This window comes from Eumetopias jubatus, unplaced genomic scaffold (assembly GCF_037043125.1).
Source record: "Eumetopias jubatus isolate StellerSeaLion01/CBP00866 unplaced genomic scaffold, mEumJub1_p1.0 scaffold_12, whole genome shotgun sequence".
Classification (NCBI taxonomy): domain Eukaryota; kingdom Metazoa; phylum Chordata; class Mammalia; order Carnivora; family Otariidae; genus Eumetopias; species Eumetopias jubatus.
The window spans coordinates 68,344,588-68,484,486 of NW_028274818.1; the positions used below are offsets into that span (position 1 = coordinate 68,344,588).

Consider the following 139,899-nt stretch of genomic DNA (forward strand, 5'->3'; position numbering starts at 1 on the left):
AAAAATCAAACAGCCTCTCATGTCTGACCGTCAGAAACGAGCCACCACCCCTCCTCTAGAGGGCCCGTGATAGCTTCCAGGTCTTTCTCTGTAGCACCAGTGTTTGCGGCGAGGCTAGGGTCTGGAGGCTGCTGGGGAGAATAATACTCGGTAAGTAACATGTTCAGTGCGTATCTGTCGGCATCACGTGGTGGGGCAGGTGACCCACGGCCAGGCCACCGAGTCCGGTGGCTGGCACGGCCACTGCTCTTACAGAAAATGGCACAAGGATGAAAGGAGACCGGAACCGAAGCACCGACCTTGCTCCCTATAAACTTTCCCAACCCCTTCACTCAGACTCGTTTTATTTTATTTATTTATTTATTTAAAAAAGATTTTATTTATTTATTTGACGGAGAGAGACACAGCGAGAGAGGGAACACGAGCAGGGGGAGTGGGAGAGGGAGAAGCAGGCCTCCCGCCGATCAGGGATGCGGGGCTCGATCCCAGGATCCTGGGATCATGAGCCGAAGGCAGATGCTTAATGACTGAGCCACCCAGGCGTGCCCCACAGACTTGTTTTATTTTCAGGAAGATTGTTCCTCTTGATCCACCCATACAGGAGTCCGTCCCTTACGTTTTTTGGCAAGACTTGAACATAAGCACCTCATCCTGGGAGGCTCCCTGAATTAAAAAACAAACAGAACACAACTGGAAAAAAACTGTCAGAGGTCACTTAATTTAACTGTGCTGAGGAACGGCCTCACTTGAAGCCTATTTCAGGAAACTGACTTTGTTTTCTTTATTTTGTTTTAAAGATTTTATTTATTTATTTGACGGATAGAGACACAGCGAGAGAGGGAACACAAGCAGGGGGAGTGGGAGAGGGAGAAGCAGGCTTCCCGCAGAGCAGGGAGCCCGATGCGGGACTCGATCCCAGGACCCTGGGATCACGACCTGAGCCGAAGGCAGACGCTTAACCGACTGAGCCACCCAGGCGCCCCTGACTTTGTTTTCTTGAAGACTCTCAGGGAAGAATGTCTCATAGGCGTGTGAGGCAAGTGCTTCAGGATTGGGCTTCAGCAGTCCGTCTCCGGGGGTCCCGCTTCTGGAGAAGGTGAAGCCCAGGGGGGATCTGTGGAGTGTTTTGCTCTGAAATGATCACAGGACATTAATTCCCACGAGGGCTGAAGCTGCAGGTTGTCCCACTCAGGTTCTCACTGGGATTTCATCTTACTATACTTGCAGGATGCTTTTCAAACCAGCACGAGGACATTCGTACAACCGCGGATGGCAGGTGCAGATGAGGAAACTGAGGCACAGAGCACACTGTCGCAGTCCTGCTTTTGCAGCAAAGAGGAGGCTTTTCTCTGGCTGATGAGTTGTCTAGACAGTGGTTTTCTCAGTTGGAAGATGAGTGCAGGGCAGCCCTCGGCGGGCCATCGCTCCGCAGGGTGGGAAAGTAAGGTGTGAGACTGGGGGTACTGGGGAGGCTTGGTGTGGGCTGCTGCCTGGGAAACATGTCTATTGCAGGGAGTTTTGTTTTTGTGTGTGTGTGTGTGTGTGTGTGTGTGTGTGTGTGTGTGTTCAGTTAGCCAACATATAGTACATCATTAGTTGTTTTTTTTTTAAAGATTTTATTTATTTATTTGACAGAGAGAGACACAGTGAGAGAGGGAACACAAGCAGGGGGAGTGGGAGAGGGAGAAGCAGGCTTCCCATGGAGCAGGGAGCCCGATGCAGGGCTCAATCCCAGGACGCTGGGATCATGACCTGAGCTGAAGGCAGATGCTTAATAACTGAGCCACCCAGGTGCCCCAGCATCATTAGTTTTTGATGTATTGCAGTGTTTTTTGTGAGAAAGGTTTGTGACTCACCTTGAACAAACTAAGTAAACAAAAAAAAAAAGAAAGAAAAGAAAAATAATGAGAAAGAAAGGAAGTTACCCTTAAAAATGATCCAGTAGCAGTGGAATTTTCACATGCACACTGCCCATGTTGGGAGGGGGTGTTGCTTCGGCCCTAACTTCCTGCTCTGTTCCTTCGCCTTCTGCTTCTTTTCGACACCCTCTGGGAAGGATGGTGGGTAGGCTTTCTGGGGAGTGAGAACAGACCCACTGTTTGCTCTCAGCTGATTGCCTCTCCCAGAGGACGCTCAGACTCCCTTTCAGACTTCTGAAGTAATGGCCACATGTTACTTTTTCATCTCTTGACCAATGAGCTTTTGCTCCAATGGGCGTTTGCTTGACCAGTGTAATTTTGTACTTTATATGAGTCAAAACCTTAAAAAGTAGATTTACTGAAATGTCTCTCGCCTTTGTGTCTTAGTCTGTATTCTGCATGGCACATTGTTGGAGGTTAAAAAAAAATCATGATCTAAAAGTCTTGTCCTAAAGGTAAGATTAACAGTAATAACATGAGGTAGGCGTTCTCGTCACTGTTCAAAGACACATCCAGCACGCTTTTGCAAGCAAAGCCAAGGGAGCCACTCTCGTTGTCTTGGGAGATGGACCGTAGGAGGCTCTGTGCTGGGATGGGATGTCCGCCTCTGCTGGGGGTCATTCAGACCCCAAGCCAAACCTCACGTTGGGTCTCATTTGTCCCAAGCCCCTCGCCTCAGTTCCTTGGCTTCTGCGCTTGCTGCAAACACAGTTGGCTTTTTTTAAAAAAATACTTTATTTATTTATTTGAAAGAGAGACAGCAAAAGTGAGAGACAGAACACAAGCAGGGGTAGTGGGAGAGGAAGAAGCAGGCTTCCCGCTGGGTAGGGAGCCCGATGCGGGGCTCGATCCCAGGACCCTGGGACCATGACCTGAGCCGAAGGCAGATGCTTAACAACTGAGCCACCCAGGTGCCCCCACAGTTGGCTTTGAAAGCCTGCAGGACTCTCTCCCCTTAGCACAAGCACCCAGATGATTTCCTATAATTCTTTTGCTTTTTAAAGATTTTATTTATTTATTTGACAGAGAGAGACACAGCGAGAGAGGGAACACAAGCAGGGGGAGTGGGAGAGGGAGAAGCAGACTCCCCGCTGAGCAGGGAGCCCGACACGGGGCTTGATCCCAGGACCCCGGGATCATGACCTGAGCCTAAGGCAGACGCTTAACGACTGAGCCACCCAGGCGCCCCTTCCTATAATTCTTGCAAAAACTAAACTAGACTAAAAAGCAAACCTGCCTTTTTCAAAAACGAAAGACAGAAATCCAAATGGCTCACGGCAGAAAAACGTTTATGAGTTGCAGAGAAAGTTATGAAACAGCCAACGAATGTTAGTGAACCTGGGTCCATCGATTCTCCAAGAATGTCAAGGAATTTGCCTCTGGAATCAGATACCTAGCACCTCGAATGGTTTGGAACAGGAAGGCCTCCAGTCCTACACACAGGAGCCAGGGAAACAGCATTCCCTACTCTCTGCCTCAGGTTGTGACTGCCAGGTGTGCCCAGGAAAGAACCCGGCCCAGCCTGTCTCTGCTTGGACTCCAATGTCCTGATAAGATTTCCCTATTCTATTTCTCTTATCACGGGATTTAGAAGACATACCCTCTGACTCTTTGTTCAGTTCCCGAGCCACCATACAAATAAATGTACCTTTTCCAATTCTTTCCTTGAAATATGTCTGCCGTGTTACATGGTCTAAGTCTGGATGTGCTGATGGATATAAATCCACACAAGCTGTATGATTGCAAGTGTAGTGCTAAGGGGCACCTCCAACTTGTCACGCAACTTTTGTTTCTCTCTTTGTGGCAGGAATAATTCCAACCCAGCCTCTTAGCGAGTCTGCTGTTTACCCACCTTCATTCTCATCTTTGGCGGGCATCCCCTGTGGTGTCTTCTGTAACAGGTGCTTCATGGATATTTGTTGGAGTGTCAGCGGCGGGGACGAGCTCCGTGTCCGGGAGCTGATGACAGACCTGGCTCAGCAGATGAAGGTGGGCACCGAGGGGAGCCCCAAGGGGCCATGGTGCGGCTCACAGGCCTGTCCCCAATTCTGCACGGTTTGTAGACTTTGTTCTGCCCCAGTAATTGGATAGTGCCCACGAAGCCCATGCATATTTAAAATCAGAAGGTGGGCACTTTAGCCCTTTTAAAACACATCTTAAAGCGCAACCATTGGTAATATTCAATAAAATTGTTCTATTAGTGACCATTTCTCTTAAAATGCAAAATAAAATGGCCTTATAAAAATACCCAGAACGGTGGTGTGGATGACCTTCCCCCAGTGTGTCTGATCATCGTCCTACCAATCATGCAGGTGTTTGGTAAAGGCCATGTTTGCACCTTCAGGCGTGGGAGGCCTCTGTAGGGGAGAAAGTCAGAGGGTGGAAGGGTCTTCTCTTGAAGATGGGGTCAGCGCCTTGTAGGTCCCCTCTTCTAAATGGAGGGAGGTGGTGGTAGAAATAATAACATCTTGGGCCCCAACACCTTTAAAATTGGACCTCCCAGTGGGTGTTTCTGCTAAGGGCCACACGCTGTTCCGTCCAAACGGGTTTTAAATGTTCAGAGGGAAGAAGGTACCACTCCATTAGAAGGAACTTTCTGGGAGGGGCTAAGGACTAGTAGCCCCCTGCTGCACGATGTCAATCCCTCCCCCGGTCCTCTTCATCCAGGCCTGCCTTCCCCCACCACAATCTGCATCCGCGTTCTGTTCCGGCGAGACCCGTACCCCTCCAGCCTGTCTCCCACAATGCATTGCTCTCTTTTCTCCTTACGTCATCACTCAGAAGAGTTGCCCACGCCGTGTGGGACACACAGTAGGGCATGTTCCATTTTTAGAATATTGGACGGATACACGTTTTGTAAAGAAAAATATTCTCTCCTCGAAAAGTAGGTATTGCTAAGGAAGGGAGGAGACTTGTGAGCTGTGGCCCCTCGATTTCTTTGACTCTCTTCATTGAGAGGTGGGGTCTGTGTCCCCTCTCGGTGAGTCTGTGCTCTGTGACTGCTTGACCAATAAAACGGAGTGGACGTGAAAGGTGCCGGCCTCTGGGCCCAGGCCCTCACCTGGCGGCTTTCACGGCCTGTGAGTCGGTCTCTCACTCTTGGAACCCAGACCATGTCGGGAGAAAGCGCGGGCCACACGGAGACGCGGCTTCGATATCCCATTGGTGGGCCCGGTGGCGGTCCCAGCCGATGGCAGCGTGAGCTGCCAGGTGCATGAGGAGGGGTGACGGCAGGTGGTGCACGGGAACGCTCCGCACCTGTGCTGTCCCCCAGCTTTGCCGGCACGTGAGGTGGGGGCACTGCAATGGAGGAGCTGAACTGCAAATTATTTTTTTTTTAAAGATTTTATTTATTTATTTGAGAGAGAGAGAGAATGAGAGACAGAGAGCACGAGAGGGAAGAGGGTCAGAGGGAGAAGCAGACTGCCCGCTGAGCAGGGAGCCCGACGCGGGACTCGATCCCGGGAGTCCAGGATCATGACCTGAGCCGAAGGCAGTCGCTTAAACCAACTGAGCCACCCAGGCGCCCCTGCAAATTATTTTTCACTTGAGATGTAGCACACAGAGTTAGTGGCTACCATATTCAGCAGTCGAGGTCTACACATCAGGTGGTAGGCTGCTTGCAGCAAAGATCATACCTGCCTGATTCACATTCAGCATTTTTTATTTTTCTGTAAAGTAGACTCCACGTCCAACGTGGGTCTTGAACTCACGACCCTGAGATCAAGAGTTACAGGTGCTCGGGGCACCTGGGTGGCTCAGTCAGTTAAGCGTCTGCCTTCGGCTCAGGTCATGATCCCGGGGTCCTGGGATCGAGCCCCGCATCGGGCTCCCTGCTCAGCGGGAAGCCTGCTTCTCCCTCCCCCACTCCCCCTGCTTGTGTCCCCTCTCTCGCTGTGTCTCCTTCTGTCAAATAAATAAATAAAATCTTAAAAAAAAAAAAAGTCTCAGGTGCTACTGACGGAGCCAACCAGGCACCTCCTACTTTAGCATTTTTTAGATCAAGATTTCATTGCCCCTAGATTTAAAAATTAGCATGAAGGGCACTAAAAAGTGTGGACTCCTGCCCCATCTTAGTCTCCCTCCCAGGGGCACCCATGCTCACTTCTGAGATTCATCTCTGTATAAAACAAGCATGCTAAACTGTTGGGTTTTGGTTTATTGATTCTGGGCCTTATCTGAGGATTTTCTGTGATGATGGGTGAAGGTTAGTGAATATAGTGAACGGAAATAGAAAGATAGGATCCAATCTTCTCAGCTTCACAAAGCGTGGCCCCATCTCCCACTGTGTTAGATTCCTATTACCACAAATTTGGTGGCTTCAAACAACCCCAATGCATTATCTTACCGTTTTGTGGGTCAGCAGTCCATCAAGGTGTCCACTGGGCTCTGTCCTTCCTGGGGGCCTGGGGGAGAGCTTTGCCCAGCTTCACGCCACTGGAATTCCCGGCTCGCAGCCCCTCCTCCACCTTCAGAGCAAGGGGCATCCCTCCCCCTGCTCTTCTGGGTGCCCATCCCCCTCGGGCTCTACACCTGCTGGAGAAAAGCCTCTCTGATTTTAAGGGTCATATGATTAGATTGGGCCCACCCAGGTAATCAGGATGTCTCCCTGACTCACGTTCCTGAACTCAATCACATCTGCAAAGTCCCTTTGCTCCATCAGGCTTCTGCATTCGCTCACAGGTTCTGGGGCAGAGCACGGGGGCATCTCTGGGGACTGTTACCCTTCCCTGTATGCGGGGTCGATGCGATGAGTAACTTTTAAAGACACGGTGCCAGTGGGGTTTTTGAAGTCACCACGCTGTTCCCATAAGGCTTGACCACTTCGCTGGGTGTGGATTTGGCTGCTCGGCACGGGTCAGGCGCCTGCAGGTCGTGTGTGGAGGCCGGTCCCCGCTCCGTGAAAATTGTGCCACAGACGTGCTGTAAACAATCCTGCTTCAGTGGTTCCTCCCTGACCTCAAGTGAGCCCGTTGCCCCATCGTGACCCAGTGCTTGGTACACACCGAAGGCTTGTTGACCGTGTGAGCCGAGGATCTCTTCCTGACTGTGGAGAGCCCGGGTGCAAGCCTCCTCCCCGGGCTTAGGGACTCAGGAGCATCGGTCTCTAGGGCCAGTCTTGATCTCGTGGAGGGGCATTTGACCTTGAAGAGCAACACTCAGGACCGCTAGGCTGCCCATGAGCTGGTTCTGCTGACTGGTTCCACGTGGCTCCTGGCCTGGCATCCTCGCCATCCAGACCTTGGTATTTGCCTTCTCCCTGCCAGTTCTGTCCTACCCCCTGGGCACTGAGTCTGCCCTAGAGCCACACTCCAGTGACTGGGGCTCCCAAACCAGCTGACGCCACCTGATGCTAACGCCCTGGATTTCTGAGTGTCACAGGTAGGGCTGCACCTGCCTCGCGGGGCCCCCCGTGGCATCGTGTTAGTGCCTGGCTACTAGCTGCGAGCTTGTACCCCGCCTGAGTCGTCGCTCCGCCCTTCCTGACACTGTCTTCTCTTAGACCAGATGCTGCCCTGCTGCCTGCTGCTGGTGACCCGCCAAGCACTTGTCACACTCCAGTGGATGGTCCAGTGCAGATCCTGGGCCCCCCGGTCTACCTATCCTGCTGCTGCGCCAAGCCCAGGCCACAGGGTCAGGCCTCCAAGTGAGAGAATTGTGGGTGTACCCAAAACAGGTGCAGCCCTGAGCACAAACAGAGCATGACTCACGCGTGAGGAAGCAAAGGTTAAGTTTTCTATTTTGGTGGATCATTTATGGGTTTTCCATAAAGACAGAACAAATAGAATAGTGTCCAAAGGAGTGTGAACCTTCTAAGAGGATGCTTCCAACAGTTTTATTATTGTTTACTTGCCATTGCAAGTTTCTCTGGGGGTTGAAGGGACCTGGTCTCCCCTCCCTCCACCCCCTACACATTCCCTGCGCTTTGCTTATAGGTTTCTGCACCTGGTGGATCTGGTTTTGTTGTTGTTGTTATTTTGTTGTTGTTTGTTTTGTTTGTTTTTTTTTTCTGGAGTGGATTTTGAACAGTATTACTCAAAGCGTCGCAGGCGTCTATGTGTCTGACATAGAAACCTACTTTCAGCCTGGACTCCCATCTACACCTCCGTTTTCCTCCCAGCGAGGGCCGCCTCTCAGGGGGCAGCAGGGCTGAACCTGGTGGTCGCCACCAGAGGACCCTCGCAGACACACTCGGGGAGGGGAGGGGTTGGGGGGCAGAAGCAGTAACTAGCTGGGGGCATCTTGGATGGCGGGTGTGGGGGGCGGGACCATCCCATTGAGGACCTCAGTTGAATTTTGAGTTGGCGTCGAACAAAGTGATGAAAATGAGCGCTTGGGCCCCTGGGTGGCTCAGTCGGCAGGAAGCCTGCTTCTCCCTCTCCCGCTCCCCCTGCTTGTGTTCCCTCTCTCGCTGTGTCTCTCTGTCAAATAAATGAATAAAATCTTTAAACAAAAAAAAAGAAAAGAAAATGAACACTCCCCCTGCTGTGGACGAGATTCTCTTTCCCTCTGACTCTCCCCCCATAAGTAAATCAATCTCTAAAATAATGAATAAAATGATCCAAAAGTTTTTTGTTTGTTTATTTAGTAATCTCTACCCAGATGTGGGGCTCAAACTCACCACCCCGGGATGGAGAGTCACACGCTCCACAGATGGAGCCAGCCAGGCGCCCCGATGCACCTGATTTTAGCTCTGGCCCCTCCACAGAGTGGTTTTGAGTCCTTGTGAAATTTTCCCTCTGTCCCTCAGTTTCTTCATTTGTAAAACCATGGGTGTCATCACAGCATGTGTCTCAGAGGATTGTTACTAGAATTGTGTTGTAACATCATTAAAGCTGGGCGCCTGGGTGGCTCAGTTGGTTAAGCGACTGCCTTCGCTTCGGCTCAGGTCATGATCCTGGACTCCCGGGATCGAGTCCCGCGTCGGGCTCCCTGCTCGGTGGGGAGTCTGCTTCTCCCTCTGACCCTCTTCCCTCTCGTGCTCTCTCTCATTCTCTCTCTCTCAAATAAGTAAATAAAATCTTAAAAAAAAAAACACATCATTAAAGCTTAGCTCCATGCTTCACTCGGAAGCACCACCTTCTCATCAACTGTTGTGAACGCGGAGCAGCCACCCTCCCCTGGCCCGCGGGGCCGGTGCTTGGAGATGACCTGGGAGGACCCGGAGGCACGTCTACGCCTGCATTCTCAGAAGAGCATAAGCCAGGTCCACACGGACGAAGAACTGAATCCCGACGGCGAGTATGACCGCTCTCAGAGGAGCTTCATCAAAACGCAGAAGGAGGGGACCTGAGTCTTGAATGTTCTTCTGTTTTTGCACTTTCTCCTCTCTTCCTTTTTTTAGAAATAACTTCAAACCTACAGAGGAGTCACGGGAATAGCGCACACGAGGGGCGTCTGGGCTGGCTCTGTCCGGGGAGCGTGCGACCCTGGATCTCGGGGTGGCGGGTTCAAGCCCCACGTTGGGTTTTTTTTTTTAAGATTTTATTTATTTATTTGACAGAGAGTTAGAGAGAGAGCACAAGTAGGCAGAGCGGCAGGCAGAGGGAGAGGGAGAAGCAGGCCTCCCGCTGAGCAGGGAGCCCCACGCGGGGCTCGATCCCAGGACCTGGGGGTCATGACCCGAGCCGAAGGCAGCCGCTTAACTGCCTGAGCCACCCAGGCACTCCCACTGGGTGTTTTTTTACTTAAAAAAAATAACTTAAAAAAAAAGGAATAGTGCACGGAAGCTGCACATTTCTTGACCCCACTTTTCATGATTTTGCACATTTGCTTTACCTCTCACTCCCTCTCCCTCTCTATATTCATATTATTTTCCCCCTAAACTATTTGTGCCCCCTTACTTCAAAATACAGTAAGCAATGATCTATCTCCTAGAACAAGGATGTTCTCTTGTATAAAAGGTCATTTCTAAAGCCCAGGAAATTTAACCTTGACACAATATCTACTATATAGTCCCTTATATAAATTCTGCTGCCTCTTGCCTCGACTGTGTCCTTGCAAGAACCCTTCAGTGTCCTTGAATCTGGAATGACAGCTCCACCTTCGCTGATCTCCCATGACCTTGTTATTTTTTAAGAGTAGAGGTCAGTAGATTTGTAGAATGTCACTCAGTTCAGGCTTGGTTTTTGTTTCCTCTTGATTAGATCGATGTTGTTCATGTTTGGCAAGAAGAGTGCAGAAGCGATCGTGCATCCTTCCTGGTGCTTTTCCCTCTGCAAACTCACGCTATCTGTTTGTCCCACTATTGGTGATGGTAACCATGGTCCGGCGTTTCGATCATCGATGAGCACAATAAGAATGGAGGGACCAACGAACAACCCACTGTGCATTGGAATCCAGTTAAGATTTTTGTTTAGACGAACACCATACATGTTCCTAAGTGTTTTGTGTCTCTGTTCTCAAGTTTTTGTGTGTGTTGCACATTTTCTAGTTTTCAGTGAGTTTGGAACAATCAGGCAGTAGTCGTGCTGTCACAGATGGATTCTGGGAAAGAGAATTTAGAACATTTCCTGGCTGGGCGCACACAGACCCAGACTGGGAGTAGATGGGCTGATGGACGGATGAGGGCCCCCTTGGAGTGCACGGGTGTTAAGGCCGATGGGGTGGCAGAGGGGCACTCTGGTCTTGGGACTCATCAAAGCCAGAGATGGACCTAACGGCTTCCCGTCTGGTGTGACTGGTCCCTGCCATTCTGGTCCAGACTTCTGGCCTTTATGCAAGTCTGCTGGTCCAAGCCCACGAGAAGGACGGTTGTCAGGCCCCTGCTGTGACCCACTTACTGCCACGGCAAATAGAAGAGCAGTACTCAGCTGAGTAACCAGGAAGCAGCAGCCAGCAGAAAGGTGGTCCGAGGGAAGCTAGGGGAGGCGGCTGTCAGCACCCCCAGGTCCTCTCCAGAGACACATTCCTCACCTTTGCAGTGACGTCTGGGTCATGCCAGGGCCTGTCACCTGGGGCTCTTCCTTCAGGGAGCCAGGTCCCGCTGTGGAGGCACTAAAAACAACACAAGCAAAAATAGACCTGAAATCGAACGATTTGAATCGCGCAAAGTCCCCCCACAGGACAATCAAGAGTTGACTGAATGGTGGAATGAACAAGACATTAAAAAAAGACGTGAGACGTAATGTGTGTTTATCTTTGTGAATCAAGCACTCCTTTATTTTTATTTTATTTTTTTTCAAGATTTTATTTATTTGACAGAAAGACAGTGAGAGACGGAACACAAGCAAGGGGGAGTGGGAGAGAGAGAAGCAGGCTTCCCGCAGAGCAGGGAGCCGGATGAGGGGCTCGATCCCAGGACCCTGGGGTCACAACCTGAGCCGAAGGCAGATGCTTGATGACTGAGCCACTCAGGCGCCCCTCCTTTAGTTTTTAGTAATAAAGTACATCGCTGTGTTCCCAGAGAGGCATTAGGGGCTGTGTGGGGAGGCGCAGCGACGGTCTTCCAGTCTCGCGCTGGATCCTGAGCCCCCATGGGCGATCGTGACGCACCCGCACGTGGCATTTCCAGAGGCAAGATGGTAATATTCTGTTGCTTGGGGCTGAGAGAAGGCGTGACCGAGAACCTTGGCAAAGACGGAGAGGAAGTAACAGGGTTTGCAGGAAACAGTGAGATGAACCAGGAGCCAGTGAAGATGCTCTGTGCGTGGGCAAAGCTGACAGATGAGAAGTGGGCGTCACTGCAAGTCTTGGCCCGGCCTCGTGCACCCGACTTCCGGAAGCGAGGCTGTATTTCCAAGCGTCGCCCTACCTCGCCCGCGAGCGCCTGGGCCGGGCTGCTGGTCACCCCGCGCGAACGAAGGTGGGGTGGGAAGGTCAGAAATCCCATGCCCCGCGTTCCTTCCCCGGCCAGTGCTGACCCGCTACTGTGCCCCTGGCGCCTCTTTGCTCTGTTGCAGTGCCTGCCAGACGGAGAGGCTCATTTCTGAGCACCGGAGCCACTGTTCACCCACAGATCAACCACGCTTCATGACAGACCGCTTCCGCTCCTCCAAATTCACTTTCTACTTGTGATACCGTCTCCACGTGGACTTCCTATAATTGCAGCAAGTGTGTATCTACCGCCCGGTGTTCTCGTGACGAGTGCGTACCTACCGCCTGGTGTTCCTGCCCGGAGTGTGTATCTACCACCTGGTGTTTTTGCAGCAACTGTGTATCTACCACCCGGTATTCTTTTTTTTTTCTTTTTGATGATTTTATTATATCTTTGTTTATGAGGTACATTATCAATAACTGACAAGGATGAAAAGCAATTAGAACACTAACACATTTCTAGTAAGAATACAAAATAATACAGTCACTTTGAAAAACAGTAGACTTCTTTATACATTTGCTTTGTATAACCCAGAAATCCACCCCTAGAAATGTCACCAAGAGAAAGGCAAGCTTCTGTTAAAACAAAATCCATTCATGAAATTCTAGAATAGCTTTATTCCTAATCCCTCAACTGGGAACAACCCGATGTCTTCCAGTTGGAGAATGGATAAACAAACGATGATACATCCATGCAGTGGGATACATAGAAAGAATTAACAACTGATTGACACAACATAGATCAATCTCAAATGTATTATGTTGTATGAAAGAAGTCAGACATGAAAGACTGCATATACTATATGATTCACTTAAATGTCATCCTGGAAATGGTAAACTAAGAAGCACAAAAGACAAACCAGTCTTAGGGTTCAATAATAGGGGAAGGGGTTGGCTATAAATGGGAAAAGGGAACTCTCTGTGGGTGATGGAAATGTTCTGTCTTGAATGAGTTGGTTTTCAATAATGATGTGCATTTGTCAAAACTCATAGAACTGTACACTAAAAATTACGAGTTTCACTGTATGTAAGTTATACCTCAAAAAACTTGACTCAGAAACAAACTACTGTTCTTTCAAATGATATAAAATACTATTCTTGACTCATAATCTAAAAATGTTACTCAAAATTAAACTACTGATTTCTAATGAAAATTTAGTAGTCTTTCCTATTAAAATATTTTTCTCCATACAGCTTTTCTTACTGAGCGGTAAGTTTACTTAAAGCTACTGTTCTAACCACTCCCATGATCATATTTTGAAAAAACACTTTCAAATATCTATAAACAGAATTCTGTCCTAAATTTGAGCTATTAAAACCTATTCTTTGCTTAGTTTTTCATAAGTGGTAGGAAGTACCTCATCTCTGAGACAGAAACAAGCTTTTCTCTTCTCTGTCACATACTCTTTTTAAAAAAATTTTTATTGTTATGTTAATCACCATACATTACATCATTTGTTTTTGATGTAGTGTTCCATGATTCATTGTTTGTGCATAACACCCAGTGCTCCATGCAGAACGTGCCCCCTTTAATACCCATCACCAGGCTAACCCATCCCCCCACCCCTACCCCTCTGGAACCCTCATTTTTTTTTTCAGAGTCCATCATTTCTTATGGTTCGTCTCCACCTCCGATTTCCCCCCCTTCATTCTTCCCCTCCTGCTATCTTCTTTTTTTTTCTTAACGTATATTGCATTATTTGTTTCAGAGGTACAGATCTGTGATTCAGCGGTCTTGCACAATTCACAGCGCTCACCATAGCACATGCCCTCCCCAGTGTCTATCACCCAGCCACCCCATCCCTCCCACCCCACCCCCACTCCAGCAACCCTCAGTTTCCTAAGATTAAGAATTCCTCATATCAGTGAGGTCATATGATACATGTCTTTCTCTGATTGACTTATTTCACTCAGCATAACACCCTCCAGTTCCATCCACGTCAATGCAAATTACCACCCGGTATTCTTGCGGCAAGTGTGTATCTACCCTCCGGTGTTCCTGCGGCGAGTGTGTATCTACTGCCTGGTGTTCCTGCGACAAGTGTGTATCTACCCTCCGGTGTTCCTGCGGCGAGTGTGTATCTACTGCCCGGTGTTCCTGCGACAAGTGTGTATCTACCGCCCGGTGTTTCTGCAGCGAGTGTGTATCTACCACCTGGTATTCTTGTGGCAAGTGTGTATATACCGCCCGGTGTTCCTGCGGCGAGTATGCATCTACCGCCCGGTGTTCCTGTGGCGAGTGTGTATCTACCGCCCGGTGTTCCTGCGGCGAGTGTGTATCTACCGCCCGATGTTACTGCAATGAGTGTGTATCTACTGCTCGGTATTCTTGCGGCAAGTGTGTTATCTACCACCCGGTATTCTTGCAGCGAGTGTGTATCTACTGCCTGGTGTTCCTGTGGCGAGTGTGTATCTACCGCCTGATGTTACTGCAATGAGTGTGTCTCTACCGCCTAGTATTCTTGCGGCGAGCGTGTATCTACCGCCCGGTGTTCCTGCAGCAAGTGTGTATCTACCGCCTGGTGTTCTTGCGGCAAGTGTGTATCTACCACCCGGTATTCTTGCAGCAACGGTTTATCTATCGCCCAGTGTTCTTGTGCCGAGTGTGTATCTACTGTCCGGTATTGTTGCAGCAACAGCAATTGTGTATCTAGCACCCGGTGTTCCTGTGGCGAGTGTGTATCTACCACCTGGTGTTCCTGCGGCAAATGTTTATCTAGTGTCCAGTATTCTTGCAACAGGTGTGTATCTAGTGTCCGGTATTCTGCTTTTCATTCATTGTTATTTCACCTGTTAGAATTAGCATGGTCTCCACCCGTGTGTTTTAGAAAACAAAATAAAGTTTCAACCTATTTCTCATGTTTCCGTTATTATAAATAGCATTGATATGAACATGGGCGTTTTTGACATCAAGGTAGAAGGATCAAAGAATGATTTTAAATACCTGTTATATATTCCCAGGTAGCTTTTTTTTAAGATTTTATTTATTTATTTGAGAAAGAGAGAATGAGAGATAGAGAGCATGAGAGGGAAGAGGGTCAGAGGGAGAAGCAGACTCCCCACTGAGCCGGGAGCCCAATGCGGGACACGATTCCGGGACTCCAGGATCATGACCTGAGCCGAAGGCAGTCGCTTAACCAACTGAGCCACCCAGGCACCCCCCAGGTAGCTTTATAGGAAGAACAAAACCACATTTCCCCCCCCAATTACCACTTTCCCTAAAAGCCTCTAACTCCCAATAAAAAATACATTGCTGGTGCTGGAATCTTGATAAGTTGAAATGCTCCCCGCACGCCCCCGCTTCCTCTTGCTCCCTCTTCTCTGTTAGGGGCTGGCATGCAAACAGCAGGTAGGATGGGAACCTCAGAGTCTCTCGGCAGGTGCGTGTCAACCTCGTTTGGGGAAAAGTGCTCAGACACCATCTGAACGAGCGGAACCATCTCATAAGCTCCAGTTTTATCCGTTTTTATCTTTGATAGTGTCGTGTTTTCTGATGGTGCCCGAACCTGTATGTCTTCCATTAGTGATGGGGTCTGTCTTCTCCTGCAACGGGACCCACCTGTGCTTACGTGTCTGAAGACGGTCCAGCAACTACAACGGCTGGTCAAGGGAAAAATGAGCACCAATTTTATCCATTTTTAATATTTTATTGGATGTTATGTTTTTTACACTTATGTTCCCAATTTTTAATCTTCACTTAAACATTTTAAGTTGTGGGGCGCCTGGGTGGCGCAGTCGGTTGAGCGTCCAACTCTTGGTTTCAGCTCAGGTCGTGATCTCGGGGTCATGATCTCAGGGTCATGGGATCAAGCCCTGAGTCCGGCTCCGTGCTCAGCAAAGAGTCTGCTTCTCCCTCTGCTTCTCCCGTTCGTGTTCTCTCTCTCTCTTTCTCCAAAATAAATATATAAATCTTTAAAATTTTTTTAAGTTGCATTTTTCTTGTGAAGAAGCTGTTTTGAAATTAAATAATTACTTTTAAGTAGGTTAATAAAATCTGAAAAGCTCAACAGAGCACAAGTAAAAAGTGACCACCTCCATCAAGTCTCCCCATTTCCTTTCCCAGAAGCAACCAGTCGTTTTTTTATTAATTCCCCAGATCTGTTCGTTGTGTAAACGAAGTGTACATACTTTTATATTTATCTATGTGCTTTTGTTTAAAAGCACTGAGACTAGCCACAGACACACCACGTTAGTACCTTGCCTGTTTTTAATCTTCACAACGTACCCTGGAAACATTTCTGCATCAAGATGTGTGCACTGTCTCCTTGTCGTGACAGGTGTATAGCATCTCATGCATGGATCTGCCACTGCTGGGTGAATGGCCTGCTTTGGGTAGTCATTCCGGTTATTTCCAAACTCCTGTTGCTACAAGTAGTGTGCAGTGAAATCCTGGTTTCGCATCCATTTGTGGGCGTGTCTGTAACATAAATGTTTAGAAGAGGAATTGCTGAGTCAGAGTATCTGAATTTTAAATTTGATAGCTATTTATGATTTTCCCCACAGTTTTTAATTTGCTTGTTTAATGTGATGAGTGAGGTCAAACTTGTTTTTCGTTTTCTTTTGTTGTTTTTGTTTTTGTTTTAAAGTAAGTTCTTACGCCCAGTATGGGGCTTGAACTCACCACCCCGAGATGAAGAGTCCCATGCTCCATCGACCGAGCTGGCCAGATGCCCCTTTTGATAAATTAAGAAGCCATCTGTCTTTTCTGAGAAATATCTGTTCTTGTCCTTTGTGTTTTATTGGGTTTAAACAATTGATATATAGGAGCGCTTTATGTACTTGAGAAACTAGCTCTTAGCCTGCGTGTTACAAATGTTTTCTTTGGTTTTTCCCTGGCCTTTGGTCTTTGTCCATTATACTTTCCTGCAGAACTTTTTAAGATGTAAAATTAAGTGTGCAATTCAAATATATACACGTGTATCTTCTGTGTGTCACGAGTTTTGTGTCGTCATCCACATCTGACATCATGAGCGTTTCCTCACCTTCCCAACTGTCCCTCCCTCTTCCTGCAGAAAACCCTGTGCCCGAAACACGACGGAGCTTACTCACGATGCTGCCCTACAACACGAAACAGTCTCATCCCTATAGTACCAGTGCATCTGCTTCTGAAAATAAACCTACCGGGTAAGGTTCAATATTTCTTTCTAGTTCTTTTTGTCCTTTGAATATGTCCCACAAATTGGTGTGTAATTTATCTGAATGCATTTCCTCTCTGTGTGGTATGGAATCAATTTTTTGTAAATATAATTTCATTTGTAAGTCTTTTTAATAAAAGTGCCATCTGGACTTTGTGTCATACTTAGGATAGCTTCTCCCACCAAGATTATATAGAACTTTCTCCATGCTTCTTGAAGTACTTTTAATTTTTTATTTTACATCCAGCCGGTGCAAGAAATACAGAATGTAATAGGCTAACTAACAGAGTGTTAGAATGGTTTATTTTTTTTAAGTTTTTTATTTATTTATTTGAGAGAGAGAGAGAGCACGAGCAGGGCAGGGAGCAGCAGAGGGAGAGGGAGAAGCAGACTCCCCGCTGAGCAGGTAGCCCGATGCGGGACTCGATCCCAGGACCCCAGGATCATGACCAGAGCCGAAGTCAGACGCTTAACAACTAAGCCACCCAGGTGCCCTATTTTATTTTATTTTTTTAAAAGATTTTATTTATTTATTTGACAGACAGAGAGAGAGAGAGCACAAGTAGGCAGAGCGGCAGGCAGAGGCAGGGGGAGAAGCAGGCTCCCTGCTGAGCAGAGAGCCTGACATGGGTCTTGATCCCAGAACCCTGGGATCATGACCTGAGCCAAAGGCAGACGCTTAACTGACTGAGCCGCCCAGGTGCCCCTATTGTTTTAAAGATTTATTTATTTTAGAGAGACCTAGCGTGCAGGGGGAGGGGCAGAGGGAGTGAGACAAGCAGACTCCACCCTGAGCAGAGCCCGATGTGGGGCTCGATCCCAGGACCCTGAGATGAGGACCTGAGCCAAAACCAAGAGTCAGACGCTTCACTGACTGAGCCACCCAGGTGCCCCTAAAATGTATTTTATTTCTGTGAACGATACATTTCATTTGGTTTGTAGAGTGTTTACTGACGCTGACAGCTGGGATCTGTTGAAAACGGGGTTCTAGATAACCACCCTGGTTTGTGCAATTACAGGAAAGACTGCAAAACAGCATTCTGACGTGCTCCCCTCACGAAAATAGGCTTGTGGTTTCATGCCTAAAATTGGAGCTAAGTCACTAGGTGACTGTCCAGGGACGTCTCCCCCGAATGGCCGAGACGCTCTTCCTTCTCTGATCGGCAAGAACTACACGCAGACTCAAAAACTTCCTCCTGAGTGAGATCATTCATCTATTCCACAAAATACTTGGAATGTATTGTGGCCAGTGGACCATGCTTCCAGGCTGGGAGGGATCCAAAGATAAATCCAAAGTAAAACCTGGGTTTAGCAGACTTGAATTCTCACGTGTGGAACGGCGTTAAGCCAAGTCCACAGACACCTGTAAAGTTACAGTGGCAGGTGTCTCGGGCGGGGGCGGGGGATGAGTCAGGTGTGTGGGATCCAGGTGGGGGCTTCTTCCTGCTTGAAAGCATTCCCGGACGAAGTGGCGTCTGCACCAGCCAGCGGGGGGCGGGGGGCTAGGACATGTGGGATGGAGGGAAAGGGGCTCCTGGCGCCAGAGGGGGGAGCTGAAAATGGAAAAGTCATTTGTGAGAATCAGAACTTCCAGAAAGGGAAAGCCAGAGGACACTCACTGGCAGGAGCCCGGAGAGCGTGGGGGGGGGGGGGGGGAGGAGGCGAGTGTGAGTGTCAGAGGGTGATGGGGTCGCAGGGTCCTAGATGCGACCCCTGCAAGACAGGAGGCTGTTGGGGCTTTCACATCCCAGCATATGAGAGGGAGCTGCTTGGGACCCATTTGGGGACCGTGAGCCCCTCCGTCCAGTAACAGTGACGTGGAGGGAACCAAGAGGTGGCCACGTGGATGGCGTCATTGGGTGAGACCCTGCAGGACCTTGATCGCAGGTTAAGGACTTAAGGACATTTCTTTCTGAAGGCAGTAAGATTCCTTTCAAGGCAAATCTGACGTGTGCCAGGAAGACTGTTCCTGCCCACGCCTTTGGCTGTTTGGAAGGTTCTTGCAGCCAGAAGTGCTTCTGCTGTCATCGCTCTGGGAGGGACGCAGTCCGGCTTCGTGGTTCCTCACGGTCTGCGGCCCCACCTGAGGGCCAAGTGAGGAAGAGGACAAACCGGCTGGGTGCTTTCCTGGGGGCAGGCGAGGGGCTTGGAGCCGCACCCGGGCTGAGCTGGGAGGCAGCAGGAGGTGTCTGTGGGCTGGAAGCCACCGCAGAGCCAGGAGGACTGTTGCTTATGAGGGACGGAGGGTGGGATGGGGCCGCTGGACATCCATGGCCTGAAGGGTTGAGAGCAGGGGAGAGCCAGGTAATCAGGTCTGCCTCAAATTGTCCGGGGCCTGGTCTGCAACGTCTGCCTGCAGGTGGGAGTTGTGGCCGAGACCGTGGGCGATGTTTTGAGCACCCAATGCTCCTGATGCGGAGATATATAAACATGGTGGTGAAGCAGGAGGAAGACAGAGCGAGGACACACGTGTTGTATGTGCGTATACACACGTATAAATATATGTTGTGTACATAGTCCATGGTGGGTGGAAGGGAGACAATCAGATATTTTTGTGGGCAGCCAAATACTTAAAAATGATTTCCTAGGGGCGCCCGGGTGGCTCAGTTGTTAAGTGCCTGCCTTCAGCTCAGGTCATGATCTCGGGGTCCTGGGATCGAGCCCTGCATCAGGCTCCCTACTCAGTGGGGAGCCTGCTTCTCCCTCTCCCTCTGCAACTCCCCCTGCTTGTGCGCTCTCTCTCTGTCAAATAAATAATGAAAAAAAAAATGATTTCCTAGCAAGGCCTTCATAAACGGTTCCTTATGACACATGTGTGACTTTGAAGCATCCTGATGTGTAAAGGTTGTTTTTTAGGGGAGGGCGAGGGTTGTCACCAATGGGTATCCAGTGGGTCACACCCAGCCCGGTGGCACCTCCGAGGGGTCCCTGAGCTCCGGGGTCAGCTCAGTCCTTGCATTTTTAGGTCCGGCACCTGGATTTTCTCTGTCCACCTGGGGACAGACTCAGGTTCATTAGAATTCCAGCAGCATGATTTGTAAGGGGTTTTCCTTTCCAGCAACTGGAAGGCATGCTGCAGGAGGGGAGCTGCTGGGACCTGTGCTGGAGTGGATTCCCGTCTCAGCCCATGGTGCTGATTCAACCAGGCGTTTTGGGGAGGGTTCCAGCTTCTCTGATTTTTTCCCACGTTGACGAGTGTGTTATTTGTGTTGGGAAATCAACATGACCCGCCTCCCAGCAGCCTCGGCTCTCCCGCCTCTGCAGCTCCAGTAAGAGGGCGTAAGCAAGACAGATGGAACATTCTGGAGGCTACACAAACTCTTACAACACACCTCGTGTGCCCCTTACTGATGTGCGAAAGGGCGGCCTGGACGCTTCCCTGGAGCACGGCTTCCACTGCGACTCTTCAGCTCCTGATGAACCCCTAACCTTGAACAACCTCTGGCTCCGCCATGTTGCAGGCTTGTGTGTATGCGGGAACGTCTTCCCCGGGAGAACGTTAGAGAGCACGAGGTGGGGTTCCCCTCCCAGGCAGCCGGGTCGGAGCCCCGAGGGGCACCAGCTCATCCCAGAGGCTGGAAGGAGGCACGGCTCAGGGGAACCAAGTGTCTTCGGGGTTATTGGCGGGCTGATGCGCGGGTGAGGACCAGCAGAGTGCGTCAGCTTAGGAAATGTGATACTGCACGCACTTGTGTCAGGGTTGACTTACCAGTATCGATGCACAGGGATCTAGCAAACCGTTTGCCTCTGTTCTTCTGGAAGATAAACATGGAAAGCCCCCAGGGTTAAGGGTCGTTGACCCGGGGGAAATAGTGCCGGCCTGTCCGCTCCTTCCTGGCTCGCCCCTCTTCAGCTACCAAGCCCGCAGGGGGTCAGGATGACCAGATGAACAGGAAGAACGGGATTTGCCTCGAGGAGGCCAAGGTTTCCGAGACGCTCCGGGCCACTGGATGGATGGCTGTCCCTTCTCGAGGGGTTGGTGTTTCCCTCTGCAGAATGAAGCTCTAACAACCAGTGCATGGAGTCGCTGCGAGAATTTAGTAAACTATTGTGGGCAGAGTGCTCAATAAATTATAAGCACTCAAAAAGTGAGAGAGCCCTCAGTATTTGCCCTAAAATGTCACTTTGCTTTTCGAGGCAGCTAAGAGGAAAGACGCTGATGAGACGCAGGGCTTCGTTTTTGGTTCTGTTGGCATCTGGGGTCCTAGGTGTTGTTTCTCTTTCCACATAATTGAGGTTAAGTTATAAAACCACAGTTTTGCTGGAAGCTCAGAAGAGACACACTGTTCTTGTTGTTTGTTTGCGGGTGAGGATGAGACAAGATCTTGCATCCTTCCGCCCAGGGAGGCGAGCTGTATGTAGGTTCTAGAAGGTTGTGAACAGTCAGGAGCCGGGAACATCAGTCAGGCAGAATCCCACGGGGCCGAGGCCCGGGAGGCGGTGTGACCGCCACAGGCAAAGCCACCAATGGGCGCGTGCATCTGGGGCTGTGTGTGCACCCCCCACCGCTTTACAGAAATAGCAACTGTCATTTTTGACTTCGTGTTTTATGACAAAGGACAATGGCTATAGGATGGAGAATACGAAGTTAATGAGGACAGTGTTGTTGATGTTGGTGTAAATGTTGGTTCAAGGACCTCAGACGTTATACATTTCCACACCACGCTCGCCTGGTCCTGCCGTGACTCTCGGGTTTAAAACCTTGGCACGCTCTCAGGCTCTTCCTTCCCTGTGCCCTTCACATCCCAAAGGCGCCCACGGCGCCTCTGTGTCCCTCTCTCATCCGCACCATCAGCATGGGTTGGGTGCTCTTTGCTGGATGCATCAGCGTGGATTTTCCCCGCAGCAGAGCCTGATATAAGGACCTGCAGGGAGGGCACAGAAGGATAGTGGAGGAGGAAAGGCATTACCAAGGGTCCACACTGCTTTGAGCAATACAGATGTCATTCCACTGGGACCTTTCAGGAAGTGTAAAGATGCCTCCGGAAGACAGGCTTTTATACCGTGCTTCTGTCCCCTGTCACTAAGGGGCGACCCCGCACTTGCCTGGGGCCTGGTGGGCACTGGAAGACCCTGCCTGTCCCCTGGGCAGTGGTGACAGGTTCCTAATAGTCTTCCTGCCTCTGTGTCTGCCCCCTCTCCCCCCCGCCACGTGTAATGTTGATGTGGCCTTCAAAGGAACAGCTGCTTGCATGGACTCCTGTGCTTGAAAGCCTTCACAGTATCCCTGAGAAGAGATTAGCAGCTTGGGACGGCTCTCCAGACCCCTCGAGCTGACCTTGCTGGCGCCCAGAACTTCCCACCCTCCAGTGTGGTCAGGCTCTCCCCTCGCTTCTTCCCACCATCTGAAACCCTACCTGTCCCTACCTGGGCACACCTCACATGTCACCGGTGTCGGCCCTCCATTGCTGCACACAAGTTACCATCCATCATGCAGATGGTCCGGCTGAGCAGGTGGGAGCCCAAGGGGTCAGCTGGGGGGCCTTTCCCCCGGAGGCTCTGAGGTCACTCTGCTCCCCAGCTCATCCGGGTTCCCTGCTGACCTCAGTTCCTTGCTGTCACGGGAAGGAGGTCCCTTGTCTAGGTTGGGGTGGCTCTCAGCTCCTGGAGGCTGCTCTCTGGCCCCTGCATGTGGCCCACCCCACCTCAGAAGCAGGAGGGCCCCCTCGGGGGAGATCCCCCCACGTCAAGTCTTCTTCCTGCAGGAGACTCAGTGCTTGGCCCGGGCCCACACGGACAAGCTCCCTTGTGCCAGGTAAGGTAAAACCATCACATTGACTCATTCCACCCACGCTCAGGGGAGATGAGATCACATAAGGCTGAGGGTCATTGGGGTCACTCCCGGAATTCGGCCCTCCACACCTCCTCTCCCAGATGGCCTCCCCTGGCCCCTTCCAGCCAGCATTCTCCTTCCTCTGTGCCTCATAATGCCACAGTAACGAACTCACTGTCTCAGCCCTGCAGTTCCCCAGAGCACCTCCTCTTCCGCAAGAGTAAGGGGCCACTGGCCTTGCAGACCTGCTGTGTGTCTTCCCCAGTATTGGTTTTGTGCCAGAAGGTATTTGGGTATTGTACTACATTTAAATATGGAAGGACACATGAAGGACAAGAACTTAAAATGTGAAAGGGAAAGTGCAGAGCTGTTTAATAAATGAAGTTCTATGGAAGAGGGAGCGACCTGCTGGGGGGCACTTGACCCAACTGCAGCATCCCGGGGATGGATGGCGCACACCGCCTCCTCCCCACAGTGACATCCACTGGAGGCACCGTGGCTTTGCGGATGTGCACACCCTCGATGGCCCAGGCGGCGTCACGAGAGTCCTGGAAGGGACCACAAAGATCTGAACTTCCTGCTTTGCATGATTTTGTGGGGTTTTCAGAGATCACGTCCGGCCGCTTCCGGAAAGAGGACAAATAACTTATTCTCGAGTGGCAGTTTGGTTGGGCATAGGACCTTTTTTTTTGGAAATGATTCAAATAAAAAGACCTTTAAAAAAAAACAAACAATCAGACATTTGGAAGAAGGGGATCTAGTTTCTCCTGTAAGCTGTACACAGGGCAAATCTTGTGCACATGATAATCGTGGACAAGGCTCACTAGGAAAGCAATTGGTAGAAGCTGTATTCAGACTGGCAAAAACGATAATGTTAAAATTTAAATCTAACTCCTGGGGCCCCTGGGTGGGCTCAGTCGGTTGGGCGTCTGCCCTTGGCTGGATCATGGTCCCAGGGTCCTGGGATCGAGCCCCACGTCAGGCTCCCTGCTCAGTGGGGGAGTCTGCTTCTCCCTCAGCCGCTCCCCCTGCCTGTGCTCTCAATCTCTCTCTCTCTCTTAAATAAATAAATAAGATATAAAAAAATTAAATCTAACTCCTTTGCAGAGTTCACAATTACACAAAAATATGTCATTTTTATCCAGTAGAAGTTTATTTTCACAAGTTTTAAGTCAGAACTTAATTCTTAATTCCATTTCTTATCATCCAGCTGAGCCCATTTGTATGATCTGCCACCGTCTGCCATGTGTTTTTACAACAGTAGTAGGTATTTCCGTGGGCTCCTCAGCCTGGGAGCACCCGGGCTGCGACACGATAATCAGTCTACTGTCCACTGGGTCCCGACGTGGCTCTTAGCGGCCAGGTCTCTGTGCGGGGGCCCCGGAGCCCCCAGATCACATCGGGACACAGAGCTGTGAGCAGTACAGTTGCCCGAGAGCCAAGTGCAGCTGGCCATTTCACAGATGAGGACACCGAGGCGTCCAGAGATTTAAATAAACAGTCCAATGCCACACGACTCGTCAGTGGCTGGGGCATCTTCCCCTGTGGTTCTGGGTGATGCCGAGTCCATCTGCTATACTTCTTTGCAGAGACTGACCAATGAGGGTTTATTTTCGGGGCAGACTTCTGCAGGTGAAACAGGCTTGTTGAAAATTCCTTCTATTTATTAACACCCTGTATCTTTTTATTTTTTAATTTATTTTTATTTTTATGTTTTTAAAGATTTTATTTGAGAGAGAGGGAACACAAGCAGGGAGAGGGGCAGAGGCAGAGGGAGAAGCAGGCTTCCTGCTGAGCAGGGAGCCCGATGTAGGACTCGATCCCAGGACCCTGGGACCGTGATCCAGCCAAGAGCAGATGCCCAGCCGACTGAGCCACCCAGGCGCCCCCAGCCTGTATCTTTTAAAAAAAACCTTATTCTCAGACTGACTTAAGATTTGTGGCTTAGGCTGTTGGCATTAACCAGAGGGAGCCATTTACCCGATCTGTAAACCTCTCTCGCTGTCCTGAGGCCCGGCCAGTGTCGGGGGTACAGGTCCCCCTGCCCGCCTGGTTTCATGGTTGGATTCAGCACATCTCCCCAGCGTCCTGCTCTCTGAACCCACACACACGTCCCTGAGGTGACAGTGTGAACTTGCCCGTGCTTCTGAGCACAGCAGCGTGGCTCAGCTCCGTGTCAGCCCCAAGTGCAGGGAGATACTGGTCCCTGGATGCACGTGTGTCCTCGCCAGGACTGTCCAGACCTACGGGACGTGTTTGGGCCCTGTTCAGACCTCAGGACACTGTGGCACGCAGCCCTCTTGTGGTCACCGTGGACTTCTGGTGGACTTGAACCTGGGGAGGAAATCTGCTAGTGAGTGGACACCTGTGCGTTGCATCCAAATAGAGAACCGGATGAGCTGATCCCAGGCCTTGCACAAAACCCTTCTTGAGGATTTTTAGTGCCTCAACCCTGCCCTAAGGGCACACTTACGCTGCGAACGAAAGCGACAGCCCTGAGGCCCACTGGGGACCCGCAGAGTCACCACAGCGGCTGTTACTCCTGCCCCCTGGCCAGTGTGCGTTCCTCCCAGGCTCTTCTTGCTTCAAGACGTGCTGCTGCTTATGGCTGGAGGCATGAGCTCTCACTTCTTGCGCTTCCGGCCGCACGCGGTAATTACATGGGGGAAAGGATGACCTACTTCACTGGATTAACTGGGTATCCACACAGAAAAAAAAGAACTATGACCTTATTTCATAACACGCACACAAGGTGACCCAAAACAGATCTTAAACTTAGACACAAAAGGTACAATTATAAAATTTCCATAAGAAAATATGGAAAAAAGATTTTTGAAACTTCGGGTTAAGCAAGATTTCTTATGACACAAAAAGCACAAAGAAAGAAAAAGGTGATATATTGAACTTCATCGAATTAGAACATCTCCTCTTTGAAAGACCCCATTAAGAAATGAAAAGACAAGTCCCATACTAGGAGAAAAGATTTGCAAGGGACATGTCTCTGGAAGGACATTTCCCCAGAATATGCAAGAACTTCTTACAGCTCCATGGGAATAAGACAGACCACCCAATGAAGGTTGGTGACCTGACTGCACGAACGTGCATAGCAGGCTTGTCCCTAAGAGCCGGGCCAGGGAAGAACCCAAACGTCCATCGGGAGGGGAAGGTGTAGACACACAGCGGATGCTGCTCAGCAGTGAGGAAGGACACATCCCCGACATGGCCGCACGGGCACATTCAGCAAAAGAAGTTCACAGACGTGGATGACACCTCGGAGTCATGCTGTCCAATGTCACGCTGGAAGCCGTGAGAATCAGAAAGTAGGCCCGTGGTTGCCAGATGCGGGGAAGACAGATGCGAAGGGGTGGGAGGCTGGAGTAAACGTGGTGTGGCTCGATTTCGTGGTACTTATTCGAGTTTATACAGCTGTCCAAACTCAGACGACCGCCTGCCTGAGGTACGAGCGTGCCGTCTATGAATCCCCGGTCAGTGGATTGTCACCTGCCTCTGCGCCTCGCTTCCGCAAGATACTCAGGTCTCTGAGTCCCGACTGCTGCGTCTGGAAACTGGGACTACAACCGCATCGACTTCACAGGATTGTTGGGACGATTTAGGAAGATAGACCGCGTTGTTTCGGGGCCTGGCACGGAAATTAAAATATGAGCATTAGTGGGTTTTTTCCTAATCAAATCATGACAGAATGAAGTTTGTGGTTCATGTCACTTTAGAAGAGCTGCATCTGCAGTGCTCAGGGTCCTGTGCACATCTGCCTGCCGCCCGCAGACCATGAGGCAGAACACACACATCACACCCCGGAAAAGGACCTTCTCTTCTGCCGGCTGTCAGCCGGGATGTCGAGCTCGGCCTCCTCCCTGCGCCGTGTGACAATCGTGGACCCGGATCCAGAGAGGAGGCCCAGCCCTTGAGGATTAAACGAACTTCCTTTGGGGCAGAGCTGTCCCATGAAATGCAGGCCGACGTGAATTCAAATGGGCTCATTTGACCAGCGAGGCGTCAGAACAACACGTCTTAGCTTGTGCCTGGTGCCCTGTTTCACTGTGTTTTTCTGCCCTCCCTGTCTGTGACTGCCGGTCTGCCCACAGGCTGGCCTCAACCATGTGCCTTAGGATTGCTATCGAATAACAACTCCTGTGCATGCGGTCAGCGCCTCCCCTGTGCACCCCAGTTACATCGCACCGGATCAGCGACCCCACGCAGTCCCCTGCAGAGCCTCCCGAAGCAGGCAGCCTCCAGCCCGGGCGGCCTCCAGCCTAGGCAGCCTCCAGCCTGGGCATTCTGTGCGGGTTCCTGGAAGGAGCTGGCAGGGGCGATCTTCACTTCTGATCTCAGCTATCCGAGCTGTGTTCCCTCAGCCCACAGGGGGTTTCGGTGTCAGAGAAGAGTGGAGGGTGCGTGATGGTTGAGGCAAAGCCCAGCGTCGGACGAGGCCGGGTTCGGCACTGCTCGTGCAAGACAGGGCTTTGTGTTTGCATCCCTGCCTTCAGGAAGCCTTTCTGCTTGCAACTCCCCTCTGTGTTGACTTTTAATTCCAAAGGTTCCCCTCCTTTGAGTTTTGCTCGAGTTTACTTAAAAACACACTGGGTGCTGACAACGTGCGGAATGTTCCACTCGTTCTTTAGGCAGTTTGCTTCGGGGTCGAGTGTGGCCGATGGTCAGCTCTGCTCTTTGTTGGCCACAGGACTTGGGGCGGGACCCTCAGCTCTGGCCACCAGCCACCCTGGTCATGCTCACGTTTCCCTCAGGGCCTTTGCATTTGCTGTCCAGCTGCCCGGCCTGCTCACCCAGGATTTCTGAGGATGGGTCCTCATTCGGATCTCAGCTTAAATGCCCTCTGTTCAGGGGTGGGCGCCTGGCTGGCTCAGTCGGTGGGGCGCGTGACTCTTGAGTACCTCCTTGCAGGGCTAGTGAAGATTATGTGAGGGGCGTCTGGGTGGCTCAGTCGTCAAGCGTCTGCCTTCTGCTCGGGCCATGATCTCAGGGTCCTGGGATCGAGCCCCGCATCGGGCTCCCTGCTCAGCGGGGAGCCTGCTTCTCCCTCCCTCTCTGCCCCTCCCCCTGCTCGTGCTCTCTCTCTCAAATAGATAAATAAAATATTAAAAAAAAAGAAAATTATGTGAGAAAATGTTTGTAAAGGGCGTGGCATACAGTGAGTGTGCTGTGAACAGTGGCCCGGGTCATGATTACGTCTGCCTGCATTTCACTGCCCCTCCGCCCCCCCGGACTGGGAAGCCTGTCTGGGGCCCAGATCAGGTCTTATCTGCACGCTTCATATTGCTATGCGTGTACTAAACACTCAGTAAAACACTGCTTAAAGGAAATAAAATTTCCTCCCAGTAGATCAAGGCCTCAAGTAAATGAAATAGAAAAGACACCAACTTCAGGGAAGCTCATCTTTTATTTTTTATTTGTTGAAAGATTTATTTATTTATTTTAGAGAGAGAGAGGGAGGGAGGGACAAGCAGGCTCCCTGCTGAGCACGGAGCTTGATGCGGGGCTTGATCCCATGACCCTGAGATCATGACCTGAGCCAAAGTCAAAGGTCACACGTTAGCGGATGGAGTCCCCAGGCGCCAGGTGAGCTCATCTTTTAGACTCAGCCCAAGGGCCGTCCTCTGTCCTCCCTGTGAGGGTTTTACAGACTGCCCCGTCCTGCGAGGGCGGGGGGATCAGGCGGCATCTGTACATTTGATTTCACTCGGGCTCATGGACACGCTTGCCTCTGGGAGGCTGCTCGGACGTTGACTCTTATTTATTGTCGTGCCCACACCGGACGCCATGCGCCCCCAGCCCTCCGCGGCGGAAGTGTTCAGGATAGACGACAGGAGAGCTGTTAAGGGACAATGGCCTAGTGATTAAGAATGCAGACTCTGGACTCAGAGCCCCTGGGCTCAAATCCCAGCTTCTGCCCCTCACCCACTGGGAGGCTTCGGACAAATGACTCAACCTCTCTGGGTCTCAGCTTCTTCACAAAACCAGGATCGCAGAGGTCCCAGGCTTACAGTCACTGTGGCAATGGGCAGATTCCCTACACACAGAGTGCTCAAAATAGTGCCTGCACTCCTGTAAGTGTCGTGTCACACAGTCAGGCCCCAGACAGTTCTCGGCTCCTACCAGACATTCAGCAGTGTTTGCCGGAGTAACCCGAAAACTTGTATGTAAATTGATTTTCCCTTCCTTCCTTCCTTCCTTCCTCCCTCCCTTCCTCGCTTTCTTCCTTTTTTGGTAAATAAAAGCATATTTACATGGACAGGGAGAGCTTGTTGGTCCTTTGTAATATGTATAAGCATTCCTTGGGCGGTGGCTTTTTTTTCCTGATTTCATATTTATCCTAAGAGATGTGGTAAATGTGACGTATATTTGAGAATGGATCTATACTTTCCCCCAAATCATTTTATTAACACTTTCAGAGAACAAATTACTGAAAGGAAAGGAAAAACTTCACTGGCTAGAGCTTGGGGCTGCACTAATCTAAAGTGAAAATTTTATTTATTCATTCGAGAGAGCGAGAGCACAAGCAGGGGGGAGGAGCAGAGGGAGAGGGAGAAGCAGGCCTCCCGCGGAGCAGGGGGCCTGACGTGGGGCTCGATCCCAGGACCCCGGGAAGGCAGATGCTTCACCAACTGAGTCACCCAGGCACCCCCCCCCTTTTTTAAGTAGGCTCCACGCCCAACGTGGAGCCCCATGCGGGTCTCGAACGCACGACCCTGAGATCAAGACCTGAGCTGAGACCAAGAGTCGGACGTTCAACTGACTGAGCCCCCCCCGGCGCCCCTCCTTACTTCAGATTTATAGTCCTTCCAAGTTTGCTTTCTCTGTGGACCTTTTTAAAACTTCTCTGGGCCTCAGGTAGAGCGGTACACACGAGCTCGGCCAGGACTTGTAGAAAAGGCGCACCCTCCTCACGCTGGGCAATGCTAGGGGTGCAGTGGGATCTGTTCCTGGCGACGAATAACTACCGTGAGCTCACGCGTAACTGTTACTGGACGTCAGTAGGGTTTAAGTGTCGCCACAGAAAACCTTCTGATGAGATTTTCCCTTTCTAATTGAGCATGCTTGCCTTCCTGTAATAATGAACTGCTGGTAAAGTGTGTGCTGGCAAAGGGGAACGTCAAGAACTTCAAGGACTGGTCCTTTCCGCCAAGGAGCCGTGGCCATTTATCTACAAACTAGTGTGTTTTGTACAGGCACTCTTGAAAAAATTTGAATAAAGCCCATTTAAAAATGGTTTAAAATGTTTTTTTAATGAAGAGAACGCAATTCATTCCAACCTAATATTTTACTAGAGACTGGGAAGAGATGCGTGTACGTTCCTCGCTGTGGAATCAAAACCCCTCTGTGCCGGGGACAACGGAGGCCACGGCCGCCCGTGATGATGGCCAGGGGCCTTCGTGACGTTTTGGCACTTGAAAGCGTCTATCGTCAGTACGCTGGGTTAGATTTCTCTTACTTGTCCATAGTGAAGCTTCGATTCAAGCTTCTGAAATCTGTGTTATCCTGTAGATTTTCTTTGTGTTCAGGTGCTGCTAGAATTACATAGTTCTTCACGGATGCTGACCCCATGGGCCAACCATCAGCAATGGGTTTGGGTTCCACAGATCTTTCACCCTCGTCAACCTCTTGTAGGTTGATGAGGGTGTAGGTCAAATGCCTCTTGTAGGCATTTAAGAGACAGCTCTTTGGGGTGACAAGCAGAATCTGTGGCCATAAGATAGGACAACACGCCTGGTGCTGTGGACCTCGTTGTGTCCCCTCAAAATTCACACGCTGAAGCCTTACCCTGCAATGTGATGGTATTTGGGGGTGGGGCCTTTGGAAGCTCATTACATTCATGTGCGGTTACGAGGCTGGGGCCCCCTATTGAGATCCTGTACGAATCCTTTATAAGAAGAGACACCAGGGAGCTCGTTTCTCGTTCTGCCCCGGCGTGTGAGGAAGCGAGGCCTCACCAGGGAACAGAGTTGGTGGGCACCATGATCTCAGACTTCCCAGCCTCCAGACCCCTGAAAAAATAAATTCCTGTAGTTTCAGCCACCTAGACTGTTTTTTTTTTTAAAGATTTTATTTATTTATTTGAGAGTGAGCATGAGTGAGGGAGGGGCAGAGGGAGAAGCCGGCTTCCTGCAGAGCAGGGAGCCCGACGCGGACTGGATCTCAGGACCACGGGATCACGACCCGAGCCGAAGGCAGCCGCTCACCCGACGGAGCCGCCCAGGCGCCGCTGGGCTGTGCTATTTGGTTACAGCAGAAAGCTGACAGTCGCACCGCCTTGAACCACATGCGCTACAGGCAAATGAACAAGTCATTCGTTTAATTCCCTCTCTTATTCGTTCGTGTGTTCACCCTGGGGGCATGTCCTGGGCCCCGTTGTAGGCAGTGGAGAATCAGTGGGGAGCAGGGTTGAGTAGAAGTCCCTACTCTGTGGCTTGCAGTCTTACGGGGGAGACACACGCACTGAGTGACACGGGTGACCCAAGCCAGGCTGAACATGCAGAGGTGATGTGGGGCACGGAGGGAGGGCCTTGGCAGGAGCGAGGGCAGAGTCGGCGAGGGGGAGTCTCAGAGGGCGGTGGGGCAGGGACGGGCGCTCAGGGGCGCGGAGGCCATGCTGAGGAAGGGCTTGAAGCAGGGCTGTCCGCGAGTGTGGGAGCTTGAGGGGTGACGGGAGCTTGGACAGGGCACTTGTGGGGCTAGGACGCGGGGAGTGTGAAGACATATTTAGAAGCCAGAGAGGACAGAGCTTGGTGACTGAGCACAGGTTAGGGGGAGGGAGAGAAAGTCCAGCATGACGCCTCGCTCTCTGGCTTGAGGGAGGGGATGAGCACCTGTGCCGTCCTTGCGGACAGAAAGTACTGGATGATGGCCGGACTGGGGAGAAAGGCCAGGCATTTGGTTCTAGGCGAGCTGCATCGGCCATACCTCGAGGCGGCTGCGAGGAGCAAGCAGGCCGTTGGACGTGACCGGACAGGGTCCCCAGCACCGTCCAATCCAACTGAAACGAATACAACACTGTACAGTAGTTATACCGGAATTCAAGTTTTAAAAAATTCACAACTGTGGCTTCCCATGGTCTATGGCCACATCCCACCTCTACACGTGGCCTGTGGCTTTCGCATTCGGCGGCGCGGTTCTAGGGCCAGAGGAGCAGGACCAGACCGAGATGTGTGGACTTGGCCCTGTGTGCAGGTGACAGGACCGTGGATCTAGGAGGAAGGCCGGAAAGGGTGAGGCCTGAGCCTCGCGTCAGCACTGGTGGGGAAGAACGAGGCTCGAGGACATGGAGAAGAGGCAGGTGGGGGGGGGGACCACGGGAACCCCGTCCTGAAGTCCAGTGAGAAGCGCGCTGGGAGGCAGAGCGGACGGGCATCGCTCTGACAACAATGGAAAGCATTTATCGCATCCGTGAAATAGAGGTCCCTGGTGCCTTTGGCAAGGCTATTTCAGACGAGGGAGGGGGCTGCAAGGCAGACAGGGTGAGTGAGGGGAGGCCAGGGGTGAGGACAGAGAGTGGCCAACAGGAGGTAACAAGGCCTCGAGTGTGAGGAAGCGAGGCCTCACCAGGGAACAGAGTTGGTGGGCACCATGATCTCAGACTTCCCAGCCTCCAGACCCCTGAAAAAATAAATTCCTGTAGCTTCAGCCACCTAGACTGTTTTTTTTTTTTTAAGATTTTATTAATCTTTACGCACATCGAGTTCCTTAAAGTTCCTTAAAACACATCAAGCTACGGCCAACAGCACAGACAGTTGTCTCCAGGGCCCTGAGTTTGTCCCGCATGCTTACCAATTTTGAGTCTTTTGTCACGAACAGAGAGAGGCACGCACGGTTCCATTCCTCCTTCCCACACTCACTCTTGTGCAGAACAGGGGTGAGCTGGGCCTTGGGGGCCATGCTCACCGCGGGTCATCCCCACAGCGATGGACAGTCCCTGAAGACTTCCATGTTTCCTTTTTAGAAACGTGGTATTTTCTAGAATTTAGGGCAGACACAAGAAGACAGAGAAGTACAATAAACGTCCGTGTGCTGCTCACCACCGGGCCCCATGCCCTCCGGCCGAGCACGCGCCCACCCCGTCACTGAGACTCGGGAGCTGGGGAGTGACATCTCGCGCTCCGGCTGAGAAGACCCTCCGGCTGCTTGCTGGGGCAGGAGCAGGCCCTTTCCCGGAAAGAGCCGGAGACGGCACACTTTCGGCCTCACGGGTCCCATGTGAGAGTGGCGGACAAGTGTCAACCAGTGAGTGGGGCTGACAGCCAACAACACTTTACGCAAGGACGCTGAGATTTGAGTTTCATGTGGTTTTCGTGTGTCACAAATCTACCGCTTCCTTCTTGGGCTCCTCCCCCCACCCCAACCGGTAAACAACGTCAAAACCATTTTTGCTCACAGGCAATACACAAAACAGGTGGAGGGCCAGATTTGGGCTTCGGTTTGTCCACCACAAGGGTGGAGAACGGATCGGAGAGAGCAAGAGGGCTCACGGGGTGATCCCCCAAGGATGTGCAGGGAGACACCCCCCCAGGCTACGGCAGGAGGCAGAGACGAGACCTTACCAAACCTGCAGAGACAAGAGAGAAGGGTAAACTTACGATTATTATTATTTTTTAAACAGTTTATTTATTTATTTATTTGAGAGAGAGAGAGAGAGAGAGAGAAACAGCATGAGAAGGGAGAGGGTCAGAGGGAGAAGCAGGCTCCCCGTCGAGCCGGGAGCCCGATGTGGGACTCGATCCCAGGGCTCCGGGATCATGACCTGAGCCGAAGGCAGTCGCCTAACCAACTGAGCCACCCAGGCGCCCACTTACAATTATTATTAACTACCATCCATTCTTTGCCCTACACACAACGTTAGGGCTGAACATAGACAAATACGTGAATAAACGCATAAGAGTTTTTGTCATTTAGTCTAGTTAGGGAGAAAGATGTGTTTTTTTTCCTATATCACATGGTGTAAGTATCATGCTCGATCAATCAATCAATCAATCAAATGGGGCGCCTGTGTGGCTCACTCTGTTGAGCGTCTGACTTTCGGTTTCAGCTTGGGTCCTGATCTCAGGGTCGTAGGATCGAGCCCCGAGTCGGGCTCTGCGATCAGCAGGGAGTCTGCTGGACATTCTCTGTCTCTCCCTCTGCCCCTCCCCTGGCTTGTGCTCACTCACTCTCTCTCAAAGCACATTATAAGCATGTATATGTATATTCATACATTCGTGCACATCCGTAAATGGCTACGAGATATGGATGAGGTATTCATTCCAACGTGACTTCCAGTGCAAGTGTCTTCCACTGAGGCGAGCACTTGACCCACGAGTAGAAGTAGGGTAAGGGGGAAAGGTGTCCAAGGCAAAGGGAAAACAGGGGTGGACGTAAGGAGGCTTTCCACAGAAGCCTCTGCCCCATGTCCCTTTTGGGTTACTACTCTCTGGAGGGGAATGCGGGAGAGCACGGAGCAAATCTGCAGGCTAAATAGAAGGTGCCGTAGCCTGCGACCACCTTCCGGGTGGTAAAGAGACGTGTTTTCTGTTGAGAACCGGAAGTTTTGCAACCGATGCCCAGAATTCTTTTTCTAGGTGAATGTAGATCATGGTATCTTAGGTGGTTGCTGCGATTTCGTTGTGTGCAAGAAAAGAATGAAAACCAGTGTAAAATGAGGTCAGGTTTTTTTAGTGCTAAATGGTCCCTTTATGAGCTGTGGGTTGCCAACAAGGATCCTTGCAGGATGGGATGCCCCGCTCGCCGTCTTCTGCCCCAGCTGGTGGCAGCTTCGTCCTCCAGGACAAACATCTTGGACTTACCCCTGACTTCCTTCTCTCATATCCGTACTAACCTGTCAGGGAATTCTGTGGGGTCGGCCTTCAAAACACATCCCAAACCTGAGCACCCTCACCCCGGCTGGGCCACTGCCCACGCCACTTCCGTGTTTGGCCTGGAGGACTGCAAGAGCTTCCTGCAGGTTCTCTGCTAAGGTCCGGCGGGTTCTGCACGGCAGCCAGAGTGATCCCAGGAAACAGGAATCAGATCCTCTGCTGCCAACCTTCCCAGGGCTCTCCACTTCGCAGGGAGGGAGGCCCATGCCCTCCCATGGGCCCACGAGTCGGGCGGGTGTCACTCTGCCGTCCCCCTGCGGTCTCTGCATCTGTCCTGCCTCCCCACCGGCCTGCCGCAAGCAGGCAGGCTTCCTGGAGGCCTTCGCGCTGGCCGTTGCCTCCTCCTGGAAGCCTTCCCTCCTGCGCGGGTGCTCCACTAGCTCGCCAGCCTCAGGTCTGGGTCCTGGGTCCCTGAAGCCCGCCTGGACCACCCTCTTTAGAGTTGTACCTGCAGGACCCTCCCCCGATCTCCTTCAGTTTTGTCCTTATGACCGTAATTTGTGTAATCATTGGTTATTGATACCCGTCGCTATTGGTTTGACCACCCATCCGAGGTTTGTTCTGTGCATCAGTGTATGGTGGCACTCAGCACACGCGCGGGCCGCCAAGTACATAACCAACGCAGGGACGGAGCCCCTTTGCTTAGCTCGGGACAGTCTTCCCATTGTACCCAGACTTCACACCGCAGTTTTGGAGAAGTTTACATTCTTATGGAATTCGCCGCACTTCACTCTTTCCAGGTATGAAGCCGGGGTGAGCGACATGGGGTTTGGCGAATATCTGGGAAAGGGGTGCGGGACCCAGGACGCGCTGCCTGTCCTGGAGCTGGGTAAGGCAGGCGCTCTCCTCGCCTCGCTCCCTTCTCAGCCTCGCTGCGGAGGAGGCACCCCCGGAGGGCCCCCCACTGGAGAGCCCGCACCTCGGGGGCTACCCGCCACCCAGCTCTTCCCCGGAGCGCCCCCCCACGGAGGCTGTTCCCACCTGAGCGCCCCCCCCCCCACGCGAAGTCATTTTTAAGTGTATTCCTTTATTTAGCGAAGGCGAGTCAGACCAGAGTCTCACAGTGGAACCTGGGCAACCCGCAGCAGGGTGAAGGCGCCGGCCGCGAATCCGCGTCCCAGTGGTCGCCCCGCTGGCGCAGGCGCGCTCCCGGCCCCGCCCGCGCAGGCGCGCTCCCGGTCCGCCCCTCCCCACCGCCGCGCGCTCCCGGCCCCGCCCGCGCAGGCGCGCTCCCGGTCCGCCCCGCCCCCACCGCCGCGCGCGGGGGGCGGAGCGCAGAGGGCTCGCTGGCCGTCGCGGGCGCCGCGGAGACAAAGCAGCGTCGGGGCCGTGGGGGGTGGGCCCGGGGCTCGGTGGCGCCCCCGTCCGCGGGGAGGGCTCGGCGGACCGCCCACGCCGCGGCCGCCTCGCAACAGGTCGGCCGCCTTCCGGGAACCTCGCCCTGCGCCGCCGCTCCCGCTCCCGAGACCCGGGCGCCCCGCTCGGCTCGGGCCGCGGCTTCCATGCGGTTCGGGTCCAAGATGATGCCGGTAAGCGCGCGGGCGGGCGCGGAAGTGCGCGGGGCGCGGGCGGGCGCGGGGGCCGAGCCGGGGTCCGGGCGGCGCGGCCCGGCTCCGGGTCCCCAGGCCGCGGTCCCCAGCCCAGCCCCCACCCTCGGCCCCCCGACGCCCCGGCCCCCCACCCTCGGCCCCCGGCCCGCGGTGAGCTGCGGGCGGGCAGCCGCCGAAACTTTCCTCCGGTCTCCGCCTGGGTCCTCGCTTGGGGTTGTTCTCGAGCGTCGAGAACAGGGACCCGGAGTCTGGGTTGCTTTGTCTTTTTAAAAACTTTTGGTTGGAGTAAAACAGGCATCACACTTGCCCTTGCTTTAGTTTTGGTTGGGTTTCGCTCTCGGTGTGCGATGGCAGCCCGAGTGTCAGGTCGCGGGAGACCGGAGTGCCCGCGGCGCGTTCGGTCCGCGGCCCCCCACGAATCCCCCCAATCCTACTGAGCCCTCCATCCCTCCACGAACCCCCGGTTCCGCCCCCCGAGTCCCCGGCCCACTGATTCCTCCGAACCCTCCCCAGCCACATCCCGCTCCCCGGCCCCCCTGCCCCCCCCACCCCGGCCACCCCCACCCTCCGAGTCCCCGGCCCCATGAATCCCCCGGCCCCTCCTCAGCCCCCGCCGCTCCTCGACCCCCCAAATCCCCCCCGTCCACCCCCACCCTCCGAGTCCCCGCCCCCAATCCTCCGGCACCCTCCCTAGTTCCCCTGAACCCCCTGGCTCCCCGAGCCTCCGGCCCCTGAGCCTCCCCCCACCAGCCCCCTGGACTTCCTGGTCCCCAGCCCCTTGAATCTTCGGAACCCGGCCCCCCAGTCCCAGGCCCAGAGCCTCCGGCCCCCCCAACCCTCCGAGCCCCTGCCTCCTGGAGGCCCCCAGCCCAGGCCCCCCAAGGCTGACGCAGGAGTGAAGTGGCGCTTTCCTTCAGCGCCCGCGCTGGGAGAGTCTAGGGGTGAGCTGGACTGGAGGCTCGTGCACGCGTCCCCCGTCCCCCACCCCGAAGTTGTGCTCGCGCTTCTCCCCGGGACCAGGGGTCACTTTGCGGCCCTCGCTGTTTTCTTGTGGCTTCATGTGTTGAAACAAAGAAGCAGGCGACTTTTACCCCATTGCCCCATCTGTGGAATGGAGTGAGGACAGATTTTGTTCACGTGCAGTTACAGGTGCGGAGTAGAAAGTTTTGTGGCCCCCCCTCCCCCCCCGTCGTGGGAGGGTGTCCTAAACGTTCACAGTCTGGGCCGACTTGGTTTATTGGGATGGATCATGGAGTTTGGATGGTTTGGGATATTTTGTCCTGACACAATTCAGGTTGAGTGTTATGCATCTTCGTTTTAGTTTAATACCTGGTTACAAAGTCAGGTTTGTGATGGGAATGCCCGGTATTAAAATATGGACCATGGAAGAAGGTGAAGGAGTTTGCTATTAAAATTTTTATCTCTTGGATTTACGTTTCTTTCTCCCCCCCCTTTTTTAAAATGTTTCTCTTGAAATGACTTTTGCAGATTGTCTCTGACTTTTCCTAAAAACAGGAGCAAGGTAAGTACTGGTTGTTGCAATGTGATTTCTTAAGAATAGTTTCATGTCAAAATATGCTTTGGGCTTTCTTAAAACCAAGGAGAGTTTCCTTCTCCCCGCTATATACCAGATAATCAGAATCTATGAAAGGTTATGTTGCTCTGGAGACTAAGTGAGTTACGGTATGGTTCTGATCACCCTCAGCACAGATTCCCAGCGTGGGGGGCGGCAAGTCCCCCAGTGATAGAGCTGCGGGCAGCCAGGACCTCACTACTTGTCAGCTACGACCTTTGTGACCAGAACCACCTCCTTTTAAAAAGTGATTTGTCGCAGGTTCAGCGTCTGTAAAATGGGGATGCTGATACTGCATAGCCCTTAGGGTGGTCTGAGGATTAGGGTTGCTCGTTCCAAAACAGTCCAGTGCCCAGCTTGTCTGGGATTTGCAATCCTGGTGAAACACAGCTTCTTAGTCCTGGGGGCCATACAAACGGGAGGCAGGTTTTTATTTAGTGCTATCCTGTGTCTTTATCCTGTTGTGTCTTGGGTACTTGAGGATAAACCCGTTTTCTTAAAAATATTTCTCATCTTTGGCTTTTAATATACTTGGGTTTTAATTTTAATGTCGAGTGAGGTGTCATATTTTATTACTTTGAAAAATCCTAACCAATTGATTGGGAAAAGCAGTGTGCTTCCTATGAAAAAACGGATGTAGACAGTTGTCTTGATGTGCTTTTTTTGTTGTGGTGGTTAAATGTCCATAACAGAAATTGCCCTTTTAACCATTTTTAAGTGTGTAGTTCTCTGGCACTAAGTACATTCCTTGATTTGCTTTTCAAGGCATTCTAAAGATAACAGCTTGCTGTTTAGACAGCACTATATGAAAAATGTGCAAATAAATGGTGTTTGTATATTTTCTCACCAAATGGTAGAGAATCAAGTGATTTTCATGTGGAACATGAAGTGATAATTGGACCCAAAACCAGAAGGGGAAGGTGCATTTTAGTAGGCTAGCTAAAAATAAGTAGGCAAACAGCTGAGTATCAGGGTGGAGGTAATGATAGGGTGCGGCATAGTGGTTGTGATAATTAACACCCATTTTCAGATACCCACCAAAGCATCTCTGATTCTCTGATATTTCTACAACTTGGTAAGAAGAAACTGATTAACCTCTCCTACTTGACACCGTATTTTCCTCATTGAAGGAAGTGTTGTTTGTAGGTTTAGAGTATGGTTTTTTAGTTGAGCCATCCTCACTGTATTTGATTATCAGATAAAGGGAGGTAATTATTAAAAACAAAATTTCTCAAGTAATCAAAATTATATCAGATATCTTTTTCATTACTTTTATTTTGCGAAGCATTATATTTAAGCAAAGCATATATTCAGAAATATCTTTATGAGTTTAGCCATCTCTAAAAGCATTCATTACTCTTTTTAGATGGAGCTTTATAAAAATTCCTGTTTGTATCTGCTATTGAAATGGTAAATTAAAAACAAAACAAAGCTACACACAAAACCACATAGTATTGTGCATTGCCACATGGAAGGCCAGAGGACTTGAACTTCCCTGTCTGTCCAGTAGATACCATGTGTTACAGGCGTGCCTGGCTGTGATAGACATGCGTGGTGTCTGTCCTGTCCAGTACGGTGGCCACCAGCACTTGAAGTGTGGCCAGTGGGATGAGGAACTGATGTTTTAAAACAATTTAGTGTTAATTATATCTAAATAGCCACATGGGCCTCGTGGCCACAGTACTGACACAGTGGCCCGTTCGACAGAGTAGCCCAAAGAGTAATTTTATGTTGGAATCACATATTGGCAGCTTCCTGTTTACATTAATTCTTTTTTAAAAAAGATTTTATTTATTTATTTATTTGAGAGAATGAGATAGAGAGCATGAAAGGGGAGAGGGTCAGAGGGAGAAGCAGACTCCCCGCTGAGCAGGGAGCCCGATGCGGGACTTGATCCCGGGACTCCAGGATCATGACCCGAGCCGAAGGCAGTTGCTTAACCAACTGAGCCATAAGATTTTATTTATTTATTAGAAAGCGAGAGAGCACAAGCGGGGGGAGGGGAGAGGCAGAGGGAGAAGCAGGTCCCAGGACCCCGGGATCATGACCTGAGCTGATGGCAGACGCTTCACGGTTGGAGCCCCCCAGGCGCCCCTACGTTAATACTTTAAAATGAAATCGTAATGACCTGTTTACCCCTAATGACTTGGGAAATGGGTTTTCCAGTTACTTAGTTTAGTGTTCTCTTGGAACTTATCTCATCGTATGGCCCTGATACAGATAATGATTTTAAGAAAATGATACCTTATTTTAAAAAGCTCAGTTGACCTGATCAGGATTTAAGTTTTAAATTTGTGGCATTTTCTCTTCCAGGGTTGCAGAGTGTCCCAATTATTTCTAGTTATTCCGTGATGTTGTAAGATGATACCCGGTTGTGTGAGCTTCTAGTCTGGGGAGTCTAGGACAAAAAAATTGGGTTCTCGCTGTATCACCTTTAGAATAGTCTGACGGCTGGTCGGTAGGATTTATATATTTCTAAGGGAAACTGCACCTCATGCAGCTCACAGACCAAAGGCATAACTTCTGCTTCAATACTTGTATTATTTTCCTGTAAAAGGGCGGTCTTATTTGCACATATTTTCCAAAGTGAAATTATGTGTTGAAATTAAAAAGCTTTCAAGTTACAGCTTTAGAACATTGTATTTATATGATTATACCATGTGGTGAAAGAATTTCTTCTTGTTGATACTAATGTAGCAGGTTAGCTTAGGCTCCAGAATAAAGTTTAAGGCAAGTTCTCCATCTCTGTAGAATTGTGATTCCCAAAGGCAGTTAAGCAGATCATCTGTTTTAAAAAAATGCGGCAGATACCTCACATTTTATGTGCTGTAGTGAGATTTGTTGCCTTGTGACTTCTGCTATATTCATTAAAAGCTGAAAAGCATTAAAAATTTTCTGTATTTTTACCTGTTTCGGGGAAACGGTTTAGACTTTGTAAAGAACCTTAGCACAAGCCTGCAGCTGCTTGTATTTTAACAGTTAACTTGAAGAGAATTTATTTATCTGGAGGACACGGGAACGGAGGGTCATTTACTCATATGCTGCTTCTAGGAAGAACTGTTTTCTCTCCCAATTCCTGTCCCTTGACCCTCCAACAGTAGAAAGTAGAAACAGTAAAACAAAACCTGTTTTTTTTCTGAAGCTTTTAAGGAATACTATAGACGTTTATCCGTTGGTAATGTATCAGGTTTGTGGCACTTGTTAAAAAGTCTGTCTGAAGCTAACTCCACACTGTTCTTGGCGCCCCTGTGTCATGCGGCCTCTCTCCGGCTCAGAGGGGACTGCGACCAGTGCTTGTTGGTGCGATTTGCTGTCTTGGCTTGTGAACCTCTCCCCAACCTCTACGAAGTGTCAAAGGATAAGGAGAGTGGGGTAGGAGAGTTTAGGAATCCAGAGTGTTCTTTTCTGCTCATGCCACTCGACTAAGCCAAACATGATTGAAATACTTGCTTTTCGATGGAGTGCTGTGCTCTGAAGAGAGCATTTTTCTTTAGTCGGATGTAATTGAGAAAAGAAAACACAGATGACGGACTCTGTGTGAAACGTATACTTATTTTGGAGTGCTGAGTGAGACATTAAAATTTTACATTCTATTGGGGAGAGCCAAGGAGAAGTTGTAGTCAGTAGGGGATCCTTCAGGAGCACTGGGTGACATGGAGGCAGGGCCCTGAAAACATTTTGTATACTGTCTGAGCAAAAGAAAGTTATTTTATCAAAGAAATGCACATTCTAAACATAGACCTTGTGTAGGAAAAGTAGTTTCCCAGACTCAGCAACTTGTGGTCATTTTATAGTTTTTTCTACATAAAATTTATCCCAAACCAAATGATTTATTGGGATGATAAGAGAACTACATTTTCATCAAAAATATTCATTTGGCCAGTAAATACTGAACTATTACTTCTGAAATGCCTACTTCAGTTGTTCCTCTAGAAGCAAATTTTTAGCTTAGTACTACCTTCTTTACATTTCAGACATTTCAAATCAAAGTCTCTATGACACAAGTAGACAAGTAGAGGAAAACCGTCATGAATAAAGGAGTCTGGAATTCCAGGTGCAGGTGCTAATGGTAATAACGGGGGAGGGACAGCACAGATGCTCAGTCGTCTGCCGTGGGGTGACCACTTCTGCTTGAGCAGAGCAGGGGGCTTGGAAGTCCTGCGCTCTGGTGTCCCTCCCAGGGAAGGGGAAGGAGCTTCTCCCGAGACCCCGTCTGTGCCCGACCCCATGCCTGGTGCTTTAGGTTGGTCATCCCATTGAATTTCCTGCTGCCCTTGTGAAGCGAGTCTTCTCCTCCTCATTCCACAGAGGAGGAATTTGAAGCTCAAAGGGTTTCAGGAATTTGCTCCTGGTCACTCAGCAGAAATGAGATAGGAACCAGGTCTGCCTGCAGACAAATGCTCTTTGAGGTGGCAGAGTGCCTCTGTTAGACAATTTCTGTATACCCTCTACAGGACAAACAGTGGCCATGGTGTTCTTTTGGTGAATGATAACTTCAAACATTAGTTTTTACAACATAACTACAATTGTTTTTCAAGTAGGAAGGGGAAAACAGACATTTTCCATATTTCAACCCAAACTGGGTGAGAAGAAAGTTTCGAATGACACGGAGGTGACCACCTTGCCTCCGTGCCATGGAAACACCTCAGTGCCTGTTGTCTTTGTACCTCGAACACTCCATGGAGATCTCAGCCCCTCCACGGCACTGGCAGGGAGGGAGGGAGGGGACAGCCACCGTTTGTAGGAGGCGTGTGGAATCCTCTTTCTCTGGAGGGTATTTTTTAAACTGGGCCTGAAGGCGATGATGCAGGGAAGGGAGCATCAGAAGTGGACGGGCATGTGGGGAGACGTGGAGGATGGGGGGATGTACAACGTCTGTGGGGAGAACGCCATCCCCAGTCATCCGTCTTCAGCTGGTCCCAGGAGCTTGCGTGGTACCTCGCCACTGCTGGTGGGAAGTCAGGATGGGCACCGAGTGACCACGCAGTCTGAGTAGTGATCCAGCTTATTGAGGTGAATTTATCGGAAGTAAACTAGGGACTGATTTTGTTTTGCTTGGTTTTGTTTTTAAAGATTTTATTTATTTGAGAGAGAGAGAGAGAGAGAGCCTGAGCTGGTGGGGGGGTTTGGCGGGGAGGGGCAATGGGAGGGGTGGCCTCCCCGAGCAGGGAACCAGACGTGGGGCTCGATCCCAGGACCCCAGAATCATGATCTGAGCCGAAGGCAGATGCTCAACCGGCTGAGCCACCCAGGCGCCCCTAGAGACTGATTTTGGATGTCTTCATTCTTCTTCATTAACCTGTTGATTGTATTTGGATGGCCCTTTGGGCTGGCATCTGTCCGCAAATATGTAGGGACCATCCGCGGTGTTCTGGGCACTATTCTAACTGCCCGGATCCAGGAGAGGATAAGACATGTCCAGGGAGCTTACCTGCCATGGAGCTGAGTGGGGTGGGGGGGGCGTGGAGAATAAGAAAGAAACGGAGCGTGGGATTCCGGTAGGATCGTGCAGCTGGGATGGCTGCTTTAGGTCGTGGGGCAGGGAAATGACAGTTCAGCTGGGACCCGCATGGCCGGGAGGAGCTGGTCCTGTGTGTCACAATATTTGTAACTGCTACTTCTCCCTCCTAGAACATTATGAGGCTGGGCTGGGGGCACGGGCCTGGAGGACACAATACGGCCCCAGGGGACTGGCGCTTCAAGGACTGCAGCGAGGGTGCCGAGGGCTGAGGTGGCACTAGGGGGATGCAGTAGCCCCCGGGGGCGTGGCAGCAGGAGAAGGGACCGCATCTCACTGATTAGGAAAGACCCCTGTGTTGCTTTGTGGACAGTGGGCTGTGCAGCTGCCAGACGGAATCAGCCGGGAGAGGCAGGGAGAGGGAAGGCCGCTTACGGCCCCTGAGGAAGGTCCACAGACAGCCCCTGAGAATGAGTAAAAGCCGCACCTTATCACAGCGAGGGCCCAGCCGGTAGTGTGACTGGTTGTGAACTTGTTAACCTTAAATGAAACAGTTACTTTCCCACGAAAGTGCTTTTTTCGGGAATAGCAGAGAATTGCAGTTTGGGACACGCAAGCTAGGACAAGACCATAGGCCCAAGTCCAGCACAGGAAGGAGAGGAACGTGGTTTTACGGACAAGGAGGAAGTTGGGAGGGTTGCTTTGAAGCAAAGTCCACTGGAGAAAAACAGGAGTTCGGGGGGACGGTGGTTTGTCACCGGCCGCGCTGCTGGGGTGCTCGCTTCCTGTAGGAGGTGCGGTGAGCATCTTTCCCCGTGGGGGCCTGTAATTCGGGATTCTTCCCCGGGGAGGGTTCTTCTGTTCGATCTGCAGTTGACCTTGAGTGATGCGGCTCCCCCTTCCAGCCTCCCCTTCCGCATCCAGAATCCACTCTGGTGAGGTCTCCCCTTATTGATTTCACAGACCGACACAGTGTGTCCCCTGCTTTAATAACCTGCCTTCGTGCCACTGGGGAGCCCTGGGGTGAGACGAGCTGGCAGCACGCCGCCCAAGGGTTGGGAGTAAGAGCGGCGGGAGTAGGGAAGGTGGCTCCCATTCCACAAGCTCCCTCCCTAGCGAGTGAGGAGAAACCGGATTCTGTATAGGATTCCAGAGCAGCCCTCAGTCACTAGGCGTCTTTCAAACTGAGCAGGGCAAGTCTGGTTTCTGAAGGAAGCCCGAACCTTAAAATCGTTTTACGACGACCGTACTTTTGACCCCGTGACCATACCGCCTTGACAGCTTCTGATGGGCTTACCTACAAGTCCCTTTACCAGTTGTTTTAAATCAGAGATCTCTCCCTTTTATTGACAGAGATACATAGTAGCCAGCTATCTAGGAAATTAAAGTCAGAGCTGCCTCAACTCTAAAGGTCACCTGCCCCTGTTTTTCTGAACCACAACTGCTAGCTGGTTTGTGATAGGTGGGAGATTTTGGGCATTTGCTGATTTCCAGAAGAGGGGGGCTATTTTGCATAACACTTCAATGGTAGAGAGGTCTTTTCCTGGTAGGTTTTGCTTGTTGCCATTGGCCGCTGGAGACCTGGGCGTTGGGCCCCTTTCCTTCTGTTCTTCTGTGGTCCTCCCACCCCGTGCCGTCTCTGTGTCACTACCCCTTTCCTGTCCCTGGCGCCCCTCCCCTGCCTGGGCTCCGGCAGTCCTCTCCCTGTGTCTCTTCTTGCCTGCACTGTTCCCTGCCCCTCCGGTCCATTCCACACACTACGTCCGTGGTGGTTTTCCTGAAACAGAAGTCTGTGTCTTCCCTCTCCAGAAGATTCCAGGACTGATTCTGTTGCAGTGTGTGAGATGAGCTCCCTGGTCAGATGTGAAGTGTCTGATGTCTAGCCTGGGTCTAAGGTCAGCCTTCTGTGCCGACCGTGTGCTTCCATCCAAATATTGAGCCTCATGGTGCAAGTGATAGAAAGATGCGAAACACCCAACAAGTCCGCATCCGTTCATGCCACCACTCTCTGGCCTGCAGTTGGAATTGTGTCCCCGTTCCAGAAGATGTGCTTCCTGCCTCGTCCGTGCCCCCAGGGGATCTGCATTAGGGCTGCTGGTGGGGCTGGGTGTCCGCATTCCTTGTGCTCCTGGCAAGTTGGACCTGCTTCCGTCCATGACGTGCTCTGCGCCCTCTGACCTCGTCGTAACTCCGTGTGTGGGTGACGCCACCCTGGCAGTTTCTGCAGCATGTCTGTGCCCCACGGGTTGAGAATTGGCCCGTCCCTGCGTATTTGTCCAGTCTTGCCCCACCTTCCCATTTCGGCAGCTCCAGGACCAGCGTGACGATGCTGTGCCTGGTGCGCTCACGCCTCTGCATGTGGGGATGTTTTTCTGCCTGGATGTTCCTCTTCTCATCTTACACATCTTTCAGTTTCCAGTTCGGGGGCACTCCTTGGGAGGGAGTGGTTGCTTCCTGCTCTCCCTGAATCTGTGTGCATCTCCACGAGGCTCCCGCATACAGCCCGTCAGTGTGCAGCCAGGAGTTGCTCCGCCATCTCTTGGAGGCACCACACCTCTCGCCGCCGTGTTTCTGGCGCTTGCCGCACTGGTTGACACCCTGTGGGACCCGATAAGTACTGGTGGATTGGATGAATGGTCTTAATTTTTTTTAAACATTGTATTAATTTATTTGAGAGAGAGGGCGAGCATGAGCAGGTGGAGGGGCAGAGGGAGAGGGAGAAGCAGGCTCCCCATGGAGCAGGGAGTCCCAGGTGGGACCCGATCCCGGGACTCCGGGATCATGACCTGAGCCAAAGGCAGATGCTTAACCGACTGAGCCACCCAGGTGCTCCTGAGTGTTCTTTCTTTGGATTTTCTTAGGTGAGGGTAGTTCTCACCCAGCTATATTTATGTCCACAATTGACTTTTGAGCTTTCTTCGAGGTTCCCAGAGCTGGAGTCTTTGAGAATGGAGGAACACTTGGATTACAAAGGGTGAGGCAGAAAGGGGGGAACTGGAAGCAGTGGATTGGTTGTACTCACGGCCTCATGGGCTGGTCCGAGAAGTAGTGTGCTGAGTGGAGAAAAGCGAGACGTAGGATGAAAAAGGGCCTTTATGTGAAGCTGTTCCTGCACCCACGAAGCAGCCGTGCTCAGGGTAGAAGAGTGCGAGCCGTAGGGAGCAGGGGTCGGGGTGGGCAGTGACCTCCTCACACACGGTGTTTAGTCTTTTTCCCCTCCTCGCTGTTTGTTGATGACAGATACTGAAAGCAGAGTGGCCTAACGCGATGCTCTGCGGCATAGACTTGGAGTTTGAGATCTCTCTGAGTCAGGCTTCAGGCATGGTTGAGAAGGAGAGAACAGATTTCTTAAGTTACTCCAAGCAGAATGCCTTGTTTCTTCTTTTGAGCCATGGTCTGGTTTTAGGAATGCTCACTTTCAAGTTACACCGCGCATTCGTGTAGGCGCTCGCTCTTGCTCACGCCCTGGGTTCCTGCTGACTCTCCCAGCCGCCATGGAGCTCTGACCCACAGCGTCCATGCAACTGCACGAGCTTGTGTTGTCGACGTGCCGTGTGGGAGATCTGAGATAGTGTGGGGGTGGAAGAAGCCTTTCAGGGTCAAAACCTCTGTCCTAGGAATTTATACACCAGTGAGACAGGCGTATAAACAACTGTGTGCGAGTGGATGTCAGTGAAGCAAAGAGCACGTTTTCTTGCGGCTGGAGGGGTGAACGAGCCTGCCTGTGTGTGTAGGAGGGGCTGGGCCAGTCTGAGGGCCTCTGAGTCATTCTAGGAGCATGGGGATGACTTGGACACTAAGGGACAGGGTGTAGGGAACAGGTGAGCTAACCCAGGGAGATGAGTGAGGAAAAGTGTGGGTTTTTAGGTTTCTCATTTGGTGTTTTGAGGCCGTGATTGTGCAACAGATGATGTAAACAAAGTTCCCTGAAATTCAAATTATGCAGAGATAAGTGAGTGCCCGTGAGTGTGTTTCGATGCTGTTACTGTTTCCCAGTTAGCTCCTGGTGCTGCAATAGTTAGTGTGCGGGGTGGGTTGTTCTTGACAGCACAGTCCTCCCAGCCCCGCTCATAACCCTCGAAGCTGGTGCTTCTCAAGCTGTATGTAGTAGGGGGGCGGGGCCCACCCCAAGGGCCCCCGATTCAGGAGGTCTGCTAGGGGGGCAGCACGGCTGAGACTTTCTGCTCTAACAAGTCCCCAAGTAATGCTGATGCCATTGGTCTGGGGACCACATTCTGAAAACCCCGCTAGTCACCTCTCCCGTACTAGAAAGCCTGTTTGTTCTTGACCTGCGGGGCCCTGGTGAACCAGCCCTTGTTCGCGCCTGCCCCTTCTTTCTGGTCATTCGCGTGTGGCCTTCCCGTGGGGCGTCTTCCCCAGAGTTTCTAGGTGGCTCCTTCGGCCTCTGTCCAGATGCCTCTGCAGGAGCCGCCGCGTGTCGCAATCTCCTCTCCTGCCTTTCCGGGTTGCACCTGTGCTCAGGAAGTCCTAGCGGGCGTGGGCGGGACAGATGTCCAGGTCAACAAGCACTTGGGGCTGGGAAGGGACAGAACCAGGAGCTTCGCCCGAGGGATAGATGTCGGGAGGACGCCAGTCCTGGGAGGCCCGGAGGTAGTGGTGCTGTGGGCTCTCGGGCACCCAGTGGGGATGTGATCAGACATCTGAGAGCAGCTTTCTGAGAGAACATGATTTTTCCGTAGAGGATTTTTCTCTCAAAGTAGCCACTTCATATTTGCCATATCATTTTTTTCTGGAATGGAGATGATCTTGGAGGATGACCGTGTTCTCTGGATGACACTGGGTGCCTGGGGGACTCCCTGTTTGGTGCCGTCCAGATCGCTGTTGAGACTTCTGGGGTGTTGATTTCTAACCTCCACTTACTTGCTATCGTGACCAAAAGGGTAAAAAAAAAAATCCATTTATTATGATTTTATGATTTTGCTTTAACTAACTCATGTGGCTGATAGAAACTGATGGACTATTTGTAAACGATGCTGTGATAAAAAGCGGTGCGCTCAGTGTCCAGGTGGGTTTACACGTCCCTGACTCCGAACAGAGCACTGATAGATGCAACTCACCGTCCGCGATGGAGGTTTCGATGGGCAGCCTAGTGGCCTTGAGAGTAAACTCCAGGCGGAAGTCCTGGCCTCCCAGCCGTGGTGCCTGACAGCTGACACGAGGCCGGGCCGGTCTCTGAGGGCCAGGACGCAGCACTGGGAGATGCGTGTCCCTGCACCCCGAGGGAGGCTCCCCAGAGACCCCTGCGGCTGCCCACGTGGACACTGGGGGGGGGGCGGGGAAGGGCATCCAGGCTGGAGAACCAGATGGAGCGCTGACCCATGAAGCCTGACCCACCTGTGAGGAGGCGTGGCAGAAGATCCCAGAAGGTGGGGATGACCTGCGTGTCATTTCTAGCCCTTCTGCTGTTGGCGGCCACCACTGGGCTGAAGGGCCATGTGCTCCTGAGCGGTTGAACGAAGCTTCGGCTGATGTTCCTGTTTGTTCATTCTTTCCCCGTCTGGATGATCGTGTTGAGGGAGTGTTGCTCTGGCAGGCAGGGTGCAGCCCAGTGTAAAAGGGAAGTGATGGTTTGCATTTCTTCCCGCACAGGGGAGTGCTGAACCCCGAACCATGCAGACTCCTTCCTGGTCTCACCCCCAGCCTGGTTGCTGCCCATCCTGACGCGCAGTTCCTGAGAGTTGTGAGGCTTGGGGAGGATTTGTGTCACCCGTCTTACAGATTGTTCCTTTTCCTCTAAGGGACGCCTCCCCCCCCACCCCCCGTATTCTTTTCTCCTAGGTGAACTGGACGGATTGAAGGGTTTATGAGTCAGAACTCCAAAGCTGCTATCACAAAGCCTTGTTTCCTTTCTGTGATGAGGAGCATTTTATACTTTTGGTTCCTTTTTTTTTCTGTGGAGCTTTTCATGGTTTTGTAAATCAGAGGCATAAACTGTAGCCTCTGACACAAAGTAAATTTCTTGTAAATGCCCTAGCCAGTTTTTGTGGGGTTTTTGTTTTTGTTTTTGTATTTCTCTTGGAAGACTCTTCCAAGTTTTAATCTGAGATAATGCCTCCTCAAACATGAATTGTTCTTATGTTAAGAGCATAATATTTTAGTCCCAGTGACTACATGTCCTCTGAAACGGAGCCTTAAAAATACGTCTGTGACCCACTCTTTTTAATTGGAGATTGTGACTTTAGGGTTTGGGAAGGGCAAGTCGTCTTCGGACATGACGTGGGCCTGAGTCACTGCAGAGGGCGGGGGTGGCAGGCAGCGCACGGGGCGAGGGGTTCCTTAAAATACCATCTCCTCCGAGCCTTTCCTCTCCAATCGAGCACCTTAAGAAGTTGACGTAAACAGTCATCTCGGCTGCTGCTTTCAGGAGAGTATTTCCACAGTCTTTTACCACAGTCTATAGTAAGTGAACTTTGAAACTGAAGTTAGTGTGGAGACGTTAACATTGAGAACATTTTAAAGGGACGTGTGTGCCCGCATCCTGTGTGTTCCGTACAGGCCAGTTCATCTCTACGTGTATTTTAGACGGTTCTGATCTACGACCTTACACGATTCTGCTCTGTCACTTAATCTTACCACTTTCCTAACACCGTATTTGGGTCATAACTTACTTTTCCATGTTGCTGGATATTCAGTTTGCCACATTACTCTTCATAGATCTAACCTTGTAGTGAAAATCTAGTGGCATTTAGAATTTTTCTTCATTTCAGTTACTTCTTTGGGATAAATTCCCGTAAGTAAGGTCGTGAGGTAGACCTAATTCTGTGCCTTTTGACACGACCCATTTTATTTTCCAAATGGATTTTAACAATGTATATGGTGCCACCATCATGTCCGGGTGAATCACTGTCCTACAGTCTCTGTTGGATCTTTTAATCAAATCACTGATGTAATAGCTGTAAGTGGTACCTCATTGTTTCAGTTTAGTTAAAACAATTACACCCCCCCAGGTTTTGCGGTTTGTTTTATCTTATGTGACCTGCCTGTTATTCGTCTGCTCTGAAGGACACTTTAGATTTTATCGTGTTTTGAGGAATCTCTTCTCCTTGTGGCTCATGCTATAAAAAAATGAAGTTCCTGGTTTACAAGTTGGCACGAAGTTAGCATGTAGTTAGCGTGTTACTGTGTCTCTGCCCCCCCGGGAGGGGCCGCTGGTATTCACTGGTACCGAGGGAAGAAGAGCGTCCACTCTGTCGGCCTGTCACTGTCGCCCGCCGCGACGCACATTTTCAGGTGCCCCCGTGGTTCCCGGTCCTCGCGGTGCACAGCTCTGTGAGGGCTGCCGTGAGGCTTTGGCCTGATGATTGCTGCGTTCTTCCCGATGACAATAATTCACCTCCAAGGTTCTCGGGAAATACTCGGAGCTTGAGTCCGTGAGAACAAGTAAGACTCTCACGACAGCCTCCCCGGGGAGCCCCATTTTGCGTGCTTCCCTGTGGGCCAGGGAGCTGAGGAAGTCATCTCTGCATCCTTGAGAATACGGTGTTTTAAAATATACATGCCAGGAAAGACAACGTATTTGGAAGTAAGGTTATATAGATTTGTTATTTTCTTTCCTTTTTTTTTTTTTTTTTAAAGATTTGTTTATTTATTTGACAGAGAGAGACACAGCGAGAGGGGGAACACAAGCAGGGGGAGTGGGAGAGGGAGAAGCAGGCTTCCTGCGGAGCAGGGAGCCCGATGCGGGGCTTGATCCCAGGACCCTGAGATCATGACCTGAACCGAAGGCAGTCGCTTAACCAACTGAGCCACCCAGGTGCCCCTGTTTTATTATTTTCTTATGCTTTCCATTAATTTGTGCCTCTGGGCCAAAACCTCAGCCTCAGCCTGTCTCCCATCATGTGCATTTTTTTCATTTCTGAATTTCCATTTTACCTTCAGTCTCATTCATGTATTTCAATAGTAAATTGTCTCATTTTTCCACGAGCATATTTCATCTCCCTTAAGAGATTTTTGTATCTTACACAAAGCACGTATAAATAGTGATATAATTCACGTTCCGTGAAATTCACCCCGTGAAGTGTGCGGGGCAGTGGTTTTAGTAACTTCACAGGGTTATGTAACCAGCACCACAATTCCAGAACGTTTCCATCACCCCGGATGGAAACCCCGTACTCTTGATCAGTTACTCCTGCCCCCCTGCCCAGCCCCTAGCAACCACTAATGCGCTGTCTCTGTGCCCTTGAATGTTCAGGACGTGTCCTGTTTGTGTCCGGCTTCTGTCCCTCAGTATAATAATGCTGTCAAGGTTCATCCGCGCCACCGCGCATCTCCGCACTGCAGTCCTTTCTGTGACCAGATACTGTTCCGTTCTCATGGGGTGGATTTCCAAGATCTGTTTCTGGACTGCTGTTTCTCATGGCCCCCGACTAAAGTTGGGGCAGCATTGGGGCCCCAGAAAAGCACGACGGAGGGCATGCTTGTCGTACATGTCACAGCAGGGCCCCGGGAAGCAGTGGCGCCTTGTGTTCATCTTCCCAATTTCATCATCGGCTCCTTAAAATACCAATTTTATTGTGCACATGGTACATAATCATTCTAGAAAATTTAAGTATGGCTGAGCTCCCAAAAAATCACTTCATAATGTTCTCACCACCGCATCACTGTTGTTACTTGGTGAATATGGTTCCAGACTTTTTTCTGTGCGTGGGTATGTGTGTGTTCCAGGTTCCCGTTTGTGGAAAAGGATGTGGTGAACAGTCTTGTAACAAAACAGTGCGAAACCAACACATTTTCGAAAATTTGTGCTTTTTCCTTCTACAATGTTTTGGTATCGGATGCTGGAAACTTCTAAGATTTAACAATTTTATTTTTTAATCTTTAAAAGTTCATGAACTGTAGACCCAAATTGTTCCTGCAGGACTTAGTTGATAGTCAGCTAAAATGTCTTTTTTAAAGTAAAATTTTCAACATGCTAATAAAACTTTAAACAAAACAAAGCAAAACCAGCTTCACCTTGTTTTTATTTCATTTTTTAGGGAATTAAATTACATTTTTGAAGAATTTCTTTATCCTTTTGGAGCATAGCAGATTTGTGAACTAAAGGAAGATGGCCACGTGAAGAAGGCGTGCACCTGCTTTTTCTCAGGTTAATAGGATGATGAGTTTAGCTGGCCCTCTCTTTTGATCCTCTTTCTGATTTATTTTTTTGCCAGTCTTTCAAGTAAGAAGAGAATTGGTATTTATTGAGAAAATCCCTGATTCACTTCCTCTATAAAATTTTAAATAGGTATAAATTATCACACTGAAGCCCATAATTGTGGCCAGATTATAACTTAAAAGATTTTAAATTATAAGTGATATATTAGCATAAGTGATATTTAACTTGACATACTTATGTGTATATATTTAAAAGTGGATGGAATGGGTTTAAAAGTTTATCTCAAAGTTGGGATGCCTTTACGTTGTTTTACTCATAATGTTCTAGGAGGGAGAAGAGGCAGTTACAAATATCGTGGCCGGCAGCGGGGACCGGGGGTGGTTCTTGTCCACCCCGCAGTGGCGTGGGCGGGGGAGGCCCCTCCGCGGTCACTTAGTGTGAAGTGTCCCCCTTCTGGCCATATTGTTGCCACTGTGTGGTGGTGACCAGCGAAGAAATCCATCACACTTGACAAATTCTCTTTGTCGAGTAAGAAGTAGAATAATCACTTGGAGAAAGGATGCAGGTGAGGGTGGGCTGTGGCGGGTTGGCCTAGGGCAGAGGCTTTGTGGGCTGTCCGGCGGAGCTCCCCACTGGGCCGTGGACACTGGTCTGGAGCACGGTCATGGTCAGTATTGCCCCACCAGTCCCCTCTCTGCTGGCTGGTCCCATCCATTCACTCTGCTCATTAGGACTCTCCTGCTGGAATGAAAGTAGACATCCCTTGCACCCAGCCTTCCGTCTGGGGCCCTGCTGCCTCTGTGTGGTGTTAAGGCCCACCGCCGTGGCCGGCTCTGCTGTGCTGGGTCTGCGTCCTCCCTCGGGGTCTGGTCTGGGCTGTCCGTGCTTCAGGGCAGCTGGCAGCCTCCGAGTGCCACGCGTGGGGCCGAGAGTCAGTTCTCTGGCCACTTTTTGGAGGCCCTAAGTTCACTGGACTTTGTTGAGACAGTCTGTCCACTTGGTCTCTGGGGCCCTGCACTCCTTTGGATGAGTTTCTCTTTACCTGTGGATGGCCTCTCTCAGTCCTTTGCTGGGTCCTCGACGTCCGGGACGTTGATGTCATACGACTGACTCCAGCCCAGCCCTCGCCCTGTCCTGTCTGCCGTCCCTGGCTGATCTTGCCCAGCCTTGGGCGCCAAGGCCTCTGTTTGCTCCTGTCGTACTTTCGAGTCCATTCCGGTGTCTGGTAGGTGGCTCCGAGTTGCCCTGGAGGCTCCCCTGGCCGGTCCCCTCATCTCCGTGCGACGCTCAGCCCGGTGCCGAGACAGCAGGTCCGGGCTCACGCCAGTCACTCTCTGCCTTCACGTCCACCCACCGTCCATCAAGCACGTCTCTGGCTCTGCTTTCACAATAATCCACCTCTAGCTGTTTGACCACGTCTGCCGTCACTTGCAGCCTGGGCCCCATCCAGCTTGGGTGCTGCGTTTCCTCTCAGCTGGGCATGCATGGCCGTCCCCTGGATCTCCTCCCATGGCAGCCGCAGTGTTTCAGATGACATCACTTCACACCCCTGCTTGGAATCCTCCAAGGACCTCTTTTAAAAAAAATGGAGATGGGTGCCTGGGTGGCTCAGTTGGTTGGGCGACTGCCTTCGGCTCAGGTCATGATCCTGGAGTCCCGGGATCGAGTCCCGCGTCGGGTTCCCTGCTCGGCGGGGAGCCTGCTTCTCCCTCTGACCCTCTTCCCTCTCGTGCTCTCTCTCTACCATTCTCTCTCTCTCAAATAAATAAATAAATAAATAATGGAGATATGACTCACATACCACCATTCTGAAGTATGCAATTCAGTGGTTTTTCAACTTTGCACAGGTTGTGCCACCCTCACACCAATTCCAGCATGTACATTGCCCCAGACGAAGCCCCGGAGCTGTTAGCAGTCACTACCCCAGCCACCCGGCAATCACTAATGTCTCTGTCTCTTGACGATTTGCCTCCAGTGGGCTCTTCAGTTAAAGTCCAGATTCCTTGCTCTGGCTTCTGAACAGTGGTTCCCAGACCAGCGGCGTCCACATCATATGGGAGCTTGTTAGAAATGCAGCATCTCAGCCCCCTTCCTGGATCCACTCAGTCAGAAACTGAGGGTGGAGCCCAGCCATCCGTGGTTAACAACTGTCTGTCCATGCCCCAGTTTGAGCACCAGTGGCCTCATGACTCCCCTCGAATCCTTTCCCCTTGCTGCCCCTCCGCGGACCCTGCTGTCCCCAAGACGTGACAAACCAGACCCCTCCTCAAGGCCTTTATGCATGCTGTCTCCTTAGCCTGGCTCGTGCTTTGTTCTGCTTAGCTGGCTGCCCTGGAGCCTTCCAGAACCTTGCCGGTGTGGACGTGCAGACGGGAGGACTGATGTCCCGAGCACCTCTAGCTGCCCCTGTAGGTGCGCTCTGCACCCTTCTGCTTCCAGCCGCGGGCTTGTGCATGCCGCACCCGCGTCCCTCTCCACACAGACCCCTCTGTTCTGAACTTTGTGCTGTGTGCTGCTTATTACAGGTGATTTCCACAGTAGGACTGAGTCTGTAGAGCAGGTGGCCTGTACGTACTGAGTGGAGGGAAGAAGCAGCAGGATGGGGGGCTGGGGTGGGCCCAAGAACCGGGAGGACTCTGCTCTCGTTTCCATCGGAGTGTCTGGCGGTGCTTCACGCCGCGTGCGCTCCACACTTCTCGACACACAGAGGGAGACTTGCCGTGAAAGTAAATCCGAGGGGCGTCTGTGCGGTGCAGGACCAGCTACAGGACTCGTTCACCCATGAACACGGACTTACTGCGTGCGTGCCAGGCCGCGCGGTCCACGGTGCTGAAGAGACAGCCCCTGGCCTGTGTGGAGCGTACATTCTGGAAGGGAACACGGAGGATAAGACCAGGTTAACGAAGTGTAAATGTGGTGTGTGAGGGACCGTGCCAAGGAGAGCACAGAGCAGGGAAGTGCGTGCGCGTGCACATGTGGTGTTGGGATTTGGGCAAGGGTGGCCAGGGCAGGCCTTGCTGGGACGGCAGCACTTGAGGGCAGACCCGCAGGGCCCAGGGGAGCAGTCAGGCTGGCTGCAGGTGGAGCAGGGCGGCCTGTGCGGATCGTGGAGCTGGAGCCGATTAGGAGAGGAGGCCCGGAAAGGGAGTGGGGGCAGGTGTTGGCGTGGGCAGGTCACGGGTCCGCTAATCCAGACCCACTCCCCCTCCCTCCCCGGCTGCCCCCCCCCGCCCCCGACGCAGTGCAGAACGGTCCTGCCTTTCCTCCTGAATTCACTCTGTGTCTCCTGAGTTGTGCAGTTCACACGTAGCACTATCCCTCCCCCCCCCATTTTGTCACGAGATCCTGTCTTTTCTATGGAATCCAACCTTTCTTACTACCTTTGTTCAGGCCCTCGCTCCGTGCCAGATGCTGGCTGCAGCGTGCGGGTTGTTGTGGAAAGGTCGGCTTTGACCCTGACGCCCGAAGTCAGTGGCAGTTCTTGGGGCGGAAGACTGCCCTAAGGCGATCTGGCTAATTATTAACAGATCTGGGGGCAGAGCCCAGACCTCCTGCCCGGGACTCAGAGCAATGTCTCCCCGCCCGCCTGCCGGCCTGCCGACCACATTAGGACGGTCCGGTCTCCCCGTCAGTCAGCACTGCGCGCATCCTCACACACTGAAGGTAGAAATGCACCTGCCGCCATTCACGCAATGTTGTGCGTTTTGGGGGAAAGGTAATCTTAAACAGAACACATCTCTCTTCATTCTTATTTGTCATTGTATTTGTAAGTAAACAAAGCTGTTGTTTTCCAGAAAGTAAGAGACCAGATCTCTATTAGAGTTTGGGTTACTGTGATTACACAGAGCGTTTCCTATTATTTTCCTGCTGTAAGGAACAGCCTGGAGAGGAGAGAATGGGTCAGAAGAGCAGAATTGACCCTGTCGTTTTAGTAGCCAAGTCTGTCGCTTCCGTGGGTCTTCTTCATTAGTAAAGAGAGTAATGCCGGCCCTTCTTGTGTGGGGTTGGTGTGAATTTCTGAGCTGTGTGTGCAGAGGCTCTCTGAGGGGGCCAAGGGGTGCTGGGACCCTTGTGTGCGGCACAGACACTGTCTGGCTTTGAGGCGTTGAACTTCAGATGGTGTTGGGGTGCGTGGGGAGCATAGAGGGCCACTGGCGTACCGGAGTGTAAATTGTTGAGGTCTGTCATGAAATGGGCCCTAGAATCTGCCAGAGCCACAGCAGGGTGCAAGTCTGTGAGCTTAGTGAATCTTTGTTATTTTTTCCAAGTGATTTTTGTGAAGGCTTTATGATTTCTGTGTGGTTTTAAAGTGCAGCCTTCCTGTCTGGTTGAGGCCTGGAACGATGTGTCTTTATTAATACGGTTTGTCGGGAGGGGAAGGACCGGATAGAATTAGCTTGAAAGCTGCTCAGCTCGTCCTGGGAAGCTGTACGGTTTTTTCCATGTTTTATTTACTGTTTCACTGGTATCCACTGTGTTAATTTTTCTGGGTTCCCTACTTCGTGTTCTCATGGTCTGGGCGACTCTCCACATTGCACGTGTTCCCGCGGGTTGGGAGCTTTGATGTAAGAAGGGAGGACGCGGTGACCTTAAGAAAACACGGTCGGGGGTGAAGGAGGAGCTGCAGGGTGCGTGGTGCTGAGCCTGCTCCCCTTGGGGGGGTGTTCTCCCCTGCCGGCCCCTCCTCTCACTGACCGCACCCCTGTGGCACCCAGCCCGACCACTTAGCGGGCGTCCATCACTGTCCCTAACCAGGTGCTGCCTTTTTGCTAGAAGAGCCTAGTGCAGCTCTGTCGGGGTGGTGAGGAAGTCTGAGCTAGAGGGGGAGGCGTGTGGCTGTGGGGGGCCCATGTCATCCTGAGCGCAGTGCAGGTCCTGCTCATTCTGCCCTTTTGTGGCCTTAAAGCCCCAACTTTTCCCAGTGTCGGTGGCCTGTTAATCATTGTTACAGAATGTGTGCTGGTCCAGAGTGGACCTGCCAAAGCCTTGGCGTTCTCCTTTCCTGAGAAGAATTACTCTCGCAGGAGAAGTGCTCCCAGTGGGATTTCTGTCAGACTGTGTGTGTTTTATCCTGATACACGTGGACCCACTAAGTTGAGTGAACACACAGGGTTCCCTACCTCCGTTGCCATCCGCCGTGTATTTGCTGTCAGTTTCTCCAGCACTGGGAATTCACATTTTGGGGGGGATAATTTAATTGGCATGAAAGCTTGCTCTCTTTACTCTCAGTGTTTTTAAGAGACAACGTCTATTTTTATTAGGAGAGAGATGGCTAGTGAGCTGGAGATTGAGGCCTTCCGCTGTCCGGTTTATGTTGTGTGTGAGGCCGGGTAAGTTTTAGCATCACAGCCTGTTGCTTTGCTAACACCTTGTTGATAAAGACTTAGGCTGTAATGTAGGTATTTGATTTGATTAAAACATTTTAGCCTGAAAAGTACGATGTTTTGGGGCACCTGGGTGGCTCAGTTGTTAAGCGTCTGCCTTCAGCTCAGGTCGTGATCCCAGGGTCCTGGGTTCGAGCCCCACGTCTGGCTCCCTGCTCGGCCAGAAGCCTGCTTCTCCCTCTCCCACTCCCCCTGCTTGTGCTCCCTCTCTTGCTGTGTCTCTCTCTGTAAATAAATAAATAAATAAATCTTTTAAAAAATAAAAGTACGTGGTTTTGAATAGGTGGTCTATGCGCCTGGTGTAAATATTAGAGTTCCCTCCAAGTTGTGTCTCCTGGTTCCCACCCACCCTCAGAGCAGCACGTTCTTAGGTCTCCCGCCGAAGAGGCCGTGTAGACATAAGGGTGCACGCAGATATCCCCGAATCTCCCTCACAGGATTGGTAGGAGGCTGTTTCTAGGGTGGGTCTGGCACCTATGAGGAACTGTGTAAGTATTTAACAAATACAGTGTCATGGCAGGACTTCGTTTGGCCTTCTGTGTGAACTGGTTGGCCCGAACCCCAAGGCCCCCGGGGGCTCTGCAGGCACTGCTCGCCCAGGGCCCAGGCTGCTGCACCGCTCTTCGACTAGGTTTCTGGGAAGGGAATGCTAGGTGACTGGAAGGTGAAAGCATAGTGTGGACACTGACAGCCGTGGTCTCTGTCTCTGTTGCAGATGTTTCTCACCGTGTACCTCAGTGACAACGAGCAGCACTTCACCGAGGTCCCCGTGACCCCCGAGACGATGTGCAGAGATGTGGTGGATCTGTGCAAAGAGCCCGGAGAGAGCGAGTGCCATCTGGCCGAAGTGTGGTGTGGCTCTGGTATGAGACCGGGCTCGGGCTGCCGAGTAGACGTGGCCACGGGCCGCGCGCGTGTTGTTTGCGGAGAAACCCGGGACTCGCCCGAGCCTCAGGGCGCCGCGTTCTCTCTCCAGCTTCGCTGTGACGCAGGGCGCCTTCCCTTCTCGGCAGTACCGAGGATGCTGCCGTGTGAAAGGGCAAGGTGGCCCAGCGGCGCAAGCTTCTGGGCCGGACCTGGAACATGCTCAGGGGGTTCCTGTGCGCTTGGACCCCACTGAATTAGAAACGGGAGGTGTCCTGATTGCCTTGCCCTCTCCAAGTTGTTGTAGGTTTTTAGGGAAAGCTATTCAGTGTTGAGTTACCGTGGTGGCAAAAGGCAGTGGTGAAATCATAGGCATTATTTTAAGCTTTGAAATCAATCCTTCACTCCAGTTCTTTGGAGCTCTAAAATGGGACAGCCTGGTCTTTTTCTGGCCCCTGAGGAGTTTATAGATGTGTGAGTAATTTTCCATAATTTCTGCCTTGTTCCTGCACAGCCGGGGTGACCTCCCCCTGCTTCTTTCCCTCCTCCGGGGGTGCCAGGCGTCCCAGCGTGGGTTACGCACCGTGTAAACTGGGTCCTCACCATTCACAATCCCTGCCTGCAGCCGAGCCCCCTCTCTACCAGGCCGAGACGTCTTGGTCATCTTTGGCCGACTTTCGTACTGTTGGGTGTCGTGGACGGTCTTGTGCTCTCTTCCTGGTTCGCTTACTTCTTTTCCCTTCACAAAGGAGCTGGATTAGACCATTCACATAAGGAAACCCAAATGATCCTTTTCAAGTGAAAATGTGATAGTCTGACTTTCCACTCCTCCGTGGTTTTCTTGTCTCCTGAGGATAAAATCCAGATTTCTGATCTTGGGTTGTGAAGTCTGTGCTATCATCGGGCACCATTCTCCTCGTCCTGCAGCTTCCCTTCTGTTCCCGAGTGAACTCCTTCCCACCGTAGGGCCTTGGCGCGAGCCCCCCCCACTGCCTGCACTGCTGTCCAGGTGCGGACTTGAGCCAGAACGTTCCGTCCTCCAGGAGAGATGCTGCTGGAGCATGCTGCTACCGTGGCCGTGAAGCTCCTGATTTAATCCTCTGGGTTTTGTGTGTCTCCTCGTTTACTGCCTCCTGAATCCCCATAGCCCAAACACCTGCACTGGGACGTAAACTCCCTAAGAGGAGAGGCTTGTGTGTGTCCTGTGTCAGTGTGCCCAGCTCAGGGAGAGGGCCTGGCGTCTGGTGCTGCTCCGTGAGTACGTCCTGAGGGACTCAGTGCATGGCCGGATGCTTCTGGCCGCCACCGCCTTCATTCAGCGGATCACCTTGCTCTACGCTTTACAGAGGTGATCAATAGCACCCGTTGGGAGCAGGAAGAGGCTCGGTGTCTCCTGGGAGCTCTTGCTTCTACCCGTTCTTTTTCCTCTCAGCGTCTTGCTCACTCAGATATGATGATGTTGAGAAGATTTTCTTTCTTCTCACTTTTTTAGTTAAAAAAAAAAATGACTGCACCTGAATGTGTTCTTTTTTGTAGAAGAGGAAATGATGTGGACCGAATGGAAGCCTTTACCCTTGCCCATCCCTGATCTCTCAGCATAGCCGCTTAGCGGAGCAGAGAACCTCTCAGACTCTTTTCTCTGCGTTTATGATTGTAGGAATAGTTTTGTGTGTTGATTTTCCTTCTGTTTTTTCTTTTTGTAAATAGTATCATACATATCAATATCCTGCAATTTGCCGTTTAACCTTACAGTCCAGCTTAGAGGTGTTTTTCAGATTAGTATGTGTAAATCTACATCGTTATTTTTAATTTTTTAAATTTTTTTGAGAGAGAGAGTGTGCAGGCAGAGGGAGGGGTGAAGGGAGAGAGAATCTTAAGCAGACTCCACGCTGAGCGCAGAGCCTCACGCGGGGCTCGATCCCACGACCCTGAGATCATGACCTGAGCCGAAACCAAGAGTCAGACACTGAACTGACTGAGCCACCCAGGTGCCCCTCCACTCTTACTTTTATAAATGCTGCAGTGAAAGTCCTTTGAGGAGCTTCTTGATCCGTGCAACTTTTTCCCTGGAGTAGACACCACGAAGTGCAATTGCTTAATTAAAGGTTCACACACTTTAAAATTTGACGTGTGGTACCAGATTGCCCTCCACAAAGGCTGTCCGCTCATACCCCTACCAGTTATTTTTGAAAGAATCTTCTGTCAACAATTGATAGGATAATATTTTAATTTTTGCTGAGCTGATAGCTGAGGTTGCCCATTGTTTCATTTGTCTCTTGGCCATTTGGGTTTCCATTTTTATATACTTAATTTTTTAAAATTTTCTTACATTTTCAGTAAGCTTCATACCCAAAGTGGGCCTGGAGCTCCCGGCCCTGAGCTCAAGTCTCACGCTCTTCTGACTGAGCCAGCCAGACGCCCCTGGGTTTCCGTTTTTAAAGTACTGTTTCTCCGTAGGCTTTGTTCATGTTTCCCTTGGCGTTTGCCTCTTGATTTGTAGGCATTCAAAAGCAGAAACAACTATCCTGGATCCCAGGCCTGTTGTGTGATTTAAAAGGATCCTTTCCTTACCGCAGAGCCGTAAACCTGCTCTCCTGTTATGTAATGTTGTAAGTTTGAAAGAATTTTCCTTCCCTCCCCCATTAAGTTTTGTGACTCGTGTGAGTTACGGAGCGAACTGCTTGTTTCCCGAACGGGCAGTGAATTGTCTGAAGTGCCTTATCGAACGGCGGTTTCTTGCTTACTGACATGAAACGTCCTGCATGCCATGTTCGATCGCGCATGGGGTTAGGTTTCTGTGAGCTTTTGTCCGTTACTTTTGTCTTCTTGTGACAGAACCGAGGGGTTCTGATTACTACAGTTTGAGAATATGTAAGTGTCTGTAAGGGAAGTGCTTTTATTTCATTGTTCTGCTTTTTCAAAAAGTATGTGAGCTATTCTTCCTTTTTTTTTTTCTTTTTCAGATAAGTTTTAGAAAGGCCTTGAAAGGTTCTGTGAAAAGTCCTGTTGGGACTTTGGTGGTAGTGAATTCTTAATTCGTTTGTGGGTTGTTGCTATGATGCTGTGATTAGAAGCAAGGTCTTGGGTCTCAGAATCCTGTCTCTGTCATTTAGTAGCTTTATAACCGAAACTGTCTGCAAGCCTCCCACGTAACCCAGCCTCCCACGTAACCCACGGCCAGGATGGCTGTGGGTGGACAGGCACTGTTTGTAGGGCACCTGCGGGACCTGCAGGGCGTGTGTGAGCGTGCACATCCGGAGCCTGGCTCCACCTCCTCTGTGCTCCCGGAACGTGCAGGGGAAGGTGTGTGTGTGTGTGTGCACGCGTGTGTTTGGTCAGGAGGTGGAAGGTCTACTCAGAAGTTCTGTCAGGGGGTGTCTGTCGGCTTGCTAGGGGTGTTTCCTTCTGGGGGGTCTTAGTTGGAATTTCTCTGGTTTAGGGACGAAGAGGGGCACTTCTGTCACCTCCGGGACGGCGAGCAGAATGGTACTTTGTTGTGGCTGAGTGGACTGAGCTCAGGCCGAGTCCGCAAACCCGGCTACTCCGTTCTCTGCCCGTTGGTGACTTCAGGTGCTGGTTCGGTGGCTCTGATTACCAGCAGGTGCTTGGCCATTTCTTAGGCTTGTTCAGTGTTCTGCTAGTGAAGCTTACAGACAGCACTGGAGTGTCTCTGATTTTTTTTTTTTTTTTTAAGATTTTATCTATTTGAGAGAGGGAGAGCGCTAGAGAAAGAAAGAGCACAAGCAGGGGACAGAGGCAGAGGGAGAAGCAGACTCACTGCTGAGCAGGGAGCCCGATGTGGGACTCGATCCCAGGACCCCAGGATCGCGACCCAAGCCGAAGGCAGACGCTTAAGTATCTCTGATTTTAAGCAGTTGCATCCTCGAACAGTAGTTTGGTTTTCATATCCAGATCTTTGAGGTTGGAAGATATTTCGAGGGCAGCTTAAGATACATGATTTCTCCTGAAGTTCCCATCTACTAGAATATCCTGTGTTCTTCCTTTTGTCTTGAGAGAAGTTCCACAACTGGCAACCTCACCGGAAGACAGGCCAAATAGATACACAGTTGGCCCTTGAACAATGTGGGGGTTCAGGCCACCGACCCCTCGTGCAGTCAGAAATCCACATAGGACTTCCAACTCCCCCAAACTTCACTCCTTACAGCTTAGTGTTGCCTTGAAGCTCTGCTGACCACGTTTTGTATGTCATGTGTTATATTCTGCGTTCTTCAATCGAGTTTGCTGGAGAGAAGAAAGTGCTATTAAGAAAATCGTGGGGCGCCTGGGTGCCTCAGTGAGTCAGGCATCTGACTCTTGGTTTCAGCTCAGGTCATGATCTCAGGGTCGTGAGATCGAGTCCCATCTTGGGCTCCATGCTCAGCGAGGAGTCGGCTTGAGATTCTCTCCCATCTCCCTCTGTTCCTCCCCCCACCCACACGTGTTTTCTCTCTAATAAATATATATATATATATTTTTTAAAGAAAATCGTAAGGAACAGAAAATACATTTCAGGACTGGACTGTATTTATCAAAAAAATTCCCATATAGGTGAGCCTGGGGTGGGTCACACCCATTCTGTTCAAGGGCCAGCTGTATTTTTAGTGCGGTAAATAGCCTTTTGTTTGGAAGTGGGTATGTCTCATTTTTTTAACATAGTTTATAGAATTATAGTTTAAAAATAGCCTAAGAGATAGTAGGACTAGACTTTATTTAAAGATTTTATTTAGAGAGCACATGTGCGTGAGCAGGGGGAGGGGCAGAGGGAGAGAGAATCCCAAGCCAACTGTGCGCTGAGTGAGCCCTACGGTGGGGCTTGAACTCATAACCCTGACATCATGACTGAGCCGAAATCAAGAGTCTCAGACGCTCAACCAACTGAGCCACCCAGGCACCCCCAAGCTATTTATTTAGAAAGTTATTTTTAATTTCTCGTTTATATTTAGAGAACCCTAGAATGTTCGAGTTAGAAGGGACCTGAGAGGCCAGTAGTTTACAGAGACTTCTGCAACCCCCGGAGTTCAACGGCGAGCCTGTGGCCAGTCAGGAGCACTGAGTTAGACTCCTGTGCCCCTGGCGGCTGGCCCAGACGCATTCCCCTTTCCAGTGCCTGCTGGCTCGACACCGACTGTGTGTGTGGGAAATCTGTGGCGCTTATTTCTAAGGGCTCTTTTAATGAGAAGAAAGCATCTACGATGCTCAGTATTTCCTACAGGCATAATTTGCATGAAGGTTGGATGGTAAATGCTCTTCTTGTACATGCAAATCATATGATTTCTGTTTGTTTCCTTTAGAACGTCCAGTTGCTGATAATGAGCGGATGTTTGATGTTCTGCAGAGGTTTGGTGGTCAGAGGAGTGAAGTTCGTTTCTTCCTTCGTCATGAACGGCCCCCCGGCAGGGACACAGGTGGGTAGCATTGTGTGAATCCGAGCAAAGCTGCGGACTTGGCACACATAGGAGGCATGGGGAGAGATCAGGAGCCAGGTGACGTGAGGGGTGCAGGACAGGAAGGGACATGGAGGTGGGAGGACAGGTCAGCTTCTAAGACCTGACTGTCTCGGAGAAAAGGGTGCAGTGTCCCTTGATTTGTTTTGTTTGAAGAGGAGAGGATCGGGTGGAAAGGAGTCCCCAGAGCAGGAGGCTGAACTGTGGGAGAGGGCATGTGCACCTGAGAAGGTGTGCCCTCAGCCCGGGAGACAGGGTCCTGCGTTCGGGGGGAGCCGAGCAAGAGAGAGCTGAGCCTTGTGGGATCAGGTGGAGGGGCTTCTTGTCCGATGGCTTTCTCTGGGGTGGCCGTGGGGTAGGAGGGGGTAGAGGTCAGCTGGGGATGAGCTGTTGTGGGGAGCGGGGGAGCGTCTGCCAGGGGGGCCAGGCTGCTGGGGGCCACGTGAGGCCACAGACCCCAAAACCAGGGGGCCTTCCCTCCAGCCGCGCTCGGCAGCCTGGACAGTTGTAAGAAGATGGTTGGATTGACCCAGGGTTGGGGTTTTGCCGGCCCAATTCAGAGGAGGGCTAGTGGACGGGGCGAGGAGGCGGTGGGCAGGGGAAGGGGCTGCCGTCTCGGGCTCATGAGCAGGCGTAGTGAGAGGAAGTTAGGGTCAGAAAGGAGAACGTCTGAATTTAAGATTGCAGAGGGAGAGAGAGCACTTCTAGGTGATGAGGGCCCCGTTTGGGCCGTGAAGTGAGCTGGAATTAGAGGCGGAGACGCCAGCTTCGGATGGAAGTCACGTGGGACGGAGGATGTGGGAGTCAGGTGCTCACACCTGTGGGGACTGAGGGTTCTCACCGGAGTGCGTAGACGAGGGAAGGAGGCAGAAGGTGATCTGTGCTGTGCCGGGGGAGGAGCGGTGGGCTGGGAGAAGCTGGGGCCTGAGGGTGCAGCCATCCCAGGGACCCCGCAGCCTCGTTTCCAGTCACATCTGTGGGGAAGCCGCTCCCTGAGCAGGATTATTAGGTATTTCTCAAAATGGGAGCACTTTTAAAATGGGAAGTTGAGGATTTGTGACCTCAGCACATTGTTCTTGGGAGCAGGAATATAGGTTACAGATGTTAATTATCGTAACACATCTCAGTTTTTCTGCTTTAATATACATGTCCATATGGTGGCCGGCAATTAGAAATTGTTAAGTGTGGCGTGACTTAGTGTGGACTCTTGCACTCTGCAGGGAGAGGCGCTAGCGCTCGGGTGGCCTGACCCGTCAGAGGCCACGTGCATCACTGGTGTCTCTGATTTTACTTTACATCGGCACTTATTTTTTTCCCTAAGCTGCTGCCATTGTAATTTTAAATGGGCATCTACATCACATTTTTATTTTGTCCTTTGTTGACATTACTGCATACGTCCTCTTGGAGGAAGCTGACTTGGACCCGTTCACCTCCTAGTTCTCATATCTTCTGTATACATAGCGGCTAAATTATTCAAGAGCCTCAGCAGGGCTGTCTCAGTGTGTCTGTAAGGTGAGAAATACAGTCTGAAGATGCAGCTGTGTTCACAGCGCCCCAAACACCAGTGCCACATGGTGTTTCAATGGGGACACAGCAGTGTCCGCCCGCCCAGCAGGGTGGGAGCCTTTCTGTGCAGACTGTGGGTGAGGGTGGGCCTGCCACGCTCTCGTCCCCGGTTAGCCAGGACCTGCGCTGAGCACGGATGTGAGCGATTTCTCAAGCTCCTGGCACCATGATGGTGCCCTGAACGTGCTCCAGCTGGTTCAGGGCTCTCTCTTGGAGGCAGCAAAGAAATCAATAATTCTTAAATGGTAGATTTTTTTTCTTGAAGAAATGTGACAGATTACCTGAGCTTTGTTGTCAGAGAATTGAACGGTATTTTAAAAATAAAGCTAATGCATTCGAGATAGGTGTGTGTGTCATACCTGGCTCTGAGGACAGACCTTTATTGGCATGGGAATCTGTGCTAAGTAGGTATAATAGATGTTATTGATTGATTGATTGATTGATTGTCAGAGAGAGAGAGAGAGAGAGCACAAGCAGGGGGAGCGGCAGGCAGAGGGAGAAGCAGGCTTCCCGCAGAGCAGGGAGCCCGATGTGGGACTCGATCCCAGGACCCTGGGATCATGACCTGAGCCGAAGGCAGACGCTTAACGACTGAGCCACCCAGGCGCCCCGGTATAATAGATGTTTAATTCAGAAGAAATTTTAATCTAAAACTTCCTGGGAGATACTGCGTTTGCTAATCTCTGGGAAGTACAGGTTAGCGCAGTACCGTCTAGTGCTGACTGGTCGCCGTTCCAAGTGAGGTTTTTCAAAGCAGGCAGAACTATGAGACCTTCACTCCATTGCTGTGAGAAAATATTTTGTTTACCGTCTGCTTTCTACTTAAATACCCAGGAGCAAGAATCCCAGAGCTCAGAGATGGGCCAGTACTTACAGGATCTGCCAGCTCTAGTGTTAATGCATCGTTTTTGAATTTTGTGCTTAGTGAGTGGACCACGGTCTCAGGATCCAAGTGTAAAGAGAAATGGTGTGAAAGCCCCTGGTGAGCACCGAAGGAAGGAGAACGGGGTAAGTGTTGGTGCTGAGCTGCTAGAGCGAGTCGAGCAGCTGCTCAGGTAACGTTTCCCTCCTGCCCTTGCTACTTTGTTACTCACCGCTTATGAAGGATGGCCCTTGCCACTTTGTTGCTCAGTGGGTTTTGAGGGAGGACTGCTTTTTAATTTTTATTGTTTTTAAAGATTTATTTATTTGAGAGATGTGGGAGGAGAGAGAGAGAGAGAGAGAGCGCGCACGTGAGAGTGGGTGTGCGCACAAGCAGGGGGAGGGGCAGAGGGAGAAGCAGACTCCCCGCTGAGCAGGGAGCCCTATGTGGGCTGGATCCCAGGACCCTGAGATCATGACGTGCTTTTTAAAGGGTTGTTTCAAATGTATTTCCTAGAAAGGATTAATTTTCATGATCTCTGCTTGGCTGACTATTGAGAGCAATTAGATGCTGGATATACTGCAAATTCAGAGCAAAACAAATGGTAAATGAGGTTGAGGGAGGATTTATTTTTTACGATTTTAGTTTTTGCTATAATCGCTTTAGTAGAATGAAAAAGTACATGTTCATGCTCTTGCTATTGCATGTGAATTTTAGCAAGTATCTTTGGGGGGTACCTTACAGACATTTTCTTTTCGAAGCTCAGAATTTTTAATACTGTTAGGGATTAGCTGTGTCGTCTTCCCCAAAATCCAGCATGAATTTATGGGAGAATCCAGGCCATTTGTTCATGTTCTGCCTTTCCCCAAATTCTCCTTGTTTCTCTTCCGAGATCCTACGGTTTTCCTACAAGGATGAAAAGCTCCTATAAGGGTGACCACAACGTGGTCTTAGCCATTGACAGGATTTGCATGCACCTTGACACTGTATCTGTCCCCTCACTGGGTTTTATTGAAGTATAATTGGCCTATCACAGTGGCACATGGTTTGAGTACACAATTTGGTCAGTTTTCTCACGCATATACACCTGTGAAGCCAAGGTAGTGAGGATATCCATCATCCCCAGAGCTCCCTCGTGTCCTTCTGCCTCTTCCCCATCCTCAGGGACCCCTGGCGGGTCCACTTTCCGTCACTATAAATTAGTTTTATTTTCTGGAATCTTACATACATGGAGGCATGCAGTATGTAGTCTTTTTGTCTGAATTTGCGCAGCATCATTATTTCGATCCGTCTCATGTGTATCAGTAGTTGGTTCCTTTTTATTGCTGAGAGGCCTTTCCTTGTCCAGATATAGCTTGTTCATCCATTTCTCTCTTGATGGTTACGGGGGTTGTTTCCAGCTTTTGGTCATTCCATATCAAGCGGTAATGAGTATTTGGGTACAAGTCTCTGTATGGGCATATTCTTTTATTTCCCTTGAGTAAATACTAGGAGTGGGGTGCAGGGTCATGTGGCAGGTGTGCGTTCACCTTTTAAGAAGCTGCCAGACTGTTTTCCGAAGTGATTGTTTCATTTTACATTTTCATCAGAGTTCCAGGTTTTCCACATCCTTGCCAACATTTGGTAGGGTCAGTCCTTTCAATTTGGGCGAATAGGCTTCAGTGTGTATTTCTCTAATGCCTGATGATGTTGGTGTGTTTCCATGAGCTTATTTGCGAGTCGTGTATCTTTTTTGGTGAAGTATCTGTTCAGATCTTTTGTTCATGTTTTCCTTTGTTGGTTTGTTTGCTTTCTTAGTACTGGGTTCGAGAATTCTTCCATATTCTGGATCCAGGTCCTTTATTAGGTATATGATTTGCAAATATTTTCCCCAGTCTGTGACTTGTTCTTAATTTTGGTAAAGTATAATTGAGCAATTATAGAAGTTTTGTACTATTACTTTACATTGCATTTTATGATCTGTTTGGATGTGGTGTGAGAATTCAAGTTCTGTCCATGGGTAGATGGGTATCCAGTTGACCAAACCGTGTTTGTTGAAAGGACTCTGTCACTTCAGTGCCTTTGCACCTCTGTTGGAAGTCAGTTGCCTGGTACATGTGCGGGTCTGTCAGTGCTCTCTGCTCTTCTGGCTTGACGTCAGCACTACCTGTGTTGGGCCCCGAGGCAAGCTAAGTCGTGTCGTCCGGTCGCGTGAGGAACATGGTGTGACTGAGCGCCACGGTTTACCGCCATTCATGCAGGCCGCCTTCTCTCTCGGGGCTGTGGGTTTCCAGGGCGCGGGTCTAGTACATCTTCTGGTAAGTTGATTCCTCGGTACTTTGTGGGGTTTATGCTACTGTAAATGGTATTTAAAATTTTTTTACATTTCTAGTTGTTAACATAAGAGATATAGTGGATTTTTGCATCAGGATCGTTTATCCTGCAGTCTTGCTAGAAACTTCTTAGTTCTGGTAGCTCCTCTGTGGATTCTACACCATTTTCCTCACGGATGACTGTGTTGTCTGTCCTTCCCAAACTGGATACAGCGCACGCCTTTTTCTCACTCTCCTGCACTAGCTAGAACACCATGGGCCATGCTGAACAGAGGAGACGTCTTGTTTGTTCTGATAACTCTGTCTTGAATTTCCTTGCTAGTGCAGTATTTTTAAAGGTCGTTCCGACGCCTATATTCTGGGTTAGCTGCCAGTGCCCCAATATCACGTTTACTGTGATCCAACGTTATTTTTCTAGTATAAATTAAGTTCAGAACAAGGTAATTCTAAATTGTTCCATTTCAGTCACAGACAATATATTGAGACTTTAATTTTTACATTTATAACTTAAAAGAGTGTTCGTCTGTGTATTAGTATGTCTTCCATCGAAACTTAATAAGTCATTGTGGGGATATTAATATAAAAATTAGTAGTCTCTTTCATGTTATGGAAGAAAACTGGCTAATTGTGTCCCGAGGGGCTCAGGGGAAGCTTGCACAGGCCTCTGAGGGAGGGGTCTCTGTCCATGCTCGTCTTGCAGCTGGATTCTTTGTGTTCTCATGTGCAGGTTCACAGCCCCAGGATGGATCTGACTCTTGCCGAGCTTCAGGAAATGGCATCTCGCCAGCAGCAGCAGATCGAGGCCCAGCAGCAAATGCTGGCTACGAAGGTAAGGTCCTGTAAAGACTGGACAGGCCCCTCTGTGGGTGCGTGTGTAGAGCTGTCTCCATGCACCCTGTTAAGCCAGTGACCTCAAGATACAGGTTGATCCTGTCAACCCACAAGTTCCCTGCTCTGTGGCACTTTTCTTCTCTTTACCATAGCATTTTGTAGAGATCCTTACATCATCCCAGTTGCTCAGGATCTCCTGACCCCTGGTTCTGATCACAGTTAACCATGTTATGTTGTGATCGGGAAAACAGGAAAGGCATAAAGAACCCTCCGACTTTGCTAGAGGGAACTGCTCTGGGCTAGCCTTATCCTGAATTCCTACTGCAGCAAGAGGGACTTGTAACGTTGACCAGTGCTAACACTGTCCCCTTCTGTCATGTGGCACCGATAACAGGCTGCTTGCCTTTATTTGGGACATCCTGCCCCCACAGACTAATCCTTATCTCGGCCTCGAAGAGGTAAAATATGAGAAGCCTCTCCGTTACCATCCACACCAGTCTCCCTGTTGTTTATCCCGCCAGCTGTAGGCTGTGGTCTGACCCAGATGTCCTCACATTTCCTCCATAAAGGCTGGTGGTCAGTACTGTGGGCTTTGCAGGCTTCTTAGCATCGCGGTCATGGCACAAAAGCCGCCACAGACGTAAGCTTGTGGGTGGCTGTGTGATGTATGAACATGGGTGGCGGACTGCCTTTCATCCACCACCCTGGTCTGAACACTCCGTGTCTGCAGCTGACCACGCCCATGGTGACCGTAAGTTCACCGGAGCTGGGGTGGACTGTGGTGCAGGGTCTGAGATTGTGCATTTCTGACAAGCTCCCTTGCAATGCTGATGCACCATTTCTTGAGTATCAGGGACATAAATTGGAAGTAAAAAGGCTGAGTAATAGAATACATCTTTAACCTCAGCATCTTATTTTGAAACTGTTTTTGTGTTATTTATGTTTCAGGCATATTAGTCCGAGAAGTGTACTCTTGATTATAAATTGTGTGGCTCTGTTACTCACATTTTTTTGAAGTTTTTATTTATTTATTTGAGAGAGAGATACTGAGGGAGAGCACAAGCAGGGAAGGAGAAGCAGACTCCCCACCGAGCAGGGAGCCCGACATGGGACTCGATCCCAGGACCCCCGGGATCATGGCCTGAGAGGAAGGCAAACTAGGAACAAAATGTTACATTGTAGGTTTCTGAGGCCTGAGGGCTCTTCAGCTCTTCGCTAAGTGTGTGTGCTGAGTGTGCCCTAGCCATCTAGGGTTCTGTGCCCTTCACATCTCATTTACTCCTTACCGTGGTCCTACGAGGCTCTCCATCACCCTGTTTTTAGCCGAAGAAGGTGACCCGTGTCCTTGGTGAGGGTCTCAGAGCTCGGGTTGTGAGTCCAAATCTGACTGCAAAGCCGCCTTTATAGTGAGTGCCTCCCGTTTCTGCGTGAGCTCATCCTAACTTCATAGTTGCCCCTCATGAGAACTAACTGTGGGATCACTGTTCACCTGCTGCGGAGGAACCACTGGGAATAAAATTGCTCCTTCCTGGGTCTTTCCCCCAAGAGAAAGTCGGGTTGGGGCCCAGAGGCTGTGTCTTTCACTCCTGTCCAAGGTGGTTCAGGGGCAGCGTGCAGGATGGCTGGTTGCCCCCTGCCTTGGCCTCTCGGCTGTGCTTGGGTTCATTTGGGGCCGTGATACACCTGTTGAAAAGGGTAGGCCTGATGATGGCTTCCATCTTTAGGAACAGCGCTTAAAGTTTTTGAAACAGCAAGATCAGCGTCAGCAGCAACAAGCTGCTGAGCAGGAGAAGCTGAAGAGGCTGAAGGAGATGGCTGAGAACCAGGAGGCTAAGCTAAAGAAGGTGCGCGCCCTGAAGGGCCACGTGGAGCAGAAGAGGCTGAGCAATGGCCGACTCGGTGAGTCGCTCCCGGAGGGGCCCTGCCAGCGCTCAAGTCTCCGCGGGGGGACGTGGGTGTGTGTGTGTGGGGGGTGGGCGGACGCGGGGACGCGGGTGCCGGGCACTTAGAGCACTGCGTGCTGAGTGACAGTAAGCCGAGGCTGTGCGTGTAGGCAACTTTAGAATCAAGCTTTTTCAAAGCCTGATTCCCTGCAGTTTTGATGCTCTTGGTGCCTGTGAATTGGATTTAGCTGCTGGGTGTTTCATTATTTTTTAATTTAATTTTTATTTTTTTGATGGGCAGCAAAGCAAAGTTTATTGAGCGATAGTACAAAGCTCCCGAACAGGGAGGGGACCCGAGAGGATTCCCCTTTGCTGCTGGGTGTTTTAGACAAGGTTTTCACGTTACCTTTGGAAAAATGTACTAGTAGGGTGTTTATTTTTTTCTTCTTTCTAAGTATTTTTTGACTGAAAATTTGATGAAGGCAAGGATTTTTATTCATATAATAGGTCCCTCTATTACAATGCCATTTTTTAAAAAAGATTTTATTTATTTATTTGGCAGAGAGATAGAACAAGTAGGCAGAGAGGCAGGCAGAAGGGAGAGGGAGAAGCACGCTCCCCGCTGAGCAGGGAGCCCGATGTGGGGCTCGATCCCAGGACCCTGGGATTATGACCTGAGCCGAAGGCAGCCGCTTAACCGACTGAGCCACCCAGGCGCCCCTACAATGCCATTTTAATTAAAATTTTCATGATTTAATAGCTGCCTCTACCACTGTAAAACTGAGGTTAAAAGTTCTAAGTAAATTTCACTGTTTCTAAAATCTGGAGCTTAATAATATTTATAACACAAATTCTGCTAGAGATCTGTTCAGAGGGAGGCACGGACATTTAGAAATGTCTCTGTGGATTTCAGTTGCTTGTAAAAGAAATAGGTTGGTTCTAGGACATTTCTGAAAAACGTCTGTACTTTTTGTTAGGAAGTTTGTTGTAAAGCCCGGTTGCCTGGGAGTGCTCCTTTCTCATTTTTCTTTTCAACTGTTGTTGCTTTTCTCGTTCTCATTCTAGTGGAGGAGATTGAGCAAATGAACAGTTTGTTCCAGCAAAAGCAGAGGGAGCTCGTTCTGGCTGTGTCCAAAGTGGAGGGGCTGACCAGACAGCTGGAGATGCTCAAGAACGGCAGGATGGACGGCCGGCACGACAGCCGTTCTGCCGCGGCTGAGCTCGACCGGCTCTACAAGGAGCTGCAGGTGCGGCCCACTCCAGGGACACAGTCACCACGGAAGTGGCTGCAAGGGCGGGATTTTGGTTTCTTTTCCTTAAAGTGGGGATTTGGGGGACCTAAACCCCAGAGAGTCTAGAATAAACTTCAGAGCACCTGACACAGGCATTCCTTATGACCACAGCTGGTGGGCTGACGGTTTTAAACCATAAGATGGAAGTGTGGACGGGTGGGGGGACCGTACGTCTTTAGGAATTATGTAATAGTCAAGCATGTGATTATCTGAGAAGTTTTTCTTCCTGCCCCTTGGCTCCCCCCCCATTTTATTCAGTTACGGAACACGTTGAATCAGGAGCAGAATGCCAAGTTGCAGCAGCAGCGCGAGTGTCTGAATCAGCGCAATTCAGAGGTGGCAGCCATGGACAAGCGAGTTAATGAGCTGCGGGACCGGCTGTGGAAGAAGAAGGCGGCGCTGCAGCACAAGGAGAGCCTCCCGGTAGGTGGCCACCGGCCGCCCCACGGGTCACGTGCACCGCCGCCTCTGGAGCTGCGCCCGGGTCCCCTCCGGGCAGAGGGCCTCCTGCTCGGGACAGAGCGAGGGCCGCCGCTCCGGCCGGGGTGGGGCTGGTCTGCGGCGTCTCTTGTGCGCGGGGGGCGAGACCCTGAAGCTAATGAGCAAATGTCACGGCCTCTTCTGGCTGGAATGCCGTCAGACTCGTCATGCTCCCGCGCCTCTCCCTAAGGTTTCATCTGATGGGAACCTGCCCCCGCAAGGGCTGCCGGCGCCCAGTCGCGTGGCCGCGGTGGGCCCCTACATCCAGTCATCCACGATGCCCCGCGTCCCGTCGAGGCCCGAACTTGTGGTGAAGCCCGCTCTGCCGGACGGCTCCTTGGCCACGCAGGCTCCGGAAGGGCCGCTCAAAGTACACACGCTGCCCAACATGCGATCTGGGGCCGCCTCCCAGACTAAAGGTAAAACGGGTCACTTCCAGCCCCTCGCACAGCGTATTCTCCGCATCCTCACCGTCATTACTCCCAGGTTGGGGTTTAAAAAAACGTCTTCCTCGCCCTTGTTCATGTTTAAATCCTGAGAATCTCCTTGTGGTTTTTGCTAGCGCCGTGATACGTTTCTTAACCCTAAATAATGCAGTTCTGTTTGGGAAATGAGATGAAATACGCTATTTCTGCAATGAAGGTAGTTTTGAATTCCTTCTTGTTAATGAGGACATTTTTCTCTGATGTTGATAACTCGACCCCTTTTCCTTTTGTGTGAAAACACCGCGTACGTGTTTGGGGTGTCATCTTTACAGAAGGCGAGCTGGGGAGTGCGTTCTGCCGACCGGTGGTGCTGAGTGTGCATACGTGCTTACGCAGGAGACTTCGCTTGCTAGCACTTTGTAGAATGAAGGTGAACCTTCTGGAAGCTCACAGTGACCATAACGGAAGTGCCTAGTGTTAGTGGTCTTGGCGCCTGGGTAGTCCTCGGTGTGTGGGGAGGTGCGAGCCAGAGTTTCGGGACAGGAGTCGTAGATGAAGGGAGGCTTGTAGGAGAAGCGGGATGAAAACGTCCTCTTTCAGACCCCTGCAAGAAGAAGTAGCAGCCAGTCACTGTCACATGCAGAAGCTTTACAGTTGCGATTTATTTTGCCGTAATTACCAGTGTGAAGCAATAGAGCCACCGGGTCTGGGTTTCACTGCAGAAAGAACTGCTTCTGTTTTGCTCCTGTTAGGACAAAGCTAGGACTTTGACGCTTCCGTGTCTGTGTAGAGAAAACCCGTGCAGAGCGTCCCCACCTGTGGGACTGGTTGGTGTCCACAGTTCTGCCTTTTTGTTGTGTATCACTGGTGCGTAAGATATGCCCTGGAGCCCTTGGTCTGCGAAACTGGAAGTTGTTTTCTGACGATGATGGTGATGGTTTTGTACCAGTAAGAAGCAGGGTGTCCTCCCTGGTTCAAGCAGATTTTCTGTTTACTACAATTAATCTTAAATTTGTTTCAGTAAGTTTAAATTAGAAATCTAAAGTCTAATATTTTCTAAATAAGTTTAATGGGGAGAATAAAATCTCTTTAGAGTGCCGGCTTACCGTGTTTGTTTTTCTGCATTCTAGGCTCTAAAATCCATCCACTCGGCCCCGACTGGAGCCCCCCAAGTGCAGACATTTCCGCGAGCCAAGCCTCTGTGCCTGTGAGCTCAGGGGGTGCCCCAGACCAAGGTGGGGTTCTGTTCTGGCATTTGAGAGGCGCCCTATACTCTTTTTCTTCTTCTTTTTTTAAGATTTATTTATTAGAGAGAGAGTGTATGGGTGGGAGGGGCAGAGGCAGAGGGAGAGAATCTCAAGCAGACTCCCTGCTGAGTCCATTGTGGGGCTTGATCGCACAACCGTGAGATCATGACCTGAGCCAAAACCAGGGGTTGGATGCTCAGCCATCTGTGTCACCCAGGTGTCCCCTCAGTCGGCTTTAGTTTGTTTTCTAGAGTGGTAAACCTGGGGAACAGTGTTCATTTCCAGAACACCTTCGCTTAGCTGCGGAGTTAAAGTTCTAGCATTGTAACATCTGGGCCGTTCTCCAGTGAGCTTAATGAAAAACAGGGAAGCATGTCTCGGGTGTGGGGTTTCAAAGCGATTGAGGAGAGAGAACCTTCTATGTGAAAAAAGTCTTACTACGAATGGCTTGAATATTCATGTGCTTTTTTTCTGTCCTCAGCTGATGACGGAGAGGTTCCTCTGAGGGAGAAGGAGAAGAAAGTGCGCCCCTTTTCGATGTTTGACACGGTGGACCAGTCTGCCGCCCCGTCCCCCTTTGGGGCTCTGAGGAAAAACCAGAGCAGTGAGGACATCTTGCGGGATGCGCAGGTGCGAAGAATGGCTCACTTTAACATTCAGTGGTAATTCTGTGTGTGCTCCTTAGAAGAGAGAGACTGTCGTGTTGAGGGAGAGCAGGGAAAACCAAAGTATTTCTGGAAGATTAGAAAACAGAATTCTGTCATTTTGAGTTCTGCAGCTTGAGTGTGTTTGTGGTCTCACACCGTATGGGAGAAAGGCTGCCATACTTGCTCTTGGCTCCCATTTCGTGTGATTCTCTGGGAACCAGGAGGGCGCTGAAGCACGTCATATTTGTGCAGCCCAGCGACCTTGTGTCTTCAGAATCTGGAGCCGAGGTTGTGTCAGTAACAATTTGGTGGTGAATCTTCTGTGACCGTTAGGATCCCAGCCTTTGAGCAGTGGGTGATGGTGGCCTGCTCCCTGTTAGGTGTTTTGACCACAGTGCTGTGATGTTCTCGTGAGTGAGGATGATTTTGGGTTATTGGGGCCGTCTGTGAATATGTGAAGTGGCAGTTAAAGTCCCTGAGCGGGCACCCCAGGCTCCCGCGTGGGAGGTGACGACCAGGAAGAGGCCTGCGGGGCGGGAATCCTAGTGCGTTCCTCAGGTTCCTTATCAAACGTAGTTCAGTGCAGCGACCTACACGTTTTTCATGACTTGAAAATGTAGAGCTGATGTTCTCGGCGTACATTTATATTTGCAGAATTCGGTTATCTAGAACGTGCTATGTACCCACTTGGACAGTGTTGTAACTGCTTTGTATGTGTGTGTGTTTCAGGCCGCCAATAAAAATGTGGCTAAAGTACCACCTCCTGTTCCGTCAAAACCAAAACAGATTAATTTGCCGTATTTTGGGCAAACAAGTCAGTCAGCATCAGACATGAAGCCAGACGGAAACCGTCAGCAGTTGTCGGCAGCTGTTGCGTCCGTGGGAAACAGGCCGAAAACGGGGCAGCAGCAGAGGGTCGTGGTGTCCCCCGGCGCACCCTCGGCTGGCCAGGCCCTGTCTCCAGCTGGGAAGCAGGAGAGCCCCCCGGCCGCCGCCGTCCGGCCCTTCACTCCTCAGCCTTCCAAAGACACCCCTCTCCCACCCTTCCGAAAACCCCAGACCGTGGCAGCAAGCTCCATATACTCCATGTATACACAGCATCAGGCTCCCGGAAAAAACTTGCAGCAGACCGTGCAGAGCACACTGACCAAGACACATTCCAGAGGGCCGCACTTCTCGACTGGTGAGCTTCTGGGTCTCATTTTCACTGGCGCTCAGTGCGGCCAAGTCCTGCACCAGAGCGGTCACCTGTCAGCGAACAGCAACGTTGATGGATTCTTTTGTTCTAAGGCTGCTTCTTATCTTTGTCCCCCGCTCCCCGGAGCTCCTTAGGAGTGAGGTGCACGCGGTCCCCACGGTGCGCTGCACGGTGTCCTCTCTGCGGGGTTCACCAGGTGCTCCTGGGGGTGGACGACGGGACACTGCCCCCGATGTTTGTAAAGCTCACGTTCTCGACTGTATTTTAAGTTCTTTTGATGAGGATGCAGCTGCTAGTTAGCTATAAAAACCTAGAAAGACTTAGAGTCTGGTAATCTTTTGGGTTCTTTCTAAGAGTCCCTCGTTTATAAAACTAGAATCAAGTTCATCCTGTTTTAATTGAATAAGGTTGGCTTTCTGGTCATGAAATCAGCATGTAATTGTGCCCTGCAATGTCCCGCAAATAACCAGACAACAAAGAATTTACATACGTGCCGTGGCTGTCGGCTTCAGTGAGGACTGCCTGACGCAGTAATTTGGGAATTGGGTAGTTTTGATAGAATCAGAATGATAAGGGGAATAGTTTTGGTAAATAAAAGGGGTTCTTAATAATGTTGTAAGCCAAGTACGATTTCCCCCAGTGATTTAGTTTTGAGACAAGGAAAGAGAGGGCGGTGCGTGTTTAGTTTTAATCTGGATGCAGGAAAGATTGCCCGTTTCCATTGCTTTTTTACGTTGTTTTCGTATTTTGACATTTTAAGTTTGTATGCTACAGCCAGTGATTTCTTATAGTTACAATGGCAGCGTTTTTCTTCATGGTACATAAAATAATGGTGCACGTTCCCATCAGTGAGGGTTTGCATTCTGTGGTAGGTTTACTGTGCGGAGATGGAAGTCTTGCTTTGTCCTTTTATTTATTTATTTATTTATTTATTTATTTATTTTTAAATATTATATTCATCTGAGACACAGCAATAGAGATAGAGAGGAGAGAGCCTGAGCAGGGAGAGAGGCAGAGGGAGGAGAAGCAGGCTCCTCGATGAGCCAGGAGCTCGATGTGGGGCTCAGTCCCAGGACCCTGGGATCATGACCTGAGCCAAAGGCAGACGCTTAATGACTGAGCCACCCAGGCGCCCCAGTCCTTTGTTGTTTTTAAAAATGAGTCGTGTTGGGCGCCTGGGTGGCTCAGTTGGTTAAGCGATTGCCCTCAGCTCAGGTCATGATCCTGGGGTCCCGGGATCGAGTCCCGCATCGGGCTCCCTGCTCAACAGGGAGTCTGCTTCTCCCTCTGACCCTCCCCCCTCTCGTGCTCTCTCTCTCTCTCTCAAATAAATAAAATCTTAAAAAAAAATGACTTGTGTTGCAAGGTGCCGTGTAGTTACTAAAGTTAAAGGAGGCTTTAAGTACTGTGCCCTGTGTCTGTCACTTGCCGGTTTGATTTAATCCTGATCGGGGCTTTGTTTCCGTTTCCAATCAGTATACGGCAAGCCCGTGATTGCCGCAGCCCAGAGCCAGCAGCAGCACCCGGAGAACGTGTACTCCAGTGGCCAGAGCAAGCCTGGCAGTCCCGAGCCCGACGCGGAGCCCGTGTCCTCAGGCCAGGAGAGCCATGAGAACGAACGAATTCCTCGGCCACTCAGCCCGACCAAACTGCTGCCCTTCTTGTCCAACCCCTACCGAAACCAGAGCGACGCCGACCTGGAAGCCTTGCGGAAAAAACTGTCCAACGCGCCGCGGCCGCTCAAGAAACGGAGCTCGATCACGGAGCCAGAGGGTCCAAATGGGCCAAATATCCAGAAACTTCTGTACCAGAGGACCACCATCGCTGCCATGGAGACCATCTCCGTCCCTTCATATCCGTCCAAGCCGACATCAGTGGTGGCTGACTCTGAAAGCCCCGTAGAAATCCAGAATCCATATTTACACGTGGAGCCCGAGAAGGAGGCGGTCTCTCTGGTTCCTGAGCCAGTGTCCCCAGAGGACGTGGGGAACGCCAGTTCTGAGAGCAGTGACACGCCAGCCCTCTCCCCTGGCCTCGATTATGTGCCCGAAGGAGTCCCAGACAGCAGCCCAGATTTCCAGAACAGTGTAGAAGAACCAAGTGCAGAGGCACCCCATCTGTTGGAAGTGTACCTGGAGGAGTACCCCCCGTACCCGCCCCCACCATACCCATCTGGGGAGCCAGAAGGGCCAGGAGAAGACTCGGGCAGCATGCGTCCACCCGAAATCACGGGGCAGGTGTCTCTGCCTCCTGTAAGTAATGTGGTGTCTCGCAGTCCTTTTAGGAGCCCCACCCCCACCGAACTTGTCAAAGACTTCCAGGTGGTTGACTGTCAAGACCCAGGGAAATGCACACATTCTCAGAGCCATTTGCAAAAGATGGTCTGTGTATGAATTGCCCGTGGTCACTGACATGTCTATGGTTTTCCTTTTATTTTATGGCCCCCTTAGCACTCGGTGGATCTCAGAAGTATTGTAAGAATTTGGCAGATTCAGGATAAAGAACATCTTTATTTTTTAGGAAGAACCCTTCTCTTTGTGAAGAGGCAGAGTTGGGTTCTTACAATACAAAGCACACGCCACTGCGGGCGGTCCCTGCTGGGGAGACCGGCGAGGCTGGGAAGGGGGAGACCTGGTTCGGAAACTCCCTCACTTGACCAGCTCTGTGAAATCAGGCAGACGGTGCCCTTTCCTCTCTGGTGATGTCACTTTTTCACACTCTTCTTCCCGCCACAGTGACGTGTATCTTTAATGAACTGTTTTGGGGGATCCTCAAACTTCCAACGTTGATAAACTTGGGAGGGTTCAGGACAGATGGGGGCAGGACGAGCCTGTTCCTCTCCTCCCACGCAGGGGACCCCTGAGGTGCGCTTGAGCCCCGGCTGCCCTTCCTCCCAGGCTGTGCGTGTGTTGACTTGGGCACACACGCCTTGCGATTGATACGCCTTTGCGAGTCTGTCGTGTTCCTTTGAAGTCAGAGAGGATCAAAATCCCAGGGTGTCCTTAAATAAAGTTGACCTCTTCAGGTGTTTCTGTAGGATGCCAAACCATGAATTTTAAAGACCATAGCAAAACTGCATATTGTAGGGATCTTTTTAAAGTGCTTTATGTGTTTGATCCCTTATTGCATCTTTGAGATGTAATGGTATTCAGAGATAATGATCATCCTGATTTGTTGTGACTTCCGGATTTCTGTGGACGTTTGCTTACAGGTTTTATATGGCACGTGCTGGATTCTAGGGGACAGGGTGTAAATGGAGGTTAGCCCTGGAAATGGCGCTGTGTCCTGTCCATCCTGGCTCAGGGCTCTCGTCGACTGGTGCTAACCTCGCGGGAAGGAGAGACGAATCACACCTATGTTTGCTGTGTCCCCCGCTTTGGTTGTCAAGTCCAAATGATTCACGCTCCCAGGGACAGAGGAGACTGTGGGTCCAGTGTCACAGTTGGTTCCTGTCGTCCCAGGGGAGCGATTTCCTCCTGGTCTGGCAATGAGTGGGACCAAAGCACCTGTGTCAGGCTTGTTGGCGAGCGTGTGCAGGGCCCTGCCTGTAAATGGCCACATAACGTTTACACTTCTTGTTTCCAAGAAACAACAGCAGTTGAGTCGTCTCATGTTTGTAAAATGGAGTGACGGCCACTTGATGTTTTCTAAACCTTGGTAGTTTTCCGCTTCCAAAATAAAATAAGGACCAGGCTGCGTAGCATGGTGCGCCCCAGGAAACGTTTCCATTTTGTTGGGCGCGTGTAGGAGACTTACTTGATGGGTTGTTAGATCAGTTTTAACAATTTTGCTGTAATAGTCGAAAGGCTTGACGAATTTGCTCGTGGATCTTGGAGGATAGTCAAATTCTGAGTATAAGAGTCTCATGCTCTACCGACTGAGCTAGCCGGGCACGTTAAATTCTGAGTATAAGATAGGGGTAGCATTTGAAGACTGGAAGGGTTTCTCGTTAGTGTACCTAAAACAGGCTGATAATATGTATTGTTCCCATAATTATGTGCTTTTCCCCAAGGAAGGTGGTTGAAAGGAAGGTATTTGGAGAAGCCAGCTGACTTGGATTTAAATCCCAGCTCTGGTGTTCCTGGCTGGGCGCCTTAACTTCCTTATCTGTAGAATGGGGTCACAGGGTTTCTGTGAGGAGTCCACGAGTGCATTAAATATTGGCCATGATAACCCTGAGTGTGCCTTTGCCTGATTAATTGTGTGAGGTTTGCCAACCTTGATCAGATAGGGAATTGAAGACCAGTCTCGGCTGATTTGACGCCCCACAGAAGGCCCGCTGTGGTGTCACTCCCATGTGACCTTGTGGTGTGTGTATTCAGTAAAAGCTGCGTATTGTGGTTTAGCTGCATCTCTGGGTAACGTTGTATGTCAATAAAATGTGCTGCTAGAGATTTTTAAATGTCCTTTTACTTCTGCAGCTGAGATGCTCCTCTTCCCTTTCCCAAGGCCTGCTCGCTGCAATCGGGGTCCTTACATCCTGCCTCTCTTCTGCAGGGCAAAAGGACAAACTTGCGTAAAACTGGTTCGGAACGGATCGCCCACGGGATGAGGGTGAAGTTCAACCCCCTTGCTTTGCTTCTGGATTCGTCTTTGGAGGGAGAATTTGACCTTGTACAGAGAATTATTTATGAGGTATGACTGGATTCGTAGATTCTTGAATACAACGTTCCTCTGCTTAGGAAGCTCCTCTAGAGGGGGTGGGGGTGAGGTGTGGAGAGGGGACGCAGAGGGAGGGAGGGACACGGAGCGTGCTCACACAGGCTCACACATGGGGCTGCGCTGAGGTGACTGTGGGGTTTGGGGTGACGCGGAAGTGCGGTTTTCCCCAGGGTTCCTCCTGAGTACTTTTCTGTCCGGGGAGACAGTTCCCTTCCGTTTATAGCTGCTCCTGGGTGGACGCAGACTTGCGGTGTTAGGTTGCACATGTGGTCCCTATTTTCAGAAGCCTACTATTTAAAATATTCTTAGTTGACCTTTTTTCCTTTCCATGGCAAATACACCTTCTCAGACACTAATTTGTGGTGGGGGCCAGAGGGTAACTAACCAAAAATAGTTCCCAGCACCTCTTCATTTTTAAGACCTTTTTACAATGAGCGCCTACTTAACGTGGCTGTTCCGGCGGTCTTATTTCTAGACTTGAAGTTGGTGTAGTCATCTTGGCTCCTAGAGGTTTTAATTATAACTAAAAAACAAACAAAAAAACAACAACCCACAGGAGGCTGTTTTTGTACACTTGATCCTGCAGAGCCAGGTGATAGTGACCTGAGCGGTGATGGTCCCCCTTGGTCTCGATGTCACAGGTTGATGACCCGAGCCTGCCCAATGACGAGGGCATCACGGCTCTGCACAACGCTGTGTGTGCAGGCCACACGGAAATCGTTAAGTTCCTGGTGCAGTTTGGTGTGAACGTCAATGCCGCAGACAGTGACGGATGGTAAGTCCCCGGCGCCCACGTGTGTCCCCGTGTGACGCTCCTCTCACTCCCGTTCTGGAAGCACGCACAGCTTTATAAAGTATCGTAGTTGAGTGATAAGGAGATGTCACCAAGTGTCACAGACATAGCCGACTTGGCGAGTTTGAGAGATGCTGGGTCAAGCCCAGTTCTGCGAGCCCGGTGACACCCGTCTTCAGTACACTGATGTCCACCGTGCGTCTGCAAGAGGGAAGCAGAGTTTGCAGCCTTTCCCAAGTGTCTTTGACCGTGGAATCCATTTTTCATGGAGCGTTCTGTGGAACGGTTATGTGCGTAAGACACAGGACACATTGTTGTAAATGACAAGCAGTCTTCATAAGATAATGGATTATTATTACACACTGAAACAAGGGGTCCTGATAAGGTCATGCCTGATAACTGTAACAGAACAGAGAGTAAATTTTGTAATTTTTTTCTATTTAAAGAAAGTATAAATTTATGCTTTTTTTTGTAAGCATACAAAAAAACTTTTTTATATATACAATTTCTTAAAGGTAAACAGCCGTTTTTTAATCTAGTCCCTTCAAATTTGCATATATGTATATTTTGTAGCCTAATTTTTTGGTTTAACTTTATAATTTAAGGAAAACAAATTCTTTTATTTAAGGTAAGCTCTGTACCCAGCATGGGGCTCAAACTCATGACCCCAAGATCAAGAGTTGCACACTCCCTTGACTGAGGCAGCCGGGCGCCCCCAAAACAAATTCTTAATGTGTAATCATGTCTTTGTTTCCCTATTATTAGCAGTTTAGGTTACATGTAATTTTTCACTATTAGAAAAGCTGTGCACTTAAAAAATCTGCAGTGATCTTCACCAGACTTTGGCCAGCAGTGTTCTGGGGTGCAGGATGGGGAATACGTGGTTTTGGAGACTCTGCACATGAAAGGAATGGGATGATGAGGGGAGGGACGAAAAGGGTGAATACGTGCAGTCTGTGCGATCGGGCCTGGGCCACATGCCGCAGTCCTTCTGTGAGCTACGTGCAGGCTCTTCTTCCTCCTTTGTGAGTCGGGTCGCTCAGAGCATGCGGTAGACATGTGAGCGGCTGGAGGGACTCTCCGTAAGGCCATCAGTAAGTTCTTGCCGGCCCGCGGCCTTAACAAACAGATGTGCGTAATTCACAGTCGCTTTTCTGGTCTGTATCGAATTGACAAAGCTTTACTCAATTAAAATTCAGTTTGGACCCTACAAACTGTTAGGTAAAGGCAGTTTTCTGTGTGCGACCCAATTCCCTCGTTAGTGCGACCGGGGAGGGAATATGGCCGCGCACCTGTTTCGGGTGACGGCCTGTGCCATCAAGACTGCTGCGCCCTCCACGCTGCCCGGTACATGGGGGCAGGTGTTCCAGAACATCTCGCCCCGTTTAGACCATTGCACGCATCTCACGTCCTTGCGCTCACGTCCGTGATTCCTCTCGCCCTCTGCGCTGCCCCGCGCAGCGCCTAGGGTGGCCCGTCCTCGACTGGTCCTCCCGGCTCTCCTCCCGTGGGCTCAGGGATCCATGTGTTACCCATTGGTTTTCAGCAGAAGGGCCCAGACGGTACACCTCGGAATGGTCCCCACGGGCAGTCAGGCCATAGGTGTTGCGTGCGGGGAGACCTGTAGCCTGCTGTGTGTCGCTCCACAGGACCCCGCTGCACTGCGCGGCCTCCTGCAACAACGTGCAGGTGTGTAAGTTCCTGGTGGAGTCCGGAGCCGCCGTGTTCGCCACGACCTACAGCGACCTGCAGACCGCCGCAGACAAGTGTGAGGAGATGGAGGAGGGCTACAGCCAGTGCTCACAGTTCCTTTACGGTCTGTAACCATCCCATGCCATGCGCTGATGACGGCGCGCGTCTGCCCTCTGTTTCTGGGGTATGGTTTGCTCAGTGTTTCATCATCAGGAAACCGTTTTTGTGTTGTGCGTAGTCCTGGGCACTGAGAACAGGGCAGCCTTGATGCTCCAGATGAATGCAGCTCTTGTGCGTGGGCCTCCGAGGGGCCCCGCTGGGGACGGCCTGAGACTGGCCACCCACCCCGCGGCCCCTGTCCCCGTGCGGGCCTGAGACTGGGCCCCTGCGAGTGGAACCCCCTTCCACTGCGGACCCAGGATTTCCCACTGGATCAGACTTATCATAAAGTAAAGGAAGGGCAGCACCTGTTTCAGAGCTCATTTTTCTCTTTTGTTGTCTTCGTTCTGCGTTTATGATTCTGAAGGAGAACATCAGGTCTGATCCTAGAGAACAAGGGACTTCAGGTGTCAGATGGGCGTCTGTCAGGTCACATTTCTGGTCACGACCCTTACAAGTTGAGGGAGTTTAACTCTTCCTAGCTGGGCTGGAGTGGAATTGAGGAGAGGCGGTGAGCAGGTGCCAGGACGCCATTCCGCTCGTGCTCCGGGAAGCTGCTCCGCCTGGTAGTGGAAGGGCATGAGGCTGGTGAGCCTGCGTCCCCGCGTGGCTGCGTCCCGGCTCTCGGGCTGCTCTCAGGCTCCGGACCGGCGCGGTGACCTCGCAGCTCTTACAGTCACTGTGGGCACTGAGGGTGACCCCTCATTCCTGTTTCGATCTCTGGATTGGGGATAATTTTGATAGACTGACATTTTACTCTTAAGATATTAATGTATACTTTGTCATATGAGCTGTATTGGCCATCTTGAGCTTTACTTAATTATGGAATATGATCTTTAAAAACAGTAGGGACGTCTGATCGGAGGCTTTACTTTATGGAATGTATCATGGACTCCAAGAAAGCGTGTCTCTGCTGTAGATGTTGAAATGGCAACGGCCTGGCTTCTCCCTGGTCGGGTCTGGGGGCCCCGCCCGGACGTGGCCCCTCACACCTGTGGCAGCTGCGACCTTGACCTTGAATGTTTTCTTCCTCACGTTTATCATTCCTTGCTTTTTAAAAATCCCTCTATCACCTGGGAATGAATCCTGTAACGCCTGGGTTTGCCGTTTTTGGGAAGTAAGTCATGCTGTGATTCTCCAGCTTGCGTTTCCTTTCTCAGTTGTTCTGGAGCCTCCTCTGTGTGGTGTCGCTGGTTCTTGCTGTCTGCCCCGCTTATGGCTGCATCTGCTGCGTCTGTCCCTCCGTTCTACCTTGGAGCATCGGGGCGCGCGTTCACTCGCAGTTACAAACGGTCCACCCGGAGGGGCACTTGGTCCCAGGGACACACGCCTAGTTCCTTTCCCGCCATGTCCGCCTCTGACCCCTGCTGGACGTGGGGTGAAAGCCCGCGTGGCTTCGGTTCGCTTACCCAGTGACCCGTGATACCAAGCATGTGTTCAGACCCCTCAAAAAGAATTTTAAACTCTTACTTCGGTGAATAGTAGAGTAAGGAGAAATTTTTTTCCATTCTTGATGATTTCTTGGAAATGAGAATGAAGTTATTTTTTTATTAGAATATGATCTTCTAATTCTGACCAAATATCTTTTAATTAGTATTTTACAGTCATTCAGGTTTGCCCAGAATAATCTCGCTGACACTTTGGAGAGCTGTTGTTTAAGCAAACCACAGTGCCCCCATTTCTCTCCTGCCCCTTCCCTGCTCCCACTCCAGCCTGATGGAGTCCAAGTTCGTTCAGGGCATCACCCTTATCGGGCTCACGGTCACAGGGAAGTTGGAAGTGTAAGCATCCCCATTAGTAGAAGCCTGACCCTTAGTCGGCAGAGCCTCTGATGGAAAAGAGCAGCTCCGTGTCTTGTGTCTGTTTTGCCCAGAGCTCCATCGTCGTAACTGATAGACGAATAATAAGTTCGTAATTACGTTCAGTGTCTACAAGAAGTTGAAAAATCTGACTATTCAAGGGCAAGCTGATACTTTCCTGCCTTTTCTAAACCGGTAAAGGTGAAAACAGTAACCGTTAGCTCTGGAGTGCTCGGGCCTCCTGACCGGACTAACCCTTCTGGCCCACGGTGCCCAGTGCCCACCCCACACCCACATGCGTGCTCGCCCTGTGCCCACCTGGCCCCGTGCCTGCCCCCCTCCCCTAGCCCCGCGCCTGCCCTGTGCCCGCCCCGTGCCCGCCCTGTGCCCGCCTGGCCCCGCATCCGCCCCCCGCCCCTGCCCTGTGCCCACCCTGCACCCCCTCTGTGCTAGCCCTGTACTTGGCCGGTGCTCGCCCTGTGCCTGCCCTGTGCCCACCCTGCATCCGCCCCTACCCTGTGCTTGCCCTACCCCCACACTTGCCCTGCACTTGCCCCCATGCCCCCCCCCCCGCGCCCGCCCCTGGGCTCCCTGCACCTGCCCTGTGCCGGTGAGGGGAGAGTGGAGGAGCGCAAAGTAGGGCTGAACGTGCAAGTCTGTCACTACAGTGAAAGTGGACGTTTGTGGGTTTCCGTATCTTCTAGAATTTGGATCCTCATGACTTTAGACTTGACTCGATCATGTCTGAAATATTTCCGCGTTCTAACGTGTCTTACAATTTTCTCTTTCTCCCTTTCCTCACTTGGAAATGGGCAGGGCCTGCTCAGTAGACACTGTTGTCACGGTTGCTGTAGGTTCCAGGTCAAGAGTCCACTGGTCCCCACGCTCAGGGGTGGCTGGAATTCGACAGGCAGAGTGCTCACTCTTCTAATAGCCTGGACAGTTCATTTTTATTCCTGGGCTTGCAGGAGTTTCTGTACTACGACTAGTTTCTGAGCTGCCTTAGAGGGATCGTTGAGACTAACATCTCATGGGACAACCCCCCCCCCCGGCTTTGTTCACGGGGTGCTTTGTGTGGTATTTCCAGCTTCCCTGCGCCTGCCTGGTTCCCCTCCTTTGGCTCTGTGGAGCCGAGGGTTGGAAGAGTGGACAGTCTGAGTCACGTGTCCTGTGTGGTTTCTTCCTGTCATTTCAGGGGTTCAGGAGAAAATGGGCATCATGAACAAAGGAGTCCTTTATGCGCTCTGGGATTATGAGCCTCAGAATGGTGACGAGCTGCCCATGCGAGAAGGGGACTGCATGACCGTCATACGCCGGGAGGACGAGGAGGAGACCGAGTGGTGGTGGGCGCGCCTGCACGACCAGGAGGGCTATGTGCCCCGCAACCTGCTGGGGGTAAGTTACGCTGGCCATTGGCGCTTCTGGGCGAGCTAGGCCATGCGGGAGTGCGCTGTGTCCGGCAGGGCTCGCTGCCGCTGACCGCCCTTTGCTCGCGCCCGTGGGCTGTCAGAGTTCAGGCGGCGTTAGATGTACACGTAGGGGAGGGTCCACGTGCATGCCCGCTACCACCCGAGGTCGGGGCCCTGCTGCGTCCCGGCAGCGTCAAGTGTGCATGTACCATTGGCTACAAATGAGGATCCGCAGAGCCGGTGCGCAGAGCCTTGCCTCCGGCTCGGGAAAGTAGTCCAGGCATGTGAGGGTGTGAAAGCTGGCGGCCCTGCTGCATCCGGACAGACGGCTGGCTGTGCTCGGCACGGGGCTCGCAGGAGCGTTTGCAGGGAGGAGGCGAGGAGGGTGGGCCGAGGGCAGGGAGTGGGAGTGACGTCCTGTGTGTGCAGGGCCTGAGAGGAGAGTCTAAACCAGAAGAGCCGGGGGAGGGAGCGGTGGTCAGCACCGTGGCTCCCACCTCCGTCCCTGCGCGCTCACTGCTGGGCAACAGGGGTGTGGCTGGCGGGCACGGGGAACACTGCCTCCCGAGACCGCTGGGGTGTCTGCCGGTCGGCTCCCGTTGGACCCATGGTCTGTGCGGCTGGAGCTGCTCTGGGGTCGAGGCCGCCAACCCGTTTCGGTGCGCGAATGCGCGGTGGCGGGACCGCGGCGCTTTCCATGGTATGTCCGGGGTGTGGGGACCTGGCGTCTCCTCCTGACCCTCCGTGTCCGTTCTTGTGTCTTGCGCATCTGGATTGCTGCCCCCCAGTCGCACGGGTCCTTGTTAGTCAACCTTTGGGGCTTAGTATCCGCTGGTGTGGTCTTAATGAAAATTACCAAGAATGGGTGAAAGTCAAAGAGCACTGAGCCACGGAGTCCCTGAAGCTTCCCAGCGCCCCAAACACCAGCAGCTCGCATTCGTTCTAGTTTCTTACTTGGGGAAACCTCTTCCAAGTGCCTGCTGATTGGTCTTTCATTTTACTTTTCTAAAAAAGAGGTCCTGTGACTCATGAACCGAGAAGCCTCACTTGTCCTGGATATGGAGGCACTTGGCCTCAGTGCAGGGCCCTCAGGAGGCTCTGACATCAGCAGACCAGACCCAAGATTTTCATGTTGATCCGGATTTAAATATAGCCTTTTGGAAATCTCTTTGGGGTAGAAGTGGCCTCTAAGTAACTTATTTGGGTTTCCTTGGAGGTTCAAAAAATGGAAATCACATAAATGTTGAGTTTTTAATCAGAGGCTCAGATGGGAGTCTGGAAGATTGTATTGACTACTGATCTTTTCTCAAGAAAACAATCTTTTGTATAATGTTGATCCACCAGTTAGTTTTTCAGTTTTGGCTGGACGTCTGAGTCTCCCTTCTTACAGTGAGCCTTGGTCCTTTTGTCTACGAAGCAGGGGGAGGACGAGGAGGCTCTGTGTAGTTTGCCGGTTGAACTGCTGGTTTGACTCACTCGTGGCTTCCAAACTGCAGATCTTCCGACCTTCACAGGCTCCTCTCCACCTCTTGTTATGGAAAACACAAAACCACAAAAGTCCACAAACAAAAGACTCCACTTACCCTCCCTTAAATCAGTACCTTTTAGTCTGTGGCATTTTGTGGCTTACAGTCTCAGGTCCCATGAGAGTGGTCGTTGGCTGTTGTGAGTGAAGTTGAAAGACCCCAGTGTCTCCTGTGCCCCACGCACGCGGTGCTGCAGACCACCTCCAGCCGTCACAGGCTGAGCCCACGGCCAGGGCTGAGCGCCGTCACGCCTTCTTACATCCATTCGCCACGGTGTTGTGCCCGGTGGGGACCCCTGTGACCTTCACTCAGGAGTTGCTGAATGTGAATCTTTGTGCCCTCGGGCAGCTCTGGGCGCCTCATGTGGCAGAGAGTCCTTTCCTTAGTTTCTCTCCTGTGACACCAGCCCCCCACCTGTTACACTCCTGCGTGTCTGTCTCTACAGCGTGTAAATCGTTTCTCCGTTCTCTTGCAGCTCTACCCAAGAATTAAACCAAGGCAAAGGAGCTTGGCCTGAAACTTTACAGAATTTTAGTGTCTGAATAATTAATCTTTGTTATCACTGAGAAGAAATAATGTGCTTGTTTTTGGCAAAAATTTCACAAGACTGACTTTAATGACAACGTAACTTGAGAGCAATGCAGAATGTCCTCTGGAAGAAAATGAAGGATTGGAGAATTTGCTATCCGTGGGGGACGTTCAGCGTGATGGACTGGAGCTTAGAAGTAAGCTGATCACACTGTTGGGGAGCGGTGTTTACGGAGCACTCGGGAAGATGAAAAGTGACTGTCCTGGTTTTCTCCAGAAATAGGGCCATTCGTTGGGCTCCTGGGAAGTTGGCTTCATGTCCTGCCTAGTTGGTGTTTGTCCGTACCTCCCCTGCCCCAGCCAGAAAGGACCAATGCCACCGCGGCGGCACCTCTGCCTGGCCCCCCTCAGGGGACCCAGGGGGCTCGGGTGCCCCGCGCACGAATGTTGTTGGTGAAGAACTAACTGTTGGTTGTCAGCAATCCCTTTATGATAGGAGCTCTTCAGAATTACACATATGTTTGAGATACTGGAACCAAGCTGTAGCACAGCTAATTAGATTTAGAACCTTGTTTTTAGAATGAATTTAAATCTATATTTATTGTCTTTTGTATCTTGGAAATTGGAGACTTGCTATATAGACTTACCCATGATATTTGTCAAGATCGTAGCTGACTTTAAAAACAATTGTAATAAAATTAAACTTTTTGACTCTAAAGCTTTTTCCTAGTTTTAGTTTTTTGTGTCATTAAAAGCCTTGTTTAAAGTTCATAAGCCGTTGGGCAGCTTACCCTGCGGGAAAATAGTATTTCTTTACCAGCCATGTGATGACATGGAAGAAGTGTTTTCTTGCTTACAGAAAGCTCGGTTTCGTAATTGGTGAGTTTTGTGGTGGCCCTCAGTGGAGAACCACGGGGACGGAGGGTCTCACCGTCCCTCAGCCTCTGTGAGACCGTCTCATCCTCACCTACACTGTCCACACTCACTCGTGGGATGAAAACGTACACAGACAGGGTCTCTGCGTTGGCTTTTAATATGTTACCAAGTTTGTGAATGGCTTTGGAACCCACTCTGTTTAATGGAACTATTTTCCGTTAATAGAAGCCACAAATGAAGAACGAGCGCTCACTTCTTATTATATGTTTTCATGAGCACCTAAATTACAGCAAGAATGAATGAAAGACAGAACATCCCAGGCTCAACTGACTAATGGAGAAATAGGGACAACTGAGCTAGTAGTCGGAAGATGTGTGTGGTGGACAGAATTCTGAGGATGCCCCCATCTTCCTGCCTCTGGGGTGACAATGTTTGGAGGTGGGGCCTCTGGGGGCTGAGGAGGCACATGTGATGTCAGGTAGAGCCCCCGCCCCTTCGTGCCCTTGGAGGAGGAAGAGGCCACGGCCCTCCCCTCTGCCACGTGCGGACATTGCAAGAAGGTGGCCATCTGCACTCTGGGTAGGGTCCTTGCCAGATGGCATGTCAGCTGCACCCTGATCTCGGACCCATAGCCTCCAAAGCTGAGAGGTAGGTGTGTGTTGTGTGAGCCCCGAGGCCGTGGGGTTTTGTTCTGGGGCAGAGCAGACTAGGAGTCCTGGTTACCCGGCCAGACACTGATCTAGGTGCTTCTGTGAGGGACTTTTCCTATCAGCTGACCTGGGGACAGGGAGGTCACTTTGGGTTGCCAGGTGGGTGCAGGAGAGGTGTGAGGGGCTCAGCCCGCCACTGCCCGCCCGAGGAGGAAGGGGTCCCATGCCAGGGAAGATGGAAAGCCCCTGCCAACAGCTGGGAACCCCACCTCGGGTCTCTGCTAGGACTGGCCAGTCCCATGGGACTGTGAGGTGATGGGTGTTTGGTTTTTTTTTTTTTTAAGATTTTGTTTTTAAGTAATCTCTATTCCCAGTGTGGGGCTTAAACTCACAACCCTGAGATGAAGAGTCGCACGCTCCTTTCATTGAGCCAGCCAGGCCCTGGAGGATGGGTGTTTAAGCCGCTAAGCAATAGGCATCAAGTACGACGGGGCCTCTGGGCCTGATCTGGCTCTTACCCAGCGGCCGTGCGACCTTGCCCGGGACACGCAGTTCAGCGTCATCTCTGCACACCTCGGTGTGGAGGGGCCCATGCCAGGTACTGTACGTGGAGGAGCTGCGAAATCGTAAAGAATCGCTCACATGTACGGGAAGGGACGACGTGAAAATTAGGAGAACATGATCATCTGCTTTGCCCTAAACTGAGAACATTTGCTTGTATTCTTCCTCTTCGTTTTTTCCTTGTTTATCATCAGAGCATCCTTGCATCAGAGGTTCTCGTAGAAATATCTGCACGTACAGGGAAGGGTCGCGGAGCGGGGCTGCAGAGCGGGGCTGGGGTGCTACCGGGACCAGCGGCAGCGTGTCCAGTCAGTATTGCGGCCATGGGTTGAGAGCGCACAGCTTCAGTGCTGTGGCGTTGTGAGTGTGAGGTTGCTCAGGAGCGTGATTTCTGCTGGCTGACCGTGCACGTCAGGGACCCAGGTCTGACCCAGGCGTCCCTAGTTCCCAGAGTGACGCCCATGAGGCATCTTCATGGTGGCATTTCTAGATTTTTGAAGAAGGGGGAGTAGGGCAGCTGGAGGGTGGGCCCTGCTGCAGAGGGGCTTCTGGTGGGGATGGAGGGGGGCACATGGAGGATGGGCAGAGGGCAGAGGTCACCGTGTCAAAGGCACAAAAAATTGGGAACATGCTGCTGGTTCTCCTTCATAGGTCTGGACACTGGGAGGTAGGCAGGGGCCAGAGGAAGTAGCAGGGCCCAGGTGGCTGTGGGAGGGGAAGGGGGAAGAGTGAGGGAGAGGGGAGGGAGGAGGAGGGCAAGGGTGAGGGGGGTAGAGGGGTAAGGGAGGGGGAGAGGAGGGAGAGGGGCTGCTGGGAGGAGGGCGTGTTCCATGTTGGGGAAGGAGGGGCCTGCTCTCAGAGTGCTGGGATGCTGCGTGCAGGGAGACGTGCAGAGAGCCTGTGTGCCCAGCACAGAGACTTGGGGGCCTTGGGCTGGAGCCACTTCCCGTGGGGTCCGAGGGTGGGGAGCGGGGTCCGGAGGCGGTTGGGGGGGGAGGGCGCTGACGCACTGGCTGACTTCTCCCTGTGAAGTAGGCACTGGCGAGGGCTGCACTGTGGGGAGAACCCCAGGAACTTGCTAATTCTCCCTCCGTCCTTCTGTGCTGAGGGAAGCGTAGACCTTCCCTGTTTAACGTCTCCATTATTTCCTCGGCTGGGACTGGACCGGTGCCAGGTGAGCGGGTGAGCCAGGTCTGCATAGCAGGTGCAGAGGGGCAGAGCCTGCCGCGCAGACACAGGTTTGCCAGGGCCTCTCCACTCCCAGTGCACCTGGTCTTGAAGCCCCCACCCCGAGGCCCGAGCCCCTGCTGCTGAGTGGATGACACTCCCCACCCCTCCCCCCCTCCCCTCGGCCTGCAGGTAGGGCCCCATCGCCTCCCAGCCAAGCCTGGGAGATGCACCTGCCTGTCCCCCCCCATCCTGCTCCTCTCCGTGTTGTAGGGCTCTCCCAGGGGTCACCGCCTGCAGGCCCGGGACTTCTGTGCCTGTCCTGCCGGCCCCCATCTGGTCCCCACGCCCGCAGGCCTGCCTGGGCCTCCTCGGGGAGACCAGAAGCAGATTAGGGTGGCACCTACTCCGTGGCCACTTAGGAACTTCTGAATTGGATTAAGAAGTATCGTTGTGCAGGAAAGGGGAGCTAAGCAGCCTTTTCCTGTCAAGAGGGGAATTCAGAGGTAGCAGGCTGTGGCCAGTGTGTGCACGAACCGCCGCCGGACCCTCCAGAAGGACAGCACCGCGCAGGACTGGGTGACTCTTTATTAACAGCATATTCGGAAGAAGATAAGGCAACTAGGCGGTATTTTCATAATGCTGCTAGCGTTTTCCCAGGGTGGAGCCAGAGGACCAGCTCCCATGCTCTGTCCCTCCTGACTCCACGCACAAGCAGGGCAGGGGTGACGTCCAGGCGGCAGACAGCGGGTTCTGTCCTTGACCGTGATCGGACCCGGGCCCCTGCGTTGGTGCTCGCTTCAGGTGGCTCCCTTCAGCAGCTGGGATGCTCCCCGTCTGAGAGCAGGCTGCTCAGGGTTTGGGCTAAGACACGCGGGTAACCGGTCGAGTCACGTGATGGAGGGGTGTCTTCTCGGTCCCTCCGCGATGCATCCTGTTTTCCCTTTTACTCTGGGGACACGGACTGCTGTTGGGCCAACGTCACAGCTGCATTTTTAAATCTGAAGTTGCTTTAACTATTCCCAGCAGGGACCTTGTGTCCTTGGAGAAGGACTTCATGTGTGGTCAGCTGTTAAAATACCTCCCTGCGTCGTTTCCCTGGTTGAATATTGCTACAAACAGGAAAGTGTGTAAAAGTAGACTGGGTAACAGATTTCAGGGTTTCTTTGAGCTTACCAAGGATTGAGTGACTTGCTGGCGTTTAATATCATGATATGCAAATCTTTTACTTTGAAATCTGAAAGTTCTATCTCAAAAAGCATCTTTATTTTCAGCTATAATCATCTGTTTAAGTAAATGTTCCCATAATTGCAAGGTCCAGATAAAAAGATTCTCTGTGGAGGCCTAGTGCTCAGCTGCTTGTCTTCAGCGGGATCCGTTATGACTTCAGAGGACCGAAAAGCAGAGCCACTGTGAGGAAGAAAAGAGCCGTCAGCCCAGAGACCAGGTACAAAATGAAAGGCTATTTAAGTGCCCGTAGTGCCTCCTGAAAGACCCGACTGCAGTCAGCAAAGCTGGGCGAGGATGAGGGCCTCAGTGCACAGGCTCACAGCTTCTCTGTGCTACGGGCCAGGGGGCCACGACCCGGACCTCGGGCCACACAACGTCAGGCGCATGTGCGTCTGGGCTGCAACTCTCCCCGGAACCAGAGGCTTTCGCCCTTGGTCTCTGTTGGAGTGAAGTGGGAATTCTGGGTCAGTTTGTGATTGAGTTGGGCTGGGACGGGCCTGGACCCCCAGCTTCTGCCAAGCTCCCCACGGCACCACGGCTCATTCTAGCAAACTAGAGCCTCCACCGTGGACTGCGATCTCAGGGCGGGCTGTTTCCCAGAGACGTATGTACGGTTGGACAAGCAACTCAGTGTTATCTGTAACCGGCTCACAGATTTCCAGTTGGCTGAAGCCCTTTATAGCGCATCATAGCGGGCTTCCTCCAGAGTTCAAAGTGCAAGGAAAGGAGTGGCCAGGCCCTGACACCCGTCCTGCTTGCCTCTTCACTCCTCGCTGGTCTGTGGTCATTCCCGTGAGGCATCGGCCCCCTGCCCAGCCCTTGGGCTGCCCCAAGCTCCGTTCCCCTCAGAGCAGGACATGTACGGCCTGGGAGTACAGGGCACCCTTCCTCCTGGGGGTGAGAGAATGTCCTGGCATCAAGATGACCAGAGAACACCTCACACTTTGCTCTTCAGGGAACCAGTGTCCCCCCTCCATTTGGCTCGAGGATCATCTCCCAGGTGGGCATTGCAGGGGCTCCAGCCGCATACCTCAAGCGTAGTTACTATCGGGAGTGTTTTTAAGGGGAAGGAAGTCATTTACTCTGAAAGAACGACAGAGCTTCCCAAACTGCTTGGACTTCCTCCAAAGGGTTTTGTTGTATCAGCCCTGCCTCCCATGCGTGCGAATCAGCAGTTCCTTTTCCTACAAGGGATCCTCCAGCCCCTCCCTCCACTGCCTCCTCGAGGCAAAGCTGCTGGGAGGAGGGACTCGAAGGTCAATGGGGGGCTGGGAAGGGGCTGCCGGGGACAGTGCGTGGTGGGACCTTACAGCCACTTCCGGGCCCGAGTCCCACAGCCCCGAGGGTCTGTAAGGTGGAGCTTTAAGCAAGCAGCAGCTAATAAGCCGCAGGTCCCTGTCCCCCAGGGCCAGTGCTCCTTCCCAAGGGAGGCCGTGTAAGCCGCGGACTTACAGAGATGAGGTCCAGCTGTATGGTCCCGGTGTTCTCGGGGTCCAGCTGCTTAAAAACCCCTGCGGAGGAAGAAGGGCCGACCCCGTGAGCGAGGGCAGCAGAGCACGCACTGTCCTCCTCCCCGTTCATCCCAAGCTGTTATTCCCGCCCTCCGTCCCCGCGCCGGAGAAGGATCTTCACAGTCAACTGCAGACACGTCCTGGTTCAGGCGACCTCACCCGAGGTGTAGGGCAGCTGCCTTCACCCCGACAGGACTGAAATGGGTCTTTCCCCAAAGGGCCACTTACTGAACAGTGTTTCCAGTCGAACCAGACAGCGGACGAAATTGTCGAAGTCGATGATGAGCTCATCGTCCGCAAAGCGAGCAACGATGACCTGGTGGAGCTGACAGGGCAGCTTGAAGCCTGCGGTGGGACGAACAAGCACACGGCTTGGGTGTGAGCGTCAGACAGTACCCCCGTACCTGCTCCCGTGCCCCCACACCTGCTCCCGTACCCCCGCACCCGCACCTGCTCCCGTGCCTGCACCTGCTCCCATGCCCCCGCACCTGCACCTGCTCCCGTGCCCCTGCACCTGCACCTGCTCCTGCTCCTGTGCCCCCGCACCTGCATCTGCACCTGCTCCCGTGCCCCCGCACCTGCACCTGCTCCCGTGCCCCCGCACCTGCACCTGCTCCCGTGCCCCCGCACCTGCTCCTGTGCCTGCACCTGCACCTGCTCCCGTGCCCCCGCACCTGCACCTGCTCCCGTGCCCCCGCACCTGCTCCCATGCCCGCACCTGCTCCCATGCCCCTGTACCTGCACCTGATCCCGTGCCCGCACCTGCACCTGGTCCCGTGCCCCCGCACCTGGTCCCGTGCCCCCGTACCTGCACCTGCTCCCGTGCTCACACCTCCTCCTGTGCCCCCGCACCTGCTCCCGTGCCCCTGCACCTGCTCCCGTGCCCGCACCTGCACCTGCTCCCGTGCCACAGACAGGCACATGGAGGTGGCCCTTCAAATCATGACAACTGCATTTGTCCCTTGGCGCTCTCCAAGGGACTGTCATGCTTTGTAAAGCCAATGCCTCCTGCCCTCGCTCCTGATTCCAGTCTGCTCACCTGGCCCTGCCTGTCTCCTCACTGGCTGACACAAGGCTGTCCGGCCCCACTGCTTTGCCCTGTCGCTCAAGCTTCCTCTCCTGTCTCTCACTCTGAATCACCTTGGAGACCAGACTCTGCTGGATGCATGTGGCAGAAACTGTTCATTGTAAACTAGCATTATTTCCCGCCATTTTCACAGCAGCAGAATTTCTAATAGGCCACAGCTGGCTGAAAGTGACACCACGTTTCCCGCCTCCCTTGCAGCCCGTAGAGGGCCCGTGACTAAGCCCTGCCAATGGGACATGTGCCCTGAAAGGCAAGGAGCCTGTGTTTCTCCGCTATCCACCTGTGGCCAGAACGTCGTGGCAGCAAGCCAGCGTGGCCAGTGTGGTCCCGCGGGAAAAGGGGCACCGCCCCTGACACTTAGACTGTTTGGGAGAGAAAGATGATTATTTGGGGTCTCTGTGGCAGGATTACATCCCAACCAGTAGAGTGGAGAACCCCATGTTGTGTGCAAGGGGGGCGCCCAGTGTGCTGAGAACCGGCTCTGCCCGCCCGACCTGCCAGGCTCTCAGCAGGAAACTTGGACCCAAGAGAGCACGGTGGGCGTTTTACTTTACCCATTAGCTTTTAAAAGGGGGATGGAAAGGATGTGTTTGTGCTGAGCCCGCACTGCTCCATTTAACGGGAAATAAGCGCTCACATGTTCTACACGTAAAAAGTCCTTACCGGCTTCCTCTAATGCTTTACGCATCTCATAGGAGTTCATGGTGCCCGACTGGTCCACGTCAATTTCCCGGTAAATTTTCTGGAACAGGCAAAACAGTTACAAGGACCATAAGGCAAAGCCAGCAGGTGATGAGTTAGCACCAAACGGAGTGGTCGCGAAGCCTCCCAGCTCTGCCTCTCGCCTGGCCTTGGAACATCACCCACGTTTCTGCCTTAAATAGCTAACGGTCCGCCTCTCTCCACGAGCTGGCTTGTACACGTGCCTTCCAGTCCACTAGCCAGACACCGTGGGCCCGTGTTGTGATGTCACTTTTGTGCCCAAGCTGTCAAAGTCTAAAGGACAAAGGGTACACAGCCTCTTGAGGACACTTTCAGGGCGGCTGGAAGGTGACCTGCTTCTGGCCACTAGCGGGAGATGGCGGGGAGCAGACCACGTTCCTTGCACAGGCTCATCTTTGCTGTTCGCACTGCCCATCCTGCCTCTGGGGGTCAAGTCCCCACCCCTGGGGAGGTCCTTCTGTCCCCAGGGAGGTGTGTCCTCACACCCACGTCCCCAACAGCCCCATGTGCCGCGCCTTCCGCCCCCGGGCGCCCACCTGGTACTTCTGGATCTTCGTCCAGAGAACGTAGAACTCCTTCAGCCCCAGCTTCCCGCTACCATCTGACTGCCTGCCGTTAAGGACCACCCCTGCGGTGCATCCATGTGGGCACCCTGTCACCGGATGGCGGCGCCCAGCACATATTTACAGGGAGCACCAGCTGAGGCACCTTGCACTGCACCTGGGCCAGAGCCGCATCTACGGGCTGGCGGAGGGGCTGGCAGGGGCCCCAAGCCTGTGGGGAAGGAGACGTCGGTGACGCGCAGAGGCTCCTTGCTGATTCTGGGAGTATTTCTAGGGCCTCGTGTGGGGACAGGAGGTGCTGTGAGCCCCCAGGACTGAACTTCCAGCAGCTCAGACCAACCCCTGCCCCCAATGCAACAAGGCAGGTGGGTGGGTGGCCGGGGAAGGAGATGCCCTGACCAGAGAAAAACAGATTCACAGGACGGTCGGGGGATGTTTTCCACGGCCCCTAAGGAAACCAGCCGGAGCTGCTTGGGCCCAGCCGGGCAGGGGTCCCGCACCGGCCTGTGCAGGGTGCTTGGGGTTCTGAGCAGAACAGGCGGGGGCCCAAACGCCCCGTCTGTGCTCTGCAGCACCGAAGGATACATCTAGCATGTCCACCATGATTTTGCAGGTCTCGATGCTGAAGCCGTCTGACTTGATGTCCTGGCCTAGAAGACAAAGTAAAAGCGATGGAAAAATTCCTGGGGCTCTGCTGACCCGAGGACCTCCCCCCAGCCCAGGACAGAAACACATGTCTGTGCTTCCAGGACTGGGGTCACTTTACCTACTTCCCGTGTCACGGGGGCTCTCAGGGTCAGAGGGACAGAGCGGAGCATGTATTTGCCACGTCAGCCTGTGTCCCCGCGGACCCAGAAGCCCCAGGACCTGCCTGCACTCCAGTAGGAGAAGCGGCTACAGGGGTGGCTGGTGGGCGGCAGGAGACCCTGGTCCCAAGCGGGGATCTGGTTCCCCACAGAGCACAAGAGACCCATCCTTTGTCACGTCCTTGCAAACACTGTGACATAGCCTGTCTCAGGGCTGCCCTTGTGGGCACCGAGCTCCTTGGGCCCGGGCGGAGGCCGGGGTCAGCCGGTGGCTGGGGAGGCTGAGTCCCCCGGCGCCTGGCTCTTCCCCGCCTGCCCAGCCTCCATCTGTGCGGGAACAAGGAGTCTTTGACGGCCACACGCCTGAACAGCTCTGTTGACTGCACTCGTGCCTGGCAGCCTCCAGGCCAAACACCACCTCTTGTCCTCGCCCGGCCTGCCTGCGAGGAACCCGTTACGTGCAGACCCTGGGCCGGGCACGCTGTGCACGCGCTCTGGGGTGGACAACCCCACCAGCCCAGGCGCTTCTAGAGAATTTGCTTCTGTTTCGGGGGTTATTAGGCCGGCTTCTAGGTCTCAGGCTCCACTCCAGCTTTGCTAGTTCTTCCAGGAGGCCTGGCAGCCACCTCCATGGCCCCGGAGTCACTGGCCTGGCTCATGGCTCGAGCAACACGTCAGAAGAGGCTTCCTGGCCCACATGCCGGGAGACACTTCGTGAACTGTTCCTGTGGTTTGAGCCTAAGATGGGCTGTCTGTCCTTCCACCCTGGCGGCGACCCCACTAAATACAGCTGGGGTTCAGGGCTGGCTCTGCCCTCCTTACCTGCCGCTCCTAGGAGGCCGCCCCACGGTGCCCTCACGGAAGTTAGGTAGCGATCTACCCATGTTACAGGCGAGGAAAGAGCCCGAGGGGCCACGCCCACCAGTGGTGGCGGCTCGGGGGCGACCTCTGACCTCTGCCTGGACACCTTTGTTCTGTTTCTGCCCGGTGCGGGGTGGTGGGCACAGGTGCTGAGGTGGGAGGGGGTGGCGGAAGGGCACGGGGACCAGGGCCCTGCCAGGAGGGCACTTACGCTTGGCCAACACTCTCCTTAGGATGGTCTGCAGCTCAAAGGCGGAAATCTCCGCGTCCTGTGGACAGGAAGCAGTGTGGTTACCCGGGGGCCGCGGGACCGTGGAGGCCCGCCCCGGGTCAGGTGCAGGAGGCTAAGCCCCCAGACCTGCCCATGAGCGGCACGTGCACACCGGCTCGAGGCCGACCTCAGGCGCCAGTTCCGAACCCGACAATATCAGGGATAAGTCTCCGCTCCAAGCCCGCGTGTGGCCCCATGCGACTCCATCCCCTTTGAGACTCGGATCTGGCTTCCTGTAAGGCTGTCAGGACCGGCTCCTCCGAAAACCACCCAGCACTCTCTCCATGGCCCGGGCTCCTGGGGTGGTCCAGGTGCCCCTGGGCACACACACGAACTGCGTAATGGGGTGCAAGCCCCGAGACCGGCCGCGGTCCCGTGTATGACCCGACCAGCAACCAGCGCGGAAGGGAGTCTCTGTCCCTCAGAGACGGACGGCACTCTGGCGGGGAGGCCCAGGCGAGCTGGCTTCCCACGCATGATGGAGGAAATGGCTGGCAGCAGCCCGAGGCCCACACGGCTTGGGGACGCAACACGGCCCTCGGTTGCTTGCATTCTCGAGACTCGAAACCCTTCTGTCCCCCCGGAATAGCTTTGTGAAAATCAAGGATGAGGTCTGAGCCCCACGTCCCAGCTGGCATGGAAGAGACGAGCCAGGACCCTAGAGCAGGGAGGGGCACGGGTGGAGCCGACTGTAAGCCGGCAGCCCCCCATGGGAGCAGGAGCCCGAGTCCATCTGCAATTCCTCCCTGCTTCTGCGGTTTCCTCTGCCCCTCCGACTGGAGTCTCGTCGAGGATGGGGCTGTCCCTCCCTCGCAGCGACCGCGCGGACACCCACCTCGCCTGCTAGCTGGGCAAACAGCCTCCTGAATCCATCCTCGATGTCGTCCTCACTGACGTCTATCTGGAAGGGGAGGTGGGCGTGGGAGCCGGTCAGAGCCAGGAGGGGGCCTCCCCGCCTGCCCCGCCCCCCGCGGCCCCCAGGGCCAAGGCACGGGCCTGACACAAAGGACAGTGAAGAATGAAAAATGTTTTCTAGAGAAAACACGAGAGGGATGGAAACTGTGTGGGAGGGGTTAGTGAGCTCCTCACGGGGTCTTCTCTGACCCGCGACCAGAATGGCCCTCTCTGGTCTACGCTTCTGGCTTCAGAACCAGAGCCTAGCTGGAATGTTCTAGAAGGCCTGCGACAGCGGCCCTCTGGGACTGTTCGGTCTCTCCCTGGGACTCAGGACAGGCACAGTGCGGCGACCGAGGAGCCGAGAGTTAATCAGGTCGAGGAGAGCCTCCCTGGACTCTAGATTTCTTGTGGGGGGGGCCTCGTTGGAGACCCCGAGCCCTCCAGAGTCACCACTATTTCAACAGCACCTCTTGGAGCCCTCGGGGCCTCAGGAACCTTGTCGCCCAGCATTTTCATTTTACGAATTAGGAAACAGGCCCAGGAAGGGAAGTCATGGGAACCCCGAGTCCCGGGCAGCAGGGGTGAGGGCCGCATGGTGGCCAGCGCGTGCGCGGGAGGCAGAGCCTCGTCTGGAGCTGTGGGCATGAGGTCCTGGGGCCTCCTAAACCCTGGAGATCCTGTGTTGTCGCTCTGGGCCCTGGGTCATCCAGGGCAGAGCGGGGGGATCCGGGGACTGCACGTACCTCGTCAAGGTTGGCCTCGATCTCGTCATCGACGACCCTGGAGACAGAAGGAAATCATGTCACCGAGGCCGCGCTGGGTTATCCGCGCCCAGTGCCGCTTGCAGGGCCAGTCCTCCACAGTGTGGGGACTTCAGCTTCGGAGGGTCTTTCTTGGGCCCTGGGATCCCACACCAGGCCGCTGAGGGTCCAGTCTGCTGCACCCGCGTCTCGCCAAAGCCAGCAGGCCCACGGCTGGACTGAGCTGGCCGGTCGGGCACATGGTCCTGGGTCTTTGACGGGAGCACGCAGCAGTGGCCGTGTTCCCTGCTTCCCATCCGCTCAAATCCCCCGTGGTCTTTCAGTAAATCCTCTCTTGGCTAAGCTGCCCGAGGGACTATGTCTCCTGCAATCAAGCGCCCCACCGAATAGACTCGGTCAAGACGGAGGCCAAAGCGCGAGAGTCCGCTGCGACGTGAGGCTGTCCTGATGGTGGCATCAGCTGGAAAGGGCCCAGTGGGGTCTGGCCCATCACTGGCCCAGTGAGGCCAGTCACTCACACCCTGGCGCTCGCGGGCACTGGGCAGGAGAGGGGGACGCCTGCGCGGCCCAGGCTCTGCCCCTGATGGGACCGGGAAGGCCGGGTTCCCAGTCCGTGTTGTTGCGATGAACCGGATGACCCGATGTTGCAGACACACAACTGTGCTCGAACCGCAGACCCCGAGTAACAACACTCCAGTCCTTCACGACCCCACCTCCCCTGCTAATCCTGGAAGCTGGCAGGTGTCGCAGACGAGACACGCTCAGAGGACGCGGTGATCCAAGGGTCAGGGAGAGGCCCGCGGGGACAGGGAGGGCGGGGCAGGCAGGCCACCTACTGGTAGTCGGCTTTCTTCTCTGAGAAGACGCGCACGCAGAAGTCCCCATCCTTGTTGGGCTCAAAGGTGGACGGCACCAGGATGTACTCTCCCGGGGGCAGCTTGAAGCGGTTGAGCACCTCGCGCAGGTTGATGAAGGTGTCAGACCGCTCCCTTGCTCGGTGCGTCAGGAAGAAGTTCCTGCTGAGGTGGATGTTGGTCTGTCCGTACATCTGATGGACAAACAGAAACAGGGGCGAGTCGAGGGCAGAGTGTCTGGGTTGCTCCAGATCAGGAGAATGAAGGGCCCAGGGGACTCAGAGGTGCGTGCACCAGGGGGCCCCACGTGCGCCCCGCTCTGCAGAGCCACCCCATCTGCCCACGGAGACCCTCGGCGTTCCTCACGGTGACTTGGGGCGTGCGTGGTGCCCGACACACAGACGGAGGTGAGGATGGCCCGACCGGGGACGGCAGCCCAGCTCAGCTGTGGTCAGTGTGACCACGGCAGAACCAGGACCCGCAAGCGGCACCTGGGAAAGCCCAGCGTGCCACGGATGGCACTGCCTGACCATGTGGAGCGTACTGCCGGGGGCCAGAGTGCCCCATGTGCCCCCCAGCACAGCTGCGGCCCTGACGGACCCACTAACGGCAGCTGTGGGCCTACTGTGTGCTCTTATGCCCTTCACCTCGTCCCTACGGTCCCGCGAGGCGGATGGTTGGCCAGTTTTACTGAAGAAAAAACCGAGGTCCAGAGAGGACCCGTAGCTTGTCTTAGGTCACACAGCCTGCAAAGGGCAGAGTTGGGAACTGGGTCCAGGCCTCCCTCTGCTCCCACGCCGTCTCACAGTCCGGGCGGTTCCTCATTGCCCTCAGGCTTGTTTTAGGAGATCTGCTGGACTCTGTGAAGAGCCTCCTGGGTCCTGGGACCTCACATCATCCGCCCAGAACTAAACTGTGCACAGGCCCCGCGGGGACTGCCGGGACACCCGGCCCTGAGCTCCAACCAGCAGGGCCTGGGACCTGAGCCATCTCACCAGGGCCCAGAGGGCACGGGCCTCATCCTTTGCAGCCACCAGCCCCTGCCCAGGCCTCACATGGCCCCCGGTCTAAGCCTTGTGCCTGTCGGGGACCCTGCGCCAACGTCTGCAGACGTACCTCCTCTGGAACCTGCAGGGAGAGAGGAGAACGCGCGTCGCTCAGCCTGTGGGGCTGCTGCAGAAAGGCCCCACCGCGGTCGCTGGTCAGGAGCTTTGTTTTCAGCGTGGGCACTGAACGTGGGGTCCACCCATCAGACCCCAGCCGAGTGGCTCTGGTCGGTGCTGCAGGGACGAGTGGGGAGGGTGCAGGGGTCCAGCCCCAGACGGGCAGGGGCAGCCGCCCTCTGCCTGGGGCTGAGCTGGGCTTTCTTGAATGTGGCTTGAAATGAAAGGACGTGAGTGTGCGGAGTCCGTGCTCCCTGTCCCGAGCTGCTCCCAGGCCGCCACGCTGGGCTGGGCTCCTACAAGCCGGACACTGGGGCAGTTCCTGCCCTCATGGTATTCCCAGATGGGGCCCAGGAAGCTCTGTTCTCGATTAAGTCTCCTCTGTTCCAAGGAGAGTGGTGCCAGGCCTGGGGGGGGGATCTCAGGAGACGCAGGAGGCCCCTACAAAGAGCGGACTATCTGGGAAGCTGTGGGGGCCCAGGCAACGGCTCGGCACCTGCGGGGACCTCACGACTTCTCCCAAGACTGGCCGGGCCCGGCTGCCGGCTCTCATGAAAGCTTCACTTCTCCGTGGCCAAGCTCCCTGTCTGGGGTCCCTCCTCCCGTCCTGCCTCCGGGGCTGAGATGCACGAAGGAGGGAAGGAGGCAGCCCCTCCGCTGTGCCGCCCGCACCTCATAGATGCCAAAGCCGATGGTGTGCATGTCCTCGCCCATCTTCCTTTGCCTTCGCCGGTGCTTCTGGATGAGACCCACCAGGAAGGTGCAGCCGCTCTCCCCGTTCTCCTGGTCCTCGTCTTCCTCCTCCAGCTTGATCAGGTACTGAGGGTTCATCCAGAAAGTGTCTGTGGCCAGAGAGGGGCCGGCCCCCGTCACTCCGGAGCGGGAGGCCTGTGGGAGCCCTGCCCCAGGCCGCCGGTGTGCAGGGGCGGGGAACCCCATGCCCTCCCCACTTCCCAAACCCATTTACAGGAAGGACCTGAGATTCATTCACATTTAAGGGTAAGCGTGCGGACTGCCTCCCTCTCTAATGGGATGAAACTCTGTTGGGGAAAGAAAGGCACCATCCAGTGCAGGGCGTGGCCGGCTCCAGCTCTGTGCAGCCCTGGCTGCCTGTTCTTGTCGATACAGTTTAGGAACACAGCCGTATCCATTCATTTAACTGCCTTCGGGCTCCAGCCGTAGAGCCAGGAGCGTGACAGAAACTGACGGCTCACGAAGCCCCAGATATTTGCCATCTGGCCCTTGAGAGAGTTTGCCGACCCCTGATCTAGCGGGTTGGGGAGAGATTCTCGTCTGGGGCAGAGCGGCTTCCCGGCACCTCTGGAACCGCCACTTGGTGGCCACACACTTGAGATGAAGGATTAGAAGCTCCGGGGCTGGAGGGACCTGTCCTCTCGCCCGACGACCTGCTCTGTGGCATAGGATGCCGCTGGGCTGGGACCCTGAGGTCCCTCATCCGCAGCAGAGGATCCACGTGACCCAGACTTGCCACCACAGAGTCCTTCCAGACCAGCTCCCTGGCAGACTGTCTGCGCTCAAGTCCCCGTGAGCTTGCGGCCCCGGGCAGCTCACTCAATCTACCTCTGCAGGCCAGAGCCTGAAACAGCTGATGCATCTTTGTGTCGTGGAGGCTGAAGGACTGACCTCTAGAAACCCCTCGGGACAGTCCCTCGGGCCCAACGTGCGGGATCACGCGGACTCCATTTCTGAGACGCGAGGGGAGGGGCCCCGGACCACAAGGCAGAAGGGTCGCGGGATCGCGGAGGGAGGGGCCTGGAGTGTGGGCAGCGGTTAGGGCCCGTGGGTGAGGTCCCTGCGGGGCCCGGCTGCCTGGGCTGCCCGTGGTCAGAGTGGCCGTGGACAGAGTGGCCACGGGTGTGAGCTGGGACGGGGCGTGGCGGGGCCTTACTCGGGTAGTTCCGGCAGCCTCCCGCGGTGGAGCCCCGTCTCCAGTTCCCGTCCATCTTGGTGAGTTTCCACTTCTTGTAGGATTCGCTGGTGAGGGTGTCGGGGGTCAGGTTGCAAATCTCTAGGCGGGAGTAGTGCCTCAGGAAGTCGCTGAAAGACATCCTGGCAAGAGGCGGGGACATGGGCACCCAGGTTACAAGACGACCCCCGGACACAACTTGAGATTCCGCCAAGGCCAGACGGGGAGCTGTGGAGGCCGGGCGGAGCCGCAAGCCGGGCGGCGTGGACGCAGGTGGGAGCGGCCACGCAGCCGCGGCCCGGCCCTGCTCTCCTTAGAGTGCTGGGATGCCCCTAGCTGCTGCATGGGAGAACGGCCCTCCTCTCCTGTGGGATCTGAACGGGCTTCTCTGTGAAGCTGCTCAGCTTCGAGACCCCGCTGTTGAGAGGGGCCAATGGGGAAGGTGCACGAACAGTTTCATTCAGGCTCTTCCAGTGGATTTAGGAGAACAGAAGCAGCTCCCACGCCCCAGTGCCCCTGGCAGGGTCATGTGGCTCAGCTCCCGGTGGAGCCCCTGGGCAGACCCCTCTCCCTGCGGCCCTGACAGCCTTACCAGAACTCCCCGTCCTCCTGCCGTTGGGTCAGCCGCTCCCTCGCCGCGGGGTCCACAGTGCTCCAGTTGGGGCAGCTAGAGACCAGGGCACAGGAGGGGTGTTAGAAGAAGCCGGCGCCCCGGAGGGCCCAGACTGCCCTGGGGGGAGCGGCACTCGTAGCCGTGGGGAGGGTGGGGAGGGCAGAAAGAGCGCGGCCCGTCGGAGGGAGAAGGGGTAGCGTGGGCGGCCCACCCCTGGCAGCTTTCGTAAGGGGAACTGAGAGCCCCCCGAGTGGCTGAGCTGGAGGCACCCGACCTGGCCGCGCCCCCCTCCCCGCCGCCCCAGGAAGGCCAGGTCAGCAGGGGACCGCGCTGGAGACAGCGTGCGCCGCGAGCTGATGGAAGGGGCCCGACTGGCTAGAGGGGCACCTGCCACAAGCGCCCCCAGGGTGGAGACCTTACCCCCCCAGCACGGCCGCCAGCCTCGGGCCCTCCTCCCTCCTGGCCCCCCAGAACCTCCTGGGGAGGGCACCCCACTCACCCGTCACTCCACTTCCCGGTCCACTCCACCTCTCCCCAGGGGTTGCGGATGCGGATCAGCTTCTGCAGGCTTCCCCCACTCTCCACCTGAAGATGGGGAATGGGGAGCAGAGGGGGAGATGCGGGGTTCGAGCCAGGCCCAAAGCCCCTTCTCCATGAGCCAGGAGGGGTCGGGTCCGTGTTACACGGGTGGGGGGGGTCACAAAAGGGAGAAGGGCTGGACCCCAGGCCCCTCACGGCTGCCGAGCACGGAGCTCCCAGGGTCCGGCCCTCAGGGGACGCTGTGAGCCCGAGGCGCCCGCGCACGGTGCCCCCGAGCCTCCTGACTAGCGAAGGCCGTGCTGCTCTCTCGGAGCTCGGGGAAGCCTTGCCCTCTGCCGCAGGAAGTGCGCAGACAAGACGCAGATGCCCTGCCCGCATCTCGAGTCCTGGGTGGCGGTGCTATGGAGGACATGTGGCACTGGGAAGGTGTAACTGCGGACGCCGCATCGGCTGCTGTCGCGGGATTGCTGTGCATTGTCCTCAGCGGGAGAACAGCACTGGCACCATGTGACACTGCGTCCTCCATCCGGGGCACGTGTTTAGGAGCGGAGTGTGGGCTCTGAGACTCGGCGCGGAGACCCAGAACGGTCTGGGAAACCGCATTTGGATGTCGCCACAACCCGTTTTCGAGTTTCTCACTGGTCCCTTAGAGCGGGGAGATCGCAAGCCACATGCAGGGAGAGGCCGGAAGCTGGCCTTACCTCCTCGGCCCCGGTGACGGAGTACGCGTGCCCCTTCACCAGCTTCTGGAACGTGACGGCCTCGGAGTCTGCCAGGCTGGTGATCTGCAAACACGGGAGGAGTCGGGCCGCTGGACGCAGCCTCGCTCCACCTCGCTCTGCCCCCTCCCATCCACCGGGGCCCCCGCGGTGGCTCTCAGATGGCAGGGACAGCCCAACCAGCAGACGGGCATTCACGACCCTCCGCAGGACCCTGGGGCAGGGCTGGTGGCCCCAGGCTTGGCACAGACCCCGGGGTGGCATCGGGTGGCCCGAGAGCCCGTGGTCCAGCCCGGCCCCGCTGCGGGGTCCCCTGAGGATGGTTCTGTGTGCGGCCACCTGCAGGATTTGCTCCTGCTCTATCAGAACTTCCTCGGGGGTCCCCCCGTCCCCCCAACCGCAGGGAGGAAGGGAGGCTGGTAGGTCTGTCTTAGTCAATGGGAAGAAGGGCTGAGGGCAGGGTCTGCAGAATGAGCCAGAATCCCTGCCTGGAGTCTGGTAGAAAGAAGACTGCAGGCCGAGCCCGACACACAATCCCAGTGTAGTTTCAGCCTCCCCAGAAACGGGCTTGGCCCGCATGTCTCTACCCCCAGAGACGGGGGTCGCCCTCAGAATAAGACCCTCCCCCAGGGAACACACGGGCCTCCTGGGAGCAGACTTCCCTTCAGCAGCTGACTTCCCGCCCCACCCTCCCCTTGCTGGATGGGGTGCCCCCCGCTTCACGAATCACCTAGTAAAGCCAATTACATCTTCACGTTTACTAGGTTGAATTGTGTTTTTCAGCACGTCGGACAGAGACTACAGCCCCAAGAGTTGGGGCTTCTCTCTCTGTCCCCAGGGGGAATGCGTCCCGGATGGCACAGGGCTCGGGAGTGGGCTCAGCCTGGAGGAGGCCCGGGGACAGGATGGGGTGCGCACTTCTCTGCTTCCGGGGAGGCCTGCAGGCAAGGCCACCATAAGGAAACAGCCCCTCCAAAGCCTCCCACAGGCCCGCGGACGTGGCAGCCGAGAAGGGGAAGGCTACCGGGCTCCAGGCCACGCGGACCCTGCCCCCGGGGGCAGGTGTCTGCAAGGGGTATCTCCCCCGGGACCAGCCGCGGGCAGGGGACTCGCGGAACCTGTGGTTGGGGCTGGTGATGCACAGGAGGTGCCCTCGCCCCATGAGCTGTCCCCCACACTGCCTGGCTATTGCCGGCCACCCCTCGGTTCCAGGTGACGCCCAGCGTGGTGGATGGGGAAGGGCTCGTGCCCGCTAGAGCACACGACTCACATCGATGGAGCAGCCGAGGAGGGAGCCTTTCTGCAGAGCCTTCTGGATGATCCGGAACAGGTTGGGAGGGGCCTTCCTGAGCTCGTACCACTCGGCGATGCCCCCTGTGAAGTCCTCGAAGCCCTCGGTGGTGGCGCCCCCCGAGAGTGCTTCATAACAGCCGTTGACCCTGAGGGGGGACAGATGCTGCTGCCGCTTCTCGAGGTGCCCCCGACCCGACCCCAACCCCATGCCTCCTTGGCTGGGGGCCCCAGGGACCCTCTGCGCAGATTCCCTGGGGCCTGAGCTCCGACAAATCTCCTACAGCCTGACAGGGGGAAGGCCCCGGGCGGTCATCTGGCCCGACCTCCTGTACTGTTTCTGCGTCCTGACAGCAAAGGGCTGCGCGGCCCACCGGCTGTTTGGCATTTACAGCTTAGAAAAGACAGCAGCTCGCTAATGAAAATGGTTCTACGCGCAGTATGTCCCGTGGCTTCTAGCTGAGCAACAGGGCACGTAATGGAGACGTGGCTCCCGGACCCCAGACTCTCACAGCCTGGCCCTCCTCCCTGGCTGTGGCTGCGAGGGATGGAAATCTCTGGATGCTGGAGAGCCCGGGTGGCCCTGGCGGGAGGGGGGAGGGGCTGCGGGGAGAGGGGGGTTGGGGGGCTGCCACGGAGCTCGCGGAGGATGGGCAGCTGGGGTGGGAAACCACTGCTAATCGCACACCACACACTCTGTAGAAGTTCCTGAGCTTTTCATCCCTCTGCAGGAAAAACTCTGTTGCCTTTAGCTGACAAAAACATCCCCGACCTGCCAAGGAGGTGGAGGTCGTTCTCCAAGGTCAGCTGTCTGCGCCACAGCTGTTCCTGCGCATGCGGCTAACGTGGCCAACTTGGCAAGCACGGTCACTGACCAGGGTACAGTGTGGCCAGGCACCCCCCCATGCATGCACTCCTTGCATTCGGACCCCACTTCTGGCCAGAGTCATCCTTGACCCCCACCTGCCTCTTCCAGAACCCGGGCTGCCCGAGGGGAGGCTGCGGTCACTCACTTGGCGTAGGCCTTCTCCAGCAGTGCGCTCCAGAACTCACTGCCCTCCGCGGAGTGCACGAACAGTAGCTCCCCATCCTTGGTGGGCAGCCTGTCGTCCACGACCACGTCCACCCACTCGCCGTACTGCCAGAACTGCAGGGCAGGGGACACGGGGCAGGCTGGGGGAGGAGCCGGCGGCCGCACGGGGACCCCCGGCCTCCGTGGGCCCATCTTGGGAGGAGATGCTCCCACCCCTCCTCCGGCTGGCTGGTCCTCACTGAGAAGCTGAGGGCAGAGGCACCTGTCCTTCCCTCCAAGCGCACACCCATGTCTCAAGCACTCTGCCCCGAGTCTCTCTCTCTCTCTCAAGGATACTACTTCTTATTTACTGGCGTGAAAGGTGAGCAGTACCTCACCATTTGTCTCAGACCCCCCGCAAAGTAGGCTTTCTAAACTTGGGAATGACCTCCTGGGTGCCTGTACCGCCTCCCTCCTTGCCTGTCCCGAGAGGCTCCCTGCTATCCTGGCAGGGTCCCCCATCAGGGGCAGGCCAGGGAGCTTCCTGCAGCCTCTCCGAGTCCTCGGCAGAACAGCACGGTCCTAAGAGTCTGCAAACCCCAGGGTTTGATACACTTGGCCAAGACAGGGGACCTGTTCTAGCCTCTGGGACCTGTTCCTAGCTCCTAGGACCTGTTCTTACCCAGCCCCCAGGAACTCTTCTAGCCCCCAGAACCTATCCCTGGACCCCCAGGTTCTGCCCTTGGCCCCCAGGACCTGCCCTTAGCCCCCCAGGACCTGTCCCTGGCCCCCCAGGTCCTGCCCTTGGCCCCCCAGGACCCATCCTTACCTCCCCCAGGACCTGTCCCTGGCCCCCCAGGTCCTGCCCTTGGCCCCCCAGGACCCATCCTTACCTCCCCCAGGTCCTGCCCCTGGCCCCCAGGACCTGTTCTAGCCCCCCAGGATCTGTTCTAGCCCCCACAGCTGTCCCTGGACCCCCAGGACCTGTCCCTGGCCTTGTAGGACCTATCCTTACCCCCCCAGGACCTGTCCCTGGCCCCCCAGGACCCGCTGGGGAGAAGCCTGAGCCGACACAATGTCACCTGGAAGTGGAAGATCCCCGCATAGCTGTCCTGGAAGCTCTGCTCTAGGGGCACGACGCGAGCCAGGACCTCTTCATTCAAGGTGAGGGAGGCAATGGCCGCCAGTAGCCAGCAGTCACCTGCAAACACAGCACGCAGCTCCAAGTAGGAGTCTCACCCTGTCTCGCCCCGGGTGCTGGAAACTGAGGACGAGCCCCCGCACGACAGGCGGGTTGGAGGGCTGGTGACATCTTTAGTGCGGGGGGGGGACCTGCTCAGAGGCGGGAGGATCCACTCTCGGGAAGACCTGTGAGAGCCGCGCTGTCCTCCCGGCCAGGCCACCCACCTGACCCACGGAGGGTGTGGCAGGAATGACGAGGTGCCCACGCTTCTGGGAGTGCGGGGTGTGCAGGTGAGCTCAGGTGAGCTGGGGAGCAGAGGACGCAGCAGCACGGGTGGGACGCAGTCAGCGGGAGGAGGGCATAGAGGCCGCCGGCAGGTCCCACGCAGGCTGTCCTGCACGTCCCGCACGGGGCAAGCACGGGTTCCAGGGTCAGAGAGGGCGGGTGGCCGGGCTGCCCCCCGCGGGCGAGGGCACATGGACGGTGGTGGGAGGGCACCGTGCGGGGGCACAAGAGCTCGGACGGTCGGACGGGCCCCTCCCTGAGCTGCCGTGTCTCCTATGGCTCACAGGTGGCTGAGCTGTAAAGTGTGTAAAGCACTCACGCGCCTGCGGCAGGTGCTCAGCACGCAAGCTCCGCAACCATCTTACGTGGTCAGAAGCGAGCCGTTGTCAGCAACGGCACATCGAAGGGGGCTCACGTTCACCTCCAAGGGCCGGGGCCCAACAGGCTCCCGGGGGAGGCCCAGGACCTCAAGTTCATGCTAAAGGGGCGTGCGCTTTCCTACCACCTCCCGTAGCACTAACAGGAAACAGCCGTGCAGGGGCTAGTTGGCATCGTTGGATTTATGTTTACTAAGGACAGGGCTCCTGAAGATGCTACTGAAGGTCACCGAGTTCTTCTGGATTCCGGCGACTACTTAGTGTCCTGACGGGTGGTGTGTGGGGCAGCTCTTCAGGGTGCCATCTGGAACCCAATGCAGGCAAATGAATCCCCTCGATCCTTCACCTGGGTGGGTGCTGGGTGCTGGGGACGCAGCTGTGGCTTTCCGCTTGCCTCCGGGAATCCTCTGAGAAACCAGCTGCCCACATGCTCGGTCTGTGAGGTTTCAGTTCCAGAGGCAGGCCTGCGGTCACCCAGGCATCACATTTCCGGCCTGCAGTGGTTGGCCTGGAGAAGGTTTTGTGGCCCAGCCAGAGCCCGTCAGGTGCCACGAGAGCTTTACAGGGGCCCTGCTGCCGTGGGAGGGGCAGCCTGCCCGAGAATGGGGCCATCTCGAAGGAAGAGGGGCTGGGAGATGGAAGGAGTTTAGAAACCAGGTCCTGCTGGCAACCCTGGAGACCCTGAATCAAGCCCTACCTGCAGCCTGATCTGCCTTGGTCTTTTCTGCCACGTGACGTGATGACCTCAGTCTCCCCAAGTGCTAGGGTAGCGCGGGCAACAGCTCTCACTTGCTGAGACCCTCCGGTGTGCCAGCCACTCTCCTGGGAGCTTCGGGTCATTACCTCCTCTCCTCCTCCCAGCACTCCGTCAGGAGCATGACCGTCCCTGAGTCAGAGCGGAGCAGACACAGCTCAGGAGATTAAATGCGGGGCCGATGATGGAACAGCTACAAGGCAGAGTTTAACAGGTGTGATGTTTCTGTCTGTCAGATCCCAGAGGCAACCTTTTGGGTCAAGTAGGCTTTGACAGGAACCAAAGTAGAGACCCTTTCGTGTTGAGAATATGGAGATTGCAAAGAAACCTGGCGGTGGGAGTCTTTAGCTCTCACGGGGCAGGAGCCAAGGAGTCCCCAACGGGGGGATGGAAGTCTACCCAGAGGGGCTTCCCTGTGCTGAGCCCACATGCCTCCTGGTCAATAAAACAGACGATCTTCTGGTGGTTTCTGAGCATCGCGCTCTCCCGCGTGGACTGTATCATACTGTCCCGCCTGCAGGACAGGCCCACCATGTGTCCACTGTTCCTGGGCTCACGAGATCTCCTTTCCAATCCTCTCCTCCTCCCCTGATCTCGGGTCCTCGCGTGGCTTTGGTCCTTCTCTGGAAGCCTGGGGATGCCTGTGATTCTTCCTCTTCTTGAGCGAATTCAAGATTTTCTGGGCATCTTGCAAAGTGCTTGGATTTGGGTCAACACGTGGAGGAGGACAGGCTTGTGGACAGAGTGGTTCAAGTGTAGGATCCCAGAGACAGAGTCCTGAAGCCAGAACCCCACACCTGCTGTGCAGCCCTGGGAAGCCGCGAGCACCCTGGGAAGAGCCGTTCAGGGTGGAGGGACTGCAGTGGCAGTGGGTCCCTTGGACCCCCCTCCTCCCCCGTTCGGGCTCCCGGGGTCCCAGGAGCTGGTGCTTTGACATGACGCACATGTATCCTGCTCTGTGGCCTCAGACGTCACGGCTGTTCCTGGGATGTGACCGGGTGCAGCAGGGACGGGGCTCTTGTTTATTGTGGGCCATACATCTAGGTCAGCGCTGGCCCCACACCCAGCTCAGATGTCCGCTCACCACCAGACCCAGAGGCTCCCGCCACATCCTGGAAATCGGTGGCCGTGTTCCATGCCTTCCAGTTTTCTTCCTTCAGCAAGGCCCCCGCACCCCCTGCCCTGTGCAGAGCTGTCCCAACCTAACCGGTTTCCTCTGAAAGGGCGTGTCATCCTAGAATGCCTCTGGATGATGGCACTGTGGCTTTAAGCATCGAGTGACTTGCTTGAGGTCAGGTGTCCTGAAGGGACGGCGCAGGCGGCGGAATCCGGACCTGCCCTGAGCCATAGCGGGCAGGCAGCATGTGCACAACGCTCTGCAAAGAGCATGTTGCACAGGTATCTGTAACCCTTACGACACAATCACCTGGGCTGTCGTTGCCTCTGTGGGCTGAGGAAATGGAAGCTCAGAGGGCACTCAGGCCAGAGGTGATCCAGTCTCCCAAGCAAATCCTCTAAATCAAGTCCTGGGTTTTGTTTAAAAACCGAACCTTGCTAGAGACTGACCCCACTAGGAATATCCAACTGCAATCCACGCTTAAAATGGAGGGGTAACACGCCAGCAGCTTCATGAAATCCTATGTCATATCTGAACTCCCTCAGGCCACGGCTCACGGGACAGTAAAACTTGCCACCTGTCGGATGCACGGTGACTCACTGGGACGGCAGGACGTCAGCCTGTTGTCACACCGTCAAGACAGGGGCACCAAGAGCACAGCAAACAAGAGGGAACAAGACTCAGAGCATTTTACAGCCGAAGACTCGAAACGTTTCCTGTGAGCCCTCCAAGCTGTGGGGCTGAAGGCTGGGAGGCCCCTGGAAGAGTGCGCGGACGCCTAATAAGGTGAAAGCGTCGGAAATCCTGTTTTACACTCGGATTCCTAACTCTCTCCCTCACAGGGCGCATCTCGTTTCCTTACTTCCCCCGCTCCTGTGAGCGTTCTCAGCATCAGGGACTAGAATAGTGACATCATGGGGACTCACGACATGGCAGGTCCCTGGGCTTTACCAAAATCATCCTCTCATTTCATCACAGAACAAACAGGCAGGTGCTGTCGGCCTCTGTCACAGCGGAGGACAGGAGGCCAAGGGAGGCTGGTGGCCTCCCGAAGTCCCCGTAACGAGCTACCGTCAGGTGGGTCTGAGCAAAGCTTTTAATGTGTGACCCACGTGGTCTCCTTTGCGAATTTCCAAGGCATCTAATTCACAGGATGTTGTCGTGGGTACTTCTGTCCTTGAGGGGGGACCTGATTGTCTCCGTGTCTGGCTGCACGGTGCTCACTAGCACCCTGCTTGCCGCCTGGATGCCATGTCCGCGTGGGGCCCTCTCCTCCCCGGGAAACCTGTCCCACAACCTCCCGCTGCAGCCTCGGGTCCTCTGTCCTCCCCATCAAGGTCAGCCTCTCCCTTCCCCCAAATGATTCACAACTGCCCTTCTCCTCTGGACAGTCCCGCAGGGACTTGTTCCTGCAGAGGCGAGGTGGGTGGAGAAGTCCCGGGAACCTCCCCCAGGCAGAGCCTGTTTGGGTCAGTGGCATCAGGATCCGGGTACAACCAGCTGGCTGGGTTAGGACTGGTGAGACGGCGATGCACCTGTCCACTGCTCCACTGGTCTAGCCCCAGGAGAGCCTGCGAGGGTGTCTTTCAGTGACAAGGACTGTCCAGGAAAGCTGCCACACAGACGGGCTTGGAAAGATGCAGATGTGTAGTTTTTTGGCTTTTAAATTACCCGTCCGCAAGAGAGAGGTGAAGGTGGGTGACCACCCACACCACGTGGGACTGTCCCTGAGCAGCACACCACGAAGCCCCTGCTGGGTGCAGAGTCTGCTTACACTCGGTCACCGTTAATGACCTTGTCTTCACTTAGTCCATTTGTCTCAGAGCAGAGATGACGGTGGTGGGGACATGCGTGCCTCCCCAGGTCCAGTGCACACCTTCATCCTGCCCTCCGCCCCGGAGCTAGCCTCCCTGGACGAAACCGTGGGCTCCCAGCGCCTCTCGCTGCGGGCGGGTTTGGCCAACGGGAGCCCTGGGGAGCACAGGAGAGGAGGGGGAGGGTGTGGTGAGAGTATTTCTTCCTGGGCTTGGCTTGAGCTGTGCCCCTCGACCCCGGGCACTGCTCCCTCGAGGTGGCATCTGGGCATGACCTACTTACGCCCAGTTCTTGAGTCCTGACACCAGCTCCACCTGCTAAATCAGGGCCTCTCCTGCCAGGGATCTGGTGATACTTCCTCACCAGGTCACAGAAGGCTTCCAACACACAGTGTGTATGGCCAAGAGTGTTCAAGACTTGGCTGACTGTGGTCTATCCCTCATCAGCTATTCACCCTTAGCTAACTCCAAGGGTAACATCGTGCATGGAGAAGCTCAGATAATCATTTACCCCATTTAAAACGGGGCCCAGATTCTTGGCTAGAAAAAGTCATCATCGTAAAAATGCCACTTCCTCCTGAGTCAGCCTGTAAACTTAATGCAATCCCAATAAAAATGGTAAGAGGATTTTTTTAAATTTGGAACTTAGCTGATGTAAAGTTTATAAGGAAAAATTAAATGTCAAGCATAGACAGAAGAAAGTCTGGGAAGGGAGTCTACCTTTATCAGGTATTAAAACAGGCATAAAGCCACAATAATTAAGACCATACAGAACTTGTGCATGAGAATACAGATACATGGCGTAGAACAGAAAGTTCAGAATCATTCCAAACACAGGAATTTAGTGAAGATACACTATTCACATGTGGAATTGGAACAATGGAGTGGCCTTCTAGAAAAAAAATCAAGTTCTAGTTCATCTTGTCATAGGGGTAAATTCTAAATGGAATAATGTTCATATTTTAGCATTTAACATTATATATTTTAAGCATATATTCTAATGTTATTTACATAATCCTACATAAATATGGTAAATCTAGCCATCTGTTTTATTTGTATTTTGATTGCCTATGTATTTATGCCATATATCTTAACTGTATCTTAGTATATTAACATGATAACATTATAAATACAATGTTTTTATAGATCCATAGACATTCTGGAAGAGACAATGGGAGAATTCCAATATAATCTGAGTGGAGATAGGCTATGGAATTGTAACCTGGAAGCCATAAGCCTTTTAAATGATAAACTTAACTACATTAAAGTATATTAAAAAAAGTCTACATGGTAAAAAAAAAATCGTAATTAACAAAATCAAACTAAAAAAAAAAAAGGAAAAATACTCAGATCCCAGACATTGTATATAAACTTTTCTAGTAAATAAAGAAATGAGAGCTCCATAGAAAAATGGACAAAGATATAAGCAGTTCATGGAAAAGGGAAAAACTAATGTCTCAAACACATTAGGAGCTCCTGGCCAGCTCAGTTGGAGGAGCATGCAGCTCTTGGTCTCAGGGTTGGGAATTCGAGCTCCAAGTTGAGGGTAGACAGCACTTAAAAAAAAATTTTTTTTAGGGTGCCTGGGTAGCTCAGTCATTAAGCATCTGCCTTCAGCTCAGGTCATGATCTCAGGGTCCTGGGATCAAGCCCTGCATTGGGCTCCCTGCTCTGCCAGGAGCCTGCTTCTCCCTCTCCCGCTCCCCCTGCTTGTGTTCCTGCTCTCGCTATGTCTCTCTCTGTCAAATAAATAAATAGATCTTTAAAAAAAAAAAAAAAAGTCGCAGGTGCTACCGACTGAGCCAGCCAGGCGCCCCCTGCTTTAGCATTTTTTTTTAGATCAAGCTTTCACTGCCCCTAGATTTAAAAATTAGCACAAAGGGCACTAAAAACTGTGGACTCCTGCCCCGTCTTAGTCTCCCTTCCCGAGGCACCCACGCTCACTTCAGTTAGCCGATTCTTCTGAGATTCATCTCTGTATAAAACGAGCATGCTAGGGGCGCCTGGGTGGCTCAGTCATTAAGCATCTGCCTTCAGCTCAGGTCATGATCCCAGGGTCCCAGGATCGAGCCCCGCATCGGGCTCCATGATCCGCGGGAAGCCTGCTTCTCCCTCTGCCACTCCCCCTGCTTGTGTTCCTGCTCTTGCTCTGTCAAATAAATAAATAAAATCTTAAAACAAAACAGAAACGAGCATGCTAAACTGTTGGGTTTTGGTTTATTGATTCTGGGCCTTATCTGAGGATTTCCTGTGATGATGGGTGAAGGCTCCATGTTTCCATGGGAAATGCAAAGCCAAGCAGGTCAAGAGTGGAGGCTTCCCAACAATAATCTGTGGTGGCTTCGGCGGGGAGAGGGCACGATGGGCATATTTTCCACATACTCGACCCTGGAACCTTCTGGCATGCTAGGGAGGGTGCACCTGCTGTTGGCCTGCCCAGAACCAGATCTTCTCCGGGGGGTGGGTGAGGCTCTTCCCTGGCCATCCCCCATCAGACCTAAATGCAGGGACCTCCTCTGGCAGCTGAGGTCCTTCTGACAGCATCTGTGGCTCTTTCTCTCCCTAGATTTCGACACCCCCTTCTTTTTGGATTGTCTTTTCTTTAGAACCCATGGTTTTTCTTCATAAGACATGGTTTCATTGTATGCACTGGGGGAGGGGTCAGGCCCCACTGAGGGGAGGCATAGTAAATTTTAGCACCTTCTGTCTACTTTGCCTGAAGCTCTGACTCCCCTGGGACTCCCCTGTCCAGCACCCCAGACACGGGCAGGGACAAGGGTTGGAGCTGGGTCACCACAGGTCCTTGAACATCCGGGCTGCTGGCCATGCCCATCATTAAAGGAGCAGACAAGGTTCTGCCCAGGGGTTCCTGAACCACCCACTGAAGGTCTGACTACAGGCTCCAGACTGGCTGTTCCCACATCCAGGCTCCCCCTTCCTCCCCCCACCCCCCGCTGAACTCCTGCCCCTACTAGTCTGTTCTGGAAGACACTCAACTGGTACAGGCCTGAGAGGCTGGGGGCGGGGTGGGGGGTGATTTTCTGCCCTGCTTCCTATCCTAAAAGCCCACCTGGGTACCCCAACAGCCACACGCTCAGTCAAGCATGAGCTGCCTCCGCGAGCTTGCAACCCCCTTTCTCCAAAGACCCCACACTGCATCTCGACTTAATTCCCAGAGCAGAACACAAGAGTCCTCACCCCACTGTGAGACCAGACCTCGAGTGAGAACTCCGGAGAGCTTCTGAGAGGCTGAACCAGGGGTGGGGGCGGCTAGGAAGGCGGCATTACAGAAACGGCCCAGGGGAGGGTGTCCCAGGGCCAAGACAGACTTGCCCCACCTCTCACTTGGGTCGACACAGAGATGCCTCTCCTCCCCAGGGGGCAACCTCGGGATCCCTGCAGGAGATGTGCCCGTGTGCCCTCCTCCCAGGCCCGCAGCCTGGACCCACCTGTTCTGACTCCCTCCTCTCTGCTTCTGTCAGGTTCTGGGCTCCTGGCTGTTCTCTCTGTCGTCCCCTTTGGCTGGGTTCAGCCAGGCCCCTAGGGATCGCCCTTCCCGCGCACCCTCCTCCCCGCGGCCACGTTGTCCCAGGCGCCCTCTCTGCCGACACGGAGCCAGGAGCAGGTGCACAACCCAGGGAGTGCCAGTCTCGTGGCTGAGAGCCTTGGGTGCCTAGCGAGTACACAGAACAGGCGGGTGCCAGAGGGTCCCAGTAAGGCTGGGGTTGATGTGTTCGCTCACCAAGGCAGGCTCCCAGGGGCGGGGCTGGCTGTTCCCCAGCTGCTAGGCTGGCCTTCAGTGAGCCCCAGACCACGAGGGGAAGGCCTCCTGCACGGACCTGGGAGGCCCGCCCAGAGGCGGGTGGGAAGGAGCACAGGACATGTGCTAAGACCTAGGTCTGGATCCTGATCCTGCTGGTGACAGGTGCACCTGGATATATTTCTCAACTTCTCTGACCTCACATTTTCTTAGCTATGGTAGTCAGAAGGTTGTTAGGAGCCGATGCAAAAGGCAAACTAGGGGTCCCCAGATGGGCTTCAGAGATGTGGAACCCCACACATTCTGGGCAAGTTCTGCATGTGAACATGTGTTTTTCTAGGGAAGGAGTCAGGGGAGAAAGCTGGGACCCAGAAGAGCGAAGTCTCAGGCTGTGGTGTGTGGTCCCAGAAAGGATGAGAGCGGACGAGGGGGGCATGTGAGGAGGGGGAGCCACAGAGGAGAGGATGGGGGGCCGAGGGTCCCTCACAGAACACAAGGCAAGAGGGCCCTTTAAGGGCACAAGCACCCTGCCTCCTCCCCCTGCAGGTGGACCACCTTCTCCCCGTGTGTCTTGCTGTGGGTTTTTGCATGGAATTCTATCTCTGAATTTTGTGTCTAAGGCAGAGAGAGATCGCATGGATTAATTTATTCACTCAACGACTATTGAGTGACCTTCTCTCTGTTCCCCCCCACCCCCCACCCCGGGCACCTGCTGGCATCACTAGGCCCCTTGTGCTCATGGGCCCCAGGGAATCCCCTCCAAGTCCAGACCTGCCCCTCCCTTCTGACTTGCTTGGGAAAGGAGGATTGCGTTGCAATTTGGGGTCATTAGGCACAGATGCCTTACCCTCCGGACTACCCTGACAAAGGTTTAAGTGTCTCCGACTGGGCTCACCCCCTCCTGGCTCCGGCCTGAGCACACGGGGCGCACATAGCCTTCCCCACACAGCCCTCCAGGCGGCCTGATGAATGGCTCCTTGAAGGTCCAGAGCCCTCTTCTGAAAAGGTGAATTCATACAGAGCCATGTCAGTAAATTTCCAGGGCTGTGCTCCCCGGCCTCTGTGTGCGTCCTAAGTCAGCTCTGTGCAGGGGCCGAGGTCACCGGGGGCCCACCGCCGGGAGCGGGACAGGGCTGGTTTCCTAATATTTGCGGCCGTGGGGGCGGGGGGGCTTCCAGGCGGGGAGCACAATGATATTCGTGGCATGCTTCCGCCTGCCATCAGGGATTTCCCTCCATAAACAGGAAAGTGAAGCAGAGAATCCAGGAGACGCTGGGCTTCGGTCTCCCTCCCCCCCAGGAGAGTGTGGCTGCCCGTGACGGGTCCCAGAACAGAAGATCCATGAGGGCAGGGCCCGTGTCACCGCCGAGCACGTGTCCCTGACTCGCCGCACACACAGCGTGTACACGCTTCAAACACACACGCTGAGAAAGCGCAGACAATGCATCGCCCAAGGCCGGCCCTGACGCTTCCTGGAAGCCCTCTGAGCTTCGGCACCCCCACTGTTGCTTCTCTCGGGCCTGACGAGCCCCTGGCCCCGTGAGAGCCTCTGAGCACCCCCCTCCTTGCACGGACCCTGGCGGACATGGATACAAATATTCCCCCCCCGCCCCCGTCTGCTTTCTAGTGCCTTGTTTGCTCCCTCTCCCCTCCACGCCTGGTGTGCAGGCTCCGGACAAGAGTGGCTCTAGCTCTCAGGGGCTTGGGCCAGTGTGAGGACAGGCAGGGGACCACGATCACAGGTGGCGGTGAGCCCTCGGCTTCAAGTCTGACCAGGGTGGGGGGCTGCAGGGGGGGGTGGGTTAGGAGGGTGGGGGCTACAAGAGGGGCGGGGCTGCAGAAGGAGTGGGGAGGGTAAGGGGGAGGAGGGATGCAGGAGGGGTGGGTAAGCGTGTGGGTTAGGAGGGCAGGGGGCTAGGGGAGATGGGCTTGAACCGGTCCTGAGGAGCAGGTGGAGGGGAGGAGCCCTTGCAGGGCTAGGGAAGGGCAGGTGGGGACACCTGAGCAGTGCAGGGGTGGCTCAGTCCCAGAGGAGCAGGGAGCAGGCACAGGCGGGGCAGGGCTCCAAGTGAGGGGAAGGTGAGGTAGAAGAAATTAGACTAGACTCCACCAGTTTAGGGAGGGTGCTCCGCCTCTCCCCTTCTGCACCAGACCCTCTAGACCCAATAAAGCCTCACACTTTCCAGAAGGGGGCACTTCCCACGGGAGAGTGCTAACTCTGCCTGGACACCTGCCCTCCACCTCATTCCTTGGTCACCCTCGGGGACTCAGTCCCAGCCCTTGGGGGGCAGGCCCCTCTTAACCTCTTGCTCTCCCCCTACCATGTCCCCAGACTGCACCGGTGAGCCCAGCCAGCTGAGTGCCCCACTACCCTGCATACTGGGGGATCCCAGAGAACCGAGCCACCCAACCATGACGGGCTAGTATCCGAGCCTCCTTGGGTCACTGCTGGTGAAGGACAAGACCATCATTCCAAGGGGAGGAAGCATGGCATCTTCCAGAAATGGCAGCCACAGTATTTCTGGGGTCACACGCTCTTCTAGAACCCGGGCCAGCCTCTGAGTGTCTCAGTGGATAGGGTTCAGCAGAAGGGGTGCCGCGTGACCCCTGAAGCTAGGTCATAAATGGTGAGGCAGCTTCCTGGGGTCTCTCCCTGGACAAGGGAGAGCCCAGAAGCTCAGCTCAGTTGAGGCTTCCATGGAAGAGGCCACATGAGAGGCACAGGGACCCCGGGGCCCCTGCTGACCCAGCCTCCAGCCCAGGCTCCAAACAGGTGGGTGAGGGGCTTTCAGGTGACCCCAGCCCAGTGGCTGAAAGTGCGGGAAGGGCCCTGAGTCACAGGGCTGACCCCAGCCATCCTTCAAACCCATGTAAGTGAACAGAAAAATCCTGTTATTTCGAGCCACTGATTTTGGGGGTGGGTTACAACGCTAGATACAGGTGTAGCAAGACAGGGACCTTCCTGGAATCCGCTCTCCTGAGATCTGGCCAGGACGAGGCACCTGCTGACTGTGACGGCCTGCCCCGTTGCGGGGGGGGGACACCAGCAATAGGACAGCCAGCATGGAGGTGACGGTGTGGGGATGGCGCACAAGGCGCCCAGTCACTCTGCCGTCGCCGGGGCATCCCAGGGCCCGAGATGCAGTCCACACGCCTGCTCTGGGAGGGGAGCACCTTCCAAGAAGCAGAGGCAGCCCGTCTTCTGCTGCAGAAACTCCCCAGGGTGGGGGAGAGCTGGAGCCCCTCCCACAAGTTCAAACATCCCAGCAATGCACCCCAACTTTACATGCCGGTTCCTCCCAACTGTGGGGGGGTTACAGAGCCTTGCCCATTATTTACCACCGCGGCTCCCTCCTCCAGGCTCCCTCCAGGCCCCACTACCCTCCCACCCTCTCCCCTGCACACCCCGGTGCTGGTGTTCTGGTGTTCGGTGATTTTCCACCAGGGGCGCTTTGCCACCAACTCCCCCACCCCAGGGGATCTTGGCAACGTCTGGAGGCATTTCTGACTGTCAAGTTTGGGTGGTGCCTAGTGCACGCAGTGGCCAGGGGCCAGGAATGCCGCCGCCCACCCAACAGCACGGAGGGTGGGAGGCCCTGCCCTGTGTCCAGTCTCAATGGCCCTGGTCTCACTGTGTTAGTGCCTTGCTCCTTTGCTCTCTGCGTGAAGCTACACAAATTCCAAACAGAGCAGATGCTGAGGCTGGTTTTGGCCACATCTGACCCCTCCTGACACACTGGTGTTTAATGGTCTCCAGCACAGGGGACAGGCCTAGGCAGCCTGTGGAGGGAGGCCACTGGACCGGCTTTGGAAGGAAGGGGACAGAAGCTCCGGGGGGCTAACTGGGGCCACCCCTGGGAGCTGCTGGGGAGGGGCTTCTCTAGAAGATGCTCACACCCTGCCGGGGGCCCAGGCCTGTGGGATGGTGGCTGGTGAGTCCCATAGGGGTCCCTCCCATCACCTTTCCATGCCCCACAGCAGCCCAGAGGAGGGCACCCCCAAACCAGAATGCCCCCACACCCAATCACTGCTCATTTACATCCGAGGCTATGGGCGACAGGCCCCACCCTGCCCTGGTTAACACAAGCCTCCTTCTAGGAGCCAGCGCATGATCCAGACAATGTGTCCCTGCCCCTCCCTTCCCCTGCCGGAGCAGGGGCCCTACAAAGAAGGAGGGAGCTGAGGACTGAGCCCTGACTCTGAACTTGCCTGGACCACTGGATGCTGGGAAGGGAGTCCCTGCCCCGCAGCTGGGCCCTGGCTGGCGGAGGACCAGCAGGAAGCCACCAGCTGCGTTCCCCAGCTCCGGGGACTGGGGCGCCGTCAAACCCACGCCCTTTCTCCCCCGCCCCCCGCCGCCTTCATCCACCCCACAGGAGGAGCCCCCAACCTCCTGAGTCCCTGGGAGCATCCTCAGTGTTGAACTGTGGACAAAAATCTCCCCATGGGGGGGGGGACGCGAGGTGCAGGAGAGAAGACCCCAGTACAAAGTAGCCCCACAGGAATGAGTTCTGCACTCTGATCCAGACCCCCAGACAGACCAAGAAACTGAGTCGTGCAGCTCCCCACCCGACGGGAAAGGGAGGACACTAGCATCACCTTCACTCCCACGGCGCAGGCGGTAGGCGGGAGCTGGGGCTGAAGGCGCACTGCAGGCAGAGCGTGGGCCCCGCCGGTGGGGTTCAGGGGACTGCACGGGGCCCCGTGAGCTCTTCTCCGAACACCACCTCCTGTCCCTCTCCACAACTTCGGGGGCTGCCGACCGCGAGGCCCAGAGCCCAGCCGGGCAGGTACCAAGGGCCGGCACCGCGCATGCGCGCACGCCACGGGCCTCCCCAGGCGCACCTGACCCGCTCGCGGGAACAGCGCGGCCCACATGCAGCACTCAAGCCCCTCCCACGCGCCCGGCCGCCCGGAGCTGCACAGGTGCGTTCAGTTTCAGCCTCAGCCCTGCGGCAGGTGTTCCCCTTAACTCCCAGTTCGCCGATGAGGCAACGGAGGCTTGAGGAGGACGGCGATCCGCCCAAAGCGAAGAGCCACGTGCCACAGAGCCACGGCCACGCTCGGCCTGACGGACCCCCACGTCCCCCCTCTGGACCCTGCTGCTTACAGGTGTTCACGGATGCATGTGCCCAGCCTGGCTCCGGCGGAGACACACAAGTCTGTGAGGACCATCCCAACCCGGAGAGTAAGGGGCGGGAGGCTGGACCTCAGGGCGCCCCGGGCCGCTGCGCCGCCCCCCCGCAATGGCCACAACGCACACGTGGCTCGTGCTATCTATCGTCCTGGAGTGCAGACACAGGCCACTTCGTCCTGGTTAACGCACACCTGCCTGCCAGGCCGGCCCCCGCCGTGTGGACCCCCCCCTCCTCCTGGGGCTCCATCACCCGCACTGCTGCTGGCCAGTGCCTCGCCAGCCCCGCCGCAGCTGGCCCGTTGGGGGGGTGATCTGAGCAGGGCTCCCCAGACCTTGACCCCTTGCGGGGGGCGGGGGGAGGGTGCAAGAAGCTGGGGGGAGGGCTTCCTGCCAGCAGAAGGTAGCATATTTTTGGAGTCACAGAATGTCAAAAGTAGTGGGATCTTAGGAAAATCTGATCCAACCCTAATCTCAGGGGCAGACAAGGGAGGCCAAAGGGATGTGGCCTGGCTCTTGGGTCAGGGAGCCCCTGACAAGTGAAAAGCCACAGTGTGATCAGAGGCCAATGGGGAGCAGGGGAGCCCTGTAAACTCCTCCTGGGCACCCTGGGATTTCAGATGCAAATGTATGCCACATTGGGGGGGGGTTCTTTGGGGGGAGAATTTCCGCTGCCCCTGCTCTCTGGGGTCCGGAGGTCAGGAAGCCTGCTGTTGTGCTGACCAAGGCTGGGGCACCCGGGGCAGGGCAGGGGCCTGGGGAAAACAGCAGGGTTAGCGCTCCAGCTGTCCCAGCTTCTGGGACTGTCCTAGGGCAGCAGGAAGGGAGCTGGGAGCATGGCTGCAGCCTTCGGGGAGCAAAGCTGGGGGTAGTATTTATAACTGGAAGGGAGGCTGGGAGGAAATGAGTCATAGCGGCCACACATCTGCTCTAGGAGCTGGAGACGCCCTGGGGGGAGGGGCGGGGGGGGCAGTGAGGATGGGGCTGGCTGCGAAGCGACTGTTGCAAAGAGAAGAGAATGTATTTACTTTCTCCACCAAACCAGCGGACACTTAATTTTCCATCCTTTTTTTAAAACTACACACACTATTTTTTTAAAGGCACCTGCACATTCCAAAATAGAGGGGCCTCCTACAAGAACCCTAAAATGCAAGAAGCATCGGAAACTGCCACAGCCCAGAGGAGCCCACGCAGACACAACAGCCAAACATAACGTGGTCCCTGAGTGGGATGCTGGAGCAAAGCCAGGACACTGGGAACAGCTGAGGAAATCTCGATGATGCCATATCAGTGCTGGGTCCCGAGCCATAATAAGAGCTCAGCAAGACGGGGAATCTGGGTGTGGGGTAGGTGGAGTTCTCTGTACTGTCCTCTCAGTTCTTCCATAAATCTAAGACTGTGCCACAAAATAAAGTCTATTAACATTTCAAAAGGCACCTACCATAAAAATGACTTTTTAAAAAAATTATAATGTAAATCATCTAAAGTTATTTACAGGGGCGCCTAGGTGGCTCAGTTGGTTAAGTGTCCCTGATTCTTGGTTTTGGCTGAGGTCATGATCTCAGGGTCATGAGACCGAGCCCCGTGTGGGGCTCCACACTCAGTGCGGAATCTGCTTGGGATTCTCTCTCTCCCTCTGCCCCTCCCCCTTGCTCGTGCATATGCTCTCTCTCTCTCTCTCCAATAAATAAATATCTTTTAAAAATAAATAAAGATTATTTACAACACTTATTAGTAAAGTTCTGGGTGAGTCAGGTTGGATGTGGATTTTCAACTGTGCAGGGCATCAGCGCCCCTAACCCCCGTGTGACTCCAGGGTCAACTGTAGTGTCGTTATTCCCATTTACGGAAGAGGAAACTGAGTCTCAGCTTGGGTAACCTGCCCCAGGACCCCCAGGCTGATCTGGTGGAGGGAGCAGGTGCTTCTCCAGTGGGCTGGGCTGTGGGGAGCACACCTGTAGCCAACACCGCCCAGTAGGTGCTCTGGGGACCCAGGTGCCTCTTGGGCGTGGAGGCAGGGTGACTGGAAAACATCCTCCAGGTGACAATGACACAGGCTGTGCCTTTCAAGAGCTCTGACAGCTGCTGGTGGCCTCGAGCCGTCCCCCAGGGGGCCTGGGGTGGGGGTGGGGGGGAGACCAGGCCTGGGGAGAGCAGAGAGAGCTATGGGGGGCTGTGGGGACTCTGGGGGCACTGGAGAAAGCTCCGCAGAGGCACAGTGAAAACCTATGGTGGGAGGAGCTCAGCTTCCGGACTTTCCCGGCCTCTGGGGGCAGTTCCAACCTGTAAGAGCAGGTCGCCAGCCGTGAGTCCAGATTCTACTTAGCTGCTCTTGCGGTAGGGGCAGTTCTGCAAACAGGGCGCGAACGACTTCGCTGGGGCTTTGGGCTGTGCCTCCTGGGAGAGGGGGGTGGTTTGTGGACGGCCCACTGCTGGGCCCGCTGGCACTCAGAAATGCACAAGTCTACGGACGGCACCGCCCGGGGTCCCTGGTGAGCCAAGTGGGTCTCCGGGCAGAAAGTGAATTTTGCTCTGAGAATGTCACCTTCCGGTCCCCTTGACACAGTCACGGTGTCAGGGCAGCTCTGAGGAGTGCAGGAAGACATACACTTGGATCCGCGTCTCTCCTTCGGTGCATTTCAGCTCTGTGGCCTTGCCTGTACCCCCAGCCGCACCCCCGGGCTGTCTTCTGGTTTGCGTGGTGGGGGGGTTCACGGCAGACTTGGGGTGACTGCCTGCGGCTGGGCACACAGAGGTGCGCATGGTGGCCGGGCTGTCACTGCTGCAGATGGTCTGGCCGCGCGCCATGCTGGAGCATGTGGTCCACGCGCCATGGCAGGCGGGAGTAACTACTTTAGAACAGCCAAATGCCTCATCTGTGTGAGGACTTGCCCACAGTCCAGGAGCTGAGCCCCGGCTGCCACTTGTGTGGCCAGCTGCCGCGCCACAGTCCCCTGTTCCAGATGCTTCTGAGCCTGCTCGGACTTGGCCACAGTCACCACCCTGTGCCCAGAGACCAGAGGTGGGTGAGAGTCCAGACAACCACATTCCACAGGCGGTCCTCCAACCAGGAGCCTCCGGAAGGAAAGGCCAAGAGAGCAAATGGCCTTAGAAATTACAGACCAATGACTGAGGAATTCTAAAAGGGCTGATCACTCTTGATCTTGTTTCTATTTGACCCAGGGCAGATCTCAGGAATCGTACCCCTGGAATGTAAGGTCCACTTGTCTCCTCTCTGAAAGGCCTGGTGCTATGTAAAGAACACTCAAATCCTGCATTTGCTACTTGCAATTTGGCCCTTGAGATGTCATAACACTCTATTAAAGTAGATGTTCGGGCCACGTGTGGAGTCCAGCCCCGGTGTGACCCATCCCCCAAGCCCCCAGAGCTGGCCAAAGCCTCTGTCAGCTAACTCCGATTGCCCAAGGACCCCTGGCTTCTATTGTTTGTGGGGGAGAGGAAAGGAAAGGGGGTGGGGGGGTGTTCTAGGCAGGTAAGAATGTGCTCCGGCATCTCAGGCATCTGCACACAGAGGTTGGGCTCAGGCCAGCTGGGCATGTTCTCCGAGAGGCATTTCCTGTGGGGCTCCCAGAGTCCCTCACACAGCTGGAGACTGAGACTCTCCAGCCCCCTTCTACGAGTGTGGCCCGGGGGCTGAGGACACAGGCCCTGGATCACGCGGTCCGTGCTTGTATCCCAGACCCCCACTTCCACTGTTACTCCCGGGACCTCAGTGTCCTCATCGATAAGAATAATCACAGCACCGCGGGGATTCTGCATCTTGTCTTAGTGTATGGTACACAGTGTTCACTCAAGAAACATGAGCCGCTATTACTCTGAGTATAGGAACCTTGGCAAAGTAGGCTAGGAAAGGCGGTACGATTCCAGCTCATCGATTTTGTTGCAGGTGGACTAGTCTGGGGAGCAAGGGGAAGCTGATCGCAGGAAACAAGCTTCTGGTTTATCGGAGTGACCACAGGCTCCTGTTCCTTACGAGGGTTCTACGAGCATCTCAAGTCATGGTCCCAGGCCCACGTTAAGCCTTCACAGAAGCCTTGGGAGAGTTCATACCAAAGCCGGAGACTCGGCAGGTCCAGGCTCAGCAGTCACTGCGTCCGTCCGGAGGGAATGGGGGCTCGGCCTCAGGCCCTCACAGTTCAGCTCCCCCCTCCCCATGCGTTTAAACCAACATTACAACCACCTTTGCAACGAGAAGCGCTGCTTCCAGCTGTTGTGATACCATGGTGAGCCCGTCTTGCAAACACTGAGAACACTCTGGTGCTCTGACTTCCGCTCAGCAGCGAGCTCAGGTTTCCCTCTTCCCTCACACTGAGTCACCACCCCCGGTCCCCGAGCCCCCAAGAACGGAAGTGTCAGGGCTGTGACTGGCCTCGGGGAGTCCTCCCACCTGGCCCTCAGCCCAGAGCCCGACTGCATCAGCTGCTAGCCATTCTGCCCCTGGGGAGGGCCGAGCGCAATGGGCGGTTGGAATCCAGAAGCACCTGCACCCTCCAGTGGGCGCGTCTGTGTAGTCTCAACAACCAGCCCAGAGCAGGGGACTCAGGAGGCCTCATGTGTGCCTTGGGATGGGCCCCTCAGGGGAGAAGAAATGCCGGGAAGCTTCTGGAAATGGAAGCCAGCAGGCTGCAGCCTTGCAGACGAGACCCCACAGGCTATTTCAGGTGCCGTCACTTACCCAGGGCTCCTTGGCAGATGTCCGTGCGGGTGGCCCCTCCAATAATAAACTGCGGGTCATTGCAGATCTCCTGGGAACGAGACCCACACAGTGCTGTCAAGCCACCAGACACATGCTTTTGGGGTTAGGACACCTCCGTTCCCAGCGGGTGCACCAGATGCCTTCTCCCCTCACCGCCCCCCCCACCAGGGAAAGTTTTGCAGTTAGAGCCAGACTGCCATGGGCAACTTCTCGTACCCCTGCCCCGTGGAACCCCAGCGCCCCGCACTGCCTACAGCCTACTTCATGTCTCTGCTTCCTCTCCATCAGCTGTGGGGTCCCTTCATACTCTGGGGCCGCCCCACCAGCCCCTCTCCTCCATTCCTGCACGTCAGCTGTTTTGTCTTCGTGGGATTCCTTTCCCACCCTGTTCTCTCCTGTTTCACCTCCTACTGTATTTCAAGCTTTCTTGCCGCCTCCTCCATGAAGCCCTCCTTCACAGTCCAGCCCTCGCTCGTGTCTGGGATTCTGAGCCCCCGAGCACTTGTACTCTGCGGTCTGGTATTTAGCTGTGCCCCGTCCAGTGGTGCTGCTGGGTATGTGCAGGGGAACGGATCTAGCCTTCTGAAGCCGCCCAGCGCCCGGGATACCAGCAGCATCCGTGTCTCGGGAAGCCGCTGCAGAGGCGTGCTGTGCGTGGTGCTTTATGTCATGGGGCCCTCTTGGGGACTCAGATGGGTACCGTCCCCATTTTACAGGGAGGAAACCGGCCACGGACATAAAACAATGTAAAACAATGTGTCCAAAGATAGGGGCTCTAAGTTACAGACAGTGCTGGGATTTGCACTCACTGGCCAATAACAATAGCTCTGTACTGAGGTTGCCTCTAACCGATTGGTAACAAAACTCTAAGGGTGTTACAACCTCACTGATTAGTAACAAAACTCACAATTATCACCCCCCCACCCAGCCCCATGGAGGCCAATTGGGAACAATTCTGGCCCCTCCCGCCACCCTCTCTGTTTCCTGATTCTGAAGCGCTCCACCCCAAAGCCGCAGAGGAAGCCAGAGGAAGCCAGGCATAAATCCAGGCTTTCATCGGCTTGGGCGGCCTCGGTGCGCCGGCGCTCCACCCCACACCCCTCGGTGTGTTCCTCTGGGTCAAGCAGAAGCCTTTTCTGGGTGGGGCCTGGGTCCGGCCCCCCGGCCCCTGTCCCTGTGCATCACTCTACAGCAGAGTGCATTCCTTTCATGCCTCGCCATGGTCCCCTCCCTGCTCAGGTCGGTCTGCTTGGGGGGATGACGGAACAGCCGAACCCGCCAGGCAAGCACTCATGCAGCTGATCGATGGACACACTGGGCTTGGTGCCGAGAGCCCAAGAATCACACTGCGTTCCTCTGTGCGCCAGGCTCTTCCACCAGCAGGATTTTCCACTGTTTCAGAAACTTTCCCACACCTCGGGCAGCCTCTCCAAAGAAGGCAAAGCCCAGGGTGGCCCCTGGAGGTGCCTCAGGAAAGTGAGCCTCGTGCACGGCATGTAGGCACTGGATTAAACCCCGATGTGACCCCGGCGACGGGGTCGAGGCTTGGGCTCTGGGTCCAGACAAGCGGGGTCTGAACCCTGACCCTGCCATTCCAACGGGTTCTAACACCCGGGCAAGGTCCTCCACCTCTGTTGGCCTTGGTTTCCTCATCTGTGGAATGGGGATGGTGTGACAGGTGTACCCCCACAGGGTGTTCAGTGACACCACGTGTCCTTGGTGAGCACCCCACAGAAGTCAGCTATTGTCACTGAAGAGCAAGGGGATGATAGTCCCTGAATCTGAGGCCACCAGAGGTCTGTGCTCTCTGGGCACAGGGGGACTCAGGCAGCCTGCCCCTGCTCTGACCTCCCCAGCACTGCAGCTGGTCTCAGCAGCAAGGTCAGGAAACCCCTCCGTAGGGAGGAGCACACCCTCCCGCTCCGGGCCTGCCCGCTCCCTGCTCTCCCTTCCTTGGGACCTTGTGTCACCAACTCCTGCTGTCTGCCTGTCTCTCACCCCTTCCTCCCTGGTGACTCAACACATGACACATCCCACAGCCTCTCAAACCCCACGGCCCGCCCTACCCACCACTCCCCTGTCCCTTTTCAGACACCCTCTCAAAGGAGCTGATGATGCTCTTCCTTCTTTGGGTCCCTCACTTGTGGCGCCTACAGCCCCCAGCCGACCGGCTCTGCACCATCTTCCGACCGCAGCTGCTCTTCCAAAGTCCCCAGTGACTCGCTGGTGTCCAGATCCAGGGGATATTTTGTTTCCCTCGCCTGACCCCAACCCCAGCAGTGTTCGAGAAGGCAGGACGGAGGCAGAAGGTAGCTGTCCAACCCACAGGCTGGACAGAGTCCCGGCTCCACCCTGGACACCTGTGTGAACAAATATTTAACTTCTGCAAGCCTCTAGTTCCTCAACTGCTGAATGGGAACGTAACAGCCTCCCCGCCTCCCCCCCCCCCAACTTGTGAAGCTCGCAACCTGTCTCATCTGAGCTGGCAGGGTCCTGAGATGGCTCTAGATCTCTCGCCCATCTGGAAGCTCTACGGGCAGTTCTACCTCCTGGGTGACCTGCCTCCCCTCACCAGCCCCTAAAGTCTAAGGAGGCAAAACTAGACATACTGTGCCTGGCACATAGTAGGTGTTCAGCAAATGCTTATTTTTTTAAATTAAAAAATTTTTTTTAAGATTTTATTTATTTATTTGAGAGAGAGAATGAGATAGAGAGCATGAGAGGGGGGAGGGTCCGAGGGAGAAGCAGACTCCCTGCTGAGCAGGGAGTCCGATGCGGGGCTCGATCCCGGGACTCCAGGATCATGACCTGAGCCGAAGGCAGTCGCTTAACCAACTGAGCCACTCAGGCGCCCCAAATGCTTATTTAATAGTGAATGAGAGAACAAGTGAAGGAGTGTGCAAATTCACTCTGTAAACTGTGAGCAGGGCGCCATGCTACTGTCAGGTGAATACATTCTTTTACTTGTCACTCTCACAACTATAACTTCACTTGAGGCTCATTACAATCCTGCCTTCATTCATTCCCTGACTCCATGAAGAATCACCATCCCTCTGTTCACAGGTGTATCCCAAGCATTGAAGACAGTGCCTGGCACGTTAACAGGCGCTCAGGACCTCTGGATGAGGTGGCACTGATCTCTGGGGACACATTGGTGACCAATACACAGGGGGCCCTGCAGTTCCGAGGGAAGGACAGATAATACATAATTATATCTATAAACTGCGAAAACACTTGAGGAAAGTTAACAGGGCTCTGTGAGGAACAATAAAAGATAAAGAATAATAAATAAAGAGGAAAATACTTAGGCAACATCTCTCCTTTTAGATGAAGAAATGGAAGCAGAGAGGCTAGAGGTCCAGGCAGCGACACCCAGCAGGTGAGCAAGAAATGAACTCAAGTGCTGGGGACCCCGCCTAGGGCATTTTTACTGCGCTTGCTGCTTATAGGCTGGGTTTAGGGTAACAGGTGACCTGGGAGGTCCAGAGGAGTAGACACAGGGCAGCAACTTTATTCTCAGGTCAGGAATCTAGAGCCTGGGCTCCCAGGAAGCCTTGTTCAGATTTGGCGGGGGAATCCCATGCAGTGTCCCATGGCAGGTGGAGCCTGCAGGGATCCATGGCGAACCGGATGGACAACTGGAGGAGGGGGCAAGCTGTCCCAAGGTCTGCCAGGGCAAGGGGCGTGGGCAGGACATGGGAGCTTAGAGGGGCCCCCGAGATTCCCCAGGGAGCATTCTGGGCCAGTGCAATGAGGAGGAGCATCTGGCTCTGTGCTGCATCACTCCTGTCCTTCGTTAATCATCAGGGTAAATGTTACGCGGAGATCTCGCCAGCGCTCCCATTTGGAAAAATAAACACGAAACTCTGATTGGATAAATCTTAACCACGACTGCATGAGACAATCCTTACGCACAAAAGGACCAGGCTGCGGATTTCCCTCTTCCCTGAAGCAGACACAAGCTGAGTTAGAGCCTGACTTTTCCTGGTCAGATACTGCCTTCCACCCTCCTTTCCCCGCAGACCTTCCTCCCACCATCTCCCCGCGGGAGTCCAAGCAAAGTTTCTCCCAGGCCCCCTATGTCGCCCCGACATCTCGTGGAGTCCGAAGGCGGCTCCCCTGGCCGGCCTGGTAACTGCACCGGAGGGCAGGGCGCGCCTGACTGGCTGGGTAAGCGCCGGGGTGGAGAGAGGCCAGGCCCACGCGGCGGACGCGCCTGCACCGAATAACGGGGAGGGGCGCGCGCGGTGCGCTCGTGGCGCGCTCCCGGCGGCCGGCGCCGGCCCTCCCAGACTCCGCTGCGCTACGCCTGCCGGCAGCCTGGGCCCCGCACCCTTCGCACTCCACCCACCCCGGGCCCCGCGCCCCCCGCCGGCCCCCGGCCCCGCACCCCCCCCCACCTCGGGCCCCGCGCCCCCCGCCGCCCCCCGCAACCCCCGGCCCCGCGCCCTACCGTGGGCCGCTTCCACTCGATGCCCTGCGTCTTGCTGGAATAAGGTCCCAGCTCCTTGAAGCCCAGGGAGGAAGGGATGGCCGGGAAGGAGGGGTCCTGGAAGAGCGTCCCGGCCTCCAGGCACTCGTCCCGCAGCGCCTCGTAATCCTGGTTGAGGTACTTGATGGACTTCTCGTGCGAGCCCAGCCCCTCGGCCGTCTCTCGGTCCTTCACCAGCTTGGCCGCGATGCCGGCCATGGCGCGGGGTCTCGGCAGGGGCGCGGCGAGCAGGGACCGGTGTTGGCAGGGGCGCGGCCTGTTCGGGCGCGCTGCGGCTAGACTGCGGTCCGCGGCGCGGCCGGCTGTGCCTCCCCCAGCAGGAGGCGCCCCCTCCCGGCGGGGTGTGGCCTCGGCGCCCGGAGGGGTGTGGGGCCTCCGCGCCCGGAGGGGTGTGGCCACGTCGCCCGGAGGGGTGTGGCCTCGGAGCCCGGAGGGCGGTGGCTTCCCGGAGGGGTGAGGCCTCGGCGGCCCGGAGGGGTGTGGCCTCAGCGCCCGGAGGGGTGTGGCCTCGGCGCCGGGGGTCGGGAGCTGCCACCTGCGGCCCCGACCGGCCGCCAACGCTCCGCCCCCAGGGCTGGAAGGCGGGTCCGGGACTAAATCAGCGGCCATCACCGGGCCCCCGACTTTGTGTCCAACAGCGCGCAGACGGCCTCTCATTTACGCCCTCAGCAACCTCGGGAGACAGGTGTCCCCCCACTGTGTTCCCATCCTGCAGAGGCGAACAGCGGGCCTCGGAGAGGCTGGGTGACCCAGTGTCGCATCAGCGGTCGCGGGCAGCACGGGGATTCCGAGGCCTCAGCGCCTGTTAGAATCACACGCTGCACATCACACACAGGGTCCCGGGGTTGGCCACTCAAAATACATCCCGAATTTCAGGTTAGCACCAATATTTCCTCAGTGTAAGTATGTCCCGGATATTGCAGGGGCATACTTATACTGATAAGGTACTCGTGGGGCGCCTGGCTGGCTCAGTCGGTGGAGCACGCGATCTTGACCGCGGGGTGGTGAGTTCGAGCCCCAGGTTTGGGTGCAGAGATTACCAACTCCAGGTATTGTTGTTTATCTGACACTCACCTTGAAGGGGAGGATGGAGTCAATACCGGTGGGGTGTTTGGAGAGCAGAGCCGGCGACCCCTCCCCCGGGGGCGGGGTGCTGGGGGAGGGGCTCGGAGGGAGGGAGCTTCTTGGCTCCATCCCGGAGGCGCGGGTGCGCAGGGACTGCTCGTCCTCCCCCTCCCTGCACTAAGAGGCAAGCATTTGTGTTTCAGTGGGAAACAGGGGGTGGCTTTGCCCTCTCTACCTTACCCCAGGGGACACTTGACCTTGCTGGGAGACATTTTGTATTGTCAGGACTGCGGATGGGGGGCACTGACCTCTAGTGGGTAGAAGCCAGGGATGCTGCTCAACTTCTTACACCACACAGCAAAGTGATCTGATCCCAAATGTCAGTAATGCTGAACATCCTGGTTTAGAGCACTTCTTCCCAGCCTACCCGATGGTCACCTTTCATTGGGTGTGAGTTGTTTCATGACTGAGTTATAGGTAACGGAGCCGCACAGTGTAGGGATCCACGTGAATCCTGTCCAGTGCAGGGGTCTCCCGGCCTTGCGGCAGTCCGAGGCGGTTGGCCCATTCATTTCAATATGCTTCATTTCATATAAACTGGTGCTTCTTGCACTTTCCTTTTGAACCAGATGTAGCATCTGCTTAGTTGCCTCATTTAATTAATGAGCTAAATGAAATCTTTAACATGTGTTCATTTTATAGCTAGATGAGAGTCGCTCATGATTTAACGTTTTTTTGTTTTTTTTTTTAATCATCTTTTAGGGGCGCCTGGGCGGCTCAGTCGGTGAAGCGTCTGCCTTCGGCTCAGGTCATGATCTCAGGGTCCTGGGATCGAGCCCTGCATTGAGCTCCCTGCCCATCCGGGAGTCTGCTTCTCCCTCTCCCTCTGCTGCTCCCCCTTCTGCTCTCTCTGTGAAATAAATAAATAAAATCTTTAAAAAAATAAATTATCTTTTAGCCTGAAGAACAGGAAGAATAGATAGTCCATCTTGAAGCATAGTTTGAGATTTGAGTATTTAGAATTTGTCTGCTAGACTATGACCTGTCAGGAAACACTTAAAAGTCTTTGGAATTAAAAAAAAAAAAAAAAAAGATATCCTGGGTGTTCTCTGCAATGTTAGGTTTTTTTTTTTCTTTTCCTGAAACCATGTTTTATTATGCATCTACCCAGCACGAGGGGGCAGGTGCGGCAAACTGCAGGTTGGCTTTCTTCTTGGCGTGCACCTCCAGGACGCCCTCTATGTGGTCCTCATGCGTGAGTTCGGGGCGCGCCCAAACAGTGCGATCATGCCCGCCTCCACATACATGGCCTTGCATGCGGCTGCACTGAAGTCATCCGCATGGCGGGCCCGCTCTTTGTAGTTCACATCAGGACTGATGTTCACCTTGTGGGAGTAGATCTGCAGGATTCTGGCCCGGGCCTCCTCGCTGGGCATGGGGAATTCAATCTTTGGGTCCAGACCGCCTGAGCGGAGAGTGCGGGGTCCAGGATGTCCACCCTGTTGGTGGCTGCAGTCACCTTTACCTGAGTGTTGGGTCAGAACCCATCCAGTGGGTTCAGAAGCTCCAACAGTGAGTGTCCTCTGCACCTCCCAGGCCTTCTCACTAAGCCGACTTGCCAGGGATCTGATGAGCTCCTCTCCATCCCTTTCCTAGTCTTCAAGCTATTTCACAACTCTGTAAGTTTTGGGAAATTGATAGTAATGCAAATAACTCTTGTCCATATACATGCAAATAGGCATTCCCTGCTGAAAGCTTGGCTCCACAGCCTCCCTGTTTTACATCTATGAGCAGATCTCAGTCCTGCATGCCTAACCGTCTGCACTTTTAGATTCTCCTTTGAACTATTTTTTTTTAAACACCTACTGGTTCCCTTCTTCATTAATGAGTTAAATAAAATCTTGGACATATATTCATCTTATATTTGTATGAGAGTCATTATTTTACTCTTTTAGGAAAGTATCTTTTAGCACACTTTTGTGCACAGGCCCTGATGCTAACTTCCCACGTTTTCGGGGTTGTCATGGAGTGCAGGGTGTGTATTCAGTCTGTGTTGCTCCACAGAGGGAACAGGGACCAGCAATGGGCTTGTGGGGTGCAGGGTTTAATTTAACAAAAAATGCTTGCACACTGGCCACGCTGTGCCTCGTGGAAGGGTACAGCCCTGCGGTGTGCTCCCGAGCTCGGGCCTTGCCAGCTTTGCAGAGCACCAGAACCACTGAGAATTCCTTACTAATTAAAGCTCGCAAGCCCATATTTTCCCTCTCCTGTCAATTCCTCACAAATGTAATGTCTCTTTGTCCAAAATGTATAAAAACCGCCTGTCTTGGTCCTTTCTTTGGGTCCCAATTTTGTTATTGGGCCTCTGTGAGCACATAATACAACTTTGGGTCTTTCTCCTGTTAAGCTTCTCTGTGTACATTGAATTCTTAGTCCCGTTGAAGACCTGGAGGGTGGAGGGAGAATTCTCCCTCCCAGATTGGGCCCTGCTGCTGGGGGACCTGCCAAGCCAGGGGATGGTGACCTCTGAACACCCCATAGCCGGAGGGCTCGCTGGCAGGTGGTAGGACCCAGGCTGGAGGTATTTTTCCAGCATCATCGGGTGACAGTTTCTTCCTAGCTGAAAGTCGGCATTGGCCTTGTTCTTGGAATTTTCACAAGGGGTGGCTGCGTTTTGAAGGCACTATTTCTCTGCCCCTCAAAATCATTTCGAGACTGCTTATTGTTTCCCACGGCCTAGATTTCCCAGCAAGGAGGAAGGAGCTTAGGATTCATGAATTGCTTTCTGCCACCATGAGTATTTATTCAGATTCAAGAACTGAGCCCTTTGCACACGTGCTTCAGGAGTGGAGTGTGCCAGGTACCCCATTTCCGTGGAATCACCCTACTTTGGGTTTTGGGTTTGTAGTCACCAATATTGTCCCTTCTGCTATTGATTCTTGTCCTTGACCAGTGCTCAGTTGTCCATTTCTTACTCTCTGCTTCACTTGACCAAATTGTAGTCAGGTTTGTCTCTTTCTTACAGGCGTCTGACCTCTGCTTGCCTGCAAACCGGAGCAGACACGAAGTGGAATGTGGCCCCTTGTCCCAGGAGACCGTTCTTCTGGTCAGACCCCACTGCTCATTTCCCCTTGTTTGTCCAGCTTCCCCTGCAAAGATTCTGTTTATCTCTGTCTGCACATCCTTTACCCTGTAAGAGACAAGCCCTTTCTGTATGATGGTGAGACACTTGTAGGTTTTTGAGACTGGAAATGTCTCCCTATTGCAAAAGTCTTTCTCTCCGATTCAAGGCTTGCCTACCAAAGTCTGGATGTGCTTTTGTCTGAAATCTCCATGTTCCCTTTGCAAGTCTGGGCACACTGCCCGACAGACAGGTACCACCGCCTGCCCCTGGCTCTGCTTTTGTAGCCTTGGATGAAATGGGAGACATTGAAATTGGCTTCTAGCTCATAGGTTTTCTGAAACCACCACAACTGAGAACAGAGGGAAGAGATAGCCCATCCTGGAACCTGTTAACTGGTTTCACTGTCCGATTTCCATTGCGCCACCAGATTTCTTCTGGGTTCTGGGCTCTTGGGGGAAAACGCATCTACCTGGTCAGTGTGACGGAGCGGCCCAGGGGTGCACGTCTCCTGCTGGTCTCCTGGAGGTCAACTCAGTCCTGGAGGACATGCCTCATCCCTGCCTGCCCACATGTGGCTGACCCTGGCCCCAGCTCCTCTACGTGACATGGGACAGGGCAGACCAGCCCCAGGGGCAGCTTCCTGCTGCCCCGGCCGCCATCCACCAGCCTCCCAGGGCCTGGGCACACAGGACCCTGCTCACAAAGAACCTTCGCTGTCCCGAGTACCTCCAATTTATTTGCAGATTTCCACAGTGATTACTGCCCTCACCAAAGGCCATGGAGCAGTTTTTAAAACAGAGTGTTCTTTATGCTTTCGGAGACTCTCACACGATGCTATCTCACCGGATCTGGCAAAACCCCATCTGTTTGTGACCACACGATCCCTTCCACAGGATTCACACAGGTGCCCACAGCCGCGGACTCCGGGCCTCGCCCTGGGGAAACTTCCTGCAGTGAGTCACTGGGCCCGGAGTGCGGGGAGCCCCCAGCGCAGGTGGGGCCCAGCCTGTATGTGTGTGTGAGGGTGAGCGTGTGTGAGGATGAGCATGTGTGTGACAGAGACACAGAGAGAGAATAAAACATCGAGACCACCAGCCGTGGCCCTGACTGTTTGGGGGCTGCAGACGCACATTCTGTAGGTTCTGGACGCTCGAGTCCAAGCTCACTCTTTCCCCAAGCACCTCCAGGAGCCAGGCCCTGAGCTCCACGCTTGATGTACATTAAATCTTCCCAGTCGGTCAAGGGAGGCCTTCTTTCCTCATTTTACAGAAGACGAAATGGAGGCCGAGCAGAACAGCTGCTAATGGGTGCTGGGACCAGCCTGGCTCTGAGCCCCAGACCGGAGCCTGTCCGGCCTCTTCCCAGCCTAGAAGGGCTGCGCGGCCGGCAGGGGGCCCGCTTTCTCCTGAGGGCGGAGGCCTAGGAAAAGCCAGATCCTCCTTGATTGACCTGACTCCCTCTCTCTGGTCTGTGATCCGAATCCAGAGGCCATAAGGAGAGAAGAGGCATTCCGTGTTGTTACCGCGAGTGGTTTCGTTTTAGGGACCCCTCCCTCTTGGAGTGGCTACAAGGCTTGTTCCTTCCTTGTGACTGCAGCTGGGGGTTGGACACGCCCGCTGGACGCACCGGGTGCGGGCAGGGGTGGGGTGGGCTTCCAGTGCCAGTCCAAGGGCCTAAGCAGAGCGGGATGGGCCTGCCCCTCGTGTGGCAAGAGGTGGGAGGTGCAGCGGGCAGGAGAGAGGAAAAATGTGGAAAGAAAGCACCAAAAAGCCTAGACCAGCCTCCTGGGCGGTTGGGGGGGCGGGTGAGCAGAGCAGAAGGACTGGGGGCCAGGAGGCTGCAGCAGGGAGGGGCCAGCCAACTGCCAGCCCCGCGGCGACATATGACGGCCGCCGGGCCTTGTCACTGAGTCACTCTGGGCCTCCCCACGCCCTTGCACTTTGCTACGCTGGGGCTGGGCAGTTGAGACCTCTTGGAGTACTTGCTCTCCTCCGTCTCCTGATGTACCCTCCTACGTTGGGCATATTTTCTTGTAGCTCTTTATCCCCTCCCTCCTTCCAGGCACAGGGCTCAGCCCCCAGAATGTTGTTATTGCTGGGACCTCCACTTCCCTGGGGCCAAGATCCCAGGGACCCGTGGGTTTCCCTGCCCCCTGTTGTGGCCCCTCAGTCATCTGTCAATGTAACAGGTCAAAAGGAACGTGACTCAGTGGCAGCACCAGCAACTCGAGGGTGGATCTGGGGCACGCGTCAACCTTCCTGTGCCTCAGTTTTTCCCTCTGTAAATAGGGATAATGTGTGTCACCACATGCTCTGTAATTCTGATGGGAGGAGGCTTATAAATACAGTGTGAGCTGTTGATAAAAACCAGGTGAGGCTTTGGGGCTTTCCTTCTGCACCACGAGGCCCTGGATGCACATTTTGAGGTCTCTATGACAGAATCCCAGTGTTGTTGGAAATTTAGAGTCTTCTAGTTCAGTTTTTATCAAACTTTATTCAGCAGATCATAAGTTCCACAAGATGTTAATGGATGTTCTGTGCTGTGTATATGGGTGTGAGTGTGTGGATGTTAGCATTTGGTCAATAAACTTGGGACAAACTTCATAGTGTGTTCCCTCTTAATGAATCCTAATGTGTATTATTATGTCAAAGCCTCTGACAAGTCCTGCAGCGAAGGATTCTATTTAACCTAGTCTGTCATTTTTGCATCCTCCAGGAAGAAAATGCCAACGCAAAGTTAGGAGTGCAAGAGATTTATTGGGGGTCCTG

The 139,899-nt window shown here is 53.9% G+C and overlaps 2 protein-coding genes and 1 long non-coding RNA gene across 5 annotated transcripts; 2 read left to right on the forward strand and 1 right to left on the reverse strand.

The window, feature by feature from the left end:
• The first annotated feature begins 11,643 nt into the window (after nucleotides 1–11,643).
• On the forward strand, nucleotides 11,644–18,246 carry LOC114215682 (uncharacterized). The gene is made up of 5 exons (XR_003610611.1): nucleotides 11,644–11,724; nucleotides 11,822–12,089; nucleotides 13,650–13,842; nucleotides 16,748–16,859; nucleotides 17,890–18,246. It is a non-coding gene; the product is annotated as an uncharacterized LOC114215682 (long non-coding RNA).
• A 14,810-nt stretch (nucleotides 18,247–33,056) lies between these two features.
• On the forward strand, nucleotides 33,057–89,945 carry TP53BP2 (tumor protein p53 binding protein 2). Of its 3 annotated transcripts, XM_088017217.1 has the most exons (19): nucleotides 35,870–36,054; nucleotides 57,486–57,554; nucleotides 58,324–58,471; nucleotides 63,764–63,877; nucleotides 66,408–66,490; nucleotides 69,384–69,485; nucleotides 71,212–71,386; nucleotides 72,436–72,617; nucleotides 72,921–73,085; nucleotides 73,333–73,561; nucleotides 74,698–74,802; nucleotides 75,296–75,444; nucleotides 76,191–76,644; nucleotides 78,136–78,911; nucleotides 81,157–81,294; nucleotides 81,963–82,096; nucleotides 83,764–83,930; nucleotides 86,960–87,159; nucleotides 89,175–89,945. In XM_088017217.1, exons 3-19 carry the CDS (start codon nucleotides 58,324–58,326, stop codon nucleotides 89,214–89,216), a joined length of 3,363 nt encoding a protein of 1,120 aa, XP_087873343.1. In that variant the 5' UTR covers nucleotides 35,870–36,054; nucleotides 57,486–57,554; the 3' UTR covers nucleotides 89,217–89,945. The 3 variants fall into 3 exon arrangements, with proteins under 3 accessions (XP_027967377.2, XP_087873343.1, XP_027967378.2); XM_028111576.2 differs by lacking the exons at nucleotides 35,870–36,054; nucleotides 57,486–57,554 and adding an exon at nucleotides 33,057–33,240; XM_028111577.2 differs by lacking the exon at nucleotides 57,486–57,554.
• A 3,109-nt stretch (nucleotides 89,946–93,054) lies between these two features.
• Nucleotides 93,055–133,248, reverse strand: CAPN2 (calpain 2). The gene is made up of 21 exons (XM_028111572.2): nucleotides 132,904–133,248; nucleotides 128,430–128,499; nucleotides 110,392–110,510; nucleotides 109,311–109,444; nucleotides 108,278–108,446; nucleotides 106,990–107,073; nucleotides 106,248–106,333; nucleotides 105,728–105,802; nucleotides 105,118–105,278; nucleotides 103,881–104,050; nucleotides 103,162–103,173; nucleotides 102,028–102,239; nucleotides 101,174–101,210; nucleotides 100,369–100,434; nucleotides 99,474–99,531; nucleotides 98,181–98,245; nucleotides 97,569–97,637; nucleotides 96,973–97,051; nucleotides 95,451–95,567; nucleotides 95,164–95,222; nucleotides 93,055–93,891 (listed from the first exon to the last, which is right to left on the reverse strand). The coding sequence occupies exons 1-21, from the start codon at nucleotides 133,138–133,140 to the stop codon at nucleotides 93,868–93,870; spliced, it is 2,103 nt and encodes a 700-aa protein (XP_027967373.1). The 5' UTR covers nucleotides 133,141–133,248; the 3' UTR covers nucleotides 93,055–93,867.
• Nucleotides 133,249–139,899: the final 6,651 nt, after the last annotated feature.

Bases quoted from the DNA above. Each gene is read 5' to 3' on its own strand.
- TP53BP2 (XM_028111576.2), top strand. From the start codon at position 33,160: ATGTGCAGGGAGACACCCCCCCAGGCTACGGCAGGAGGCAGAGACGAG. The intron at 76,645-78,135 runs GTGAGCTTCTGG...GTTTCCAATCAG, and splicing joins AGGGCCGCACTTCTCGACTG to TATACGGCAAGCCCGTGATT. The intron at 83,931-86,959 runs GTCTGTAACCAT...CTGTCATTTCAG, and splicing joins GTGCTCACAGTTCCTTTACG to GGGTTCAGGAGAAAATGGGC.
- CAPN2 (XM_028111572.2), bottom strand. From the start codon at position 133,140: ATGGCCGGCATCGCGGCCAAGCTGGTGAAGGACCGAGAGACGGCCGAG. The intron at 108,447-109,310 runs GTGAGTGACCGC...GTCCCCCCTCAG, and splicing joins CTGGAGAAGGCCTACGCCAA to GGTCAACGGCTGTTATGAAG. The intron at 104,051-105,117 runs GTAAGGCCCCGC...CTCTGGCCACAG, and splicing joins AGGCTGCCGGAACTACCCGA to ACACTTTCTGGATGAACCCT.